The 144,179-nt window shown below is 49.7% G+C and overlaps 2 protein-coding genes across 2 annotated transcripts in view; both read right to left on the bottom strand.

Annotated features, from left to right (window-relative positions):
* Myo18b (myosin XVIIIB) overlaps positions 1 to 587 on the bottom strand; it is a 194,338-nt gene extending 193,751 nt beyond the window's left edge. Inside the window, exon 1 of the mRNA XM_032886778.1 lies at positions 540 to 587. Coding sequence (XP_032742669.1) covers positions 540 to 587 — 48 coding nt within the window. The remainder of the gene's footprint in view (positions 1 to 539) is intronic.
* Positions 588 to 28,084: 27,497 nt separating this feature from the next.
* Positions 28,085 to 136,087, bottom strand: Grk3 (G protein-coupled receptor kinase 3). Its single transcript, XM_032886630.1, has 21 exons — positions 135,916 to 136,087; positions 104,873 to 104,949; positions 88,547 to 88,620; positions 83,129 to 83,230; positions 81,087 to 81,161; positions 76,206 to 76,267; positions 72,010 to 72,061; positions 70,137 to 70,228; positions 68,611 to 68,710; positions 61,448 to 61,526; positions 59,786 to 59,916; positions 55,515 to 55,609; positions 51,799 to 51,906; positions 42,680 to 42,746; positions 41,681 to 41,781; positions 38,581 to 38,647; positions 37,411 to 37,506; positions 34,736 to 34,898; positions 33,440 to 33,576; positions 31,019 to 31,132; positions 28,085 to 30,029 (listed from the first exon to the last, which is right to left on the bottom strand). The coding sequence occupies exons 1-21, from the start codon at positions 136,026 to 136,028 to the stop codon at positions 29,868 to 29,870; spliced, it is 2,067 nt and encodes a 688-aa protein (XP_032742521.1). The 5' UTR covers positions 136,029 to 136,087; the 3' UTR covers positions 28,085 to 29,867.
* Between the last annotated feature and the right edge of the window lie 8,092 nt (positions 136,088 to 144,179).

Genomic DNA, 144,179 nt, shown 5'->3' with positions numbered 1-144,179 from the left:
AACAACCATGGACAAAAAAAAAAAAAAAAAAAGAAAGAAAAAAAATCCTTTTTTTTCTTTCTTTTTGGAAAAAAAATAATAGTGTCTATGCAAAGGGAAGAAAAGAATAGAAGGGGAGGGTAGCAGAGAGCGGGGAACCCTTAAGGGACCCTATGGAAAATGTGAATGGGATGGAGGGATAGCCAGGTTAGGTAAGAGCCCTTGTCCAGGTCTCTGTGGTGACCAGAGTTAGATCCACAGAAACCCCCCAGCATTAGACCAGCAGCCAACAGCCCACCTCTCTCCTCCCCTCAACCCCATGCCTCAGCTCTCATTAAGTTGCCATGGAGTATAGATAGGGCACCCTCATTCCCGGCCTCCTACTAAGGAATGGGAAGGAGTTGGCAGATCCAGAAGGACTGGGCAGCCCATAGAGACAGAAGACCATCATTCCCTGCCTGAGGTATGTGGGAGAGGGCAGGGGGGTGAGTTGGGTCACCCAGGTCCTGGCCCCTCTTGCCAGGGTACAGTCGGGCCCTGTGACCACATCCCCCCAAAACACCACTTTCCTTCTGCTCCCACAGGGCGAGGCGCGACGATATGGCCATGGTGACCCAGGTAGCTAGGCTCGGGCGACGAAGCTGTGCTCCTGAGGCTGGCGCAGAGCGAAGCTTTACAGACACGCGGAGAGCATGAGGTGAGTGGACACAGGCCTGACACACTGAATAGGAAAGAGAGAGGAGAGAGACTGATTAGGACCCAGGCTCGGCTCAGCTCCCATCACATCATGAAAGAAACGATGCTATTCCATCTTCTGCTGAGACCTTCATTCATTCCCACGATAGTGAACCAGCCGTAAGGTCACCAGTCACAAAGCAGACAGTGTGCGAGGCTCTCCTCCTCTCAATCCCGTGCCACGATTTCTCATCGAGGGAGAAACATACATGGTCCTGTGTGTGTCTCTCCAAGGCACTTACACAAAGACAACGCCTGCCTAAGCAGTGTGGCAATCAAGTTCCAGAAGATTCAACTTGACTCAGAACGGTGGGGATGAGAGGAAGTTTCAGCTGGGGAATGGGATTCCTTCCAGAAAAGGAAATTTCTGGGAGGTGCATGTGTGTCAACTTAACACAAGCTGGAGTTATCACAGAGAAAGGAACCTCCCTTAAGGAAATGCCTCCATGAGATCCAGCTGCAATACATTTTCTCAACTAGTGATCAAGGGTGGGAGGACCCATTGTGGGTGGAGCCATTCCTGGGCTGGTGATCTTGGGTTCTCTAAGAAAGCAAGCTGAGCAAGCCTGGGGAAGCAAGCCAGTAAGTAACATCCCTGCATGGCCTCTGCATCAGTTCCTGCCTCCAGGTTCCTGCCCAGCTTGAGTTCCAGTCCTGATTTCCTTTGGTGAACAGTAGAAGTGTAAGCTGAATAAACCCTTTCCTCCCCAGCTTCTTGGTCATGATGTTTTATGCAGAAATACAAACCCTGACTAAGACAGTAAAGATTATCCTGACCCAAGTGCGGAAATCAATCCTACAGAACCATGAAGATGGTTGTTTGCATCAAACTCTCAACGCAATTCTTCACACACATTGAAAAAAAAAATCAACACAATTTTCAGCTTCATATCGAAACTGAGGACAGTTAAAATGACCCTGAAAAACAAAAGAGCTGCTGGAGACCTCAGCATCCCCAGTCTCAAAGTAAACTGCGGAGCTGTACTCATAAAAACCGACACAGAAACAGGCATGCTGATCAATGATTGTTGGAATCAAACTGAAGACTCAGACAGAGAGTCAAAAAGAAAAAAATGCAGGCTAGAAAATAGTGCCTTCAATAAATGCTGATCAAACTGGGTGTCTGCATGCAAAAGGATGTAAATAGAGCCATACTTATCGTCTTGCACAAAGCTCAACTCCAGATGGATCAAGGACCTCAACATAAGGTCCGATACACTGAGCCTGACAGAACAGAAAGTGAGGGAGAATCCTGAACTCATCGATGTAGGAAAGGCTTTCTAAACAGAATACCATTAGCATTGGCACTAAGATCAACAGCTAATAAATGGGACCTCACGAAGCTGACAAGATCAGGCAAAGGACACTGACTGGCATTCGGGCCAAGTGGCAGGCTACAGAATGGGAAAAGGTTTTTACCAGCTACACATTTAATAGAGGGCTAGCATTCAGAATATAATAAACAACAACAAAACCTAACATTGAGAAAACAGATAACTCAATTAAAAATGAGGGACAGGACTTAGCAAAACTCTCAAAAGAGGAAACATGAATGGCTGAGAAACAGTTAAAAGAGATGTTCTACATCCTTTGTCATCGAGGAAATGTAAATAAAACTACTTTGGGATTCCACCTTTCACCTGTCAGAATGACCAAGATCAATAAAACAAGTGGCCGTTCATGCTGAGCCTAGGATATAGGGACAGGGGACACTCATTCGTTGCTAGAGGGAGTTCAGATTTGTACAGACACTATGGAAATCTTTGTGGTAGTCCCTCAGGAAGCAGGAAATCAATCCGCCTTAAGACCCAGCTATACCACTCTTGGGCACAAACCCAAAGGACACTTCATCGTCCCACAGAGACACTTGCTCAATCATCTTCACTGCTGCTCTGTTCATCACAGCCAGACATTGGCAACAGCCTAGATGTCCATCAAGTGATGAACAGAGAGTAAAAATGTAGCACACTGACACAATAAAATATAATTCAGCCATTAAGAAGAATGAAACTGAAATGTATAAGTGAATGGATGGGGCTTAAAAATAATCATCTGGAGTGAGGTAACCCAGACCTAAAAAGATGAGTATTGCGTGTGCCCTCTCATGTGAGGATGCTAGATTTTCAGCATTCAGTATGCCTCAGGGGTTGGCTACCTAGTAGCCATTGTCTAGGACAATGGTTCTCAACCTTCCTAATGCTACAATGTCTCAATTTGTGGGTCATGAACCCTTTGGGTCAATTTGTAACAATGGAAATAGATCCAGCATATCATATATTTATAATTCATAACAGTAATAAACTTTGAGTTATGAAATAACAACAAAATAATGTTACGGTTGGAGGCCAGCCACCACAACATGAGGAAGTGTATTCAAGGACCATAGCTTTAGGAAGGTTGAGAAGGAGGGGAGGAAAGGATCCCCCAAGGAAGGGAAAATAGAATCCAGTGTGGTGAGGAGACTAGGAAAGAGGAAAGGGGGAGGGTTATACAGGGAGAGGGAGGGAAGCGCAGAGTGGGTGGAGGAGGGAGTGTGGGGAGGAACAACTAACCCCAAAGTCATTTGTAAAACCATATGGGAACCCACGGCTATAGAAGTTTCCTAAAATATATACATTTATGAAAGGAATCTATGCAGAGTCATTACATAATGGGTAGACAATGCCCCAACTAGACATTTTATGCTGTCAAATAAAACCTCCATTGCCAGGAATGGGTTATATCCTGCTGAGTTGTTGGCCAAAGGGGAGTCCCATGAAAGCCCCCAAAACATCACAGGATCATCAGGATATTGGTTGCCCTCCACAATCTGTTGGTAAGACCCTCTTGCTAAGATAACACCCACATCATCAAGCATGGGGAAGTCAAACTGGTTCCCGGCTAGAAGCTTCACTCCTAATGACTAGAGTTCATGGTGCCAGAAGGGATTCTGCGGGCTACCACAGATGAAAGCCGATCATCAAAATGACCCAGCTATGAACCCCGAGAGCTATGAAGGTGACCTGCCTGCAAGATATAAACTACAACCAATTCTTTTACTGGACCTAAGATCCACTTCATGAGATGCAACCCATAGCTGATACTATGGAAGGATGGAAATAGCCAAGAATCTGAGACTGGATTGGTCATGGGCCTTGACAAAAACCTAACACTGTTATCCTGCTGCCAGACAAACATAGCTGTACCGTGACTCCCAATGGCTCACACACTCACACAGGCACACATAGTCACACACAGGCACACATACACAGAAGCACACAGACACACATAGGCACACACATACAGAAGCACACAGGCACACACAGGCACACACACATACAAAGGCATGCAAATAAGCACATACACTCACACACAAGCACACACACACATAGGTACACATACAGGCACACACAAGTACACATACACACACACACACACACAAACACACACAAACACATATGCACACCACCAGAGCCTTCTTTGGTCTATGGCTTCCTATAGCCTCGTGGGCTTGGAACTTGGCTGAGAGGACTGCATGGGGTCTGCAGCCCATAGCCACAGGCATGGTGGAACATGGGGACCCCAGGATCCTCTTTCAGTCTCTTCTCACATCTCTTCCTAACTCAGCTCCCGATGCCTGGTGAGAGGCCCGACCTCAGCCTCAGAAAGCCTGACCCCTGGCATTGGCAGCTGCTACACACTGGGCTTGGCTGCCAAGAGCTGGCTGTCCAGCGTCACCAGGGAGTCTTTGGCCAGCTCCCAGCTTCTTCCATGGCCGGGTGAGGAAGAGACACGGGCTCAAAGAGCCAAGAATTCGGGTCTGATGAGAACATACGGCACAGGCGAGGCTAGGACTTTACCACATGCAGGTGACCACGGAAGCCAGGTCTTTGCCTATGGAAAAGTCCCTGTAGCATGAGTGCAGTGTGCATCCAACATGAAGCCAAGTACAGGACGAGGCCACCTCTCCCCCCATACTGGCTCCCTTGGGACACCCTAGGGAATGTCCTAGTGACTCACAAGCCCTGAACTGATGAGCTGAGCCCGGGATATGAATAGGCCTGGAGTGACATTAGCTTTCCTGGCCACTGTACCCTCTTCAGCCTTGGCCCCGACCCGGTGCTGAAATCACTCTCTGCCTGGAGGCTCAAGGAACACTGCCTGGGACAACCCTGAGCTGCCAGCTCTTCCCCAACTGCTGTTCTTGGTGTCCAGCACCCTGACTCCACCCAGGGGTTCTGGGCGAGTCTCACTGACTGGAATCCATTGTACTTCAGGAGTCTGTCTTGCCTTGCGCTCTCATGTTTCTGTCCCTTCAAGGCCTGACCCTTGCATGCTGTCAGATGCCAATTTAAGCAGCTCCCGGTGCTGAGTCTGGAATCTGGAAACTCTCTCCAGTCTCCTCTGGGAGGACGGCTGGTGAGAGGGGTCCCAAGCCCTAGATCTGTAAGTGGCACGGAACATTGCCCCTGGATCCATCTGTGCATCACGCAATAAACAGTCTACCTCTTCTCTCCTAACGCCTCTGCAGGGGTGGCTTGTGTGGTGAGGAAGGGCCTGAGCCAACAAGAGTCCCCAGCCCAGAGACAGGCATCAAAGGGTGTCTCTCCCTGCCTAGTCAGTAGGGATCTCTCTACCAGAAACTTTCCTCAGGCCGGTCAGGCTTTCTGCTTCCATCCTAAGATCCTGGTCCACGCTGGATCCAGGAGACATCTTGTTAGCTCCAGAGCACAACACTGAGGCTGGGAAGGAGTGGGTAGTTTTCTCTGTCTGGGGTCAGGTAGGCATCTGTCTGAACCCTTCCCTGTCTAGCAAAAGGCAGCCTCATGCATATGTAAATGAGCGGGCCTGGCTTTTAAGGGCAAGGTTTTTTGTTTGTTTCATTTTTTTTATTGGATATATTTTATTTACAAAAGCTTATTTATTGATGTGTATTTGAACGTTCTGTTTGCACATATATGGGCCTGATGACAGAAGAGGGCCTCAGATGCCATGATAGACTGTGTTAGGAGCCACCCTGTGGTTGCTGGGAATTGAACTCAGGACCTCTGGAGGAGCACCCAGTGCCCTTCACCGCTGAGCCATCTCTCCAGCCTCTCTCGTGTTTTTGACACAGGGTCTTACTATGGCGTCCTGGTTCTTCTGGAGCTCGCTCTATGGACCCAGGCTCATCCTGAACTCACAAAGATCCTCTCACCTCTGCCTCCCATGTACTGGGATCAAAAGTGTGTACCATTGCGCCCTGCTTAAATGGAGCATTTAAAACAGGCAGAGGGTCAGAGGGTCAATAGGGCCCATGGATGTCGTTTTCTGGCCCTGTCTCCACAATGGGTTCTTATCTGGTTCTCACTTTCCTCGTGCAAATAGCCACAGTGTTCTCTTCAAGACACACACACACACACACACACACACACACGCACACGCACACGCACACGCACACGCACACGCACACGCACACGCACACGCACACGCACACACACACACACACACACACACACACAGCCCCTGAAAGATGCTGTGGTTCCAGAATCGAATGACCTATGGGCTCGAGTCTGGGCAAAGACCATGATGCTCATCTATAACCTCAGGCCCTTAAGCAGCCCTCCCCATCTCCCCACCATCTACCTCCTCATCCTTCCATCCCTCCATCCCCTCATCCTCTCATCCTTCCATCCCCTTATCCCTCATCCCTCCATTCCTCCATCCCTCTGTCTGTTGGCCTTCCTGTTCTCCTCCCTCTGCACCCAGCCCCACGAGGCTCCCACACCTCCAGAGCTTCCCTGGCCCCTGTGTTCCTAACCCCAGCACTCATGCCTTGGGGGAGTTCTTTCACTCACTGGTCCCTCCAAAATCCCACTAATTGTAAAGAAGAATTTGACCATGGTGTTCAGGGCCAATACCCAGACTGAGTCTGAAAAGTGGGGCATGGCTACTTAGAATGTTAGGAAGAACTCGGCGCTGTGTCTGGACTTGGGGGCAAGAGAGTCCTCTGGCTGATGATTAATATCTTCCCTAGACATGGAAGGAGTGAGCGGAGCACCTGCTGGGAGGAGTAGGTGGAGCACCTGCTGGGAGGAGTAGGTGGAGCACCTGCTGGGAGGAGTGGATGGAGCACCTGCTGGGAGGAGTGGGTGGAGCACCTACTGGGAGGAGTGGGTGGAGCACCTGCTGGGAGGAGTGGATGGAGCACCTACAGGGTGGAGTGGGTGGAGCACCTGCTGGGAGGAGTGGATGGAGCACCTGCTGGGAGGAGTGGGTGGAGCACCTACTGGGAGGAGTGGGTGGAGCACCTGCTGGGAGGAGTGGATGGAGCACCTGCTGGGAGGGTGGGTGGAGCACCTGCTGGGAGGAGGGGTGGAGCACCTACTGGGAGGAGGGTGGAGCACCTGCTGGGAGGAGGGGTGGAGCACCTGCTAGGAAGAGTGGATGGAGCATCTGCTGGGAGGAGTGGATGGAGCACCTGCTGGGAGGAGTGGATGGAGCACCTGCTGGGAGGAGTGGGTGGAGCACCTGCTGGGAGGAGTGGGTGGAGCACCTGCTGGGAGGAGTGGGTGGAGCACCTGCTGGGAGGAGTGGGTGGAGCACCTGCTGGGAGGAGTGGGTGGAGCACCTGCTGGGAAGAGTGGATGGAGCACCTGCTGGGAGGAGTAGATGGAGCACCTGCACCTGCTGGAGGAGGAGTGGGGAGGAGTGGATGGAGCATCTGCTGGGAGGAGTGGGTGGAGCACCTGCTGGGAGGAGTGGATGGAGCATCTGCTGGGAGGAGTAGGTGGAGCACCTGCTGGGAGGAGTGGGTGGAGTACCTGCTCGGATGATTAGATGGAGCACCTGTGCATTTGCAGTCTGTTGGCTAAATGACCAAAAGAGACTGTTGTGGCTCATTCGCAGTGCAGGCTAGCTCACTCTGACCTTGAGCTGAACCGTAACAGAAAGGAAGAAACCCTTCTCTTCATTAGTGCTGGGAAGGCACTAATAGCCACCCTCAGCCAGGGGCTTCAGCTGTGTCTGCAGCACTGTATCGTACTTGGAACCGGAAAGAGTATGAGGAATGAGCTGGGTGTGGTGGTGCACATCCAGAACCCCAGATGTGGGAAGCTCAGGCGGATGGCACTCAAGTTCAAGGCCAGCCTGGGCTACATATTGAGACCCTATCTGAAAAACGGAGGATAAGGGTTGATAAGTTTGGTGGAGAGATGGCATGCTGTGCTGGGTGGTATGTATCCAGGGAAAGGGAATCTTGATGGGGAAAACGCCTCCATCAAACTGGCCTGTAGGCAAGCCTGTGGGGCATTTCCTTAATTAGTGATTGATGGGTAAGTCCCGCCCACTGTGGGTGTGGCCAGTCCTGGGGTGGTGGCCCTAGGTTCTATAAGAAAGCAAACTGAGCAAGCCATAGAGAGCAAGCCAGTGAGCAGCACCCCTCCATGGCCTCTGCATCAGCTCCTGCTTCCAAGTTTCTGCCCTGCTTGAGTTCCTGTCCTGACTTCACTCTGTGACAGGCTGTTTCCTGGAAGTGTAAAATGCAGTAAGCCAAGTTTGTTTTGGCCGTGGTGTTTATCACAGCGATGGGATCCGTAAGACAGATGGTGAGGAGGAATGTGGGCTGAGAGGAAGTGGGAAGAAGATGAGAACGACCGAGGTAGGAAGTTGGGGGAGTCAGGGGCTCATGGGGAGGAGGCTAGCGGAGGGACAGAGAGTTGTGGGGAGGGGAGTAAAGGCATGGAGAGTAACAAGAGAGAAGAGGCTCACGGGGAGGGCGTCACGGGAGGAGGGGGTTATAGAGTACAGGGGCTGACAGTCACACTGAACAGGGATTCTCATGGGGAAGAGGAATCGATCACACAGGAAGGGGCCACATTGAAGAGAATGTCACAGGTGGGGGAGGGTCTCAGCAAAGGAGGTCACAGGGCGGGGAGGTCATAAAGGAAGAGGTCACGGGAGGTCACAAGGAAAAGAATGTCACACGGGGGAGGGGAGGTCATGGAAGAGGGATGTCATAGTGTCACCAATGGGAGGGAGGGTCACAGGGAAGGGCAGCCCGAAGGCCTGAGGGCAGCACAGAGGTGCAGGCCCCAGGTGCCTGCCTTCATCACTGTGACGTCCTGGTCATCGCCCATGGGTTCCCTTCGGTCTCATCCATTGCCAGGGATCTTACTTTCAAGCAAGGAGTTGATGTCTTTCTTTGGGAAGAGTGTGGAAATGCCCTCAGGGGCCATAAGCCCCTTCCTGCCCTGGCCTCTATGGTCCAGGGTAGAGCAGAGGTCTGTAGGTCTGCAGAAACCAAGCCCCAGGCCCAGGGTCCGATGCGCATGCTTCCTCTACAGGCAGATCTGAGCCACACACAAACACCCCACCCACCCCAGCACTGCTTTCTTGAACCAGCACCTTTCCCACATGTCCCCTGCACACTCACATGCCCATGTGGCTCCTGCACACACACACACACACACACACACACACACACACACACACACACACACACACACACACACCAGGTCCCCATCTGGAGGTCCCACCGTTCTTCAGAAGGAAGTGGCTGTGTCCTGTGTAGTCATCTCCCTCCCTACAAAGTAGACCAGGCACAAGACTGACCTTCCTTTCTCTGGGGACACTGACATCAACCACCCAGGAAACCTCTGGCCTCACCTGAGCCCATGCTCATGGGATTTGTAGTTCTGCTATCTGTCTGATGGGAGTATTGGTCTTGTTTGGTCTAAGTATTATCAGGGCAGCTCCTTACTAAGGCTGAGGCCTTATCTGCTTGTATCTGCCATGTCTCAGATGTTTAAAGGTGGCATTCTCAGGTGTTTAAAGTTCCAACCACAGTGTATTATCAGCAGCTAAGACAATAGCCCCTCCTCCCCTTCTGTCTCTAAGCTATGCAGTGGGTCACATGTCTCATATCAGCTACCTTCTTTCTAATGACAGGCTGGACCTTGCAGGTGGGGTTGATGACCTACTGAGAGGAGACCAATGAAGTTTCACCCTTAGCTAGGTAGGTGCCTAAGCTATGTCTGATCTGACAAGGCAGTGTGCTGGGATTGACTACTCATGTCTGCCATAGGTGTAGCAATGGGTCTTAGGCTACATTAGTGAGTCTCATCGAGTTGGGACTGCCTGCCCATGGATGCTGGTGATGCCTGGGGACAGTTGTAGATCCCACACTGGAAAAGAAGATACTGTGCGAGTCTCACGGGTCAAAGCTAGAGATGCAGCTAGACACCCTTCAGGAGCCAACAGCCAGAAACAGGGTTATCACGCCCAGATTCAATGCAGTCTAGACGAACACCCATTCAGGGCCAGGAATAGAAGGATCATGGCAAGATGAAGGGAGCATGAACAGCAATGGAGGTAGATATGTCTTTGCTTCAGACAGAAAAAAAAAAAAAAAAGACATGTTGGGAAAGAAACGAGAAAATGTGCTGAGTATTTTTTGATGACAGGAAAATACGAGAAGTTTCTCCGTCTAAAACCAACAGTTGTCCCCAAACAGCCAGTTGACCTTGAGTCACCTTTGCCATCTGTCTGTCCCAGTGAAACATTACAGGATTTGATAGCTCAACCAGAGTCACTTAACAGGACGGCTACCAGAAAAGCACCTACCCTGCCAGGTCCTTTGTCCATGGGACCTTGGGTTTCTGAGGCTGTGAAATGGGTTCACCCTTCTTGCCAGAACTCGGAGAATACTAAGGGTGAATGAAATATACGTTTAATCCCAAAGAACAGTCTCTCAATACCGGGACTTTTCCAGATGCCCTCGATGAAACCGGAGCCTCAACACCGGCTGCTTCCCGAAAACAGCTGAAAATGAGTGGAGGTTGGTGGATGAAGAGGAATTGCCCAAAACCCTGACTCCCAATATTCCTGCCTAGCTGTGCTGGTAAACATATGTGGTCCTGGCAGATCATGAGGCTCTGAGCTCTGCTGTCAGACACCCACAGACACACATACACATAATCCCACAGATACAGTTGCATGTAATTCCACAGATATGTGAACACGTAATTCCATAGACCTACATGCATGCAATTTTAAAATACATGAGATTATGTGTTTTCCTTCCAGTCTGGGATGATGGTGATGGTTGGGGGTTTGGGGGAGGTACAGTAGACAGAGTTATTCCTTCTAACAGGCTTCCTGGATCTAAGCCCAATCCTGTCATTGTAGAACTGTGTGTCCCTAGGCAAGTTGCCTCTCCCCACTGTGCCTTAGCACACAGGGAGTATTAGACAGCACCCCACAGACTGCCTTTGTCTCAAACCATTCTTCCAACATTTCAATGCCTTTATTGCTTCCAGTATATCCAAGTAAGGGACCGTCTACTCAGCACAGATTCTTTACAGACACATGCACACCACACATGCACACCACACATGCACACCACACATGCACACCACACATGCACACCACACATGCACACCACACACGCACACCATGCATGCACACCACAGAGCCTTGTGTTCCGGTCTTTTGTCTCTGGTTGGTCCCACACACTACACACAGAGCCAGGGCAAGCCTGGACTATGCATTCCCGAGCCCTTCCCAGGCCTCTGTGGAGGAGACACCAGAGTCTGAGGTAGAACAGGCCCTCTGGTAACTAAGTCCTGGAGGAGAAGGCAGAGGGCCTCAATCCTCTGATTAGTTAGAAGACCAAAAATCCCCCACCAGAAAGGTCACGACCAAGGTCACAGGGTCAGTAGCACAAGGCCATGACTCCGGGTGACTAGGCCAAGGTACTGGGAGAACCAAAAACCTGATTGTCATCAAAAGACCCCTCAGAAGAGGGCCTTGTCTGTCACCCACTCCAGTCTCCCTTCTTTAGGCTCCCTTTTCTTCTCTCTCCCGGTCACTTTTCCTCTCCTTCCCTCAGGCAGCTGCCTCCTCTCTTCTTCCCTCATCCCCTCTCCCCCTCCTGTTCCTTTCTCTCCCTCCCCCTTTCTACTCTCCCCTCCAAACCCTATTGTCCCCCAGAACACCCCTCCTCTCTACCTGCCTCCCCAGGCTAAGAAGGAGGCAGTTTAGAGATTGGAACAATCTTCTAGGAGGGTCAGAAAGTCCGTTGACAGCCGAAAGCTCCCAGCCCTGAGTGTGGGCCCAGGCCAGGCTGGCACTAGGACCATCCTGAGAAAGTCTGGGCTCTTCTCGATCTGCTCTAGGGAGGCAGTTGCCTGAGCCTGCAATTTTGAGGCCTCTGAACCACACGCAGATTATTGTGGTGAAGTTTCCACCCTCCCCGGGGCCGCTGGGACCTGTGGATCTTCTCCACGCAACAAGGAATTGGGTATTGATCAGTGTGTCATAGCAAACTCCTTCCCTTGAGATCTCCACATGAAACGCTGAACCCTCCCGCCCCTCCCCCACCACGCACATAAGACTTCATTTGAAACAAAACCCCACTGAAGCTCCGGCTGACTTTAAGCAGGGCGGGCACTCTGGAGGGGAAAAGCTGTGGCCGAGGGACAAAGGCAGAAAACTAGTATAACTGAAATCAATGAAAGTAAACGTGTCTAGACATGTACATGCATTTACACATATGCCACACACATATACATATCTATCACACACATAAACACACATATACACCATATACCATACATACACCACACACAACACATATACACATACACCACATGCACACACATACCACTTGCACACGCAGAATACATAACACACACACACACACACCACATACATGTAAGGTAGAACTCAACATATCTTAAAACAAAGATTGGGGAGGCTGGAGAGATGGCTCAGTGGTTAAGAGCACTGACTGCTCTTCTAGAGATCCTGAGTTCAATTCCCAGCAACTACATGGTGGCTCACAACCATCTGTACTGAGATCTGATGCCCTCCTCTGTGTGTCTGAAGATAGCGACAGTGTACTTATATATAATAAATAAATAAATCTTAAAAAAAATAAGTTAAAAAAAAAGATTGGAGATGGGCTAGTGAGATGGCTCAGTGGGTAAAGGAGATTGCTGCCAAGCTTGAAGACCTGAGTTCTAACCCAGGGACACACATGATCGCAGCAGAGAGCTCACTGCCAAAACTTGTTCTTTGACCTCCACAGGTGTGCTGTGGCATGCCTCCCTCTAATCTAATTTTTTTTTTTTAAATTTTAACACTCGGCAAACAGACACAAATTCAGAAGTTCTATCGATGTCCCCATGAACAAAATAGTTGTGGTGCTGGAGCAAACACCACAAGTCTGCCACAAAGAGAAAGGCTTCTGAGGCACTCCCCACCAGGAAGGCCTAAAATAGACCGCATGTCCCCAGGCCTCACACCAGCCCTCCGGATACCAAATACCGAACGAACACAGAGACTTGCTACCAGCTTGCAGGGTGCCAGTGTGAAGCCCAACCCAACAGTACCTGGTGACCGAGGATCTCTCGTCCAAAAATTTTCCCCGAGTGGTCACAAAGGGACCCCAGCGCGTGTGGAGGGCCAGGCAGGGCAGCGAGGGAAGAGTGTTGGGAGCGCCCTCTGCACAGACCAGCACATCCCTCCCTGCGCCTCCTCCCCCAGCCACTGAGATAGCAGCAGCTGAGCCTCAGTCATTTCCAAAATTAGCCCGTGAGCCCCAGGTCTGGCCAGGAGACAGGCAGGGTGGTGGCCGTTGAACCAGCTGGGGACAGCATGCACATATATGGTGGCGGGAGGGGACCGCTCTGGGCAAGCATGGTCTCAGCCTTCGTCTTGTCCTGGGGCAGGTCATACACACCCAAGCTACAGCTTCTGCCAAGGGAAGGAGCAGTGGCTGAGGGAGTCCTGGAGGACTCTCGACACCAGCCAGGCTGAGTGGAAGTTATCAGTGAATCTGTGTAAACAAGCTAAGGTGGACAACAGTCTCCCACAGTGAGCTTCCCATCAAGGGCTTTAATTCACTTATTCCTGACAGCCCTGGGGGGGGGAGGCTCTCTCTGTCTCTCTCTCTGTCTCTGTCTGTCTCTGTCTCTGTCTCTCTGTCTCTGTCTCTCTCTCTCTCTCTCTCTCTCTGTCTCTGTCTCTGTCTCTCTCTGTCTCTGTCTCTCTCTGTCTCTGTCTCTGTCTCTGTCTCTCTCTCTCTCTCTCTCTCTCACACACACACACACACACACACACACACACACACACACACACACACACACCCCCACTCCACAGGTGGGAACTGAGGCTGGTGAGATGGCTCAGTGGGTAGAAGATCTTGCTGCCAAGCCTGTTCCCAGGGCTTCTGCAAATTGTCCTCTGACCTCCACCCTTGTCCCTAGTGTACACACACATGGAAATAAGGACGTGCAATTTTTAAGACTTTTTTGTTGTTTTGTTTTTTGGGGTGTGTGTGTGTGTGTGTGTGTGTGTGTGTGTGTGTGTGTGTTTAGCTTAACCAGCTTGTCCGAGGCACTGGAAAGCCAATTCTTGAACCAGGTAGTACTCACCCCTCCCCAACCTCCCCACAGCCTGATAGTAAACACCGGGTTAAACCAGCCTCTGTCCAAAGTGCTTGGTCCTCCAGCTGGGTGGAGCACATCATAAGGCCAGTGCTTAATCTGTATATGAGCCTGTCTCAGTTAGGGTTTTACTGCTGTGAACGGACAGCATGACCAAGGCAACTCTTAGAAGGACAGCATTTAATTGGGGCTGGCTTACAGGTTCAGAAGTTCAACCCATTATCATCAAGGTGGGAACATGGCAGCATCCAGGCAGGCCTGGTGCAGGAGGAGCTGAGAGTTCTACATCTTCATCTGAAGGCTGCTAGAAGAATACTGACCTCCAGGCAGCTAGAAATAGGATCTTAAGCCCACACCCACAGTGACACACTTCCTCCAACAAGACCACACCCCCAACAAGACCATACCTACTCCAACAAGGCCACATCCACTTCAACAAGGCCACATCTCCAACAAGGCCACACCTACTCCAACAGGGTTATAGTTCCTCCAATAAAGCCACACCTACTCCAACAAGGCCACACCTAATCTAACAAGACTAAATCTACTCCAACAGGGCCACACCTACTCCAACAAGGCCACACCTACTTCAACAAGGTCACACCTACTCCAACAAAGTCACACCTACTTCAACAAGGCCACACCTACTCCAACAAGGCCACACTTATCCAACAGGGCTACACCTATCCAACAGGGCTACACCTACTCCAACAAGGCCACACCTACTCCAACAAGGCCACACCTACTCCAAGGCCACACCCCACTTCAACAAGGCCACATCTACTTCAACAAGGCCACACCCACTTCAACAAGGCCACACCCTACTCCAACAAGATCACACCCTACTTCAAGGCCACACCCCTACTCCAACAAGGCCACACCTACCACCACAGGGCTACACCTAATCCAACAGGGCTACACCTACTCCAACAAGGCCACACCTACTCCAACAAGGCCACACCTACTTCAACAAGGCCACACCTACTTCAACAAGGCCACACCTACTTCAACCTACTTCAGGCCACACCTACTCCAAACAAGGCCACACCCTCTAATAGTGCCACTCCCTGGGCAGAGCATATACAAACCATCACAGGACCTGAGCGTCAGCTCCAGGGTGTGCCAGAGAACTACACCTTCAGTACATGGCATGCCTGTGGGTGCACAGGTCCACACAGCCAGCAAGGGATCCAGAAAGAACTCAGGTCCAGGACTCTAATCATTCAAGCACGTGTTTTCACTCTCATGTGTGTGCATGCCTGTATGTATGTGCATGCTCAGGTGCCCACAGGTACACTTGAGCATGTGGGTGCATGCTGTTTCGTGTAGAGGGAAAAACTTAACGTGGGATACCCTTCCTCAGATTGTGGAGCATGGTGCTTTTGAGATAAGGTCTCTCGCTGGCCTGAGCTGGCTGCCTAGTAAGCCCCTAACTTTAGGATTACGAGCACCAGCCACCACACCTGGTCTTTTAGTTAGGTGATCGGTATGAAACTGAGTCCTGGTGCTTGCACAGTAGAGAGTTCACCAACTATTATTCATTCTCTGTCTTGATGTGGCATTAGTCCCACAAAGAACACATCACCCCTTCTTCAGGTTACTAGCACTGGATAAAATACCATGACCAAAATAAGCATGAGGAGGAAGGGGTTAATTTGGCTTACACTTCAGAATTGATCTCTCCATCTAAGTTGGACAGGACCTCAAGCAGGTCAGGAACCTGGAGTCAGGAGTTGATGCAGAGGCCATGGAGGGATGCTGCCTACTGGTTTGCTCTTTGTGACAGGCTAGCCCAGGGATGGCCCCACCCACAGTCAGTGGGGCCCTCCCCACATCAATCACTAATTAAGAAAAGGGCCTACATGTTATGGAGACATGTACTCAATTAAAGTTGCCCCCTTTCACATGACACTAGCCAGCACAGCTGATCCCTTGTCAAGTTCCCATGCCAACACATCACCCTTCAGCTAGAACCTTTCCTTTCTCTTTTATCCCCTTGATGACACATCAGTATTCATATCACAATATGAGATATAAATTACTTTAAATGTCCCACAGTCTTTACAGATTCGAACACATTGAAAGTTCAGCCTTTGAAAAACATCCAGCCTCTTTGAGAATCCAAAATCTCCTTTAAAAGTTCAAAGTCTCTCAACTGTGGGCTCCTATCAAATCAAAAACTAATTAAGTACTTTTAATTCAAGAGGGAAGAACTAGGGCACGGTTACAACTCGAACGAAGCAAAACCAAACTCCAGAAGTGTAAGTACCTCAATATCCAATTATCTGGGATTCACTTATGATCTTCTGGGCTCCTCCAAAGGCCTTGGATCACTTTTCTGACTCCGCCCTCTGCAGCACACACAGCTGGTCTTGCAGGCTCCGGCTGACTCCACTCCACTGCTGCTGCTGTTCTTGGTGGTCGTCCCATGATACTGGCATCTCCAAAATGCTGGTCGTCTGCTGCGACTGGGCTCCACCTCCATCAACACCCTCTCCTGGGCTCTCTTCAGGGACTCCAGCTCTGCCCCACAGTGCCAAGCCTCAGCTGCGTTCAAAACCAGGACCACCTGGGTGACTCTTACACTACCTGTAAAAGGTAGAATTTTGGCCACCTCTAGAACACAGCTTCTGTGTTCTGTCCTTGAGGAGAGACTTTCCAGAACATTTTCGCACACACCTGCTTAATTCCCTGGTATCTGCAGTAGGAATGTGTGTGTGTGTGTGTTTTGTGTGTGTGTACGTGTGTTTGCATGAATGTATGTGTGTGAATGAATTTGGGGGGCATGAATGTGTGTTTGTATGTTTATGTATGAGTGTATATTTTGTGGTGTGTGTGTGTATAGGCATGAATGTGTGCTTGTGTGTGTGTGTGTGTGTGTGTGCCTCTGGGGAGAAGTGACATCACTTGAATTCTATCATTATAGGGTTCTCTTCTCATTAATGTTGGGACATATGTGTGTGTGCATATGTATCTGTGTGCACATGTATGTGTGCATGCATAAGTATGTGTGTGCACAAGCATGCACATTTAGATAAACAAAGAGCCCCACCCATGTGTGTGCTACAGCATCAGAGGCTGAGGTCCTGTGTCACTGTATCAAGGAAGGGAACTGCTTCTCTGAGTCAGACTCTCTGAAAATGGCACATGACCCCTGGTAGCGGGTGTTTGGTGAATGACTATATAACCCAAAGTGCACAGCAAGTGCGCAGTAAGTATTTATGGAAGGAACTGACTACATAGAATCTAGGTGCTGGCAGGCATCTATAGACCTGGTTTCTTATTAAGCTTTCTCTAGCTGTCTGTCCGTCCATTGTCATCTGTAGTCTCTTGATCCATGCATGGCTCTGAACACAAATATCAATGAGATAAACACCAAAATGTGGAGGAAGAGAGTAGAAAATCCCCAGAAGGCAGTGGGTCTGTGCTGAGCTCTGGGCATGGGTGCAGGCTTTGAAGTGAACCCAGTCCTGGCTGTGTGCCTCTGCAAAGTGTCCTCAGGGCTCTCCTCTGTGAAATGGGATCCTACTCCACCTCTGTTTGTAGTCTACAGGAGATGCTTAGTGGATGTTTGTTAAATGACTAAACAAACCAAAGTAGGCCTGTAAAGGTTCTTCCCACCGTTGGTGCTTCCTGCAGAGAACTTAACTTCTTGGTGGTTGATAGTATTTTCGCCCTCTGCCCCAGTGGCCTTGGCATGTTCTCCCATCCCTGAGTGGGATCTAGCCTTGATTAACATATCTGGAAAGGAAAGGATTTACTTAGCTTCCAGGAAACAATGATCTATGAGGGAAGTTGAGGCAGAAACTGAAACCGGAAACCACGGAAGAAAGCTATTTGCAGGCTCATGATTAGCCGGCTTTCTTATACAGCCCAGATCTACCTGCCTAGGTTTGTTGCCGCCCACAGTGGGCTGGGCTTTCCTGAATCAATCAACAATCAAAACAACTCCCCACAAATATGCCCGTGAACTAACCTGACCAGGGAAGTTCCTCAATCCAGGTTCTCCTGTCAGATGACTCGAGGCTGTGTCCAGTTAAGGAAAGCTACTGAGGGTGCTCTCTGCAACCAGAGCCCCCCTCCACTCCTCTCTCCAGTGTTCTTGCTTTCTCTCTACTTCTGCTAATCACTGCCCAACAGGTCTTCACCTCCACGGCACGGTCATGGCTTCTTCTTGGATCTGGCTGAACTCCATCACAACCACACACTCAGCCCTAGCGATGGGTGTCCTGGTTAGACAGGAGGGAGACTGATGGCACCTGTGCTACCTGCCTTATCACCCCCAAGCAAGAAGATGCTGCTGTGGTGACAGGACTACACACAGATACAGAAGGTCCCGAGCTAAGTTTCCAGCTAGCAGCTCAGGTGTCCCTGCTTCCTGCTACAAGGTTGCATGCAGCTCTCCCAAGGAGAGCTCTGCTTTGACACGGGAGGGGCCGTGGGCAGGGAGTTCAGCCATTTTGCCACTGCTCACCTGATAGGATGGCTATTCCTGGTTGTCAACCTGACTACATCTGGAATAATGAGGGGCTCACCTGTGATCCAGATCTTGAGGCTGGAAGACACAGGCTTCTGACCCGGATCTTGACATGGAGATCTTGAGGCATAGTGGCCATGAAAAGGTTTGGCCGAAACAAGGTAGTACATGCCTTTAATCCCAGGAGACTTAGGCAAGCAGATCTGAGTTCAAGGCCAACCTGGGACAAAGCAGGTCCCAGACCCTTGTGTGGTGGCACCCACCTTAAATCTAGGCCACACCTCCTGCTGGAGGCCTACACAAGGACATTATAAGAAAGGAGACTCTCTCTTCTTCGCATGCTTGCACTTACTTGCCAGCACATCTGTTGGAATCTACTACAGAAGACCAACTGAAACAACCAGCCTCTTGGGACTGAGCAACTACTAGGTTCTTGGACTTCCCATTCATAGCCACCCATTGTGGGATAGTTGGATTGCAGACTGTAAGTCATTGGTTCTGTGGTTCTAGAGAATCCTGACTAAGACACCTGGCCTGACTGTTGAGTCCCAGTGCTGGTCCTAGTTTGTCCCACCTCCCAACATCTCACGCCACTAGGCTATCATCTTTCTTCTACATTTTGTTGTCAATGGGCCATTGATTTCTTTCTGCTTTTTTGTGTTTTCTAAAGTGTGTGTCAGGTGAAGCAATTGTCACCCTGTCCCCTGCCCCTGCACATATTGCTTCTGCTCTAGTTTTCTCAGATACCAGCTGTGACCACCAGCAAATGCGTTTCTGTCCCAGACATTCCTCCTCCAACCACTTCCACAGGAAAGATGAGGACTCGGATGGTCCAATGAGCCAGTGTCTGAGTTCCATGCCCTCCTCCCATTCCCACATGACACTTCCCATCCTACCAGGATGTGACCCAGCACATCTGTCTCTGAGGAGATCCATCCAGTTCTGCACTAAAGCTGCAGAAACAATGAGCAGGTGTGGGAGCCTTGGGAATAGCATCATGGCCACCTCCATCAACTCCAGCCCATTTTCTGAATCTGTTTTTGCTACAGTCCTTGGGGGAAAACCAGCCCTTTATGCTAGTGTGAAACAGAGCTTTGATAAAGGTCATGGCCCTGGGCCAGTGGCACTGTATTGCTGAGGTATCCCCAAACAGATGACAGCTGAGACTGTCAATGACAATACCCCAAGTCATGCAGCCAATGAAAGTCTTCCTATGAAAGAAGATCTGATTGACCCATGAACCAGTTAAGGTCACCCATGAGGTGCCAAAGCAGGTAGTATACATATCCACTGTCTACACCATTGCTGCTACTCAGTGCCCAGGTGACCATAGCTAACCCTGGTAAACTGTGGCCTGGCAGCTATGGCTCTGCTCACTCTCCCTAGCACCTACTGGCACTGATGAAGCTGTGAGCTCACCCTGCACTGAAGGGAAAGCATGGAGCTGCCTGTACCTGCCCCGCTGTGTCCTGTGACTCTCAACGGTGTCAGAGACCCTGGGCAGGTCCCCTTCTGCCAGTCTAATGGCCACAGGTCCTCCACTTTGGGCTCAGGGTGGAATGATCTTCAGTAGCCAGGTCCATGCATATCTCTTAGCCTGGCAATTAGGCCACCGCAACAGTGTGGGCTCCTGCCATCTCAGGGATATCAGGGCCCAGGACACTAAACCTCACAGAGTCCTGCCCAGTCCTAACCCCAACTTTGCAAAATCCATCCTCTTGTAAACTGAGGGGCTCTAAGCTGGGAGTGATTTTTGTCCCTATGGGATGGATCTGTAGCAATGTCTGGAGACACTTTGATTTGTGAGGGATTGGGTCCTGGCATTCATGGAGAGAACGGGGCACAATTGAATTTCCCATGACACCTGATGGTCCCCATGCTGGGTCCTTTGATCTCTTGTGATGGTTTCTATATGCTCAGCCCAGGGAGTGGCACTATTAGAAGGTGTGGCCTTGTTGGAGGAGGTGTGGCCTTGTTGGAGTAGGTGTGGAATTGTTGAAGGTGTGACCTTGTTGGAGGAGGTGTGTCACTGTGAGTTTGGGTTTAAGATCCTCATCCTAGCTGCCTGGAAGCCAGTCTTCTCCTAGCAGCCTTCAGATGAAGATGTAGAACTCTCAGCTCCTCTTGCACCAGGCCTGCCTGGATGCTGCCATGTCCCCACCTTGATAATAATGGGCTGAACCTCTGAACCTGTAAGCCAGCCCCAATTAAGTGTGGTCCTTTATAAGACTTGCCTTTGTCATTCTGTCTGTTCATAGCAGTAAAACCCCAACGGAGACAGAATGTCAAGGCTCAGAAACCATCTCCCAGTTCCCATGCCAGGCCTGGGAAGGGGAGGGCTTTACAGGAGCATAGGCTTAGTTTTTTTTTTTTTTCTAAACCTATTTTATTTAGAGTTCTTGAATGCTTCAACCTCCCTTCTAGCCAATTAGCTAGAGGTTTGGGAGGAAGAAGGTTAATAGGAAAAGGGGGCTGTGGACCTGTTTAGAAGTAGTTCTTGGGGGGGTGGGGGGATTCCACTCTTCATTGTCAGGATATCAGTAGTCCAGTCTAGTAGCAAACACCGAACACGAATCAGTAGCAGCAGCTCCATCCAGCAGAAACCTCTAGGTTCTGCCGAATTGGCACCAAAGGATGTGGCAAGAATTAGCCAGAGTAGAAGTCTTTGACTTATTTCTCTCTACAAAGTGAAGGCCAGCGAAGACCAGCTAAGAAGTGAGAACAGCAGAGCATTACAGGGCCAGCAAGGACCAGGAAATCATTGCACAGTGTCACAACGCAGAATTGTCCTTTCCCTGTTTGTCGGGTTCCATTTATACTCTTTCCAAACATCATGCACCCTTTCAAGCATCACTCCAGCAAAACATCCTCTCACAGGACAACATCCAGAAGGACGTCACATGACACAACTGAATTTCCAAAGAAACCAGAAATTTGCACTTCACTGGAGCCCCACCTTACCATAGCCCTTTATTTCATATCATTATGAACTTGACTGTGCATGGACTCTGCAGGAAGGGTCCTTGTGGTGGTTGGGTTTTGTCAACTTGGCACAAGCTAGAGTCATCTTGGAAAAGGGAAGCACAATTGGGGAAATGCTCTCATTAAACTGGTCTATAGACAAATATGAGGCATTTTCTTGATTAGTGATTGTTATGGGAGGACCCAGACCACTCTGGGCAGTGCCACACCTAGGCAGGTGGTCGTGGATGTATAAAAAAGCAGGCTGAGAAAGCCATGGGTATCAAGCCAGTAAACAGGGTTCAGCTCTTGCCTCCAGGTTCCTGCCCTAAGTGATACATTGTGATACATTGTGATACATGGTGACACTACATGATACATTTTGAGATACATTGTGACCTGAGAGTTGGATGATGAAATAAGCCCTCTCCTTCCCAGCCTGCTTTCAGTCATGATAGCAATAGGAAGCAACAGGTACCCTGGGCATGACACCAGAAACTTAAGCAAATGAGGTTCCCAAATTGTTCACCATACACAGAGGATAAAAGGGTCTGTGGACTGACAGTCAGAGATGCACTTTGGACAAGGAGAATGGAGAGCTGAGGGGACGGCGGCAGGACCAGCCTTTCGGCCTGAAATGGGTAAGGTGGGAGCCATGTAGAGGGGAGTGAGGTTGACAGCTGAAGGGACAGCTGACTGAAAGCTACTGTGGGAAAGAGACAGCACGTCAACTTCCTGCTTCTCCTACCAAAGGCCACCTGAGCAGACTCCTTTCTGAGCTGGTCTCAAGGCAGGCTCTGAGGATCCTGTTGGTCCAGCCATGTGGGAGGTTCCTGGGTCTCACATGAGTAACCCAAATGTACACTGGGCAGCTGGAGGAAAGCAAACAGCTGTGATTGCTCAGGTTACATGACTGCTGCTGTGGGTGACCCAACTCTTCACAGCTGTGCTCAATACATAAACATGTTTTTCAGGTGTGAACGCCCATAGTGTGGTGCACCATCCCAAGTGACAATATCTTGCGAAAGCCTCTCCACATTGATATTCTTCTAGACAACCTGGTGAAAAATATCCGGATGCTACAGGGCTACAGATGAATTCTCCCATAGTAAAAACAAGTCCAAGACATTCCACACACATACGCACGCACGCATCACGCACGCACGCACGCACACACACACACACACACACACACACACACACACACACACACAGAGAGAGAGAGAGAGAGAGAGAGAGAGAGAGAGAGAGAGAGTGTGTGTGTTTCAAAGTGATATGGGTCCAGGTTATTTAAAGTGACTGGCTGGGGATGAGTTGAGTGTCCTTGGAGGGAAGCCAGTTCCCTTTCATGCCTTTACCTAGGGGGTGATGGGATTTCTGTGGCATTCCAGAGGACTAGGAGCTCTTTGGCCTTTGTCACAGACACGTCAGCTCACACAAGGTAGTGCTCCCAGCCCACAGGATGGTTACACAGACCGCCAGCTACTAGTTGAAAAGTTTTTTTTTTCTTTTTTCTTTTTTTTGGAGCTGGGGACCGAACCCAGGGCCTTGCGCTTGCTAGGCAAGTGCTCTACCACTGAGCTAAATCCCAACCCTTAGTTGAAAAGTTTTAAAGTCAGTACTAAGACACTCCTGGGAGGCTCAGTGGTGTCCAGGCCAGTGGTGACTTCCTTTCTTCCCTAATTAGCAAGAGGCAGGACTTTTCCTATCCAGTTCAAAGATAGGAAGTACTTAACTGACCCCTGACTGTGGATCCAGGGATGGTCCTGCCCAAGTAGCCAAGGCATGGAGCTCTGGCTTAAAGGGGTGTGAATCTAAGAGCTGCTCAGCACATCTCTGTAGAGCAGGGGCAGTGTGCAAGGAAGGAGTTCTTTATCCAGGAAAGGAACCCAAGTCATCCTGGAAGCAGATTGGGGATGTGCCACGGTTTTCCGTATGCTGCAGTCATGTTCGTCTTGAAAGGTTGGGGAGGCTCCAAAACCCTGAGCCTGGGTAAGCTGGGAGAGCAACGGAATCAGCAGCAACACCTGTCGGCTTCTTCATTATTACAGAGTTGTCCCATATCAATTTCCCCCAAAGTCAGAATCCTTTAAATTGAGTCACCAATACTGTAGCAACTTGGTGCAGTCTTCAATGGCAGACAGGGGTCAGCGTATCTGATTAGACATCATTGTTTATACAGATCCTTCTCAGCGGGGTCGACATGAGCAATTTTCCAACATAGAAAACCAGTTGGGCTGCTCTAGAACTCTACTGCAGGATGATATGAACCGACTGTGGTACCACACACAGGGCTGGTGACAATACAGATTGACTGTGACACTGCTCAGGGCTAACGAACAGAGACTTGGAGCAACATCTCACGTGGGGAATCTGCTTCAACTGCTCCTGAGATGTTATCAGGGGGGCTGTAATGGCTATTCCTGGTTGTCAATGTGACCATATCTGGGATGAATTACAATCCAGAATTGGAGGGCTCACCTATGATCCAGATCTTGAGGCTGGAAAGACACAGATGTCTGACCTGGATCTTGGTATGGAGATCATGAGGCATGGTGGCTAAGAAAAGCTTAGGCCCAGGCAAAGTAGTACATGCCTTTAAACCCAGAGACCGAGGCAAGGAGATCTGTGAGTTCAAGGTCAGCCTAGGACAAAGCAAGTCCCAGATCCAGGCGTGGTGGTACACACCTTTAATCAGGGCCACACTTTCTGCTGGAGACCCACACAAGGATATTGGAAGAAGGAAGACTCACTCTTGGGGTTGGGGATTTAGCTCAGTGGTAGAGTGTTTGCCTAGCAAGCGCAAGGCCCTGGGTTCAGTCCCCAGCTCTGAAAAAAAAAAAAAAGACTCACTCTTCTTCACCTGCTTGCTCTCACTGGCCACCACACCTGTTGGAACCTGCTTCTACAGGAGAGCAGCTGAAACAACCAGCCTCATGGGACTGAGCAACAACTAGATTCTCTTGGACTTCCCATTCACAGCTGCCCATGGTTGGGGAGTTCGATTGCAGACACAATAAATTCACTCAATAGAGAGAGACATTCCATAAGTCCTGTAACTCTGGAGAGCCTTGACTAATACAAGGGCTCTATATAGCTCTATATAGCACTGCAGACTCTAGTAAGAGCCCTTGAAGAGACAAAATGAATGCTGGTGTTCTACATACAGTGTTCAGGCAGTTCACTGGCTTTGTTTCCCATAGCTATGAATGGTAGGAAACCGATCAACCTCTCTGACGGTGCCACATGCTCAGCCAAGAGTGTAGTCAAGAGTGTATGCAGCTATAAACCGGAAGGGACCTTCCCCCATTCTTCATCCCGTTCCACCTAAACCCTGGAGGCTCCATTTAAAATAAGAAACAGTGTTGGTCAGGCTTATTCCTAGGTATGAGCGTTTGCCTCTACGATGCCATTTTCCAAACTGTTCTGAATAGAAAGGAGCAAGAAGGCACATTTAAATCAGTTATTCCTCGGTGTAGTTTTAAACACAACTCGTCACGGATTAAAGAGGGGCTGTGCTGGTGTGGGTTACTGAACATGAAGACCATTAAGACCAACGGGGGATAGCACTGATGGACATGGCCAGACTCCCTGGGCATCCCTGGCTCCCCCAAGGCCATGCTGGCTAGGGAAGGGATCTACTTAATCTGCTCACAGGGCCACTGGACAAGGGTGACTTTAAAACTAGATCAGCATCCTAAGAAACTGACTCTGAAGGTCATTCTCCAAAATGCTTGGCAGCCAGCCTGGGGTGCAGCCCCCTCCATAGCTGTCAAAGAGTTAGAGGAGGTCAGTTTCCAGCAACCCACCTGTAATGCGTGATAAAGTCCACACGCGTGCCTCGGTTCAGGACAGTCCACGTCAGGGTGGGGGAATGAAATGTCAGCCTCACGCCGCTGCTCGTAGGAGCTCTCGGTTTTATTGTTTTGACAACACAAAAGGCTGCCATCTCTCTTTAAATAACAAACCATACAGATCACAAGAAGCGGAAATACAGATGGTTTCCATGGGGACGCACGTAGGGATCCAATAAATAATATAAAATGCTTTTGTGCTAAAATAGAACTCTTGTCTCATGGTTACAGGTCCATCCATCTCTGTTACCAGAAAAAGCCAGATGTGCTATTACTTAAAACATAGAAAAATATAATTTAATGACAGAACAAAAAAAAAAAGCCAGTGTTGAATTCATAAACCACATACAGCACATATAACCACGGGGCAGGTAAAAATCCAGGAAATGGGGTGGGAGGACAAAATCACAGTTGATAATAAGAATGATGGCTGCATCCTCAAGTTGCTGTCAAAGATGTCTTACATCTAGGGCAAAATAAAAAGGGATGCATAGGTATTTACTTCCAGAAGGGACTCAAACTATTAGATGCTGGAGACCTAACTCTATATCATGGATCTGAATTAGCTATAAGGGAGTCTGTCCTTCATCAAAGATGGACACTTCCAACCCTCTCTCTGTGGCTGCCTTTAAATTAGAGGCCATTTAAAATGCTTGGGTTCCCATGTCTTGGGAACACGGCGCCTCCTGGTTGCTTGAAGGAACAGTCACACCTGATCTGTGTCTGAAAACAACTCTTAGTCTGTTTATTTCTAGGGTAGGGTTTCCCCTAGCCCAGGATGTCCTGGGATTTGTCATCCTCCTGTCTCAATGTCCTGAATAATGGGGCCGCTGGTCTGAGGTGCTGTACTGTGTCCTTATTCCTCTAAGTAGACAAAAGTGCCCAACAGAGAAAATGCTAATGTCCATCAAGAACTGAGACGACTTCCTGTCCTTCATCCCCATAGCAACAGACAAAGGGAGAGAGGCCTGAACCCACCGATGGGGCTAAAGTGATCCTATTAACAATGGATGTGAGCCAAATGACACTTTTGAGCAAACCTCACTCAGGAAAAGAAAAGTGTTTTGTTTTGTTTTTTTTGATTTAAATTATGAAAGATCCGAGTGGAAACGGAGTTAAACACGTAGGAAGGCCGTGATGTCATTCTGGTGTCCGCCCAATCTAAGTCGCACGCGCGCGCGCGCGCGCACACACACACACACACACACACACACACACACACACACACACACCTCTGCAGCCCATTCAAGGGCAGCGACTAGGTCACAGCCTCTGACTGCCTGGGCTACACAGCCACAGTATCAGGTGACAGGCTCGGTGTCCTGGATGCACCACCGATGAGGAACCTTCCTGGGAACGTCCAGTGGAGAACATGTGGCACCTTCCTCCCAGTCTCAGGGATGAAGCAAGCGAGACATGCAAAAATCCCTTGGGGATGCTGTGGGCGTGTCCCGGGAGCGTACCTCACTCCTTCCTTGGTGGGTCCTCATGCCAGGTGTGTGGCTCCCATCAGCCAACCAAGCCTTTTCCCTCTGTCCTTAGCCTACCGCAGACTCTCCTTTTCAGGAAATGGAGGTGGTGAGTTCTGAGGAGCTCTGACATACTGACCACTGGTGAACGATCCTGGCTAGTGGGGCCTCAGAAGAGCTTCTTCTCCTAGGCGCATAGCCAAGGTCAAGGCGACCACTAGAGCTAAATCTGACGAGTTGTCTAACAGTCTGCTGCCCATCCCTTTCCCGCTTTGGGGATTGAACCCAGAACCTTGGACAGGTAAGGCAAGACCTTGGTCCCAGAGCTAATGCTAGAGCCCTTGGTGTTCTGAAGGCAGAGTCTTGCTATGTAGCCCAGGCTAGCCTCAAGCTCACAAGCCTCCTGCCTCTGCCAATCAAGGCTGGGTTTGTGAGACCGCAGCATCTCTCCCTGGTAGGTCACCCTTCACTGCTGGTTTTACACACACAGTTTATAATGTCAGCCAATGGGCTTATCCATGTGCGCACTCCTGTATCAATAGCAAGACAGGTCCCTCTGTCAAAAGATCACATTTAATTATGACCCAGAGGCAAAAGCAGGGTGCCCCAAGGACAAGCGGGCATTTTAGGTTAAAACAAACAAACTGGGGGTTGCCAAAGGCTTTAATTTGGTGTGTATCACATAGCGGCTTTAAAATAATCTAATATTCTGGGCTTTGTGCATTGATTCTTGCTTTATGAAACCACGCCTACTTAGAGCATAATTGTATAAAAACAGCATCCCGTGGAACACCCTCCATCATGTTAAACGCTCCAATCCGGAAAGCCGAGTCACCAGAACACAGGGCTGGTCCTGTGTAATGGACTAAGTACAAGAGGCATCTAGGGATCCACTGGCATGATGGAAAACTCTCAAAGAGCTGTGCATCCCAACCCCAGCTGGCTTCTCCTGCCACTCCATGGGCCCAGGACACACCCTAGCCACATGCTGGGGTGGAAAGACAGCCTCTGAGGTGGCGTTAGCAGATCCATCACCAGCCAATCTCTGGCAAGGGCCATCTGCCGTCCCTTTTGCTTGTGTCTTTAAGGGAAGTGGGGTCGAGGGGGACAAAATGGTTTACTTGGAGTCTGAGGCAGGAGAACTCGTAGGAGACCTCCCACCTCTACACACACACACACACACACACACACACACACACACACACACACATGCACACACACGCACACACATTTTGTTTTCTAAAAGGGAAGGAGTCTTAAAATTAACTTGGCCAAAAAAATGACACATGATATCTATGACAGTCTGGCGTGACTATGCAGGTGCAGGATCCTATGACCCTGTGTCATCTTAAAAGACTTTGGTATAGCTGTAACCCCAATGAGAGATTTTTTTACGGCTAGCCCAACACCTGCTGGGGTCAAGGTCCCTCCCAATTTGGAGGGTTGGGGGAGGTCTCTATATGCCCTAAAGAGGCCAGAGATACAACCCTCCGCCCCTGCAGGTCTGATTGAGCATGTGTGAGCTGTCTATTCTAATCCTGCCTACACAGTAACCATAATACTTAACTACGTATGCGTGTGTGTGGTAGAATCTGAATGCTAGCCTTTTAAGCCAAGCAGGGTGACGCCACATTCCCAACCTGGAGGCAGCGAACCGTGGCACTGTCTGTGAACTTGAACCCTGAATATGCTGCGAGACAGGCACTGAGCCTCACAGGTCCCCCATGCACCTGCAGAATAACAGACCCTCTAGGTAAATTATCTTCCAAACTCTCAAAAGGTAATTGCAGTTAAAAAAAAACATAAAAATAAATAAACACCATATTTTCCCAGCACGGGAACATAATACACACTGGGAACTGTCAGGAAGATCCAGGACAGAACGCAAAGAATTCTGCGGTCAGGTTTCTTCATGTGCTCAGGAGTTCATCTAGAGACTCAGTAACACCGCCCCCGGGAATTGGACAAATCCACAGAGACCTTGCAGGACTTCTCAGTGTGGTGACATGGGGCCCCAGCATTAATTCAGGGCAGCAGCGAAGAAAGCCACCTTTAAGGGGAAGGGGGCTGGGCAAACTGCTGCCCCTATCAGAATAGCCCAGCACACAGTGCATTAGGGACAGAGAGGTGTGGGGCATGCCAGGGTGTACAGGGTACCTCTGGACATTGTCACCCACCAGTGTACTGAAAGCAAGGCAGCAATTCTTCTCCACCCTGGGCACATCCTCAGATGCTCCCCCAGGTCAAACAGAGGGAGCAGCAGGACTCTGTCATAGACCTAACCATCATGGAGACCCCGACCCGAGTACATGCGTGCCATGCATGAGGGACACTGTCTGGTGGGTTACCTAGGTTCTGCTTGAAGTCCTGGGGCACCCTCCAGTCATGCCCACCAGAACTGGCTGTGATGGATGCCATGAGTCTCCTCCAGGGAACGTCCTACCTCTTCCCTCTGACTAGCATCTCTGAAAAGAAGCCATCAGAGGCGGGAAGTGCACATGATGCTCAGAGCTACCTCATCACCTCAGGGACAGCAAGGTGTCAGCCCTGACCTACGGAGACCCTCTCCAGGATCTGGAGCCTCAACCCCCACACTTCAGGCACGCACTCAAGACACAGCAATGGCTAGGACAGGCCACCGTAGTCCCAGAGACTGTGATCCCACCCTGGATATGCTCCCTGCCAGACATAAAAACTTGAGAGGTAAGAACCATTTTACGTTCTGGGTCCACGGATACCAAAGTGAGAGGGTTGCACAGAAAAATGCCTCTGCTTCTTCAGTAATTTCGAGTGTGGATAGGCCAGCCCCGAGGATGTCCTAGTTCCTGAAGGGTCACCCCGGTGTTGTGGGCCTCCTCAGCCTGGAGCAGCCCAGTGCTCAGAACCACGGTGTCTCAGCCCCACACGGTTCCCCGTGGCTCCATTCCACTGCTGGGCTGAAGAGCCGGGGGGGCCTCTCCTTCAGGCCCTGCTGCTCTGTGCTTCAGAGGCCGCTGCTATTTCTGTGACACAGCGGTGGCTTGGAGAACTCCAGGATGGCGGCACGTGGTTTGTTGAGGAACTTGGGGGCGCGGCGCAGCAGTCTCTGGGCCTCATTGAAGGTGCACGTCAGCTCTTTCAGCCACTGTGCAAACTCGGGGTCACTCTGCACAGAGACGTAGGTGAGAATTTGGGGTGTGTCTGCTCATCTGCCAACAGTATCTAAAAACAGAGTCTGACACTGGACACAAGCCACCTGCACGTCAGCACAGGCAGCATGACCCCTACCCTCAGGTACCCTGGAACCTGGTGAGACAGAGGGAAAGCTGGCTCTGGGCTCTTCCAGTGGACCTCCTGTGCCGTATCTACTGCCTTAATCTATTTGGGGATTTTTCTCTGGGTCCTAAAACCACAGCTTATAGAATAAGAGTTGGGGGAGGGGATCTGATACTTAAGGAGGGTGTCAGCACAAGCTAGGAGAGACCGGAGTTCCCAGCCACCCTGGACCACATAGTAAGAGCCCGACCTTGTTCTATGGGCTTCTCTGCCTCTGCTCTATGAAAACACGTGTGTGTGTATGTGTGTGTGTGTGTGTGTGTGTGTGTGTGTGTGTGTGTGTGTGTGTATGGGAGACTTGGTACACTGGGGTTAATTTACCTAAACCCCTACACACTTAAATCTATGAGAGGGACAAGGGGAAGCTTGGGGACAGTGGCCAGAACCACTGTTTTTAGCGAGAGGATTTCAATAAAAACTTATCTCGGGCTAGAGACATGGCTCAGCGGTTAAGAGCACTGACTGCTCTTCCAGAGGTCCTGAGTTCATTTCCCAGCAACCACATGATGGCTCACAACCATCTGTAATCGGATCTGATGCCCTCTTCTGGTCTGCCTGAAAACAACTACAGTGTACTCACGTGAATAAATAAGTCTTAAAAAAAAAAGGAAAAAAAAAAAAAAAAAAAAAAAAAAACAAACAAACAAACAAAAAAACAAATAAAAACCCTTATCTTACCATAATCCTGCAGGGGTAGGGGTGTGCAGGGGACACAGACCTTCTCAGAAGTGAAGGGGAGAGGGGATGGGGGAAGAACACTGTGAGAGGGGAATGGGGGGCAGCACTTGGGATGTAAATTAATTAATTTAAAAATCTTACCTCACATTGCAAAACAAACTGCTTTCCTCCTTTTACCCTGAGTAAAATGCACTTTCTGTCTTTAATTTGGGTCTCCTCCACAGACATGATCTGTTCCATGGTCAGTAGATTTTGCTAAACACAAATAGTTAACAATCACTTTGGTATTTGGTGATCTCTTGGGATAAGTCAAAGAGTACGTGTTCAAAAGAAAATAGCATCTTTTTTCCTTTCTTGCCTGATAGTCTAGAAATAAGGAGAATGGCCACAAATCACACACACACACACACACACACACACACACACACACACACACACACACACACTCACAGTTCAAAGTGAAACTCTAGGACAGCCATGCTTCTGTGAGGGCCCCTGGCCTAATGTTGAGGATGGCAATGTTGGTCTGTGAAGGCCTGTGGCCTGGCATTGTGGAAGGCAGTGTTGGTCTGCAAGGGCCTGTGGTCCAGAGTTCTGGATGAGTGTTGGTTTGGGCAACTGTGAATGTGTAGGGCCACATCACACGTCACAGAGGCATCTGCCACTGTCCAGCCATTATCAGGACAGTGAGCATGGGGATGGGCTAAGACACCATAGCTATTTTGATCTGTGTCCAAAAGACCTATATGCAGGTAGGATTCTTACAGGATCCTGACAGGACATCTAGTGTGACGGCTCTGCAGGAGGCCATCGGTGCCTTCCTAACCAGGGGATGTGGTTTGTTTATATTTTAGACAAATTCTACAAAAATCTGGAGTGAATAAGCATCATGAGACCCTCCTCTGCTCTTTATTCCTCTGTTCGTTCTGACAGATCTACCTCAGGGACTGCCCAGCTTCACACGGAACACTGAATGGAGCAAGAGAGGGAGAGACAGATAGAGAGAGATAGAGAGAGAGAGAGATAAAGAGACAGAGAGAAACAGAAACAGACAAAGAGAGAGACAAAGACAGACAAAAACACAGAGGCAAAGAGGGACAGAGATAGAGAGACAGAAACAAAGAGAAAGACACAGAGAAAAAGAGCAGAGTGAGAAAAGGACAGAGAGACAGACAGCATATAGAGACAGAAACAGTGAGAGGCACAGAGAGAGACAAGAGAGACTGAGACAGAGGGACAGAAACAAAGAGAGACAAAGATAGAGGCAAAGAGGCAGAGAGAGACAGAGAGAGAGAAATAGACATATAGAGACAGCGAGAGAGATAGAGAGGGGGAGAGGGGGAGAGGGGCAGAGAGAGAGAGAGAGAGAGAGAGAGAGAGAGAGAGAGAGAGAGAGAGAGAGAGAGAGAGAGAGAGAGAGGGACTCCATTGCAATGAGACAGTTTGTGGCCTCCTCCACTGTGAGGTTTGTAGAGGACTGTCTGCCCCGCCATCATAGAACTGCATCTTGGGGCACCCATAAAACACCTGACTTGAGGGCATCAAGTCTTACTGACTTTAATTTGAAAAGGCCTTCTGGCACAGCAGTGAGGTGACCATGGGCTACTGCCACCACTCATAACTGTCTTGGACTTCAGCAGTTAGCAAACACCAAGGCTCCAAGTCAGGATAAAGGAGTTGAGCCTCCTGTTTGGCTTCACTGACTGAGGCCCTGCTGAACCTCAGCCCTGCCTCCCAATACACACAAACCATGTCCTGACCCTGGGACAAACCACGCCTGCACTCACAGGACTGAACCCTATCCTGCCTCCCTGCACTGTCCACCCAGGGGAATTCCTTCCTGAGCCTCTCACATGGTGGGTGTTTAATAAAACAGCCTGACTTGTCCCTTAGCTAACAGTAACTTGAGAAAGGCTCTGAGGAACTGTGAATTTGCCTACAGATTCTCAGTAGTGTGCAGACAGCATGGGTTGGCGTCCTAGCCAGCCCACTGTAGAGCCCGCTAGTGACATTTCGCGTAATTTGACTTGGGGAAGTGACTGAGAGAGCACAGGCATACTGAGTCAGCATCCCTCCCTACCCACAGTGAACTGTCTATGCCCTTGGCTTCCCTGGATTCCTCTTAGTAAATCCAGTGTTGGACCCTGGAAACCACTAAACCATTGAGTTTGTTTACAGAACCTAGCCTTGGGTATGCTTGCAGTAATTATGGGAGCTCTGAGGCTTTCTGTATCTCCAACGTCATAATGAGGAAACTGAGGCCCGGAGAGGTATCATAGGGTATTCCGAGTCCTGAGAGCAAAGAGCTGGGATGGCCTCTCCCTGCTTTGTTCTTCTCCCAGCCCACCCATTCCCCACTCCAGCCTCCATTCCATACCCCCACCCCACCCCTAGGCTACTGGACTTGGTCTCAGTCTTTCAAATGACACCTGCATCTTATTCAAGGAAGGACACAAGTTACTTGGACGACAGCAACCCTAGACACTAGCAACAATGGATTTGAAGCAGTATGAGGGAGCTGCTGTACCCCAAGGCTGCTCAGGGCCCACCCCTGGGACTTACCCGAGACTCGCCCTCTCCTCTCCACTCCAGTCTGTTGGGAAACAGGTAAAAATAACGTCTTTGCCACTGTGTGAGAAAGGGGTTCCCCAGCTTCAGCATGTATCCGTGCATGATGCAGTCCTTCCCCATGGCATAATCTGGGGGTTAAAAGACACAATATTACTTTAGCGCTACTAAAGCTACTTTAGCAGGCTCTGAGGTTGGAGAAAAAGCTCAGGTCTCTACAAAGTAACTCATTTTGAGCACTGGGACTGGAAGGGGGCACAGGTCTCTACGAAGTAACTCATTTTGAACACCATTTAGATACACAGGACCTGGGAGCTCAGGTCTCAGGCTCTCGGAACCTGAAGATCTCTGACAGGGCAAAGGTTTGTCCCCAGTCCATTTTTTTTTTTAAACCTATACATATAATAATGACTACTCTGTTGTTTAACAGAGACTGCTTAATTGTGAAATCTCTCCAAAGTCCCATTGCCACTGGAGGCGTCTGTCCCTTAATCCAGTTTCATTCTGTGAATCATTCTGAAGCCAGGCCTGTTCTCTCTAATGTTAAGGTGGTGGTCACAGCAGACGCATCCTCAGTTCACTGAAGCAGCTCAGACCCATGCTGGGCACTGACTGCATCTCTAAGTTGGTGCATTGTTTAAGGAAAACTGGGGCTGTTTCAAAACATTCATCAGAGCTTCTGTGGTTGTGTTAAAATCACCCACTCATCCTTCAATGTGCCCAGGATGCCCAGGGGGCTAGGAATGGGGCTGTGCTTTGTGAGCATCAGGAACAACAAATAATAAAGAGATAAAACTCACCCACCCTTGGAAGCTTACTCTCTGGAGAGAGTCAGATCACCCTCAAAAGCCTGAGACCCACGTGTTCCCCGAGATGGGGAGAAAGCAAAGGACAGTGGAGACCAGCAGTTGTTGGGGGTCCACAGAGCCTTCTGACACAGTCTTCCATGTCTGAGCAGACTTAAATGTATTTTTTGTCCTGGATACTGATGCTGTACTCTGTACACTCCCGTGACAGAGACTTTTGGAATCTCCACGGGCCCGTTCCCGACTCTGTGATCCTCTATCTCCAAGAACTAAATTTTCAAGCCTGCTCCCAAGTTCCAGGGGTGGGGGTACCCCAGAACTGAGACATCACTGCTGGCCTCAGTGGGCACTTGTGTCCACCTGGTGACTGGAGTTTTTTTTAAGAAACCCAGGTTGGCCCTTCCAATCCACATGAACCCTAAGTTTGGTGTGCTCTTTCCTCAGCCAGGAAGGACTGGATGACACGGGGGTCACGGCATTTTACCTTCTTCTTGACAAAGCTGTTTATTTTTAGCCTTCTTCCTGGCCTCGATTTTATCGGTTTCAGCATTGACGGCGTCGTAGATGGTCTCCACTACTTCCTGCTGCCAGCGCTCAGAAATCACCAACGGGAAGTTCTTATAGAGGTCCTGGTCGCAGTCCAACAGCTGGGTGTGTAAGGAAAGAAGAGGCTGTGCTCCAGCACCTTCCCAGATGCAGGGCAGCCAGCACCGTGGCCACTGGGAGCCCACCCTGACCATATTCAGGGAGGCTCCCAGCCATGCAGCCTGGGCCTAGCCTTCAATAGCATCAGGTGTTTTTGCCAATGAAAAAGAACATATGTTAAGTTTTTTTTTTAATTAGTTTAAAAAAAAATTTTTGTATGTGTAAGTGGTATATCTATTCCTATGTATGTAAATATGTATGGAAATACATGTGTCTGTGTATATATGTGCATATATATGTATGTGTGTATATATGAGAATGTATGTGTGGGCATGTATATGTGTACATGTGTGAGAATGTGTGTATGCATGTATATGTGCATATACACATGTGTGTGTTTATATAGGTGTGCAAATGTATGTATGTACATGTATATCATGTATGTGTACAAGCATGTGTCCATGTACATGTGTGTGCATGTGTATTGTGTGTGTATAAGAGTGTGTGTGTGTGTGTGTGTGTGTGTGTGTGTGTGTGTGTGTGCACTGGCGCACGCTCTGGGCACCCTTAGGATGACACAGCCTAGGAAGTCCCTGGCCAGAGTAGACACACACACTGCATTCCCAAAACCACCACCAGTGTTTACGGACACATGGCCTCATCTCCTGGAATTTCTGAAAGTTCACCTGTGTACTTTGCCCAGGCTGTTAATATGAACTAGGCCAGCAGGACAGGGCACACCTGTGACTGAAGCGAGGAGGGATTACTCCTTCAAGGCTAGCCTGGGCTACATGCCAAGTTTGATGCCATCCTGGAATATATAGCAGAAACTCATCTCAAATTAAAAGAAAAAAAAACTGAGGAAGAAATAAATTAGAAGAGGGGAATTTATGTTGACATAAGGTCATGAAACGTTTCTAAAGAGGGAAAAGAAAATCAAAAGCCCAGCTGAAAACGGACAACCATGTCTCTCCAATGTTTTAAGTCATACAGTATGGAGTTATTCCCAGCTCCCTCCCTGGCCACTGCTCTGGCTCCCCACTTCATGCTGGCCACAGAGGCGGTCTCCCTGCTCCCTCTGCTCCCAACCCCAATGCTCTTTCCAGAGCCACGATGTAGAAGATCCTCTCTGGTTAAGCACTGACCGTATGTCTGGAGGCTTAACCACCACCTCTATTACAGGTCGGGAGATGGAGGCTCAAGGCTCACACACATCAGCCAAGAAGCACCATCTTTGAGCCCGGGATTTTGCCTCTAGCACCTCTGACAGGCAGCCTTGCATCTGAAGGGAACATTCTATCATGACTGCAGAAATGTTTGAGTGGATCTGGAAGTGGACTGACCTTACTGTAGCACCACCACGTTTGGTACCTGCACACCTGCCAGTCAGGTGTGAAAGCCTTAGAGGAGTGTGCTGGCCTCCAGCCGCCCCAGGTCACTGATCCAAACCTCATAAAAGTGGACCTGAGCTGGCCATCAGTGGTGCTGTGGGCTCTTTGCCCGACACAAGCTCCATACTGGGGGTCACACTGTAACAGCCCTGATCCCCTGGGGTCAGCTTCCTCCCTAGAAGTCTCTGGCTCTGCCCGGTTGCCCCTCTGCAGAACTGCTTCCGGCTCCTGCCACGTTTTCCCCAAGCTGCTGCCTTCGCACTGCCCTCAACACTCCTGTTCTGGGAGTCCCCATGATAGCAGCCTATCAGATTCGGACTTGGCACCGGATTGTTCTCTCTCTAGGCAGCAGGTGTGAGTTTGACACTCAGAACCATGGCCTGTGGCTGGAAGAGACACTTTTAGGGTGAGAAAGTGACTGCACTGGCGGGGGTGCACTCAAGCCGCAGAGAAGAGCCAGGCCTGGGGATAAGCCACCAGAGTCCGGGCAGATGACAGGCTGTCAGGCAGGCGGTGACCTGCTGACTTGGGAGTTTGAAGATGGTAATTTTCCCTCATGACTCACTCCCTGTCTTGTCTCCACTTGGAAAACTAGAGTCACGCACCAGTGTCTGGAAAATGCAGGGAATGATGCTAGACCACACTCGATTCACCCTTGATCGACAAGGGCAAACATTCCTGCTGTCTGCACAGTCTCTCCTGACACAGGGAGACCCTAGACTTGGAAGCACGAAAGCCAAGGCATTCTTCTGCTCTGGGCAGAACGCTCTCTCACTCCCAAGTTGGATTTTCAACTGCAAAGACCGCATGTCAGTCATAGGGACAGGAGTCCTCCCTCCGCCATGCAGCAGCGTGAAATGATTGGAACAGAGGAAGCAGCTGAAGCTTCAAGGGTAAAACTAAAGCCATTGCTAAGTTTAATGGATTCCTCGAGCCAGGAAAGATGATTGGCCTGTTACCCCAGCATTGGGAAGGCCGAGGAGAACCTGGGGTCCAAGACCCTCTAGGCTGCAGAGTGAGTTCAGAGGCCAGGGATGTAGGTCCACCCTCGTAGAGTGCCTGCTGAGCCAACCCCACACGCAGGGGTTCTTAGCAGAAACCCCACCCCCGGAAGAATTTGTACCTTAATGCCTTTGGTATCTTCTTCATCAAACGAGCCAATATCAAAGGCGTCTGCGGCGTTGACCTCTCCCCGAGGAGGGATTAGGGGTGGCGGGTACTACAAGATCCAACAAATAGGTAAGGCCAGGTTACCGGCTGACCTGTATACGCCAAGACAACAGTCTATAAAAAGAACACAGCCCGGCCTTCAGAAAACGCATGCCCAGAAAGGGCAGTCCACCCAGAGGCCCACACTGCCAGCCCTCATCAGTGTTGGCTGCCTGGGTGATTGGAGCAAGGCAGGGTAGGCAGGCAGTCCCCCCTCCCTGTAGAAACGGTTATCACTCTGCAGCAGGCTCCACACGGACTTTAAAAATTTAACCAGGGTGGTTCCCCGGACCAAAGAGAATACCAGCGAAACTTAAAATAAGGGAAAGGGGGAGGGGGTGCGGCTCCATGGGAAAGGACTTGCTTAGTGGGAGACAGGCCTGATTTACAGCTCCAGCATAAAACAACATCAGAACAAAAACATTAAATAAAAGGATTTTAAAAATTAGGTACGAAGGAGCCAGAAAACATCTACGTTCAAGTCGGATGTCCCTTGCACGTGTGAGTCTCACTCTACACACATCTCAGTTAGCCAGAGAATGGCTGATTGTGCCTTCTATTCATTTGTTGAGAGGAGATTGCCAAACTTTTCATAGGGTTGCCTCTCAGCACCTGCAGAGGACCTATCCAGGCCATGGCTTGGCTACAAGGTCCACAGGCGAGCAGCGAGGCTTTGCACACGGCCTGCACACACCCTCTGTAGATGTTAATCTCTGGGTGACAGTGTGAATGCCCTGGGGATAGTGCTCAGTCTGTGCCGTCATGACCTTAATGACCAGGAGGGAGTCCACACGTGCTCAGCACATCTGCGTTGTTTTTCCTTTTCCCTGAACACTTTTTATCCATGGCTAGCTGAACCACAGATGTAAAATTAAGGCGCATCTGGACTATATGGAAAAAAAAATGAGGAAGAGGAAAAGGAGCGTCCCCCCCCCATGGGTGGAGGACTCCTGTGTGTCGATGAGTCCGGGCAGAAGGTGTTGACATGGTAGGATTGGTGTGGGTGGGGACTCTGGAGGGACAGAGTCAGGAGGCCAGCAGCAGAGAGACACAGAGAGCAGGGTCAGAGGGTCTGGAGGGATACCTTCCGTAAGTACACATACTGCCAGTCGATGCCCTTGAAGAAGATGTGCTCCTTCAACTCTCGTGCCCTGGGGACGAGGAGAGAGAGTATGAGTCCTGAGGACAGGTGGTGTGCCAAACTGTCTCCCAGTAAGAACCACAGGGAACCTGCCATCTCCTCCAGAAACCAAAAGCAGGCTGGAAAATGGCTCAGATGGTAAAGCTCTTAAGGTGTGAGCATGGGAACCTGATCGGGATCCCTGGCTCCTGTGTAAATGTCAGGCTGGCACAGTATTGAGAAGCAGAGACTGGGGATGCCCCCAAGGCATGCAGCTAAACCCAATCAGGAAGCCTTGGGTTCTAGGGGAAAGACCTGCCTCAGTATATAAGGTATAGATCCATCAAGGAAGACACCCATTGATCTTGTGTACACACACACACACACACACACACACACACACACACACTCACACACATATGCACAGAGAGTCACGTGTACATGTGCATACACAGTCAAATGCACATGTGCACATACACACGCGTGCACAAGAAAGCATGTGTACACATAAGAGAGTGACACGCACATGTACATACACAAAAGAGAGACAGAGTTACATGCACATGTACACATATACATATGCAACTCTGTGTGTGTGTGTCTGTGTGCGTGTCTGTGTGTGTGTGGTCTTTCAGAAACCACAGACAGCACTGCAGTGATTGGAGACATCAATGCCGGGCCTGGGAAGATGTCCCGTTTGCCCAGATGTATACTGCAGCTTAAGACAGCCTGGCAGTCCCCACGGATACACACATGTGCATCCGTACTGTGTAGTTGCATGCAACAACACAGTTTGAAGAAGAGCGGCTCGAGAGAGGATCATGTTAAAGCATCTCCACAAATGTCAATCAACCATGTCGGACAGAACAACAGGAAAAGGGCGGGCCAGTGAAGCCTCCAGCACTGACTTAGATGAAAACCCCACACACAGCACATGTACTGCCCCCCAAACTCCGATCAGCCGGATAAACAAACTCCTTGAAGGTCAGGATCAAGGCTGAGGTCACACAACAGAAACCACATGCTGAGTCCAGCCTCGTCTCCCTGCACCAGCAATGGCTACTGTGGCCTGGTCCTCAGCTGTGCCTTGACTCTAGCACCCAGCTCCAGATCTTACAGCTTTGAGCACTCACTCAGAATGCCCCTCAGAGCTATTCTTCCCCCAGCCCCTCCTCCACCCTCAGAGACTCCAAAGACTTTGCCCTCCTTAGTCACAGTAGTATGGAGCGCCCCCTCAAAGACCTCCATCCCTCCGAGGCCCCTTACATGCAATGCTCAAACCTGGGACTACCTCTCCTTACAAGATGGTGCTCAGTGTATCACCTCCAGCTCACTGTTGTGACTGTTTCCCTCAGAGCTCCTCCCAGACCTGAATCATGAACAGGAAGTTCAGAGCCAAATCCTGAGCTGATGAAGGACCCCAGGCAAGGCTGGTATCCATGTCCTCAGCAGCAACATCTGAGAGGCCTTGTCTGTTTCCTGCCTGTACCCTCTGCTGTCTATACACAGCAGGCTGAATATGTAACAGGCAAACTAGCAAGGGGGCTGGACTCTAGTCCGGCTTCTTCCCTCTCCTGACGTCACAGGAAATACTGGGTTAAGCACAGACACACATGTCCATCAGAGATACAAACAAGAGGGGCTGTGCAGAGGCAGATGTGTGTGCGCATGTGTGTGTCTATGTGCATGTATATGTTCATGTGTATGCGCACATGTGTGTATGCGTGTGTATCTAGGTGCGTGTGTCTGTGTGTGCATGTGTTTGCATATGTGTGTGTGTGGGCATGAGTGTGTGCACACATGCTCATCAGGACTGGAATTCTCCAAAGAGACACACCACACACACGTGTACACTCATCCCCACACCAAACCTTGTCCCCACCCCTGAATCCTCAAGTCCCCACAACCAGCTGCATATTCGAATAGGAGGGAAAGCCCTGGAAGATTTGACATTTGAGAAACCAAACTTCCCAAAGAACTTAAAAAAAAAATCAATAGATGAGTTAGGGATCTAAACGAGCAGAGAGTGAAATAAGGAATCAAAGGGAAAAGATAGCTGACACAGGAGATCAGGAGCTCGCTCAGAGGATCATTCTGCCAATCATAACAGAAATTGGGTAGGGTGGGCGGAGATGGCACACATCTCCTGAGGAACGCCAGCCTTGGAGAAGCCCCAGGCATCCAGAGCAGAGCTAACAGCATAAAGCCACAGCCTCGGAGCTTCAGAGGCATCTGCATAACTGCAATGTTAGGCCGGTCTGAGGGGGAGCGTTCACCCCTCAGTCCCCTCTAAGGGGCAGCTACTTGGGAACACATTGCATCTAAAAGATGGGGGCTTAGGCCAGGTAAACAGCAGACCCAGGAGACCCAAGAGACACGGGGATGATGAAAGGAAGAGAAAGGCTGTGCTTAGTTCTCACAGAACGTGCAAAAATGGACCCTCCCCCTCTCTCTTCCCCTCTCCTCTTCCTCCCTCCTCTTCCCTTCTCCCCCTCCCTCCTTCACTCTCCCCCTTTCCCTCCCTCCTCTTCCCCCTCCTCCCTCCTCCTCTCCCTTCTCCCTCTGTTCTCCCCTCCCCCTCTCCTCCCTCCCTTCTCCTCTCCTCTTCCTGTTCCCACACCTCCCTTCCCCCATCCTCTTCCCTCCCCTCACCAGCTGTTTGAACACTGGTTTCCCAGCTGGCAATACTAAGGGGGGGTGGGGGCGGAGACTGAAGTTTTTAGCAAGTGGGGCTTGACTCCAAGAAGAGATTTACTTTGAAGAAAATCCTCCAGTTCCCCCATCTCTGCTTCCTGCTCTACTGAGGTACAAGCCCCGCCCACACCGCCCACTGAGGACTGGTCCTGTGCCTTGACTTCAGACCCCTCTGAAACCATGAACAGAGGCAAATGTCTGCTCCCTTGGGGGCATTTCCATCTGGTGTTGTAAGGGCAACAGAATGGACAACCAACCGACCAACCCGCCACATGACCCCTCCCCCCCAGTGGATGACAGGGACTCCTAGCGACTTGATACAAGAGACCAGCCTTTTCCTTTGGAGTGGAGACTCTGAAAGATGGCCCACCCTCCTCCGCAGCAGCCCAGTCGCTGGCTCACATCCCGCTGGAGCAAACCCTCCAAGAGGGACCTCAGCTCAGGGGAGAAGGCATCTGGAAGCTGCACGTTCTAAGGAGAAAAGAAACAAATTTCAAAGGTCCATCCTAAGACAGTGGCCTCATACCCAACCCAAGTCAAGGCTGCCCCTTAGGAAAAGGATGAGCCAAATTCACACCAGATTAACATTAAGCCTCAAATGGTTACTGATTGGTTTTGGCAGGTCTGAAGAGCCTGCAGCCCTGACCTCTTCTGTATGGGGGTTATCGCTTTATTTATCTGGCGACCATGCTTGCTCCCCACCACCCACATCCAACTCTGTTTATTTGAAAATCCCATCTTTTGCCCTGACCTGTATTTCTGCTCGCTAACTTTTCCTTTCAAAATTTCCACTAGGAATGGGTATCTTCATGTATTATTCTAGCTATGTGATTCTCCTGTTGTGCCTGCAGTATTTTACAAATGTTGCATGATACATTTTATGTTTTATCTATGTGTTACATCACATAATATTGTTTGAGTATTTTCTACACTATGTAACATTATATGGTTTTTGTATCTGTCTTTATCGTTACTTTGTATCCATTATCAATGAATCAAGAAACCTAGGGTATTCAAATAGGTGTGGGTGCATGGGTGCCACAGGGCCCATGTAAGGTAGGAGGGCAGCCTTGGGTGACCGTCCTTGTCTTCCACCTGGTATCTTTGTTACCTTTTTTGCTGTGCACACCAGGGTGAGGAGGAGCCCTCAACTTCTGAAGATTTTCCTATCTTCACCAGACAATTCGTAGCCCTCCTGCTATTACAAATGCAGCTACTGTACCTGGATTTTGTGGGGGTTCTGAGATTAAGAACACAGGGCCTAGATTTATGAGGCAACCTCTTTATCCACGGGGCCATCTCTCCAGCCCTGTGGTACCTTATCGGCATATTTATGAGACACGGGAAACTCTCTCTGTAATCGTCTTACCACGGTCAGGGTCATGCGGTCTATCTCATGCTTGTCTTTGGTTTTATGCTGCCTGAAAGGGCTGTGGCTGTCAAGATAAGAGAATGTTCTATTAGAACACGGCTTTGATAACCGGCACTGGCGCTGACTATATATCGGTAACATAAGATACATCTACGTTCAGAGATCACAAACACTCGCCATTTCTGGAAGCAAAGCCTAGCCCCAGAGTACACTGGGTCCTGAACGTGCCAGACATGTCGCTGGTCCTCACTGCAGTAACGGGGTCATTGTGGCAGTAAGATACTGAACTAAAAATCGCCAGCAGAACAAAGGCCCCAGGCAGCCATGTGCACCAGGGGACTGAGGGGGGCAGTGGGGGTGGGAGCTGCTATTGCTACAGTGCAGACTTCTGCAGTCTGGCTCCTAAAACAGTCTGGATCCCACCAAAGATCCCCCAGGTAAGTGCGGATCAGCCTAGGAGTCAGGGTGACCCCACGTAAACACAGTCTCTGTGGCAAAGGACCATACCAGAAGGCCTAAGTGTGTTTCCCCCACTGGGTGGAGCGGGGAAAGCTGGGGTTGATTCTGACCTGACCACACAAACCTTCCATATCCACGCCCACCTGCGGACAATGGCTCAGGCTGCATGTCCCACAGAGTGTGAGGAACCAGGAGTGTGGCAGTATCCAGTAGGTGCCAAATAGGACAGTTGTCAGGTAAGAGCCCAGTCCCGCTTGGTAAGCTACAGAAAAGACTCCCCTTTGCTGTGTTGTTTATGTTTCTTCCTGTTACGTTTTAAGCTGATATCCTCATACAGAGTCACACCAGGCTGTTTTCAGGCACGTGCACAATGTTGCCCTGCTCCCCCTGCTTCTCCCGCCCTTCCCCCTCCGTTCTCTCCTCTCTCCCCCCTCCCCATTCCCCCTACTGTCCCCATGCACCCCTTTCCTCCCCTCTGCTCCCCAGTCTCAATTCTTTCCTGTAATTTGCACATATATGGTTTTTATGTCTCTCTAAAGTCTGCCACAGTGACACGACACATGTAACATTTGTCTTCCTGGGACCGACTCGGTTTGCTTTGTGTGATTAGATCCCAGGCAGCCATTTTACTACAACCAGCCGAACTTCATTTTCTCTTGTGGCTGAAAAACAATTCTGTATTGTCTTCATCGATGCCTCTGCTGATGGTGCTGCTTCTACAGCCTAGCTTCGGGTGAGCGTGGCTCTGCAGGTCTGTGGTGTGCTCCATGTGAAGTTTTGCATAATCATCTGGGAGAGCTATATAGTCATATAACACACACCCCCCCACACACACACATGCATTCATACACACACATACACATACATACATGCACACAGACTACACGCGGGTGGACACGCACACACACACAGATTCATAGATGTGTGCATACCTACACATATGCACGCACACACACACACATACACACATGCACACACACTACACACAGGTGGACATACACACAAATTCATAGACGTGCACGCATACATAAGCAAACACACATCATGCGTGGGCAGACATACATCACACATATAGACACACACACACACACACACACACACACACAAATACATACAAACACACAGAGGGGTCTCTATGCAATCCAGGCTTCCCTCAAACTCTCTGGAATCCTCCTGCCTTAGCTCCCAGTATGCTGGCATTTCAAGTGTGAGCCACACTTTTGTGTCTTTGAAATTCTGCTTTCAAGGGAAATTTTAGTCACTAAACGGCATTTAAAATTTGCAAGTTAGAACCGATGGCCTATCTGTGCATTTGAAATTGATGAGGGGCCAGCTAGGGCTGGGACTTCCTGACATAAAGGCTCGAGTATGCAGTGACCCTGCCCCTTTGCAGGGTACATAAGATACAAGGTGAAGCAAGGTCCTGTGGGAAACATTCTGAGGCCAGTTTCCCAGAGTGCAGCAGTGCATGGAATCCAAGATGGAGGCAACTCTACAGGAACTTGTCCCAGGCTGCCCCTTCCTGTAGAAGGAAAGCTTCTTAATGCCAGACTCTTTCTCCCTGTGTGTGAGAGAGGGCGCCAGTGCCTCAGCAGAACCACCAAGTAACCACCATCTCCTTAAAGCACTAATTTGAGCCAAAAAAAAAAAAAAAAAAAAAAAACCAACAAGGCAAAATTGGCACTAACCAAGGATGCGCTATCATCTTTAAATAGGTTTGATTGGGAATATTCTTTTCGTCTTGTTTCCAAGGAGAAAAAATGTGCAATTACTGTGCTCAAGAAAGAAAATGGAAAGCGGGGCATGGTGATGCATGCCAGTAAGGGAGCTAGGAGAGGCAGAAGGATCCAGGGTTCAAGGCCATCCTCAGCTACACAGGCATTCCAGTCAAGCATAGATTACTCGAGATGCCATCAAACAAACAAAACAATAAAAACTGAGAGGACAGAAGACACCTCCTCTTGTTCCCGGCGACGCCCTGCTTGGAATCAGCACACGCTTCTCTTTTGTATAAGTCCACAGCCATATCAGCATGCTGAGGTCCGGAAAGTGGGATGCCAGGCCCCTGCCAGTCTGTTTGCTGCCCTTCTGCCTTCAACCAACAGTGTTTCTCATGGTTTGAGGGCCTTGGACTTAAATGTAAGCTCAAGGCTGTGAGGGCAAAGCCAGCAGACTTGACCTCTGACACGGTAAGAAGCTCATCCCAAAATCCTGCTGAAATGTATCAGTCATATGAGAAGGTGGGGTCTTTCAAAGTCGAGGTCAGGAGGGCTGCAGCTCCAGGAAGGGATTGGGGTTGTTAATCATGGGACCAGTTAGAAAAGTGAACCTGGCTTCCAGGACTCTTCTCACTCCTCTCTCCTGTTCTCTCACACAGTAACCCAGTCACGGTCTGTAATGGTGGCATAGGGAGTCCCTCAAGTTGACGACTCAACCCTGGCTTCCAGGACCATGAGCCCAAATAAATTCTATCCACTATAATCCTGTTATGATTCTGTTTCAGCTGCACAAAATAGTCACATTCAGAGAAAGCCCCCAGGTTCTCCAGACACCAACCCTCCTAGCCATCCCTAGGTCCATAGGTCCCTTTACACAAGTTCAGTCTACATCTGAGTCAGCGAGCATCATGGGAAGCTGGGTTTACAGCTCTTTGTCCCTGTGCTGCCTCATGGGTTAACACTTGAGTGTTCGAGTTGCGCTCCAGGCACATGTAATGCCAATGCAGTCTTGATTACTCTTTGTGAAGCAAGTCTGGGATTTAGCTTTCTATTTCAGAAAATGTTAAAGAGGGGGGAAAAAAACCAAAAACCTCCGATAGTAACATCTCCATTTTGAGGAGTGGCACTCACAGACCACAGGATGGCAACCATCGTCCCCTGATGCAGGTTCTGGAAATAGGCGTCTTGCTCCAGGCCTTTGTCATCAGCACAGAGTGCAGAGACACGCTCCCCAGCACCAGGCGGCTTCTGACCGCAGCAGGGGGCGGGGATGCGGGGGGGGGGAGTGGGGGTGGGCAGAATGTAGGGGACAGAAAACGCACCCCACCCCCCTGTGAGTGCAAGCACGGTGCTCTTAATTAGATACTGCAGCGCTGAGCACACCCCCTACACCTGCTAGGAAACCGAGGAAGCCCAAGCACTCCTACGACAGACACTTCAAACCCACAGGGGTTGACACTGAGCCGAAACCAATATGACATTATGATTAAACACTCCCACATTTTAATTTTAGAATGCAAGAGAGACTGTATGTCACATCAAATATGCCTTTGGAGTTTGAGCCAATAACAGTGAAACAGCTACAAACGGTCCCATCTTCCCTACAGAGGAAAGTCAGTAGCTCCAGCGGCACTTAACCCCGCCCCCAGGTCTTAGCCCAAGCTAACCACGCCCCCAGGCCTCAGCCCAGGCTCCAACCCGATGGAAGACACATGCGGGGGAGGGGTCTTCCCCAGAGGGAGAGTTCTTAGTTCCCACAATTCTGCTGGGGACAGGGACTCTCCTATATACTTGGATACTTGAGTAGTGTCCATGTATCCTAAGCTATGACAACCGAAACTGTCCCCAGGGAGTGCAGAGTATCCCTGGAGACTGAAGCTAAGAGTTGCTGGTTGTCTGGCTTTGGCCACCCTAAGATGGTATAGGAAAGGAACGGCTGCCCCAGCCGTGCAGCGCTCCTCCAGGCTGAAGCTCTGTCCGCTCAGTGTCCTGCCCCAGACATTTTCACCTCTCAGAGCCGATGAAAAGCGGCCTCAGGGACCCCGAACCACATGTGACACTTGTGCAAGACGCAGAACAAATGCTGAGCCTCCCGGGTGCAGATTCGTGGGTGGTGTTTACTGCCATTTACAGCTCGGGTCAGGAAGGTCCCTGGCCTAGTTCCTCCTCCTTTAAAATTTTTTCTCTATCTGTACTTTATGTGTATGTCTGTTTGCTTGCATACATCTGTGTACCATGTGTCTACAGCGCCAGCCGAGGCCAGAGAAACGAGCCAGAGTTCCTGCAACTGCAGTTACAGGTGAGCGGATATGTAGGTGCTGGGAATCAAACCGGGGTCCTTTGTAAGAACACTGAGTGCCCTTCACTCCCTGAGCCATCTCTCCAGCCTCAGTTCCTCCTTCTGAAGATCCACCATGGGGCCACAGGCATGAAAGGTCCCCATGAGCAATGGTTCAGCCTGAAGCACGCCCTTCCAACAACAAAACCCCACCCTGTGCCTGGAATGGATGTCCCTGCTCTGTATGCATGGACTCTATAACGATCTTGTGCCCCTCCAATCCTCTGCCTCTGAAGCTCAGGTGCACGGTGCCTTTCTGTGGGCCTCTCACTTGTGTCTCTGTCCCTCTGACGCTATATATGGTATTTTAGTTTTACATATCCAAGTACATAGGGTTTTACTGCTGTGGACAGACACCATGACCAAGGCAACTCTTATAAAGGACATTTTTTTTTCTTTTTTTTTTTTTTCGGAGCTGGGGATCGAACCCAGGGCCTTGCGCTTGCTAGGCAAGTGCTCTACCGCTGAGCTAAATCCCCAACCCCTATAAAGGACATTTAATTGCGGCTGGCTTACAGGTTCTGAGGTTCAGTTCATTATCAACAAGGCGGGAACATGGCAGCATCCAGGCAGGCCTGGTGCAGGAGAAGCTGAGAGTTCTACATCTTCATCTGAAGGCCGCTAGTGGAAGACACTTCCAGGCAGCTAAGGTGAGGGTCTTAAACCCACATCCACAGTAACATACCTACTCCAACAAGGCCACACCTCCTACAAGGCCACACCCACTCCAACAGGGCCACACCTCCTCCAAAGCCATACCTCCCCCAGGGCCACACCTACTCCAATAAGGCCACATCCACCCCAATAAGGCCACACTTCCCAATAGTGTCTCTCCCTGGGTCAAGCATCTATAAACCATCACAAAGGGCTTCCAGAATCATCTTACTGCAGATCACGTGGGCTCTGTCTTCCCTTTAAAAGCCCTCAGTCTCCAAACACCAGGAAACCAGGCCACCATGCTCCATAGCATACACAGAGGCTCTCTTGGGTCTTTTTTGCTTCCTCTAACATTCCCTATCCGAGACTGCAATTACCACTCACTGAGCCCCAGTGGTGAGCTGCACCCATCCCTGAAACACCTTCTCCAGCCTGAGAGCCCCACCAATGGGTCTCCTGTTGCTGAGCTTCCCAGCTCCCAGGACTCAGTGGAGCCTCCCTCTCTCTTGCCCTCCTCCTCTGCCTGCATCGGGCAAAGGCTCTCATGTGCTTTGAACAATCAATAAATGTTTATCGAGCTCAAATCACCAGAGTCGGAAATCACTGTTCTCTGCTCGTGGTGCTATACCACTGCCTGGAAGGGCTTTTGGGAAAGCAGCAGAGAAAGAATCTGGGTAGGGAGAAGCTGGGTGGAGAAAAGCTGGGTAGGGAGAAGCTGGGTGACGCATCAAAGCCCATTTGCCCAAGATTCCTCCTGCAGGTTCAGGAAATGGTCAGGAGACAGTGACCGGGAACTGGCTGTGAAGAATGGCCAACAGACCTTTGGGCATCTAGAGGCTTGCACCCACAACAGATTCTTCTGTGACGTCTTCAGTCTTATCTTTGTTCACACTCATTCTCCCCACGTGTGTAGTGTGTGTGTGTTTATGTATGTATGTGTGCAAGTGTGCATGTGTGTATGTGCACTCATGCATGTGTGTATTTCGGGGCCTGTGTGTGCAAGTATGTACATGTATGTGTGTGCAAGTATGCATGCGTATGCATGCATGTGTGCATTGTGGGCACATGTGTGTATGTGCAGAAGTATGCATGTGTGTACGTGCACACATGCATGTGTGCACTGGGGGTATGTGTGTGTGTTCAAGTGTGTGTGTGTGTGTGTGCAAGTATGCATGTGTGTATGTGCACTCATGCATGTGTGCATTTCAGGGCCTGTGTGCAAGTATGTACATGTATGTGTATGCAAATATGCATGTGTGCATGTGTATGCATGCATGTGTGCATTGTGGGCATGTGTGTGTATGTGCAGAAGTATGCATGTATGTACGTGCACACATGTATGTGTGCATTGGGGGGTATGTGTGTGTGTTCAAGTGTGTGTGTGTGTGTGTGTGTGTGAGTTGGGGGCCATAGAGGTCAGAGGACAACTTTTAGGAGTTGGTCCACCTCCTTCCACCATGTGGGTCCCAGGGATTAACTTGGGTCTTCTGGCTTGGTGACAGGTGTCCTTACCTGCTGAGCCACCTCGCCAGGCCAGTCTTTGTTCTGCCTGAACCAGCCTTCCTTGAGATGCTCTTTTTAAGGGCTTCAGTCTGGCTTCTCGGTCACCCAAGCTGTGTCCACTCTGTGGCTTCCAGCTCTCCCACATCACTCCCCAATTGTCCCTAGGACCATTCTCAGAAGCCCTTGGGTTCCTGACAGAAACCTCCCACCCGCAGGAGATGAGGACTCTGCCAAGGACTTTTATCTTCTCATTCAGACAGACTCAGATTAAACTGCGGTTTCTGTAAAACTCACCCCCTCGATGCCTCAAATCACAGCTGCATGGGACGAAGGTGATAATTAGACGAGCTGGCTCTTCAAACACAAAGTCATGTGATCACGGACCCTCTTGGGACTACAAGCATGGGCAGTTTTACAAACAGCTAGGGACAGCGATGAAGAAGCATATTCTGGCCTTGGCAGGCTTGCACCGCCTCCCTCGGGTACTTTATTGGGGACTCTTCTATCTTGTATGCTGTGAGTCAACTTGGACTCTCAGACTGTGCATCTCCAGAGGGGACTAGAGGGGCTCCTGGATGTCTCCCTGAACCTGCAGTGACTGCAGTGGTGAGGGTGGGGGATGGATGGAAGGGGTCCTCCCTGGGAAATGGCTTCCTCTGGCTAGCATGAATGCTAATCAGGTCAGCTAGTCTGCCCACAGAAATTAAGGGCGCCTGGGCTCCACCAACATGGTCCTGGTAATGCAATTACGAAATAACAGACCCAAGTTTCTCAGTGGTAATATAATTTTGCATCCTGGGGGAATACGACGGGCACGGCGGAATTGGATTACAGAAGCACCCGGGATGTACGGAGCTGTACTTGGAGCCAAGTTGGGAGGTCTGTGGAGTTCAGCAGCTTTTCAAAATGAACCAAATAGGGCACACAGCAGCCACGGTACACTCAGTGAGTTTTCCCAGGGGTGCAGTGAGCCCTCAGCAGGCTGTGGGGCCAGCCTTCTTGGCAACTGATAAAAGGAAAGTCTGGGTAGGAAGTGGGGACCGAGGGCCTTTCTTAGACCTTACAGTGAGAGTGAAGGACAGGGCTGGGCTCCACCAGACTCAAGCTCCCAGTTAAAACAGGCCGAAACCTCTAGAAAGCCACACAGGTGTCAGCAAAGCTGTCAACCGTCCAGTAGGAGGTGCACTCCCCTACGGTCCAGTCTCACCATCCCTGTAACCTACAATAGAGCCTAGCAGAAAAGTCGGCGTCAGACGCGGCAGCTGCAGCAGGCTCAAGGAGAAGTGCAGCCTTTTCGGGCGGGGCTACTTTGGCTCTCTCACCCCCACACAACTCCCCAGATGCTCAAGGCTCAGGAGGCACGAGAAGTCATCTGTAGGTGGGGAGGGGGGAGACTCACCCCTTTCTCCAGTCATCCGCGCTTTCATACTTTTGCCTAGTCCCAGAACACGGCTTGTACCGGCTGGTTTTGTGTGTCAATGTGACACCAGCTGGTGTTATCACAGAGAAAGGTGCCTCAGTCGAGGAAATGCCGCCATTTTTGAGACCCAACTGTAAGGCATTTTCTCAACTAGTGATCAAGGCCATTGTGGGTGGAGCCATCCCCTAGGCTGGAGGTCCTGGGTTCTATAACAAAGCAGGCTGAGCAAGCCATGGGGGAAGCAAGCCAGTAAGCAGCACCCTCCATGGCCTCTGCATCAGCTCCCACTCCCTGACCTGCGTGAGTTCCAGTCCTGACTTCCTTTGGTGATGAACAGCAACATGGAAGTGTGAGCTGAATAAACCCGTTCCTCCCCAACTTGCTTCTTGGCCATGATGGTTTTTTTTTTAAATATTTTATTTATTAATTAATTATATATTATGAGTACACTGTTGCTGTCTTCAGACACACCAGAAGAGGGCATCAGATCTCATTTCAGATGGTTGTGAGCCACCATGTGGTTGCTGGGATTTGAACTCAGGACCTCAGGAAGAGCAGTCAGTGCCCTTAACCACTGAGCCATCTCTCCAGCCCAGCCATGATGTTTCGTGCAGGAACAGAAACCCTGACGAAGACACAGCCTACAGTGGAAGTGCTTCAAGGCCTCTTGATTTGCTGCATTACCTTAGTTCCTTTGAACAAAATGGGTCCCATGGCAACAGAATACAGACCACGAGCTTTGAGCTCTGAGCACTGGGGACAGAAGCCGGCCTGAGTAAAACAGTAAAGTGACTGTGACCGTCGCCGACAGCAGTGTGGCTTAAAGGACACTCCGTGCCGTAACAAGACATCTTGGTAGTAATTAGGTGATCTCCCCACTCCCGTGCCGAGGATGAAACCCAGGGCGCCATGTTCATGAGGCAGTGTCCTCTACCACTGAGCTAACCTCTACTTAGGAAGCTCCACATGATCCAAGCACCCTCCCCTCCCCCCCAGGACAGGACGTCTGCGTTCCACTCACCCCCGCAGGAGCTTGAAGAGCATGCAGCCCAGGGAGAACCAGTCGGCGCTGCTGTCGTAGCATGTCCCCTTCTGCAACACCTCGGGAGCCATGTACCCATGGGTGCCCCTGGGGAGGGAAGGGAGATGGTCACGGGAGTACACCCATTGAGAGCGGGGGGGCCAGTGACTGAGCCCAGAGAAGCAGGCACACCTACTGTACTGAGGCAACCGTGAGTTCACAGGAGGAGGATGTGAAGGCAGTTTGGCTGAGGCATGTCCCTCCACTGACCACCAGGGTCAAGTCAACTGATCTGGCCAGCTTGGTGGGTGTCCATGAACACCCAAGGGTACATACGCCATGCCCAAGGTTTGTCCGAGGGACCAAAGCCCTTATCTGCAGCCCATCTGTCTTCACTGAGAGGATAAAAGGGCCCTGGGGGATGCAGATGCAGCCAGGGCTTGGCATCACAAGTCCCAGGTGATGAACTGAACCCATGCAGGACAGGAGGCAGATTCAAATCCCTAGTTCCTTGGGGCGGGTGCTACTGACTTGCTCACACACACCGAGCATCAGCCCAGAAACCTCTGGCCAGTAAGGATCATGGGCGATCCCTGGAGCCCACGGGAGAGGCTTGAAGAAGCCACAGAACACGTGATATGGGTGCTGGCAGATCACAGCCAGCCTGGCTCTCTGCAAGGCGCCAGCATAAAATCAAGAGAGCCATGCCGGGAACAGATGAGACCTCTGCCAGGGTTCCTAAAACGTTTTCTGGGAAAGTTGAGTTTCAGCCTTGCCTGGAAGCCCTTTGAGGTGACTTTAAGGTGGTGTACTGGCTGGTTCTGTGTGTCAACTTGACACAAGCTGGAGTTATCACAGAGAAAGGAGCCTTGAGGAAATACCTCCACGAGACCCAGGCTTAAGGCATTTTCTCAACTAGTGATCAAGGGGTGAGGACCCTGCCCATTGTGGGTGTGGCCATCTTATTGTGGGCGGGGCCATCCCTGGGCTGGTGGTCCTGGGTTCTATAAGAAAGCAGGCTGAGCAAGCCAGCAAGCCAGTAAGTATCATCCCTCCACGGCCTCTGCATCAGCTCCTGCTTCCTGACCTGCTTGAGTTCCTGTCCTGACTTCCTTTGGTGATGAACATCAGCATGGAAGTGTAAGCTAAATAAACCCTTTCCTCCTCAACTTGCTTCTTGGTCATGATGTTTTGTGCAGGAATAGAAACCCTGACTAAGACAGGTGGTATGACCGAACCCCGATTTGGGAGTGGAGGGACGGCTTCCAGAGAAATCAAACAGGATGCTGTGAACAGGCAGGCTCTGCAGGTGTCCTCTGGAGTCAACCAGAACTATTCCTCACTGGCCTGCATGGCAACCAGATGCTCACTGATGGGTGGCGGGCAGATGGGCCCCTGGGAATACAGGAGAACAGCTCGGCAAGGACACGGTGGCACAGGTAAGCTCTTCACTGCTCCTTAAAGTAAGTGCAGGCTCCTACTAGTCCTGGCAGTGCACTCTATTCCGGAAGTTTTTCTTTCCACCTACCAGGGTTCCTCCACAGTTATATCCCATGACCTGGGAGCCAACAGCCCAGGGGACCCCAGTAATCCTTATCTGCCTGGGGTTCTGCCAGGTCCAGCAGATACTCGTGCCTGAAACTGTCACAGGAGGGGCAACATCGCCACCCTCTCTGCAAAAGAGAATAGATCTGATAGGTATTAAAAAAAAATCAAACCCAGGTCTATGTCACCAAAGCCATCATTCAGTCCTAGTCACAAAATGCCTCAATAGAGAAATATTTAAAAAGACACGCTCCTGTGGCTTATCTGCATAAAGTGGTGACCCCGGCGCCAGCATTAAAACCAGGGGTTTTGTATCCTCAGTCCAATCTCTCTATGAATACTGTTTGAGATGGTCAGTGTCGGCCGTCAACAGGGCAGATCTGGAACACCAGGGAGGAATCACTCACTCCTGGGCATGCCTGTGACTGTATTGCTTGGGTTAACTAAAGTGGGCAGCACCATCCCCTAGGCTTGGGTCCCGGCTGCGTTAAGAGAACAAAGTGAACAGAGTTGTGTGCTGTTTCCTGCCTGGCTGTCTCCTGTCCTACAACTGGGATGCCCCTGCCAAGACGTAGCTTTAACCCAGAATTATGAACCAGAGCAACCCTTCTTCTCCTAACCTGCTTTTGTCGGGGTATTTTTATCACAGCCAAGAAAAAGACACTGTTCAAATGGAGTTCCTCAGGCAGAACGACCCTCCGTTTGTGGCTGGTATGACTCTTAGGACCAAGGCAGCCAGGCTGGTGGGATAAACCAAGCTCAGACACAGAGCTGAGGTTCTGGGAAGTCGAACTCTTACAAACTCTCCTACACAAGCTGTAAGAACAGCACACTGAAGATGTTAGCACACCGGAGAGTGGTGGCATTAAAAATTCAAAAGCATCTCTCAAAAAAAAAAAAAAAAAAGGCGGATGAACCACCTGGGTGAAGGGCAGGTAGCCACACTCTGTCAGAACACGGATGCTTTCAAAGAGTCTTATCCCAGCTTCCGTGCAGAGAGCGATGTACTCACAGAAACCATGGTGTTCCGTGTGACGTGTGAACACGTGACTATTCTTATTTAAGGCAGGCCCCGATGAAGCACTGCAAACCCACCCCTCTTCAGTTCCAGTTACACAAAAGAAGGGTCTGTAGTTTATTCTCCACACAGACACATGGAACGGGAGGAAACTGGGTTCGTCACCAGAACCATTCGGCAGCGAGAACACTTGCTCAGAGGCCAGTAAAGTGTGATTGCAAGAGATTCGGTGCTAGAAGGAGATATTTTAGTGAGTGCCTGTGTGCGTGTACGCAGGGGGCATACCCAGGCCACAGCGTGCCTATGGAGGTCAGAGGAACAGCTTACAGGATTCAGGTCCCTCCTTCTATCATGTGGGTCCCAGGGACTGAACTCAGGTGCTATCTATCCACTTAGCCATTCACAGTGGAGAAGGAGACAATTCTAAATGGCAAAGTGGGAGTTGGGGGTGTGGCTTCACCAGCATGCTTCTCACAACTTCTTCTGAGCTGGGACAATGCCTGAGGCCACCTCAGGCCTTAGCATTGCCACCACTACACAGGGTTCCGAGTCATCAGAGCTGGCTCAAGGGGCTGCAGCCTCAAGACATACTTCCCTTGTGGCAACCCTCCTGGGCTAACAGCATGACCTGTCGGTAAGGAGGTGGCTGGCTCCAAGCAGTTCCTGATTTCTCAGAAGTGTGGCAGAGGGAGATGGGAAATGGGGTCTGAGCCCTCCCTGGGGCATTCCGGGCAGCAGTCACATGCCTCTCTAGGGCACAGGCTCTGACAAACACCCTGGCAATGGCACCCACCAATTTATTCGCTTTAAGGAGGAAGAGACTGGAGGTCAAAGGGGTGAGCAGGCTCACAGAGTCTCACAGGCAGTGTGCATTCTGCTTCCGCAGAAACAGATCCCTTCCCGTGAAACAGCCAGTTCCTGAGTGGGGGGTGGGGGGCGGGGGGTGGTCCCCAGGAGCCAAGTCTGTTCTCACAGACAGTGACAGGAAACACAGTGCTCTTATCTCTGCTCCCATCATCTTGATACTGAATACAACACGGAGCATGGAACTGGTGAGGGAGGCAGGCGAGGAGCGCAGGCGGCCAGGTGGCATTGCCCGAATGCAGGCGCCATGGTGCGGAAAAGCAGCAAATGCAGCAGACGTGATACTCACACGCTGGCGTGAGGCTTCTTTTTAGAGAAATCGCAGGCCAGGCCAAGATCCGATATCCTCACATGCCCATATTCATCCAGGAGGATGTTCGCAGGCTGAAAGGAAAAGAGGTTCAAAGAGTCCCCCAAGAGCTCCAGAGGGTGCACCCCAACATCATCTCATCATGGATGGCATGACCTTCACGAGGGTACACCCCAACATCACTTCATCATGGTCACCGTGATCTCTACAGGGTGTGTGTACCCCTATGTCATCCTGGGGACTCTGGTGTCCTCAAATCAAGGCAGCAGGACAATGAACCCAGAGAACCACTCTGCAGACCTCAGCAGGAAAGGGCTCTGAGAGTGACACCACACACACACACACACACACACACACACACACACACACACACACACACACACACTAGAGAGTAAGACCCAGTGGGTGTTGGGGGACCGGAGGGTTCCCAACATGGGTTTGAAGCCTGTCCTCCCATTACTCCAAGAGCTTCCTATGTAACCAGCTTAGACATTCTGGCAATGGGGCCCAAGCTTTGTGCCACCTGCGTGGACCACAAGGTTTCTGAGAATACGGCTGCCAACAGCCGAATCAGGGAGGAATCTTACAGAGACGTACAGCTGCTGACTGGAGGGCTGGAAGTATCCCAGAACACCAGACCAGTCCTGATGGACAGCCCTCACTGACCAGGGCCCGACTAATTGGATCTGACCCCGACTCTGATCTAATCTGTTTCCATTCAGATTGGATTTGGTCGGTGCAGTCACAGAAATGAACACACACACACACACACACACACACACACACACACACACACACAAACTGCAGTCACCTCAGGAATATCTTTCTGCCTCGAAAACCTATTGTTTTGCCTAAAATAAAAGTAGCAGCAAGCTCTTACAGCAGGGAAACATGAATAACCATGAGTGACTATAATTACATTTGAATGAGAATTAAATGACATCATCGCCTGCTAATAGCTTAGGAACCAAGACAGGCAGGGGAATGAGGAGAAGCCATTTCAAAGGTTTCAATTAAGACACGGCATCAGCCCTGGGCTGTCTGTGTGTTTCTGCTTCCTCATAAAACTCATGAGCAGCTACTATGCCAGCAGCCAACCAGCGTCTGGCTATTTCTACTAGTTCAATTAAAAAAAAACTATCTTTGCTCCTGTACGTTCACATAAAAGCTAATCCTAATTATTTTAACTCCCTAAACACTTTGAGTTTTGTTTCACAGAAGTATTCTTTAAAAAAAAAAAAATATATATATATATATACATATATATATACATATATATATATATATGTATATATATGGGCTGGAGAGATATATGGGCTGGAGAGATGGCTCGGTGGTTAAGAACACCGACTGCTCTTCCTAGAGGTCCTGAGTTCAATTCCCAGCAACCACATGGTGGCTCACAACCATCTGTAATGGGATCTGGTGCCCTCTTCTGGTGTGTCTGGGGACAGCTACAGTGTACTCATGTATAATAAATAAATAAATCTTTAAAAAAAATTATGTACCCAAACCAAAATGCAGCAATTTTTACTCCTAGATTTTAACAAGTCCTATTAGTAGCTGGGTCTGGTGACATGTCTGTCATCCAGCAGCCCGGGAGGCTGAGGCAGGAGGATCTCAAGTTCCATGCTGCCCTGGGCTACCTAGTGAGGGCCCTATCTCAAACACACACACACACACACACACACACACACACACACACACACACACACCCCTCACAAAACCTAGAAGAAAGGAACACGACTTCCTTCCGGCCCATTGCATGTTTAGAACATTCCAGAAGGAAACAGAAATGGGAGTCAAACACTTTCTCCAGGTGTTCTCCTATCCAATGGGGAAACTGTCTGTCACTCTCTTGCAGTGACGTATATTATCTTACACAGGTGTGGAGGTTTGTTCTGTTGCTGTGAATTGTGGTGCTAATAAGTGCAGACTCCCCAAGACCTCGTTGCCCTAGAGACCAGAGACAAGAGTCTTCACATAGTCCCAAGTGATACTGTGGGACCCTGCCTCCAGGTTAATTCTGATTGGTGAATAAAGTGCCAAGTTAATTCTGATTGGCGAATAAAGTTGCTGACAGCCAATAGCTGGGCAGAAGAGGCCCCCAAGTTAATTCTGATTGGCGAATAAAGATGCCGACAGCCAATAGCTGGGCAGGCGAGGTATAGGTGAGGTTTAGGGTTCCTGGGCTTGGGGATCTGAGGAGAACCATAAGGGGGAAGAAGGTGATGGAGAGAGAGAAGGGTTAGGAGTCAAGAAAACATGGCCCTGAGGGCTGGTCCATCGGAGTTAAGAGCAGCCAAGATGAAACATAGTAAGTAATAACTCGGGGTTATCGATAGGAAAGTAGATTCTAATAACGTAGGGGAGAGATATCTGCCCACTTCTTGTGCTGTTTAAGGATTATTGTAAATATAAAGTCTCTGTGTATCCTTTATCCAGGAGCTAAATGGCCAAGGCAGGAGAGAAACCCTGGATTGGGATTCAATTCTACAACACACAGGTGTGTCTATAATCTGTCAGGGTCTCTGTCCTGGGTGACCTCGCTTGTTTGTTTGCTTGCTTTTTGGTTTTGCTTTGCTCTTTCACTAGTTTTCCCAACCTGGCACAAGCTGGAGTCTCCTGAGAAGGGAGAACCATAACTGAGAACCTGTTTACATAAGATCAGGCTGTGGGCAAACCTGTAGAGCATTTTCTTCATTAGTGATTGATCGGGGAGGGCCCCACCCATTGTGGGTGGAGCCAGCCCATTGTGGGTGGAGCCATCCCTGGGCTGGTGTTCCTGGGTTCTATAAGAAAGCAGGCTGACCAAGCCAGTAAGTAGCACCCCTCCCTGGCCTCTGCATCAGCTCCTGCTTCTAGGTTCCTGCCCTACTTGAGTTCCTGCTCCGAGTTCCCTGCATGATGGACCACAGGCTATAAGAGGAGATAAACCCTTTCCTTCCGCATTGGCTTTGGTCAGGGCAGTTTATCCCAGCGATGGAGTCCCTAAGTATGGCAGTCCCTCTTTTTGTCTTCTACTGTCTGCATCACACATCGATGCGCCGTGTCACCATGGACACACGGAGCAACCACCCAGTCTCCCCCGACCCCGAACCCCTTCATGGAGGGCCCATTTCAAAGCGCACTTCTAGAGGTCACATTGCTTCTGAGCCGTGGGGCAAAGACGGGGATATGAGCACAGCTCAGAGAGGAACCACCGTGAGATGTCCCCAGGCTGAGCTATACCGCACAACCCACCCCTCTCCCTCCAACCAGCCTTGTCCCACAGGAGCCAGGACTGCATCTTTCTTTATCTTGGCTCACGGTCATCTTTATCCCTGTCAAGCTCTGACCAACGACCAGGGCAAGCTCCGTTCTGTGATGAGCAGCTACTGAACCATGATTATATACAAAAGTGGGAAATTGTAGATTGATGTCATTATACAGATGAAAACAGGTATCGGATAGAACATGCCTGTCATTGGACGAGAAGGAAGGATGGGCAGGAGAAAAGTTTTAGAGAGGAGGAGACAGGAGTGAGGAGGAGGAAGCAGCTGAGAGAACATGGAGGCTGATGTTAAGATTCCCCTCTGCACCTTTACAGGTTGTTATGAATGTTCTTAAGGGATGGATGTGTACAGGGCTTTGTATGTCTAGGTGGGCAATTATAGCTTATCAATTGGATCAGAGGTCACTGTGTTGTATGTTCTTTCATGTGACGATTTAATTGAATTCAAGAGAGTATACGATGGCTGGAGACATTCGGCTGCCACGGAATTGGGATGTATATGTCTGGGATGGTGGCAGCCTGCTCTGGGAACTAGATGGGTGGAGAGATTGTTCCAAAGCTTAGAGAGTAGCCATTGGCCATGTGATATGGGATGGAGCAGAGCAGGTGAGACGTTTTGCTGACTGAGATGAAGACATCCAACAGATACCTTGGGGCACTGCAGTGCCTAGTGAGGATTAAAAGACAGCATTTTATTTTAATTTTACAGCAACAGAAAATGCCCCCAAAGATGCTGGCCAGTCTCTTTTTTATCATGTGTAACTCCTCGACTTAGTATCAGCTGCACCCAGCACCTTAGTAGGCACTGTGGTTGCCATGACAACAGGGAATGGCCACAGGTACCACACACCCGCCCCAAATGTGGTCACACAGTGAACTACTTTGGGTGGAGACAGGGATAGGAAGACAGGGACTGGGCCCTGCTGCAGAGAGAGGAGCTCCCAGAGGGCCCTGGGCACACCCTGACCCCCCTCACCTTCAGGTCTCTGTAGACTACAAAGCAGGTGTGCATGTGCTCGAGGCCCAGGATGATCTCGCTGGCATAAAATCGCATCTCCTTCTCGGAGAACACCCCGTGCTGGGAGAGGTGGTAGTGCATGTCGCCCCCTGCAACCAGAGATCCAAGAGGGCAAGTCACTGATGTTCATTGAGAGGAGACAGAGGTCACCCCGCATTATAAGGGTGCTGGAGAAAAATGGAAAAGGCTCCACCTTTTGGCCTTAACTTAGGTCTTCCATTTCTGTTAGTTTGGCCAAAGGTGTGGATCATTGCAGAAACCATGCCTCATGGATGGGACAGAGCCACCATTTGGGGCTGCAGCTCAGCTGCCAAGGACATCGTTGAGCGTGGGCCAGCCTGCGGAACCTCCCAATTATTTACACCCTGCCCAGTAACTGAACCCACCCATGCCATCCACTCCTTGACCAGCCATTGCTCGAGACAACAAGACCCAAAATATGAACCTGACACTGGCCCCGTGGATTGGATACTGAGCCTGTCCAACAGACAAGTGTAGCTGGCAAAACCCAGGCGGTGGGGCTCGGAGAGCCCTCATAAAACTGTCGCCCTGGTCACGTGTTCGGAATCGTTTTTTTAACAACATGATATTGGGAAAAGGAAATAGCTTCTTGGCTTCAAGGATGGGTCATAAGGCCCAGGAGTGGGGAGTGAGTAAAGGTTGCACATGTCTGATGTCGATTGGTGCCCTGGACTTCACACAGCTCTTCCCTCCTCTTGTATATACTGAGATATCAATAAAGGGCTCCAAGCTCTTCCCAGTGGGCCAGCCTGGCCCTGGCAGGCAAGGGGTCTCTCTGCCTTCACCCCTCCATGACCACAGCCTCCTTTCCCTACATGCACGCACGCACGCACGCACGCACGCACGCACGCACGCACGCACGCACGCACGGCCTGCCCTATCGGCTCCGGCATCGTCTTGAACTCACTACCAACCTTTGTCCTTCCTATTCTGGGGCTCAGTATGAGCTCAAAGCACACACTCGAAACATAGTAAAACTTAAGGGAACTAACGAAAAAAGAAAAAGAAAAAGCAAGCAACCGAACCGTCTGAATGGCTCATATTTCGTTTCAACTTTTCCTAAAAATACCCCGAGTTCTCCGATACTACATTCTCGCACTGAAAGCACTTTCTGGATGAACGTTTTGTGTCTGCGCCTTTTGGGGTTCATGGTTTCAGAGATGAGAGCGGAGTCCTGAGGATTCAGGAGGCAGGGAAAAGAAAAAGCAGAATCCACACAAATCAGCCCTGGAAAGCCAGCTTCTAAGTGCGTGCCTATCTATGGCCTACGTTCTTGGGAGATATTTCATTCCTATGAGTTGAGATCAGGACATAAGCTAAAGACCAAGGCCAGCTGTAGTCCAGAGGGCAAAACTTCACGGTCGGTATTTATTTTGTGAGAAGTTACTAGACCTGACATCCCGGGGAGAAAATGGCAGGCTGGGAGAAATCACAGCCAATCTTGCAAGATGGATTTATCCAAAACCAAAGGGCACAGATGCCCCTAAACTACAATGAGAGTATAACTCTGGGACAGGCTCATGGAGCCCAGCATTGTCTGGGGACCACTGAACACAATGCAGTGCTCACGGGGCAGCCAGACATCTGGGGCTTGCTTACCGTTCATCAGGTCCAGGATGAAGCAGAGTTTGTCTGGCGTGTGGAAGGCATAGGTCATGCAGACAATGAAGGGACAGTCCTAGAGTGGACAAACAGAAGCCTGTGAGATGGACAGAAAGCATTCAACTGTCAGACACCTCACCACGGACTCCTGCTGAGCCCTCTTCTTGGATCTGAGTGTGACACACGCTGGTCACTTCAGGAGCCACAGAGCAGCAGATCTAGCGGATGTCAAAGAGCCAGAGACGCAGTCCACCATGGGAACAGCAGGATGTGGGGTACCCTCTCACCCTGACTCATCCTGGCACTGTTCTTTCTGCTCCTGGGCCCCTTCAAAAGACCACAGACACCAGGAACAGGTTTACCCTATGGTGTCTGCTCTCAAGCTTTGGGTCCCTGGCCAGTCAACTGTGTATTTGAATCTCTGCTCTGAACTCAGAAGAGCCAAATGAGAGAGAAGTTATGTAGCATTTGTGTTATTGGAATGAATTAGCCTTTGAAGGAGGAAAATATACTGTCAAGTGACTGACAGAGTAACTCAACATAAACGGGCGACCATGTCCTGTGAATCGTCCACGGATCCCACAGAATCCTAACAGAAGTGAAGGCTGACAGGCTGATTAATATGTGCGGGACTATAAACAGTCAGAAAGTGTGGACACGCTTTAGAAAAACAAGCCAGGACAGTCAGAGCGGTACACGTGATGACTCCTTACTGGGCTGGGAGAGGGCTCTGTAGGGCTGCACAGCATGAGGACCTGAGCTCAGACACCCCACACACACATTAAAGAACAAACGGTTGAGTACACACTGGGGATGCAGAGAGGAAAGGGTCACTGGGGCTCGCTGGCCATATTTAGTATAGACAATCAGTGAACTCCAGGTTCACCCTGTCTCAAAAATCAAGATATAGAACAACAGAGGAAATCAGCATTCACTTTGGCCTCCACAGGAACACACATGGGTGAGCATCCCTCATCCCTCTGCAAGGGTTAGTACACACACTTCAGACATACATACACACACACACACACACACGTGTACACAAACAGACACACGCATGCATATACACACACATAGGTACAGACAAACACATGCACACACGTACAAACACATATATACATGCAAAGATATAAACTTATATACAGATACACGTGCTATATACACATGGGCACATGCATACACATGCCCACTCGGGTATACACAAACACAGAGGTGCATACATATGCACACAAACGGATTTACTGGTGCGCACATACATACACATACAAGGACACACAGGTACATACTCAGGTACATGCACAGGTACACACACATGTGTACACAAACACACAAGTATGTATATGTATAGGCTCATACCACATGTACATGTCTACACGCAAGCACACACATATATACACTCAGGTACATGCACACATGTATACAAACACACAAGCATATATATGTATATGCATATACACATATGCACATGTCTATACACACAGACACAGGTCCATGCATACACATGTACACACACACAGGTAAACACACATACACATGCTTAAAATGTAGTTCAGACAGTATGGCCCTAAGCTCAAGCACAAAATGAGTAATGGGGAGAGAACTCGCGAAGGGCACTCATGTAGGTGGCCTCCTGAGTGCAATAAAAGGCCACAGGTCGGGCTAGCATTTTCTATTAGTGCTGAACAGCCGAGCATCTATTCAACGAAGCAGAAACACGGCCTGGCCACACACTCTGCATGACAACCACCATTAGCACCATGGTGCCGAGCCATGAGCAGCTGTTTGGAGCTATCACCTGGGTTGTGCATTACATGACCCGGCCACCCCACACCAAGTAGCCAGTCGGTGGCTGTCTGCACTATGGGAGCAGGAGGCCTATCTCTAGAACTGCCTACCAGCTCTGGTTAGATTAGCTGAGCCTGGGAAAGGCCTCGGGGAGAGTCGGGGAGGGAACTGTGGCACAAGACTCTTGACCTGATCATCAGCTCGGGCTCTGCAGACCACATGCATTCTCCATGTCCTTTCCTTACAAGGCCTCTAGATACAGATGGACCATTCCTGGCTCACGGGCTGGCTTTGGTGACAGTGCCACACAGCTCTTGTTGACCCTGCTATCTAGCTATACAGGGAGCGGCTGTGACAGGCAGCAACGTGGGCCACCTCATGCATTCTCATGGAGAGAGAGCAGAAACAGCCACATGTAGGTCAGGTTAACAGCTGAGACGGCCATCTCGTGAGAGCTCAGGAGAGGAATGGCCAGGGCGGGGAGCTAGTGTCTCAAGCCTCCGGGTGACTTCAGGACTTCGGGCTCCTGACAAACCTCCATTTCCGACTGACCATTCACCAGCTCTCGGATCCCGACTCAGCAGGATTCTCTGCTGGACTCCACCCAGGATCAGTTTAGACTCTTCACAAGTCCTTGCTACCAAAGAGCCTCAGCAACTGGAGAGATGGCTCAGTGGTTAAGAGCACTGTCTGTTCTTCCAGAGGTCCTGAGTTCAAATCCCAGCAACCACATGGTGGCTCACACCCATATGTCATGGGATCTGATGCCCTCTTCTAGTGTGTCTGAGGACAGTGACAGTGTACTCACATAAATAAAATAAATCTTAAAAAAAAAAAAGAAAGAAACCTCAACAATAATCTGACCTACCTACCATACAATGCGGCCTGCCCTACACAACGGTCTTTCTGGACACTTTAAATTATTAAAATTCAAAGAAGGGTTGAAGTTTCCCCAGTGTAACTTTGCAGGTGTACTTTTTAAAGCTACTTTATTAGGTTCTTATATCTACCATCCTTCTCCACCCTAATCCGTTCCAAACTCCCCCCCCCAACACTAGGTAGGAGGGAAATAAGTTAGAGGGGAAATGGTGCAGAGACTTCGTTAGACTACTTGCTGCTGACTAAGGGTGTTGAGTTCCTAGAGGCAAGTCCGATCTCAGCAGTCAGGGTATCTCCAACCAGCAAAGCAGCAGAAACCAGCAGCAGCAGGAGAACCAGCAACCACCCACCCCCAGCCCTCTGGGGCACTCGACTTCATACCCTCCCTAGAATCCCCAGAATTCCAAACATAAACTGTCTGCAGCTGGCAAAAATCACACCTCTCTTGGAACACGAGACAATCATAGTTAACGGCCATGGACGGTCTGAAGCAGCCCCATACCCCACACCTGGGATTAAAGCAAAAGCCATATTCACATAACTTTTTTTTTTTTTCAGAAACCAAAATTCTCACCAAGTAACTTCCCTTGAAACGCCAGTGTTGGGGAGACTCTCAGTCTGTAAGATTCATGACATGCAAGCAAGTGGGTCTGGGTTTGATCTCCAGAACCCACATTAAAGAGCTAGGCCTGGTTGTATGCACTTGGGATCCTAACACTGTGGTGGCAGAGAGAGCAATGAGCCCTGGGCTTCCTGGGCTTCCTGGGCCTCCCGGGCCTCCCGGGACAGCCAGCCTAGCCCAATTGTTGAGCCCGGGTCAGAGAGAAACTCTATCTCAAAGCACAGGGGAAGGCCAACAATCTAAGAGTAACCCCTGGCATCTGACCTCTCACCCCTGACCTCAAGCAAGCAAGTGCACACACAACTGCACACAGAATATGCGATAGCAAGCTCCAAAATTTCTGGGTTAAGGGCGTGCAGATGATTTCGAGTTGGTCTGCGCTATAAAACTACGGACGTACAAACTTGGACTCATTTCCATAATTCTTCTAGAGGAAATTGGGTCGGGATGACTGACAGCTTCCTCTTTGGTCCTCTGGTCTGCTGAGATGGCGAATTTACTGACTCAGAGTTGCGCATTCTCAGGTACATGAAGCACAGGGCCTTCTGGGGCCCTGTCTCAGTTAGGGTTACTGTGGCTATGCTGAAACCAAATGACTGAAGTTAAGTCGGGGAGGAAAGGGTTTATTTGGCTTGTACACCCTAAAAAAATCGCAGTCCACTGAAGGAAGCCAAGACAGGAAGAGGACAGGAACCTTCAGGCAGGAGCTGATGCAGAGGACAGGAGCATCAGCAGGGGCCATGGAGGGGTGCTGCTCACTGGCTTGCTCCTCATGACTTGCTCAGCTTGCTTTCTTATAGAACCCAGGACCACCAGCCCAGGGATGGCCCCACCCACAATGGGATGGCCCCACCCACAGCGTGCTGGCCCCACCCACAATGGGCTGGGGCCTGTCCCCACCAATCACTAATTAAGAAAATGTATTGCTTGCTTACAGCCCGATTTTATGGAGGCGCTTTCTCGCCTGAAGTTCCCTCTTCTCAGCTTGTGACAAGGGGACACAAACTAGCCAACACAGGCCTCCATCTTCTCCAGATCTTCCCTTGCCACACTTACCCCCTCATCCTCAGTGGGCCCCCTAAACACGTACCCTGTGATCTAATGGGCAGCTCAGTGGAAAAGAGAAGTGGGTGAACCCAAAACTCAGCAAAGCCAGGGTCTTTCCCAGCCGGGGTGGGGAACTGTATGCAAGACACCAGAGGGCCTCACAGGGAAGATCCTTAAACACAGTGGCTTGTGATCCTTCAAAGGACAGCTCAGCATCTTTAGCAAGCGAGGAATGAGTTTTAGAGTTAGAATTTAGAATTAGAGGGAGAGGAAGGGTAAGGCAGGGGGACGATGAAAGGGAAGGTGAGTGGGAAAAGAGGAGGAAGAGGAGGAAGAGGAGGAAGAGGAGGAGAAACCCAGCTGGTCTCACTTTGAGGGGAAAGTGGGAAGGGGGAAGGAGTAGCGGAAAAAAGGGAGGGAGAAGGAGGAGGGGAAGGGAGAGGGGAGGGGGAGGGGAAAGGGGAAGGGAGGAGGAAGGGAGAGAGAGAAAGAAGAAACCCAGCTAGTCTCACTTCCTCATTTAAAAACAAGCAAGCCAAGCTCTGAATTGGAAACTGGTTGTGTGAGACCACAAAGAAATGGGCAGCTGGCCATGATGGAAGCCCCGTGTTCCCTGAGCATCCCCCAACAGCTCCTTATAAGGTGGTTTTGCCCAGTGCCAGGTACAGGCTCCCGGTGACCCACTTCCAGATGGGTGGATTTGCGTACATTTTTCCTTACCGGCCTCAGCCCTGACCATCAAGTTTTGAGCACTCAGGCCATTCAAGTTTGAGTCTGTCTAATAGACAAGGCTAGTTTCCCCAGTCTCAGACCACATGTCTGCGTTGACTTCTACCCACCTGGGAAAACCCAAAGCTACTTCATCTACCACCAGAGCCTTCCTCATCTCTGTGGGAGAAGTCACAGCCTGACAGTAGCCATTGTGAACTCAGATGGCCCCCTTGGGCATCTGACCAAACTGACCCTGAGAACGAACAAATACCTGGGGCCAGCCCATCCCCCACCACACCTAGGAATCCCCCCAAAGAGAGCTCCCCTTGAGCAGTCTCCCCAGTGAGACTAGAGAGAACACCATTGGCTACAGTTCTTACTGCCTTAGCACAAGCACTGACAGAGCGTGAAACACACCCAGTAAGAAAGGAAGACCAGTAAGCCTCATTGATCCAGGGGCCAAGTGGACACCAGAAGGAAGGTCACATGGTGTCCAGGGCACGAAGAACTGAGTGCCGACACTCCCAAGTCACCTTACCATGGCGTGCCAGACTGAAGCACCAGTGCCGTCCTTAGCAAAACAGCTCAGTATCTGAACATGTGTAGGGTTCATTCTCTTAAGTTAGTTCAAGTTAGTGGCCCAACAGAACCAGGATTTCAAGTTTGTTTCCTTCAGGCTGGACCAAAGCAAAGATGTCGTACTTCCCACCCCCCACATCCTCTCGTCTGAATAAAGGAATTATTCAAATAATATATACAACCTGGCTTTGTTCCTTTCCAACATAAAAAAAAAAATCAAACAAACAAAAAACTTCGTAGGACTTCTTAAAAACCAACGGGACTTTGCAATAACTCATTAAAAAGTGAGGTTAAATGTCCAGAGTTGGAAGACCAATGTGCATAATTAGGGGTTAATTAGAGCCCCACTCTTGTTTTACAGTTCACCTAAGTAAGCGACATGGTTGTTTTGCTTCAGCAAAACACACACACACACACACACACACACACACACACACACACCACACACACACACACACACACACACACACCACTTCACCTCCAAAGGAATGATCCAAAAGGTGAGCTTGGGCCAGTGTGGCCAAGAACCGGAAGGGGCGGATCTATTCTGGGTCTCCGCAGCTCTCTCACCAACTGAAATGGGTTCCTAGCCATTACGGTTTGACGCCTTCAAATCCTTCAGGTACAGAGGACGACTGCACATGGAATCCAGCTGTGTCCGTCAAAAGGGCCCCACAGAACGTGACCATCAGAAATCCACACCTATGGCCTGGATAGTGACATCCGAGCCCTCCACTTATTACAGGGAGGGCTAACCTGCCAGCCACAAGTGTACACTATGCTCTGTCACAGCACGCTGCACCCTAAGCCTCTGGCCTGTTCTGAGCGCTGGCCAACAGCCGTGTGGTACTCACACACCTGCACAGATTTCAATAAGGAGAGCCATCTTGTTTGGCGGCTCTGTACAAACATATAAAGACCACTGAGGGTTGTGGTGATGATGGTAGTAATGATGATGGCGGCGGTAGCTGTGGTGGTGGTGAGGTTGGTGGTTATCGTGGGAAGGTTGTTGATGGTGGCGGTGGCAGTGGTAGGGATCATGGTACTGGGATCAAACCCTCATGCCTGCTCATCAAATGTTCATTCTCCAAGCCACATCTCCAGCTCTGAAGCTGAGGCTTGGATGCCTGACACCATTCCCAGACAAATAAGTCAGAGTCGAAGCCCCGCCCTCTGCATGGCTTATGGTGGGCGGGGCTCAGCCTTTCCTCCTCTGGCTGGCTTTCCAGCCTGCCGCCATTTTAAAGTCGCATCCGAGTGTTCTTATCACCATAATTGTCTGCCCTCTGGGCACCACGCTCCACCAAGAAGAAGACAGGAGAAGGGAACTGCTCTGGGGGAGGTGCTGCTTCTGGAGGATAAGTGGTTGTACTGGCTTCCCCTCACTCAGGCTCAGAGAGAGGCATTACACTCCACCCAAGCAGCATGAGCACTTCCTGTGTCACCTCCTAACCCTCCCTCCATCAACCTACTCTGTGATCAGCTGGGACAGACAATAGCAACGGGTCAGATGTCGGAAGCCATGGGATCGACTCACCCCAGTGCTGACGAGAGACAACATGATCCTCTCGTTCAAAGCCAGCGTCTCTCCCTGTTTCATCTTCACTCTCTTCTTGTCTAAGCACTTCATGGCATACCTGGGAACATAAAGACAAGGGCGCAGTCTAGGCCGGGGACCCGAGCCAGGTTACACAAACTTCTAAGCTATTTCTATCAAGGCAAAAGGAAGCAAGATGGTGCCCAGATACCCTCCAGGGAATCTCCACTGTGGGGAGGAAGCAATCACACGGTACTACAGGCATTTCTCTCAACGTGTGGATAGAGATGCATTAGATAAATGGAGCAGAAGCAAAAATAATAAATACGTAACGTGCGCTCTGGTGCTACCGGGGAGAGGAGATGAATGCATGGATCGGATTTAGCTCTTTGGAGGTATAAGACCCTAACTGGATTCTCCTGCACTCACACATAGCCAGTACTCTTTCAGGTGACAAGAAGACTTTTCCTTTTCTTTTTTTAAAGATTTTATTTATTTTATGTATGTGAGTACACTGACACACCAGAAGAGGGCATCAGATCCCATTACAGATGGCTGTGAGCCACCATGTGGTTGCTGGGAATTGAACTCAGGACCTCTGGATGAGCAGTCAGTACTCTTAACCACTGAACCGTCTCTTCAGCCCAACAAGAAGATTTTTTCATGTCTCCTCCTGGCTAACTAAGGGGCCCGCTGACAGCTTAAAATTTACCAGAACCTGTGACAAAGTCACAAGGGAAACTGGCCCATCAATTTGGCTTATTCTGTAAATCGTAGGCAGCGGAAAGCAAGAGATGTTTTCGGTAGAACAGTGGGAGGCTGAAAGAGGATTCTTAACTTCTTACAGGAGTTTTAAGGATAGACAATTCTCCGTGACTGTCACATTTGCTTTGAACTGCCTGGAAGGTGGGGTGGGGGCTGGTGTCAGAGCCCAGAACTCAGAAAACACATGGCTTCTTAACTGAAACACTGTGCAGAGCGTGTTGGTGGATACTCTGAGGCAGAGGCAAGTAGACCTCTGAGTTTGAGGTCAGCTTGGTCTACAGATCGAGTATTTGGCCAACCAGGGCTACATGAGACTCTGTCATATGACCTATAGAAAAACAGTGAGGCAGCAAGGAGCTTAACCACTTCATGGAGCCCTGAGAACACAGGAAACAATGTATCGCTGATGAGGGACCTTCAAAACACTCTGCAGGCTGCTCCAGTCTCCACCCTTGACCAGGATGGTTTTCATAGAACCCGCCACTGGAAAACTAGCAGTCAGTAGTCAGGCCCTGAGTACGTGAGCAGCAGGATCCCTACACAAGGGAAGGCACCATGGGTCACTGGATCAAGCTCAAAGGAGAGCAGGAAGCAATTCCAGGTCAGGCTCCCTGCTGCAAGCACTCCATGTGTGGATCCTGTTAGCTTCCGAGTGGGCCTAAGAAATGAAGGGCAGGGCTTCCTGATCAAATCTAAACATCTATTTCTTTCTGTGGACTGAGGCCCCCTTAACAGTCCCATGAGACAAGACAGAGGCTCACATTTTACCGGTGTCTGCTTTCCTGCAGCCGTAAACTTCCCCAAACCCTCCTCGGCCGATGATCCTGTGCACACTGAAGTCGTTCATGCTCAGCTGTGGAGCACAAGACAAAATAAAGATGTGAAATCACACGACGTCAGGGTAAGGACAGACAGATGGTCCAGTGTCACCTCCCACTCCCAGGATGGATTCCTTAAGCTGAGAGATGAGACTGCAGTCCAACATGGAGACAGGGGTGGGGGAGGGGGAAGTATGGGAGGGGACTGTCTCTTCACTCTTGAAAACCTCATGCAAGTTGTGATGTCAGGGAAGCACAAGTATAGAATTACTAGTCAATATAAGAAGTGACTCTTCTCCACACCGTCCTGGTGGGAAGACAAGAGTCCATGCGGAGGGCAGCTGTTTCAGAACAAACACTCTCTGACTGGAAGTGCTGAGAGGCAGGCCATGGGAGTCGGGACTCCTCACACAAACATAAAAAGAGCCACAGAAAGAGACTTCATTCATACACACACACACACTCCATCCATCGACAGAGCTCAGGGGCCAGGAAAGGGTGTGTATGTGTGTGTGTGTGTGTGTGTGTGTGTGTGTGTGTGTGTGTGTGTGTGAGCCTGTGTGAATATATGTGTGCTTGTGTGTCTATGTGTATATGTGTATGCCTCTGTGTGACTGTATTTATGTATGTATGTATGTATGTATGTATGTATGTATGTATGTATGTGCATGCATGTGTATGGACTCTATATGTATGTTATCCTGTGTGGATATGTGTATATACTTGTGTGTGTAAGCCTGTGTGCATATGTGTGTATGTTTGTGTGTATGTGTATATGTGTATGAATCTGTGTGTGTGTGTGTGTGTGTATGCACGCACGCGCACATGTGTGTGAGTTACAATCCCTTTCTTTTAAATCATCCAGAACATAGGAAGCAAGGGGAAGATTTTAAAAAAACCTTCCCACAATACTGCTTTAAGTACACATTTTTCTTTAAAAACAAAACCACAATGGATTCTTTTATGAAACCCGAACCCTATATTTCCAGAAGATCCATGTAAGGAGAGTAGAGGGTGTAGACAGAGCTGTGCACCCAAACATGACCCCCAGAGCAGTCCTTTCCTAGAGTGACTGACATTTCAGCTTAGAGGACGGTGCGATACCTAGGAACCAGACACTCTGTCTCTCTCTGTCTCTCTCTGTCTCTGCCTCTCTGCCTCTGTCTCTCTCTGTCTCTGTCTCTGTCTCTCTCTCTCTCTCTCTCTCTCTCACACACACACACACACACAGAGAGAGAGAGAGAGAGAGAGAGAGAGAGAGAGAGAGAGAGAGAGAGAGATTTGTCCCTCGTGCTGAGGCCTGACTCCTGCACTGTCTAGCCCAGTGTTCTACCATGGAGCTGAATACCCAACCCCCACTTCTGCCAATTCCAAACTAAGAACAAGGAAACGGAACAACTCTGAAACCTTATTCTATAAAACTGTTCTGCTCGTTTTATTATATCCTACAGTAAGGCAGGTGAAGGGAACTTCACAGTGTGGCAAGAGCCCAGGCTGTACAGTCCTGATAGTGAATGGAAGGCTTACGTTGCCACTGTTATTTTTGGTAAAGGGTCAATCAATCGCAACCTAAAATAGCCCTTCTTAGGTACGTAAGCTCATTCTCACACAAAGAGGAGGAAAGAAAGCTAAGGTTGCAATGGCTTCTCCTTGAGCATGGGAGCCCAGCTTTTAGTCCATGGACTTGTATGAAGCACATCTGTGCTGCACTGCATACCCTTGGGGAGAACGTTCCAGAACAAAGCATTTTCTCACGACATTAGGGCAGAGGAAGTTTTTATTTAAAGGGGGGCGGGCAGAGAAGTATGGTACTCACGTGAATATTCAATTCCACGTTCTTCCACTGACAGAATCTAGTGAATTTTTCGCTAAAAGAGAATATAAATAATTACTAGAGAGTTACGTAGCACCTAACTGGAGTTCTAAGAGACCTGTGGGATGGGGTCCAACTCCCGTGCTGCTTCTCACGCAAGGAAAACATTCTCAGACAGCACAACTGGCACGCCTTCAATGTAACCCCTGTACCCGCGGCTCAGGAAAACTTTGAAAGAGGGAGCAGAAAGATTACAAGACCAGAGGACCAACATACAATATGGACGTCACACCCATGTACTCTTAGCAATATGGTTGCTGGAACAAGACCAGCACAGTGACATTACCAGGTAACCTACCAACGTGGACAGGAGACATTTCACACCCCTGAATGAAAAGCCGTCTACTCCAAGCACCCACATAGGTTTAATACCATGTGACCAGTTCTGCATACATGTACAGGTGAGCAAAGCTAAATGGACTCAGGTTACATACCTGTGTGAATATGTACACATGTACATATATATATATATATATAAAAATTCACACATGTATATACACATAGCAATAGCTATTATAGACATGACCATGATGAACTTGGGAGGAGACAAACATGGGAGGAGCTGGAGGGAGAAGCTGGAGGAAGGAGGAGCTGGAGAGAGGAGCTGAAGGGAGAAGCTAGAGGGAGGAGGAGCTGGAAGGAGGAGGAGCTGGAGGGAGGAGGGCAGGTATGATGAGATACAATTCACACAATAAAATATTAAAACTTTTTCTACCCAGTGTTCACGGCTTTGTTTTTCTGTTTAAATAAAAGACTTGGTGTCTCTCCTCAATGGTCACATGCCCCACGCATAATTTGATTTAAGGGTGTATTGATGCAAACCTCCGGGTGCAGCAAAGTTGCCACTTTGAGATCAGCGTGAATCACTCTCTGGCTGCTAGAGCTGCCTTCACCAGTGTATCAATACAAATCAGAACAACAAAGTTGCCACTTTGAGATCAGTGAAAAGAATCACTACTTCCCAGAGCTGGTTTCTCTGTACACCCGGGACCTTTCAATTTGTAGCTAGGGATGACTCATGACTACTATTTTAGACCTTCTGCTCTAAACAACCAAAAGGACAAGCAATGTACACAAATAATGCTAAGGGTAGCAAACACAGCCTATGATCACTGCGTGTCCAATCCACATGGCTCATTGGCTCCTTTCAACAGCTCCGTGAACTGGGGCATTCTGACCCCAATTTACGAGGACCAAGACCAAGGCCAGCAAAGAGAACTGGACAAAGGTCATGCGTGGGTGAGCAGATGGACCCAGACCAACAGGCTCCTTAACTCCTCAGAGATGCACAGAATTCAGCAGAGAACCCCTCCCCTTCACACTGGCCTTCTCCACCGCATGCTAATTGCTGTCTTCATTCATGCCCGAAAGAAAAACAAACATGCTTGCTGTGAGTGTGGAGTTTGGGTTTGGAAAGCACAGGTCTTGAACTTCACCAAAGTTGTGCAGGAAGGTGGGTGGTGCACTAAGGGCTTGAGGATTTTCCTTTGAGCCCTGCCATCTCTTGGGAAGAAGGAGAAACCTCAGCAGTGTGGCTGTGGCTCCCTGCTGCTTCTGGGGACCACAGAAGCTGAGAGCAGAGAGGCTGGGAGCCCAGCTGACAGTGACCCTGAGCATCAGAGTCAGTGCTGGAGTGGCAACAGGTGAGCCTGAGCCCCTACCATATCCAAGGTTTACCCTCTGACCTTCCAAGTGCCTTGAGCTCTGGCTGCCACAGGCCCCCAGTCCCGAGAGGTTTGCACTCTATACCCAGGTGACCCTAGAGCAGACTCTGCCACACAGCCAGGGGACATCTGTTGCCCCTGGAGGAGTCTGCCACAGCAAGTTAATGCTTAGCTGGAAAACAGTGCAGGCTATTCCACCCCCTGAGCTGGGCACAACTCACTCTAAGGCTTGTTGTAAATGTGTCAGATCCTGTCGAGCCCAGACTCTGAGGAGATGGGAGTCCCAAAGGTTGATGCTTCCACATGAACCAGTGCGTTCCTGGACCACGAGCCTCGTAGAGATGTTGGAAGGCTGGAAGGAGACCCTCTAAAAACCATTTTTAGGTTCAAGGGGAAAGTTGCTATATGCTCAAAAAGACCGCTGGGATTTGGGTCATTGGCATCGGAAGCCTTTTTATTCAGGGTCTGTTTAGCGATCCGTGTGTGTGTGTGTGTGTGTGTGTGTGTGTGTGTGTGTGTGTGCGCGCGTGCGTGCGTGCGTGCGTGCATGAGAGAGAGAGAGAGAGAGAGACAGAGAGAGAGAGAGAGAGAGAGAGAGAGAGAGAGAGAGAGAGAGAGAGTGTTAGCAACTTAAGCTTTCTCCTAGGTTGCTGGCACTTGGGACTTTATAAGATCCCCCTGGCCCCATTTAAAGAATCTTGGATTCTGTTTCTTTATGAGGAATCAGTCAGGGACTAGGTAAGATGCAACCTCTGGTCTTCCTCAACCTTCCCCATCCCACCCCGTCCTTCCTCCCCATTGGCCCCTTCCTTACTCCCCCCTCCTTTCTCTCTCCCTTCTCTAGCTCCAAGGACTGAATCCAGAGTTCCACACCTGTCAGGTAGACACTCCACCACCACGATGCACTACCCCAGCCCACATTCTGCATTTCTCCTGGACCTCTGTAGCGACAACACCACACCAACATCCTGCTCGTTAACAAATAAGTAAACATAGTGATGTCTGCGTTAAGAAAAAGCAAGGTGGACGTGTGTCCACTGAGCCCATTTGTCCTTTGTGTTGTTCAGAACAGAAGTGAAGTCTCTAGGGACCAAAGACCTTTGGTAACCAGAGCCCAGGGTCCTCTGAGGTCACAGGGTCAAGAGAGTAAACCTTGGATGTGGGAGGAGCTCGGGCTCACCTGTTGCCACTCCAGCATTGACTCTGATGCTGAGGACAAGAGGGTCACTGTGTCAGCTGGGCTCCCAGCCTCCCTGCTCTCAGCTTCTGTGGTCCCCAGAAGCAGCAGGGAGTCACAGCCCTCAGTGCACCACCCACCAACTCTGGTGACGTTCAAGACCTGTGCTTTCCAAACCCAAACTCCACACTTACAGCAAGCATGCATTGCCCCCCTCCCCTTGAGAATTCATTAACAGAAAACAAACTAAAGTGTTGAAATGAACGAATTGATTGTCAATTTGCTACCTAAAACTTGAACTGCTTCAAAATGTGTTTTCACACCCTAGTGTGTGTGCGTGCGTGCGTGCGTGCGTGCGTGCGTGTGTGCGTGTGTGTGTGTGTGTGTGTGTGTGTGTGTGTGTGTGTGTGTGTAAACGAGCGCGTACAAAGTAAGTCACACCCCTGGTATCCCACGACGAGGGATCACCAACTCTGGACGTAAAGACAGACCAGTCTCAAGGCACAGAACAAGCGGAACCCAGTCACACTAGACTAAGATGGACTCCAGATTTGAGAAATCTAGGCAGTGGGGCCAGCCCTGGGTAAGGCCAAAGCTCTGCTCTGAGCCTGCATTCCTCGCTGGCTTTACTGAGCCTCTTTCCAGAGCTTTCGGCTGGCCCCAGGCTCAGAGGCCAAGGATCACACAGATGAATGTCAGTCCCCAAGATACTGAGCGCATTCCAGGATAAATTATCTCTCCACTCTAGTAGAATCACAACGCACGCCGTCAAGGGAGACCACACACAGGGGACTCTACTCAGAGGCTCGGAGCCCTGCGAACCGACTGGGAGACACACGAGTAAACAGCTCAAGGGGCGCCGAACCAACTTCAGAGTATCGGATGACACACCACTTCTACAGCGTGGAAACCCATCGGGATGAATTCATTAAATGCGCAGACGATGCCCCTTGAGTACACAGTTTGTCCTTTCCCAGGCTTGCCCTGTCTTGGGAGACAGCCCTCAAGAGCCTAAGATGGGAATCAGATAAAAACACAGCCACCATACTGAGTCCGCAAAGGCTTCCCTTGTGATCCTTGTAAAATGGAAGTCCCCCCTCCCCAGGCCATTTCAATTTTAGAACAAGCTGAAGTAGAATGTAGGGGTCAAGGGCTACACATCCCAGAGATATAACATCAAGCATCAAGGAGGAAGTGTGGCAAAGGGCTGGCTGGGAGTCTGGCCAGGAAGGGTCTGCGGAGGGATAAAATAGCACACACCGGGGAAATGCATCGTGTGCACACACGGAGCTGCATACCTTTCCATAAACTTTTGGAAGATGTCGCCTCGAAGGCTTTCGCAGATTTCTTCTATGTACGGCTGCAAGGAATAGAGAAGAAAGGGCACCACGTAAATAGAAATGAGACGGAGAAAGGGTGCTTGCCAGTGGCCTGAGGTCAGCAATCGTGCTGCTCACGGGATGCTGTCCAGGGGATGCCCCAGGCTTGTCCCTCTCACTGTCCCCTCAGCGTGTTCAGTCTCACTCCAGGATTATCATCTCTGTCAGCTCCTACTGCACTGCACACAGCTCTTCACCAGCTGCTGCCTTACTGACCCGAGTTGTCTCCCTGAGGCACATAAAGGGTCCCAGCCCTTAGCTATGTGGCCCCCGGTCGCCATCTTGGAATTCTGACTAGTTTCTGAAAACAGGGTCACATGTTTTCATCTGGCACTGGGCCTTGTTGAGTGAGCTTCCCAGCACGCCTTGCTATGCGCTTCGTCCACATGGACTGAGTTTTAAGGACCCGAAGCCGAGAGACCCACAGTTAATCATCCTGATTGGCCGTGTTATTAATTAATTAACATTATACCTTTTAGACGCCGAGAAGTGGAAGGAAGCTATGGGGCAGAGCAGGTGTGGTCAGGGATTCTAATGAGTACCCAGGGAGATGCTGACACAGCCCCAGGTTCCTTGAGTGGGGATCCACTATTCTCTGCCTCAGCTCTGCTTCATCGCACTGAACAAACAGCCACAATTTCTGTTCCACACGCTCCAGTTGAGAACAAGAAGCTGGCGGATGGCCATGCTTCAGAGTTCACCAGAGTCCACTAGATCTTTTGGGAAAATATCTTGATCTGTTTGATGCGTTGGATGATGGGAAATTTAACCCTCTCAGTGTCTTCACTCAGAGCATATCAAAACAAGTACAGACGGTAGGAGAAAGGAGTACCCTGGTGGCAGGGAGCTCAGGTGGGACTCAGTAGAGAGGTCCCATGTTCTTCCAATAGACTTTCTCCACAGGGAACAGTGTGCTCACTCATGGTTCACATTTCTGTTCCATCAAACGCTCCATTCTTCCTAGTAATGGAGGAGCAGCCAAGCCTCTCTAGGACCCCTTGATCACCACCTGGCCACATTTTAACCAGTGCTGGTAGTTACTGATTGCCAACCTGAGAGGCTCCAGAATCACCATGGAAACAGATCTCCCGGCATGTCTGAGAGTGGCTGCTTGGGTCCCTCATGGTTTTCTGAAAATGGAGTTTTGCTACTACACCTTCTCCAGCATGATGGTTGTATCCCTGTGTACTGCAGACCCCAACAAACCCTTCTATCCTCAGGTGGCTTTCGTCAGGTACTTTATAGAACCAACACACTCACACACACACATGCACACACAGGCACACAGGCACTCACATGCACACACACTACTCATACATACACTCATACATGAACAAACACACACACATATACACTCACATACATACTCTCACATGCACACACACAAACATGCACATATGCACACACACGCTACACACTTGAACACACACAAACACACTCACACATCAACACACACTCTCACATGTACACACAAACACACACGCACATACACTCACACATGCACATGCAGACACACTCACAGATGCACGCACACAAACATACACCCTCACACATGCACACACATACACTCTCACATGCACATACACACTACTCACATACTCACACACACCTACAAACTCACTCTCACATACACACACACACAAACATACATTCACACAAACACACACTCACACAGGCACACATGCATGCATGCACTACACACACACTCACACATCCACCTCCAGCCAGGCCCCTCTCTCACCTCCAAATCTGTTTATGCAATTATTTCTCTCTAAAGCAGATTGGCAAACAAGAAATAGCAATTCCTTACTTTTCACTGACTTTGACACATGGTGTCGCACTGCAAACTTTGTTGCTTCACAAGACAACGGCCCACCCTCTGTCCACCTAGGCATGCATCTAGTTTGCACCAGGCTGGGAGGATGCAAGCTGCACTGAGCCACACTAACAGCTCCACCCTGCTGAAGGTGAACAGCTCAGAGGTGGGTGTGCCCTGGGACCACCCTGATAACCACCGTAGTCTCTGTCACTCTTGCCTGCAGTGATCTTGTTTCATTGTTACTGGGGCGAAATTTGAATGGAGAAGCAGGTACCAAGGATGGGATGTGGTTTGCCCATGGCAGGGTCTCAGGTTGGAAGCCTGGTCCCCAGCATGGTTATGCTAAATTAAAGGGACCTCCCAGAGGCAGGAGGTGGAAAGGGCACCGAGGTGCTCAGAAGGGATGAGTGCTATTCTCCCCAGACTCTGTCAGTTCTCAGGAGAGGGTAACTATGAGAGAATAGTCCCTCCCTGTGTCTCTGGCTTTACACCACATCCACTAGAAATGCAGCCTAGAAACTATCAACAGAGGCTAGCTGGACGGCTGGGGCCTCCACTCCTGATATTGGACACAGTATCCCAAATGGCTAATATAAATAAATAAATAACAAAGAGTTAGATAAACAAAGAGTTGAATAAAACTCTACTGCAAGTAGTCACTGTTGGTTCTTGAAGATAAGTCTTAATGCTGTATTTCATCTCCCTACTGAGAACCTCCAGTGACATGCCGCGTGATCTACGGTAGAGTTCTGCAACGCCAGGCGTGACTGGCGACAGGCTGTCTGTGTGAATCAGTTGAAAACCAAAGCACTCACACTCTAAATATGGAGACAGCAGTACAGACATCAGCACCATGCTGTTTTACTATAAGGTATCCTGTTAGCATTTTGTCTAGGCTCCACCACACAGTTACCTGGAAACTGCCAGGTATGCCTGACTCACTGTGAAAGGGGCTGCTTGCCCCTCCTTTCTCTCTTGCTCTCTTGTTCTGTCCCCTTGCTCCTGCTCCCTCTCTCCCCCCATTCCTCTCCTCCCTCTCCACATGGCTGGCCTCTACTCCTCTTCTGCTCTTCTACTCCTCTCCTCTCCTCTCCTGCCCTCCCCTCCCATCCCCTGCCTTCCCCCTCTCCTCTCCTCTCCTCCCCTCTCCTCCCCTCCCCCTCCCTCCTCTCCTCTCCTCTCCTCTCCCCCCTCCCCTCCCCTCCCTCTCCTCCCTCCCTTCCCAGTCTCTCTCTCTGACTTTCTCTGTCTCTATCCCCCCACTCCCACCCTCTGCCTTTCTCTGTCTCTATTCACTCGACTCCCTTCCCCATGACCTGAATAAACTCTATTCTATACTATACCATCTGTGTGGCTGGTCCTTCAGGGGTAAGGGATGCCTCTGCACGGGCCCTCAAAGGTACCCCCTTCTCCCACAGCTGACTACATATCCACCAAATATATTCCTTCTCTCCTCTCCTTGTTTTTATAGAACACAACATATCTGATCTCAGCTTTCATCTGAGGAGCAGCGTGAAGGGCAGGCCCCTTGCAAAGCACCCTGTGTGTGCCCACCCCACCAAATCTCCAAGCAAATTGGGTTTGGAAGCTGCAGGGGAGGGCAGCAGGCCCAGAACTGAAACATAGACTCTTCCTGTAACTGGCCAGGTAGGGATGAGGACAATCAAAATAGATACTATGTTCCTCCGCTCAGCTACCAGACTAGGAGGTAACAAGCAAGCAGAGAACTAGAATTTCCCCAGGAGTCTCAGGGTTTGAGGAGGAGAAGGCTGAAGCACTGAGAGGCACAGTGCCAGCTGGAAGAGACGACATGATTCTAAGAACTCATCAGAACACAATGTGATGGACATGGCCACACTGTCACCAGGACTGTCCAGCTATGCCTATAGCCTGACCCTTATCCTCACGTCAGGACCCAGATGATGGACATAGGGTGGAATGGATCTCTTCCTTTTTCCCAGTGTGGTCTTGCTTTGAAATTCTCTTCCTCTGTGTTTTACTATTAACTTGGCTCGTGTATATGTCATACTAATGCCTGGTAGACCAGTTCAGCTTGCCAAGGTTATCCTAGGGACACGGGCTCTGATCCTAACTCTGGGAGCATTCTGGAGTGTGCAGACAGGTCCACCTAACACTCCAAGAGAACGGCAATGCCGATGAGCCACTAGGCGGGTGCTCAGGACCTGAGGATCATCAACTTTGCTTTGCAGAGGTTTGCCCTGTTCTAAGACACCAAGTCCAAAACCAGCACGGCACAGTCACATGCACCTGCAATGGCCATGGGAGATGGAGGATCCAGGGGCTAGCCTGTGCTTTACCAGTGTATCTCACTGTAAATAAGCTGGTAATCTGATAAGGAATGAATCCAGTCACCGCACTGTTGAAAATCGATTAATGAGATTCCTGTGTCTTATACTTTGCAGAAACAGGAGCACATGCTACCTATCTGAGACTCTGACTTGCCTCACTCCTGTGGCCACCTCTACAGAAAACCTGGGCTGGAAAAGGCTCTCAGGGGAGAAGGCCAGTCAAACACATAGGCCCGTCATGGGAGGCCAACTTTCTGAGTCTCGGTTTAAACCTTTGTAATGTTCAGGATAGAAACAGTCCAAGGGCATGGAACCCCAGAGTGCTTGGAGAATCACCTCTAACTCTGGAACATAAATCCCACTTAATCCACAGGATAATCACTGCAAGCCACATCACCCCCACTTATCACAGACACCGAATGCCAAGCGGGAGGAAGGCTTAGCTCTGTCTTAGCTCAACGGATTTCCAGTTACAAGACGGCCGCAGCCAGCAGCCCCTTTGCAGGAACATCTTTAGTGCCTGTCTGTGCGTGCAGCAGGTTGCAGCGAGAGGACCTGCGTGCTCCAAGCGGACAGCCATGCGTGTCAGTGTGTTTGACGAGCTGAGGAAATGTTACCAGGTCTGCTAGGGAGGCGGGTTGGGACATTTGTTTTGAAGTAATCTTATCTTACCTGAAAAAGGGTAGGCGTCACCTGCTTCTTGGAGAGATGGCTCTGGACATGTTCTACAGCTTGCTTTGAGAATTGCTTTAAGGAGAAAAAGGAAAAAAAAAAGGAAGGAAGGAAGAAAAAGAGAGAGAAAAGAAGGAAGAAAGAAAGAGAGCATTTTTTAATAAGGAGGTGACATGTCTGTAGATCACGCGTTACAACAGATGGTTTGACACAGTGATCCCCTAAGAGTGACCCGTGGGCTCTCTGAAGACAATCCAAGCACATACTGTCCTTCCTTAGGGTGCCCAGAATAGACCCTTCAGCAGGTCAAGGTTCCCATGGCAACAGAGCATCAGGAGGCCTACCACCGCCTGACTATGTACATAACCATTTCCTTCCTTAATGACAGTTCTACAGATGTAAGCTATCTGCTGTGTCAGAGAACACAGATGCAGGGTCGTGCACCTAGGAATTTAACACAAGGATTACAAGACGGGCCACAGGGACAGATGGCTCTGGGGCCCGGAGGTCTCACTGAGCCCCAGCAGAGGGCAAACAGAACAGAACTTCCGTCGGTGTGGGTTGCCAACTACGTCTTCCGGAAACCTTTCAACGTGATCTCCTTTATTCGAATTGTTTCTCGGGTGATTAACGGGATGCCTGTTTCTTATAGTTCACAGAAACACGAACACATGCTGCTTATCTGAGACTCCGACTGTCCTCACTCCCACAGCTACCTCTACAGACAACCTGGGCTGGAAAAGGCTCTTGGGGGAGAAGCTAGTCAGCCTAGACAGCAGCAAACACATAGGCCTGTCATGGAGGGATCAGCTCTCCAAGTCTCGGTTTAAATCTTTGTAGTGTTCAGGATAGAAGCGGTTGAGCAGTATGTGACCCTGGAGTGCTCAGAGCATTGCCTCTAACTCTGGAGCATACACCTCACTCAATCGGGGGGGGGGAATAGAGGGTGGGAATAAACTCCACAAGCCATTTGAACAAAACCCATGACTCTGCTGAAGTGCCCCTCAGAGCTGAGCTGAGGAAAGCCAAGTTCACGCAGGCTCCACCAACTACACGCATCCTGCAGGGCTCAGCCCACGCCCAGCCAACGCACCCAGGTACAAAGCAGTGAGCACGTATCAGGCTCCAATTCCCTCTACATAGCACAGCAAAGAAGCAGCAGAAGCTTTGAGAGAGGCCAGCGTGTGCCCCAGCCATTCACACATCGCTACAAACTGTAACCACATCCTAAGTGCTAAGGCATGGCTGGGCCATCCAGACAGCTGCCCTGACACGGTGCCATGTCATCCCTTTGTGTTGTCACAGACGGGAGCCTCTGGCCACACGGGGCTCCAGGGTACCTGAGACACAGTTCATGGGAAGCCCAGAAGTGACTCCATCTAATTGTAATTGCTTTAGGTAAACTCAAGTAGCCACATGTGGTTAGTGGCCATGGCCTCAGACAGAGTAGGTAAAGACCGTGTGTTCTTTGAAAAACAGCCTGAGTTGCAACCACATTGCAATGTCTACCTTGCTATATAATCCATTCGCTCCTGTGTCACCTCCTAGGACCTAGTTTATCCCAATTAGATTGTTTTGTCCAACTCCTAAGGGAGACAATGACTTCTCTGACCATGAATAAAATTAGCATGGTATTAGTAATCCTGATCAATCCCAATCACTGAAGATCTATATTAATATAACTCTGGTTTGCCCAACAGTCAAAGTATAGCTAAATCTAATCCAATGAGGCAAGCCCTAGGGAGATGGCTCAGTGCTGTTTGCCTAGCAAGCATGAGCCCCTAAATGATACAGCAACACTAACCATCATCATCATCATCATCATCATCATTACCACCATCACCACCATCATCACCACCACCACCACCATCATCATCATCATCACCGTTACCATCACCACCACCATCACCATCACCATCACCATCATCACCATCACCAGCATCAGTGAGTCAGTGTTAGTGTTTAGGAAATTGTCAAAGATCAGCAGAGACCCTGTCAATGCCGCACGTGGTGCCATCTGGGGCTCAGGATGGGACACTCACGTGCGTGCTGGACAGAAGCTCCCTCATGATGTAGGCGTCGTACATCTGCCGACTCCGGTGCAGCCGGTCTTCTTCGTTGTCCAGTTTCTCGTATTCCTTTATCTAGATTTCCGGAGGTTGTCAACATTAGCTCACGGCTTCCTAGAAACCGGCTTTATTTAGAACTACAGCTGACCCGGGCGGGAACCCTTCCCCAGGAGATAAAAACAAATTACGGAGGCAGCGATTCCCCTAAAAATGACCACGTTGCATGAGGAGATAACGAGGCTGCCCACGCATTAGACCCAGCTAGAAACACAAACAGGTTTCCCTGAGCATTTTAATGTGGAAACAAAGTCTACCGTGACCACAATTATCCCACACAGCATAGATAGAAGCCAGGGGCCACTTGAGAGCTGTCTGCCTGGGCTGGCAGAAACAGGGACTTGATCCCCACGGGGTGGCTTTGAACTTACAGGCCGGTGTTTGCACACTGGAATCAAAACCAGTCAATCCTAGGGAGATTCCTCAACCAGGTGAGGTCACAGTTTGGGGGAGGGGGAAGAGGGTGTCACCACGGAGGCCCCTGTGACTACTAGATGGTTCCCACGCTGAGACGTTACGAGGATCCAGTCCACAGTGTAGCATGGTGGGTGGCAGTCACACCAGAGGGCCATCTGGGGCTAGGAATGGGGTCTTCTTGGGACAAACCACACTGTGGAACCATCCCAATAGGATCAGACGGCCTCAGCAAGGCTGACATAACCAAGCACCCTGCTTCGGTCTCTAAAAACTAACTGCAGAGCAGCCGCTGGGACGCCACCATGGCAAGGCACACAGTGTCAGGCACAGTGCACCCAAGCCCTAGGAGAGGATGGGGCGGGGCTTAGCTGACTTTTGCTTGGTTGACTCCCCGGGTTGCATTTTGGTCTTGGAACAGTCGAGGGTTAACGCCAGAAGACCTGAATACTAGAACAAATGCCAAGCCAACCGGAGGCCAAAGCGGGTCCCTGATAAACAAACAACCTGGAGGGGTAGCGCAGCCTCCCAGAGCTAATGTCCTGAACACAACTGAAAAGGGATGCATTCAGGACACCCAGGAGACACGGTGCTTCTGGCGAGTCAGATGCTCGCTCCTGGAAGTTTCCACGATTTGTCTCCCGCAGCCACACGGACAATCCCGGCTTTATGAACACACGAAGCACAGCACCCTGTCCGTGCTCTGGGACCTGGGTCCGATTAACCCCACATGAGCATCAGACAGCGCAGAGAGAGCAAGGGGGCCGGTGGGCGGCTGAAACCCACACCTCACTTTCTTTCAGAAGGCTCATCATCATCCATGACGAGGCTTCCCAAAGGACCTCCTGACTGCAGCTCACATTTAATAATGGTAGGAGGGTTGGGCTGGCACTCAGGCAATGAGCCTCCATGCTGAAAGACGGTGGTGACAGCATACGGCCATTAGTCAGTCATTCTCTGATTGGCCACACACATGGCTGCACATGTCACTGCCCAGGCCACCTCTGTGTCCCAGGCCCACCTCTCTGGAATCTGAGCCCAGTGTCTCCAGGGTTTTGCTTCCATTCCCCCTCAGTCTCCCATTGGCTTCCAGAGCCCTGGACACACTGTAAGGCTATCATTAGCCATACAGACCTTAGGGTAGCTACCAGGCCTGTAGATCCCAACAACTGCGCATTTGCCCTTTCCCGCTGGGTATCTACAAAGCAGCCCTACTTGGGGTTCAACTAAAGGAGCCCCATCTCTACTTGCAGTGGATCACAACCACCTCGTCCCACTGGATTTCTTCGTCAGAAACCCCGAGTTGAAAGGAAGGTTGTCATTCACTTCCCCCTCGGCCAAATGCTGCACTCTCCAGTCTAGCCCATCAGATCATCAGACCTGTGCTTCATCCGACATCCGTCACAACCCCCGGACAACTTGCTTAGAGCAGAATGGTCCTCCTGAGACCATGACCGTCAGTTCAAGGATGCATGACGACAGATGCACCGAAGAGCAAGCTAACAGACACGGATAATGGAGAAGTTGACAAAATCTCGTGCTGGAATTTCCAGCCCCAATTAGCCCATATTAAAACACACACACACACACACACACACACACACACACACACAATCCAGTTGTTATAACTATGAGCCGTATGCCTAGATTGGGTAGATATAATAGTGTACTAACCTAATCATCAGCTATAAGACCCCTTGTCACTTGCAGCTTCTCCCAGCTATGATGTTGGAAGAAACCTCTCTCCCCCTGCCCTCACTCTCAAACCTCCAGTCCCACCTTTCCCTTCTACTGCCCAATCACAAGCTCTAGCCTTTATTGATCAGTTATAATGGGGAGAAGGTTCACACGAGATCACCAGAGTACAGGAAGGACTGACCCTCAGGGGCAAGCCCTCTTGAGGAAGCAGAATTAACCTCAGAATACAACAGCATCAGGACAACTCAGGACAAATATCCACATAGATAATTCTGTCAAACACGCTGGGCACCTGATGACGCATGGGCATCTGGGCATAGCCAGCCTCGGTGGCCCTGAATAAGAGTCACTGATGGTATACCACAGGGTGGGGGAGAGCCAAGGTCTGCTGGCACTAAACTATTTGCGCTCTTTGTGAGAGTTAGGGGCTCATTGGTCAATCGTCAATCACACTGTTCTCTACATGTTTATGCTGTTCACCTGTTGAGATCCATGATCTCCAATCCAACAAGACCAGAGCCAGGCAAGGACCATACATCAGTGACTACAGTGAGGAAGAGAGAACACCTGTGTGGGGGGTAGCAACATAAAAAAAAAAAAAAAAAAAAAAAAACAACCTTGCTATTTCGTTTTTACCTTCGACTTGCTTACAGCCTGGAGTTACAGCCTGGGATTGTGACTGGGAGGTAGCCAGATTACTTTAGGGGATTGAAGTAGAATGATATTGCTCAGTGGTTGTCCCTGTAAAGCTTGTTGAATAGATAGAATACTGCAGTCTCAATTCCTTGGGTTAAGAAGAAAACTGCAACAAACATTTACAAACAGCTGCTGATAAAAGTTTTGCTGTGAGAGGCCCTGCCCACGCTTTTGTCTGGAGGAATGCGGATTTGGGAACTTGGGGTGAGGAATGCTTTAAGCACTGCTTAATGGACCATAGTTGTAGAAGACAGGAGTACTGAGGGATTTTCTACAGTAGGTGGCCTGTGGGCCTGTCTAGGGACCATTGTCTTGACTGTCCATTGATGTAAGAAGCCTCAGCCCATTCTTGGGAAACACTGCTCCCTGGATGGGGGAGGAGGGTCCTGAATAGTTAGAGGAGAAAGTTAGCCTAGAGCAAGCTAGCAAGGGATAGCCTTGGGGTCTTGCTGCTCTTGATTGTGATGTGGCCAGCTTTGAGCTTCTGCCTGGGCTTCAATGACAGAGTGTAACTGGGATTTTAAGCAGAATAATCCCTCCCTCCCCACCATGTTTTGTCTGGGCATTTTATCGCAGCAGCAGAAATGAAAACCCAAACAGTAACTATCCAAAACAAAAAAATCGACTAGGAATTTCATAAGGGAAAATATAAGATATGAAATAAACCATTCAGTGGATAGGGGGGAGAGCAGGCTTTGGAAGCTGAGACAAAGGGTCTGTGGATTCAAACACAGACCAAAGATATTATCCAGTTTCTAGAAGAGAAAAAAAAGTGAAAAAGAAAAACTGAACACAGTTTTGGGGCCAGCACGATAATATCCATCGATCATGAAAATAGGACTGGAATCTGGGAAGAGAGGAAGAGGTACTCTAAAAAAATAAACTCCCTCGTTGCTTCTGATTTGGCTGAGGATATAAATGCACAGGCTGGAGACTTTCAGCAAACGCTGCAAAAGTGATTATGATATCTACAGTCCCTGGGAAGCGGACGTCGCCAGCACGGGGATGAACAGCAGGCTCGTGTTCCTATGAAGAAGCACTGTAAAGACATAAGCCTGAGAGAACCACAAGCAGCTATGGCTGTGGCCATGGCACAGGGAGAAAGGAGCCAAAGGAAGGTCTGGGACGGCAGGCAGCTCACTTCATACAGTGACATCCTAGCAATATGTCTGTGAGATCGGCCACAGAGCTTCAACGTACGAGAAAAGACAACAGAAATCAGGAATGTATTCCACCATCCTGAGTGGGAGACTTTAACAATTCTCTCAGGTCTGGTGACAAAGACCTGAGGTAAACTGAGTCAGGATGAAGGGAATCCAACCCATGGCAGAGGTTTACAGATAAGCACACCCAATCAGAATCTGCCATTGTGTCTGTGGTTTAATTCCCCTGTCTTTTTCTTTCCTCCATGTTCACACTGCCCTCAATTTCAGTTCCTCCTGTGTCTTGCTCCTCCCCACCATGGTAGCTGTGTGGCCTCCTGTGCACTCCCGAACCCACCAAGAGGCCAGTCTTCTCAGCCGAGCTCTTGTTTAAATGTCACCTTGCTGCGATGACCTTGAACACATCCACATCGAGTAGCCAGCAACCTACAATGCCTGTTCTGAGCTTCCCCGAGCAGTTGTGCATTCACACTGGACAGGTCACTCCCACCAGGGTCTCCCTAGCTTACTCTTCCAGCTCCCAGGATGTCGGCATCCTCTAACCCAATAAGGCTTAGTTAGATTTTGATGGGCCTTCCAGAAACATCTACACTAACTCTCTGGGCCCCTCCAACCACAAACTTCACCCAATGTCTTAGGGAAAGCACATGTATGTTTGGGAAACCCAGCCCCACAATGTCCTGACTCTAGTCCTCCAAGATGGCCAGCAAGCCCCAAGTTAGCTTCTCTTTCAAACCCAGCAGCCCTCAGCCTCGGCTCTCATGGAAGCAGCAACCAAGATCTATAGATAGCCAAGAGCCAGGTGCTGCCTGTGACCCCCGAAGAACCCTGAAGCCTCTGGAGTCAGCTACATTCTTCCTCTAACTTGCTCCAAAGCCTCCAGGGCAGCAGTTCTCATCTTCCTGATGCTGGGACCCCATAATACAGCCCCTTGTGTTGTGATGACCCCAACCATGAAATCACTTCCTTGCTACTTTATAACTGTAATTTTGCAACTGTTGCAAATCATAATGTAAGTATCTGGTTGCTACTTCTTAACTGTAATTTTGCTACTGTTGCAAATCATGATATAAATATCTGGTGTGCAGGATATCAGACACCTGACCCCTGTGAAAGGGTTCTTCAGCCCCCAAAGAGGCTGCCACCCACAGGTTGAGAACTGTCCATTGCTGCTTTAAAGCCAGAGCTATGTGTGCATCAGGCCTGGCTTGTGGGCATGGCCACCACTGCTGAGACATCTGCACCGTAAGGATTTTAATGAATTTCTCAATTACATAAGGTGCTTACGATCCTTAAGATTTTTTTCCCAATGCTCATCTGAACACATTTTGGAAGGGAATTTCGCAGGAGGGCCGAGTCTTACCTCTTCATAAAATTTCACCTGAGGCACCACTTCACCGATTTCATTCAAGCAGAAGTCTTTAAATAGCAGGAAGCCTAAAAGGGGGATGGGGGGAGAAGAGGAAAAACTTCAGTCTGGGAAATGAAGAAATTATATCCTGCAGGGCTTCCCTGAAGTAATGTGCTCATAGCTCAGCATCTTGAATTGGACAGGGACCCCAGGTGACTGTGCCACACTTGTTGTGTTTTATAGAAAAGAAAGTGCCAAGGTAGAGGAGAGGTATGGTGAGGTGGGAGGGGGTGGCTTGGTGGGCCCATGCTGAGGCAACCCTTCCCCCTGAGGTACCAGCCCATATGATGGGTTTAGTATAGAATAGAGTTTATTTAGGGCATGGGGAGGGGAGCTGAGGAGGGAGTAGGGACAGAGAGAGAGAGAGAGAGAGAGAGAGAGAGAGAGAGAGAGAGACAGAGACAGAGACAGAGACAGAGACAGAGACAGAGACAGACAGACAGAGAGACAGAGAGCGGGGAGGGGGGAAGGGAGTGGAGAGGAGGGGAGAGGAGAGGGGAGGAGAGGCCAGAGGCAAGGAACATGTGAAGAGAAGGAGAAAGGGGCCAGGGAGGGAAGAGAACAAGGAGTATTGGCAGTTCATCTCTGCTTATGGCCCCTCCCATTATGTAAATGAGCATTATCCTGAGGTCCCAGGTCACCATATGGAGTAAGCAGTCCAAGAGGGCAGAGATGCAGAGCAGAGCGGGTTCCTGTGGAGACAGGGCTGGCCGCCTGGAGCTGGCCCAGCTTACCTGGTTCTTCTCTCCACCTTCTCTCCTACCTCCCATTCCAGCAAACTCACAAGCTCCCCATTCTCAAAGGGTTCTTGGCTCAGGACACCAGAACCATTTGAAGCAAACCATACCTTATGCCTGGAGCACCCCACCCCCAACCCCCACACAAACAGTTCCCTCTAACGTGTCCCCAGGATCTGCCTGTGCTCTGAGGTCTGCCCTGGAAGAGACAGAATCCCATGGTAGAATCCATATGGGGGAGGGAGGTGTCCCTGTCCATACATGATTGCTCAAAGGTGAGTGTGCAGGTGTGTGCACATGTCTGCATGTGCAGGCCAGGTGTCAATTCCAGGGGTCTCCTGTTGAGCCCTGGAATCTGTCTGCCTCAGTGGTGCTGGAGTTAGAGGTGAGCACAGACCATAGGCTCACCTCACTTCATTGCACTGAGCACCTCCCCCAGCCCAGGAGAGGGCAGCCTTTTCCACCGCTTCCCCAACAGGCCTCCAGGGAGACACCTGCCACTCTAGTAAATTTTCTGTGTCTAAAGTTCCCTGTCCTTCACAAACACAGCACCTAGCAGAAGCCTCACAGCCAAGCCTGGGCTAGCCAATTGCATTAAGGGTAGAGGCAGAGGAGTCAGAATACAGAAAGTTGGGGACCAGGGAGACGTGCCTGCCTGCCTAGCCAGAATAGGGTGTTAGATCCCTTAGAGCTGGACTTAGAGGTGGGTGTGTGCTGTCAGGTATGAGTTCTGGGATCTGAACACCCTGGTCTCTCAGAAGAGTAGCAAGCACTCTTGACCATGGAGCCACCTTTCCAGCTCCCAAATGACACTCTTTTAAGTTAATTTTTGAAACAGAAACACCCCAGTAAAACAGTGGGTAGGCTGACTGGGTGTGGAGGTTGAACACTTTGAGTGCAGGCACATAGAAGGGCCCTGATGCAGCTGCGATTCTCTGAGGTATTCTGAGACTCCCCCTTCCAACCACTAGAGAGCCAGGTTACAAAAACTGTGCTCAGTGAGGGTCTCCTTCATTGCTGGGGAGGGGAGGTAATGCCGTAGTTCCTCCTGCTTCTGAATCCATGGGCACAGAAGAGAGTCTGCTGCTTAGTGACTGAAGGCCAAGGGCCCTTGGATGGAGACTCACTAGGGGTATGAGGATGTGTGTGTCATACAGGAGGAGGGGCCTAAGCACTCAGCTCCACTGAGCACCAAAGACTTTTGTCCATGGGAACTGCAGAATGAATGGCTCAGGGTCCAGACCCTTCAGGAATGACGGTGTTTCCCCCACAAGCAAAGACTTCAGTGGAGGAGCTTAGGGAAGCAGACGGTTGGGGTTGGGGGATAGAAGGCAGCTTTGACTGTTAGCCAGGACCAAGTAGCCAAGCTCAGAACTAATCAGGTGTCGTAGACTTCCTCCATGTTTTAGGCATGAGTCTGTGCAGACACTAAGCAAAGGTCTCTGATTTCTTCCCTCTTTTATCTTCTCACCAGATGGACCAACTTCCCCTTCGTGTGTGAGCGCTGTTAACTGTGTAGCTTGTGGGATAGAGGGGAGAGGAGGGGAGAATGGTAACCATTTTCCCAGGCCCTTGCACCCTCATGGAAAAAGTTACTGCGTTTTCAGTTGTACACGGTGCCTGGACATGAGAAGAGAGACACCCAAGGCAGGTGCAACAGTTGACACCACCTGAGGCAGAGGACTGACGGTAAACTGCATAAGGTAGCAGAGAAAGACTGTACCAAGGTGGCCCTTCCTATGACTGTGTGTGTGTGTGTGTGTGTTTGTATGTATGTGTGTATGTGTTTATCTGTGTCTGTGTGTCTGTGTATATATGTATGTTTATGTTTGTATGTCTGTATGTATCTATGTGTCTACGTGTGTCTGTGTTTATGTGAATGTGTGTGTATGTATGTTTGTCTGTGTATGTGTGTCTGCATGTTTATGTGTGTCTGTGTGTATATGTGTGTGTTTGTGTGTATATATGTATGTATGTATCTACAAGTCTGTATATATGTGTATGTATGTATATTTGTGTCTGTGTCTGTTTGTGTGTCTGTGTGTGTCTGTGTGTATGTGTATGTGTGTGTCTGTGTCTTTGTGTGTCTTTGTGTGTCTATGTGTATATGTGTGTCTCTGTGTGTGCCTGTGTATATATGTGTGATGTGTTTGTGTGTGTGTGTGTGTGTGTGTGTGTGTGTACACAGAGCTCTAACTGACATCCAAAATCGTAGATAATTCACAGAGCAGTCCTGTGCACTTGCACAGTGAAAACTCCTATAAACGCACGGAAAGCTGAAGGCTCACCTGGAGAGAGGATGGTAATGGAGACAGACAACGGGGGACACAGAGGCTCAGGTGTGAGCCGTGAGCATGTTAGTGGTGACTTAGTTCCCTGGTGGGTGTGGAGTGTGGAGCACCTCATCCGTGAGTTCCCCAGCACTGTACCATGGCCAGCTCAGAAAGGAACGCTGCTCTTAGATGCACAGACTCATTCACAGTGTCTGAGGGGCATGGTGTACCTGATTCACCAAAGGACACACAAGCACAAGATAAAAACAGAACAAAACTACAAGAGAACATGAAGAGAGTGGCAAAAACCGCGAGTACCCGGCTTCTAGGATGAGGATCCTTCACCTGTCCTCGGGGATAAAGACGCTTAAAATGACAGAAAACAAAATTATATTTTTACAAAAGGCAATATGGATCCAAGTGGTACCCACCTACAATCCAACACCCAAGAGGCTGTAGTAGGAGGACTGTTAAATTGCTAGACCAAAATCCTGGGCTACATAGCAGATTTCAGGCTAGCCTGGACTACACTGTGAGACTATGCCTGAAATAAAACAAACACCAACGCGACGGGTGACAGAGGTAAAGTAAAAAGTAATTTAAGGTTATGTAACTTACAGAAGGAGCTATTGTATTGTGCTGGAGAAATAACCAAACCCCCGCCTTTAACAATTAAAAAATTTAATGTAGGAATAAGTGATGTCGTCGTGGGTTTCTAATGTGAATTGCTTTTCATAATTAGCGATTACCTAACCACTTGAGATTGTTGAGTTTGGCATTAAAGAAAAAACAAACTTTGAGTACATTGTATCCTTGGGCTAACACACAAGAAAAAAAAGGTAAATGCTAATACAATTTACCGGGAGTGCATTTTAGATCCACTGCAATTAACCTGATGTGGAGAGGTAAGGAGGAGCCGCCGTACAGGCAGCCAAGATGGCATGCTCCAAGAGTTCTCTAAAACTCCTTCGGATGGCTGTTTCCCTGCTCCACACCAGCGTCTTCTTCTTCTTCAGGAGTGACTGAGCAAACATTCCCCCCTCACACTCTGCCCTGTGATCTTGTCAAGTGGCTCAAAATGAATTTCTCTATGCCAGTATCATGAACGGACCACGTGAATTACCCTGAAACACGGCATGACTATTGAGCCTGCTTCAATTAGGTGGACGAGCTCACAAAAACCAATATCGTGTGCTTCTAGCATTTGTATATAGTTCCTCGAGTTTAAAAAGAAAGAAAAAAAGGGTTTGGGCAGGTGAGATGTCTCAGTGGGTAAAGGAACTTGCCACCCAGCTGACCACCTGAGTTTGATCACCAGGACCCATGTAGGAGAAGGAAAAACATGACTCCCATAAGTTGTCCTCTGACCTCTACAGATGCACTTTCACAAACACACACACACACACACAATCAGACACATACACAAACACACACATACATATACAGACAAATATACACACACATAATACACATACACACATACAAACACACACACAAACACACACATATATATACAGACAAATATACACACACATACGTACACATACACACATACAAACACACATACAAACACACACACAAACACACACATCCACAAACATACACATACATACATACATATACACAAACACATATACAAATACATATATACACACATATGTATATATACACAAACACACATACATACACAAACACACACTATCAAACACATATACAAACACACATACAAACACATAAAAATGCACACACACACAAACACACACATACATACACATACACACATACAAACACACACACAAACATACACATCCACAACCATACACATACATACATACATATACACAAACACATATACAAATACATATATACACACATATGTATATATAGACAAACACACATACATACACAAACACACACTATCAAACACATATACAAACACACATACAAACACATAAAAATGCACACACACACAAACACACACATACATACACATACACACATACAAACACACACACAAACATACACATCCACAACCATACACATACATACATACATATACACAAACACATATACAAATACATACATACACACGTATGTACATATACACAAACACACATACATACACAAACACACACACTATCAAACACATATACAAACACACATACAAACACATAAAAATGCACACACACACACAAACACACACATGCATACACATACACACATACAAACACACACACAAACATACACATCCACAACCATACACATACATACATACATACATATGCACAAACACATATACAAATACATACATACACACATACGTACATATACACAAACACACATACATACACAAACACATATAAATGCACACACACACACTCACACACTCACACACACACACACACACACACACACAATGCAACTTTTTTTTTCTTTTTTTCAGAGCTGGGGACCGAACCCAGGGCCTTGCGGTTGCTAGGCAACAATGCAACTTTTAAAAGAAAAGATTCTTGGAGCAATTTCCAGAGGCTTTCAGCTCTCAGATTCCATTTTTTTTCTAAACACATCAAACTTAATTGAACAATCCCATTACAGGATGGGTGGTCAGACATCAGCATAGCCAAGAGCCATGGTGTAAAGACCAGAGGACAAGGAAACAGAAGCAAGCCTGAGACTGGGAGACACCTCCAGCTTGGAGCACCCAGACAGGAGACGCCAGGAACTAGACAGCCCCGGAATAAAAATAAAATAATCCAAAGGGCAGACAGTGAGCACCCGCCATCATCACGCTGTATAGAATGACAAAATGGCCCCAGTAGGGAAACCATTTGTACTGAATTTTCTTACAAAGCTTCAAAGGTTAGCCGAGGAGCTTCAGATGGAGCAAGAGCTAGAACTGAGCCACGATAAAGTAAAACGCCTTCCCTGTGGCATGATAAAGTAACTGAAGAGGTTTACTTCAGCCTTCTGCACGCACACAGCACACGGAAGCACACGCAGCAATGCCGTTCATACCGGTGGGCGCGACATTAGGGACAAGTCTAACAGATACGTGTATGTCGCCTAGGCTGAACGTTACGAGACACCAATGACTAAGATCAAGAGGGCACACCTCCGTGAAGAGCCACGCCACGTTCCAGGGCAGCATTGATTAAACCTGCCTTCCAATTAGTGCGATCCCGGCACCAGGTCCAGCGGGAAATGTTGTAGGAAGTCAGTCTAGGAACTCTCACATTTATGGCAAAGAGTGCAGACAACAACAGCAGGGGCTGGCCCCCTCATTAAACTTTTTAAGTTAGTACATAATGGTGCACAGTGGTCGGGGTTTTGGCATTCAGACTTAAACCTTCCCACAAAGAAGTCCCAGGAAGGGCCCTGCTGTTTTAGAGTCAGGAGAAAAGTGTTCAACTCTGGGTGGCCAGGCTACACTGGTTGGAATCCAGGCCCTGACAGTTCCCAGGAAACCCAGCAGGCTCTTAGGGGAGTTAATGGGATCGTTTATTTATCTAATGACGTGGCTCGTGTGAACAAGAGGGCGAACGGCCATGCATGTGGCTGAAGGACAATCTGTGGAATGCCCTGGACTGGACGCCAAAACAAAATAAAACCGGGAGTGGGGGCGGGGGGGGGGAATTCTAGAATGCTGTCACAGGGAAATCACACCCAGCCCTGCAGATAGCTGGACTCCTTCCAGCTTTATGGAGTGGTCCTGTCACACGATGATAGTCTCCAGCCACAGACCAGGGCAGGCTGCCCCCGGGTTACACTGCTTTATTCCCCACTCTCAGTCTCAGGCTCCTTGTCCTTAGGGTTTCTTCTGCCACAGCTAACAGCTGATTTGGGTTCATACTTTCTGTCACAGAAGGAAGTCAGGACAGGAAGTCACACAGGACAGGAACCTGGAGGCAGGAGCTGATGCAGAGGCCGTGGAGGGGTGCTGCTTACTGGCTTGCTCCCCATGGCTTGCTCAGCCTGCTTTCTTATAGTCCCCAGGACCACCAGCCCAGGGATGGCCCCGCCCACAATGGGCTGAGCCCTTCCCATCAATCATTTATTAAGAAAATGCCCTGCAGGGTTGCCTCAAGGCAACCTCATGGAAGAGTTTTCTCAATCGATGTTCCCTCTCTCCAAACGGCCCTAGCTTATGTCAAGCCGACAGAAAACTAACCATGATGTTCTTCTACAGCACAAATGCTGACAGCTAAACAGATCTCAAATGATTTATGAAGGAATAGAAATACTCAAATAGACCATCATAGAACCATCCACCCGCACTGGCGTCTGTGGATATCAGGTAGGGGAGTGTCACACACCATAGATGCCCAGCATGTCCTGCCTCTACATGAGGTAGTCAAGAGCAGTCATTGAGCAGAGTGTGTCTCCTCTGTGCTCCATGCTGACTTTGAGTCCCATGAGAATGTATTTCCAGGGGTACTACATTCCAGACAAGTTTACTGACAGTAAAAAAAAACCTGTGTCCCACGCATGTGTCATACCACACATATGACTGTGGAGCCCTCAGAGCTGTCATTCACTGACAACAGAGAGCCAACAGCTGCCTTGAGTACAGGAACAGACTGCCTGGTGGGGGGGTGCTAAGGACTCACACAGCTTCCTTCTGGTACCCCAGGAGGCTGCAGCCCCTCTGCTCTCTGGTGTCTTTTCCCAGTAGTCCTTCCCCAGTCACCCAGACCATACCTGATGTCTCAGTTAAGGTTTTACTGCTGTGAGCAGACACCATGACCAAGGAAACTCCTTTAAGGACATTTGGTTGGGCTGGCTTACAGGTTCAGAGGTTCAGTCCATTATCATCAAGGCAGGAGCATGCCAGCATCCAGAGCTGAGAGTTCTACATCTTCATCTGAAGGCTGCTAGCAGAATACTGAGTTCCAGGCAGCTAGGATGAGGGTCTTAAGCTGACAACCATAGTGACACACCCACTCCAAACAGGGCCACACCTCCTCCAATAGAGCTACACCTCCTCCAACAAGGCCACACCTACTCCAACAAGGCCACACCTCCTCCAACAAGGCCACACCTCCTCCAGCAGGGCCACACCTCCTCCAGCAAGGCCACACCCACTCCAACAAGGCCACACCTTACTCCAACAAGGCCACACCTCCTCCAACAAGGCCACACCTCCAAATAGTGCCACCCTCTGGGCCAAGAACACACACAAACCATCACACCTGACATCCTGGTGATTTCCAGATTCTAGGGATGCTGCTGGAAACATTAGAAAACACACATTTCCCCACAGCACATACCTGCTTTGTACCAAGAAGGACAGTCTCCCTATCCTGCCTGCCCAGGATGGCTGGTTCCAGCAGATGGGCCACCCCCTGCCCATACTGTATTTACATATTTACATGCCGTATTTACTGTGCCTCCACACCTGCCAATTCTCCACAAGACATTCCTCAGCTATCCACCTTCCAACTGCAGCTGGCGAACACTCGCTGCGCCCACAGGACTTCAAGCAAGCCTTACGTGAAGCAGCGACCCCTGACCGACCCCTCATAGGTACAAGAAGTCATCCATTTCCTCCAGTCCCCCCGCACTGGGTTCCTAACCTTCCCAAAATAAGGTCTCGGGATCTGGGGTCACCGAGGAATCTAGCCTCCAGGCATGCCTCTGAGAAGGTTGTCTTGATTGAGTTAACCGAGGCGGGAAGACCCGTCCACTGTAGGTGACAGCACTCCCTGGCTGGGGTCCTCCACTCTGTGAGTGGAGAAGCAGACTGCGTTCATCACTATCTGCTTCCTGCTTGAGGGTGTGCTGTGATGTGATTGGTAGCTTCAGGCTCCTGCTGCCTTGAGTCCTGCGCCACAACGGACTGTCCCTTGAGCAAACCCTTCCTCCCCAAAGTGCTTTCGTCAGAGTGTCTTCCAACTCGTCTCTTTCTGCTTCCCCCTTCCCGAGTGCAGGAACTGTGGTCATGCACCACCACTCAGAGGCAGGGTTGGGAGTCTTTGTGCCGGCTATGGAGAGATACGTGAGTGTCCCCCTCAGCAGCATGGCTGTCTGTCCTGTGGGGTACCATGACAAAGGGGACTGTTGTGTGAGCCCTGGCTCCGTGTGGGCGATGCTTGTAGTCTTTCTCTGCTCCTCCCCTACATTTCTGGAGTGCTTGGGAGACCTCTTTTGTCTCCTTGTCCATATGCCACAGGCTTTGGGGCTGGCAGCTAGGACCATGTTTATGGAGTCACCCTGCCACATTAAGTACGTAGTCCCCATTTGCTTCTGTTTGCCTCTCACCAGGTCAGAATCATGTGAGGACAGGGGCTCACCCTTCTTCTCCTCTCTGTCCCCTGGCTAGGGTCAACCCAAGTCAGAGCAGTGTAAAAACCAGCCATGGAGGGTTCTAGAGGAAGGGACACGCCAGCTGGGCCTGGATGTATGCACAGGCCACAGAGGGAATAGTGAAGGCTCTGTCTGATGCAGAGACTTGCCACTGAGATGCAACGGTGACTTTGGCTTAGAAGAGCAAGTCCCTGTAGGGAGGAGAGGGGGAGTGAAGGGCTGCTCTGTCACACGGCCACACCACCACACCACCACACAGCCACACCACCACACGGCCACACCATCACACCACCACATCACCACACCACCACACCATCACACCACCACACGGCCACACCATCACACCACCACATCACCACACCACCACACCATCACACCACCACACGGCCACACCACCACACCACCACACCACCACACCACCACACCACCACCACCACACCACCCACCACCACACCACCACACCACCACACCACCACCACCACCACCACCACCACCCCGCCACACCACCCCACCCACCACACCACCACCACACCCCCACACCACCACACCCCACCACCACACCCCCCCACCCCCACACCCCCACCCCCCCCCCCCCACCCCCCCCACCCAACACCCACAAACACCACCACACCCACACCACCACACGGCCATACCACACCACCACACAGCCACACCACAACAAGGCCACACCACCACACCACCACACAGCCACACCACCACACCACCACACCACCACACCACCACACTGCCACACCACCACACCATCACACCACCACACTGCCACACCACCACACGGCCATACCACCACACGGCCACACCACCACACGGCCACACCACCACACACCACACGGCCACACCACCACACCACCACACCACCACACAGCCACACCACCACACGGCCACACCACCACACGGCCACACCACCACACGGCCACACCACCACACCACCACACAGCCACACAGCCACACGGCCACACCACCACACGGCCACACCACAGGGTCTCCAATGCGCTGTTAGAGCTGCCGCATCCAGCAGCCAAGGGACCCATTTGCAGGAAACCCACATTCGATATTCATCAGCTGGACAGTATGGTGTTTGCTGGAGGCTTCCAACTGCCAAAAGGCCTGTGGGGAATAATTTTAATAAAGTGGGCAATTGTTTTTTTTTTTTATAAGATATGAAAATCCAGCTCGCAAGTCCAGGGCTGAAGACACTTGAGCCAAGACAGCTCCTGAACACTCAGCCCTGAGCTAAGCTAAAATTCCACATTGGAAATTCAATTCCCATTCAATTCACCCTTGGTTCCAAGGAACATCACACACACACACACACACACACACACACACACACACACACACACACACACACACAGCAAACACATTCTCCACAGTAAGTGTCGAAAGTGCTAACAGATGCCTCAGAAAGGAAGGACTGCAGACACTTCAATGAACTGATTGCTCATCCAAGGCATTGTCCCCTGGATGTGGAAAAACCCAGGCACCCAGTCCTGAGGTGTCCACGGCCCTTGTATAAGGTGTCCTACTTGTGTGGAATCCGGACCCATGCACCCACGCACTTGCCATCTTCTGAGACCAGAGAAAAAGAGGGCAGCCTGAAACCCCAAATTATTCATTAAATAAAAGTTTGCATCCTAAACCAACTGGATGGGGGCTTGGGTTGCAGTCAAGTCCCCGTCATTTGGGGAGAGAGGACAGAAATGTCTTGAGATGGTCAGGAGTGGACATACTTTAAAACCTGCTGTCCTGTACCACATCAGCATGCCAGCTCCGTGTGCCTCTTCCCTGTGCTGAGGTCACTTTCTGCAGAATGGTGTGGTTGAAGGCTGCTCTGCGGTCACCCTTTCCCGAATGTGCTTTATAATGGATCTTTCTGTACACACTGCCCACCCTCTCATCTTCTCATCACCACCCCGTCCTGCCATCCATCCTCCCATCATCGTCTCATTCTCTCATCGACCCACCCATCTTCCCATCCTCCCGTGCTCCCATCATCCTCCCATCCCTCATTCCATCCTCCCGTACTTCCATCATCCATCCATCATCCCATCCTCCCACCCCTCCTCCCATCATCCTCCCCATGCCCCCATCGTCCTCCCACCCTCCCGTCTTCCCACCATCATCCCATCTTCCCATCCCCTCATCATTCCCAGTGCGAAATGCAGTGAACATGGCAGTTCTGCAGCAGCGTTCAGGGAATGAGGACCGGGAAAAATCAGCAGCGCCCAGCACGTGTGTGATTTGCTCAGGCAATGTTCTGAGTCTGCCGCTTCCTGAGCCCGCAGGCATAGAAGCTGCTGTGGTAGACAGCCTGGACAGGGTTGCTCATTGGAGAGGAAAGTCTACCTTTTTAAAAGACACAGGTAGCTCTGCCAGCCTGTGAGTCATGGATCAAAGGCCAGGAGCCCAGGGAGGTTCTGGGGATGAGGAGGCACAGCGTAGCAGATTCGTGACTCACTAAATTGGGTCTTTCCCTAATCTTCCTCTGGGCAATGACAATTATGCCCACTTCTAGAATTTGAGTAATGGCTTAACAAGGAGACAACAAGTTTTCCTGTGAGGTAATTACAGCCTTCTGTCAGCTTACACCCCAGACTGCTGATCAATGGGTCCTCAGTTCCCAGGGGTGCAGAGGCTGTGGGATGGGGCAGACAGAAGTTCCCTGCCTGATCCCAGGTTGACAGGATGGCTGCCAAGACTACCTCACCACCGTCTAACGGATGGCTCTTCTTCCTCCTTCTGTTTCCTTCTGCGTGGCTTCTCTATCCAAAGTGAAAGCTGAGAAGTCTGGAACTGACCAGCCCAGTGCCCCAGGGCTCGCCCGCCTCCTGCCCTGAAACCCTTTCCATCCAAAATCCAATTAGCAACGCTTAGCTCAGTGTCCATCCCCAACGACAGGAAACTCAAAGGGATCCTTAACTCCACTCCCGTAGAAGCCTTACAAAGCCGGCGTCCTTGATGCTGACTCAAAGCAGGACCCTAGTCTCTCCTCTGTTGCGGTGGAAGGTGACTGGGCTGGGCTGGAGGACACTGTGCTGGTGACATGGGGTGGGGGGACCAGCAGGAGAGGGTCATTGCAGGGAGAATGGGGAAGCAGGATAGTCCCAGATACAGAACCCACTCTAGGACTACAGAGCCCAGTTGACCCCAGACAGAGGCCGCTCAGCTATAAACGCTACAGACTCTATTCTGCTTTAAGGCACAAAGCATCACAAATAATCACTGTGTGAGCCACGAAAAAGATCGGAAGCTTTGCCCATTGAGATCAACAACAATGAACTATAAGCTCTCCTCTTTGTAGACAGGGTCTCAGGTAGCCCAAGCCAGCCCCAAGCTCGCTGTGTAGTCAAGGATATTCTGCAACTTCTGTCCCTCCACATCCCAAATGCTGGGGTCACGATGAGACAGCAGGCGTGTGCCACCACACCCAGTTTGTGCAGAGCTGGGGATCAAACCCAGGGCTTCACGCATTAGAGGCAAGTGCTCTACCCACTGAGCCACACCAGCAGTCCCTAGAATGTCTTATTCAGCATTACCTATAGCTTCTGGTGTGCCAGCCGTTCTATGTGTCCATCACACTGGAATAAGACCTAGGATGAATCTGTCTCTGCAGGGAGCTCTCTCAGCAATGCCCTCTTCTTCAAAAGGATGCTGTGAGACTGTGGCCTCTGTTTTGCCCACATGTTCTTTTGTTGTTGTTTTATCGGGAAACACATGCTATTGTTCTCTAACCTTGTGGCAAGCCTAATTCTTATGCCTGGGCCTCCAAGAATCAGATGCAATTTGTGTATTCGTTCTAGAAAAACATTATTTTAAATCATGCTGCTACAAACAATTGAGAGAAACATTTGAAAGATTAAGAATTACTGTGAAAAATGAAAACTATGAAATTTTAAAGAATTAGAAGAAAAAAAGTAAAACCAAGTACTCAGGCAGGATGTAGACTAGTCTAAGGCTTGCACATGTACACATGAACTTATATGCACACACATGCATACCATGACTGTACCACAGACATGCTAATACATACACAAGGAGAGTAAACAGCCACACACAGGCACACACAGACATACACACAGATGCACACACACACAGGTGTACATACAGGTATACTCATACAGGTACATACACAGACATGCACAGAGGTCCACAAACACAGGTACACACACAGACCTGCATGCATGTGCACACACAGGTGCACACACACAGGTGTGTGCACACACAGGTATACACACAGACATGCACACAGGTGCATACACATAAGTACACACACAGACATGCACACAGGTGCACAAACATAGCTACAGACAGACATGTACATAGGTGTACATACATGTGTACACACAGGTGTGCACACACAGGTACACACAGACACGCACACAGGTGTACATACAGAGGTGCACATACAAGTACACAGACATGCACACAGGTACACACACAGGTACATACATGCACATACATACTGCAACTGTACCACAGACATACCAACACACATACAGAGAGGAGTGTGAGCAACCACACATAGGCAGACACACACATACAGACCACACCTACCCACGCACAAGTATGCACATATATGCACACATGTGTGCATGTGTGTGTAAACACACACACACACACACACTTTACTGGAACTAATAACCTAGTTCACGCTCCAGGATCTAGCTGTAGAACACACCGTTATTTCCACATCCCAGCAATGAGCAATCAAAAGTGAAACCAAGGAAACAGCTCTGGCTCCAGACCACAGACAGGGGCTCCTCATTAAGGAATAAACTCACTGAAGCCTGGAAAGGGGTGGCAGTGTCTGAAGCAGCAGAGGCTGTTCACCAACAGCTCAGACGGTGGCTCCCAGCAGCACAGATTCAAGACTCGCCATCCCAAACCCAGAGGAACTGCAAACTGATTGCTAAAAAAACGAGACCTCACACAGAAACACAAAGGGTCCAGAGTGACCCCAAACAACCTTAAAGCAAACGAACAGGCCATGGTGGGGACTTTTCATTTCCCAGTTCCAAACTTTGCTCTGAAGTCTCGGGCCTAAGCAGACACAGGGATGGACAGACAACACCAGAGGCCCAACTAAGCCAATTCTACAGTCAATTAATTTTCAGTAACAATCATCAGAGACAATGCAATGGGAAAAGGACAGTGTCATGCATAGAAGAGCAGAGGGGCAGGTGAGATGGCTCAGCTGGTAAAAGGTGATTTCAGCCAAGCCCAGCAGCCTGAGTTCAATCCTAGAACCTACGTGGAAGCAGGAGAGAACCGATTCTAGGAAGTTGCCCTTTGACCTGTCATGTGATTCTTAGAATGCACATGCCCCCCCCAGACACAAATAAATAAATGTAAAATAATTTATACAAACAAAAGAACCCCACTAATTTAGACCTGCATATTATAGATAAAATAATAAAAAACAACAACAATAATAATAAACAAAAACGACAACAGTCTTGCCCAATAAGCCAGATACTAAATGTAAGAGAAAAGGTTGAAACCTTAAAAAAATTGTTAGGAACTCATTGGGCAAAAAAATTATCTTTAATATGACTCTAAGCTAAGATTACAGAGAAAAAAATGTACAAACTGGACTTTGTTAATAAAAAAAAAAAAAGTTTGGTTCCCAAAGCCACCAAAAAAATGGAAAGGAAGTTATTGGCTACAAGAGAACATTCTCAGGCATGCGGTTGACAAGGACAAAGCTAATGTGGGTCCTAAAGGGGAGGGTATGTAAATACACGTTTCTCCAACGACCATCTAGAAATGGTTAATTACACAAACACCCTCAATATCACTATTGAAAGAGAAATAAAGTCCACAGTGAGATGCCGCCTCAAACTCCAGGGATGGCTGTGAACAGACAGAAAGACAGACAGCAGTCAGGGGCAGGTGCTGAGGACTCTGGGAAAGTAGATCCCCATCAGGCATGAGCAACAGTGCAGGGACTTTAGAAGGGAGTCTGGAGGTTTACTCAAAGGCTTAATGTATATCAGAAATGAGAGAGAGACAGAGAGACAGAGACAGAGACACAGATAGAGAGAGACACACACACAGAGACACAGAGAGAGACACACACACAGAGACACAGAGACAGACAGAGAGAGGGAGACAGAGAGAGACAGAGATGAAGAGACAGAGAGACAGAGACAGACAGAGAGAGGGAGACAGAGAGAGACAGAGACACACACAGAGACACACACAGAGACACAGAGACAGACGAAGAGAGGGAGACAGAGAGAGACAGAGATGAAGAGACAGAGAGACAGAGACAGACAGAGAAAGACAGAGAGACAGAGAGAGACTGAGACAGGGAGAGACAGAGAGACAGAGAGACACAGAAACAGAGAGACACAGAGACACAGACAGAGACAGACTGAGACAGAGGGACAGAAACAGAGGAAGAAACACAAAGAGGCAAATATTCACAAACCACAGCACCTTTGTTCAGAACAGACAAAGCATAGAGATAATCTAACCATCTATCTATCACCTCATGTATGAACAATCAAAGTGTGGTGTGTCCATACATACCACTAACACGGAATGAACTGCCACCATGTGTAGCAGTGGATGAAATGAAGCCCATTGTTGGTGAAGGACACAGAGATCACAGGCTCCATGGGGGGAAGGGGGAGTTGGAGGTGGTGGTGCTTGCTCTCTGAGCTCGCTCTCTCTCTCTCTCTCTCTCTCTCTCTCTCTCTCTCTCTCTCTCTCTCTCTCTCTCTCTCTCTCTCTCTCAGAAATACCCAGGAAAAGTCTAAAGCTCAGGCACAAAGAGTGAGCCTGACATGTCTGGGTGCATTCTCACTGAGGACAGGAGTGGGTGAAGGCGAGGGGGTCTTTCTGAGACATAAAAATGTCCTTCACATAAGGTAGGCCAGGTCACTGTGACGTCACCAGATACCTCTGGTGCCATGCAGGATCCGATGAAGAAGAGGACTCACCGATTTTCTGATTGAAAATCTTGTCAAAGGTTATTTCGTTTCTTTCTGCCAGATATCTCTGCATCACACTCCGGATACTGCAAGATAAAAGTAGCTGTTAGGACCCGGGTGCACATGCTCCAGAGTTTACTGTGCCCCCCCCCCCAGCTAGCGGCACTGCTTGGGGGAAGCTGGGGAACGTTCTGGAGATGGGAACCTGGCTGGAGGAAGTGGGTTGCTGGGAGCCTCTCTTACTGACCGATCTCAAGTTTTGTGGTTATTGTTGCTTTGGTTTTTGGTTTGGTTCTGTGTGCCTTTGACTGATCCAGATGTGAGTGAGCAGTCTCAAGCGCTGGTGGCCACACCCATTAAACCTCTCCTGCCACCATGGCTACCTGGCCATGACACCTTTTACTCTGGTCTTAGTCAGAGTTACTATTACTGTGATAAACAACCATGGTCAAAAGCAATGGAGGATTTACTTGGCTTAGACTTCCATAGCATAGTTGTGGTGGTTTGAATAAGGATAACCCCCATACACTCCTATCTGAGTGCTTAGGGAGTGGCACTATTAGGAGGTGTGGCCTTGTTGGAGGAAGTGTATCACTGGGGGGTGGACTTTGAGGTTTCAGAAGCTCAAGCCAGGCCCAGCGTCTCTTTCTTCCTGCTGCCTGATGAGTCGGATGCAGAAATCTCAGATCCTGCACGCCGCCATGCTTCCCACCATGACAATAATGAGTCCAAAAACCTCTGAACCTATAAGCCAGTCCCAGTGAAATGCTCTCCTTATTAAGAGCTGCCTTGGTCCTGGTGCATCTCTTCACAGCTATAGAAACCTTCACTAAGAGAGTGGGCCATCACTGAAGGAAGTCAGGACAGGAAATCAAACAGAGCAGGAACCTGGAGGCAGGAGCTGATGCAGAGGCCATGGAGGGGTGCTGCTTACTGGCTTGCTCCTCATGGCTTGCTCAGCCTGCTTTCTTATAGATCCCAGGACCACAAGCCCTGTCGTGGCCCCACCCACAAGGAGATGGCCATACCCACAACGGGATGGCCACACCCACAATGAGCCGGGCCCTCCCCCGTCAGTCACTAATTAAGTAAATGTCCTACAGCTGGATCTTATGGAGGCAACTTCTCAGTGGATTTCCCTGCTAGCTTGTGTCAAGTTGATTCAAAAGTAGCCAGTACAACCTTCAAACATTAAATCAACACAAAAGCTCTCTTGCTATGCACCTAGTCACACAGACCGGAAGGAGCAAGTGCAGCAGAGGACAGCTGCTGGGACAGGGGCATGGCTGTGACTGCCTGGCTATGCCCCTCTTAGGCCGATGACCCAGTTTGCAGAGGGATTTGGAGGTGTTGGGATCTAGAGGCCAGAGAGGCCTAGCAATGTTTCCTGATCCATCCAGATGTGAGCAAGCGGATCCACATTCCCGCAACCACACCCAGGAGACTCCCGCCACCACGTCGTCCCCACCGTGCACCCTCAAACTGTGAGCTGAACCCTTCCCTGCTTCATCTGGTTCTCTCCCGAATTCCCTTACAGCAACAGGGAGACCAGCCAACACACGGCAGGTGTTAAAAGCTGTGTTAAAGGTGCAACATGAGTAACCTTGACTTACAGAGGGAGGAAGAGATGGCCACTGCCACTCAAGGCTATCAGCTGTCGGAGAGAGTCTTCACACCAGGACCCGGAACTGCAGGAGCTGTCCAGGGTCTGACAGTGGCCAAGGTAGACACTCCAGCCACCACCCACCCTCTTTCAAGACCCAGGGTCAACCCTAAATGTGGCGAATCTGTTGCGGAATATCCCATGAAGATGCCAAAACTTACCTTCAGTATCGTCGCTCTCTAAAGTATTCATGAGCGTGTGAACACGCACATGCATACTGCATACCTAGCCACATGCATGCACACACTCCCATCCCACACCAGATATATGAGCATATACATACACCCCACACACACAGTCCCATGCGCACACACCACACATACACTCACATGCACACACACATACATACCACATGCATATATCACACACACCATACACACCACACACATACCCCACACAGTCTCGTGCACACGCACACACCACATGCACATACCACACACACACACATCATACACACATACACCACATACAATCCCACATGTGCATATGGGTGCACACACACACCCACACATTCCCATGCAGATGCTTACATACATATATACATACATAATACATACATACATATACACACACATCATATACCACATATATACCCAATACAGTCATATGCAGACACACACAACACAACACCACACACAAACACACTCATATACCCTGCACAGTCCCATACACACACACACACACACACACACCACATAGCCCCATGCATGAACACATATTCCTCACACTGCCCTATACATGCACACATATTCTACACACAGACCCATGTATACACATCTACATACATATACCACACAGTTACATACATGTACATACATACCACATACATACCCAACCCATGACCCCATGCATGGACACACATCCTGCACACAGCCCCAGATATGCACATAGCCACACGTATACTGCATATATAGCCGTATCCACATACACACATGCAGTATGCATACTCCCACACAGCCCTAGGCATGCATTTGCATCAAATCCTTCTTATCAATCTCTTCCTAAAACAAAAGCAAAAGACACCCCAGGTACAGAGTTGGTGTTTTGAAATCACTTTGGTGCATCACCAATTCAGAAAATGATTAAAAGAGAAGAGTCTAGTTACGATAAAATAAAAAACCTGAAACGCCTCGAAATTAAATCCAAAATTATGCATGAGATGTTTACGGGGAGAAATTATAAATCACGGAGAGGGAGAGACTAAAGAGTGGAGAAACAGTTATGAACAGAGAGATTGAACATTAGGAGCGTTCAAAGACCTGCCAAATTTCATTACAGAGTCAGTCTGAGCCCATCAGAACCCCGCGGGGACTATCACAGGATGCAGAAACAAGAAGCAATTTATATAAGACAACACAGACTCGAGGGCAGACAGTGCGCTCTGGAAGAGGAGTAAGATTCCAGGGCTAGGTATGAAAGGACAGCCAAGTCACGGCCAAGCGCCAGATGCAGGAGACAGTGGTGAGCTCAGAAAGTTGCAATGGACACATTAAGCCACGACGTGTGGTGCAGACAGGGGTGGAGATGGGAAATGGAGGAGGGTGGGCTTCCCAAGTGAGCCTCTGACTCAGCTGGAGTGAAATGCAAGTGTGCCAACCACTGACGGTGAGCGTACAAACCATTTCCACACTTCACATCTGGAATGTGTTGGTACCCGCGGTGCAGGTGTGGATGGCAGAGGACAAGGTGTGGGGATCAATTCTCTTCTGCCTTGTGGGTTTGGGGTTGTAATTCCTATTGTCAGCAAGTGCCTTTACCCATTGAGAATTACTTTTTTAAAAGACCTTTCAAAGGGCTGGAGAGATGGCTCAGCGGTTGAGAGCACTGACTGCTCTTCCAGGGGTCCTGAGTTAAATCCCAGCAACCACATGGTGGCTCACAACCACCTGTAATGGAATCTGATGCCCTCTTCTGGTGTGTCTGAAGACAGGTATGGTGTACTCATAGAAATAGAATATTTTTTTTACATCTAAGTCATAATTAAATGCATAGCTTGGTAGCACTGTTGAGTGAGAATGTGGACACATACCCTGTAACTCCCTGTCCTAACAATAGACACAAAATTTTCCACCAGCCCCAGATGGGGGTAAGGCCTCCTCAGATTCTACAGTCCAGGCAGCTGGGGACTCTCCACATGGGCCACGTGCTGCCGGTCAAGAGTATGGCCCACATTGGCCTATGTGCTGGGCTGTCTCGTGTGCTCACTTTTCTCTCTAGCCCAGGGGCTACACCCTTAGCCTCCCCGCCCCCAGCCAAACTTCTGTTGCAGCAGGAATAGCTCAGGGTTTACAGATCTCTCCACTTGTTTGTGAACATTTCTGTTGCCCCCAGTTTGGGAACGTTATGAATGAAAGTGCCTTAAATATCCACGTCCCTGGCATTTTCAGAACACATGTTGTCACCTCTCACAGGGAAATGCTGAAGGGTGAGAGAGCTGTTCTCATGGTAAACCCTACCATCCATCAAGGAAAACCACGAAACCCACAGTTCCAAGCGCTCCTGTGGCCTCACATCTCCACTGACAGTTTGTGGTGTTTCAAGCTGCCCCCCTACCCTGCCAACACTTAGCTCATCCCTTCTAATCTTTAGACACCTTGCTGTGTCGGGGAGATCTTGTTCCAGTTTGTATTTTAACTTTCATTTCCCTCGTGAACGGCGACGTTGAGTGCATCTGTAGGTGCTGACCAGGATCAATACATCTGGTTTGGGAGGAGCCTCATCAAATAGCCTGCCTTCTCACTGGGCTGTTTTCCTGGTTATTGGGTGTAAGGCTTCTTCATGCAACCTGGAAGGAAATGCTGTCAGATGTCTATATAACTCTGTCATCACCCCTGAAGTGGAGACTTCTGGTTTCTTTGGAAAGTCAGTTACATCAAATGTTTGGCTGGGGCACACAGGTGAAAAGGATGTCTTGCTAAAACAAGATGAGTGGTTTCTTCAGGGTTGAACTACAGTTGCCTGGTGTCTGCCTGCAGAAAGGACTGGTCTGCAGCTGCTGAGCTGTATTTGGTGTTTGCTACGGGACTGAACTGCTGCCAAGAAGATCGAGCTCACCCCCAAAGAACTATTGCTGAACAGGTCCACTTCTCCCACATCCTAATAACTTTTCTCTTCCACTACCTCTGCTGCGTGGCCGGCTAGAAGAGAGGTTGAACCCTTATTAAAAGTAGGCTGCAAAAGTTTATGCCTACGACTCCCCCAATTGGCCCTAGCATCTTCTCTTTGTTTCTCGCTGTGTCCTTCTGACTTCACTGAGGACTTCCAATTTATTGATCATTCCTGGGATGGGAAATCTGTGCCTTGCTGTGTTCAGACTCTGTAAAGTCATCCGTATTTCCCTTTAGACGTTTCAGAGGTTTTGGAGCTGGAGAGACAACTCGGTGGTTAGGAGCACCGGCTGCTCTTGCAGAGAGAGGATCAGGGTTCTGTTGCCAGGCCCCCATATCAGTGTCTCTCACAAATTCCCATGCCCCAAGTTCCAGGGTATCCAAGGTCCTCTTTTAGACACTGGAACAGATGTATATGCTTAAAATAACAAAGTAATTCTTTTAGAAAGGAGATGTTTCCAAGCTGTAGCTCTCACGTCTGGAACAGCGTTCATTGCAGGCTGATGTCTGTGCACTGAAACAGTAAAAGGCAAAGGTCTCGCTTCCATACCATCCCTGACAGTTTGCTGCTGTGTGAGAGCCCATCAACGGTCCCCACTGAATCATCCGGAGCCTCTGCAGAGCCAACAGCACAGGCCTGCATTTGCCCCACCCAGCCCATCGAGGAAGCATGCTGTGGTCTGGTCTTGTTGCTCCTTTACTGGCGTAGGAAGTTACACGGACTGCCTTAATTCTTTCTGAGGTAGCTTAGCAGTTATTGTGTTCCCTGTGGGCGTCGATGTAACTGCATCCCAAGGCTCTTGACACACCTGCTTCAATTCTTCTCTCCAGTCGCGTGGCTTTTTAATTCCCCTCGATATTTGCTCCCTGCTCTGCAATTCATTTATGCGCACGTCGCTTTTTTTCTGAGTTCTTGGAGACGACAGGTACCTGCCAATAATTGATTCTGGCTCACTTCCACGGTGGCTAGAAAGCACACGCAGGACGGTTCTGCTCTTTCTAGATTCGTTGATCTTTGCTTTACTACTGGCATGTGACCCATTTGCGAGTCTTCTGTGCGCGAGTGAGCGGAATGCACATGTGTCGATACCGGAAGAACGAACTGATAAATACTCACTGGGTCAGGACCGGTATCAGTGCTGCTTACATTTTCCCAGATTCAGGATCAACACCGAGTTCCTGTCTTATTTTTCCTGTAAGTTGCTGGGGTGGGAATGCAGGACTCTCAAACTTTTATTCTGACTCTGTCTGTCTGTCTGTCTGCTTTTGATACCACCTTGTCTGTCTTGTAGCTCAACTGATGCATGAGCAGGGGGTGCTATGAGGAACCTGTCATGGAGAAGCTTTCCCTCCTGATGTCTCTCACGGGTTTGTTCCTTCTGCCCCTTTTTAATCAAACCCTGACCAGGTTTCGGCAAGCTTCTCTTGGCTGGTGTCTGTGTGGGGTCTGCTAAAGCTCCCATTTCCTTTCTAACCACTAGAAACCCATTCTACGAACTCATTTCCTGCTTAGAGGAGTTGAGTTTCTGGCTTACAGCACACAGTTGGACTTTGCTTCCCTGGTCTCTGTGTCAACCTTTGCCTTTTAATTAAAGAAGATGGACAACTCACACGGACTCTAACTATGTATGTGGGTCTGTTTAAGTAGATTATCCTGTTTCAGAGGACGAACCACAGGAGCCAGTTTTTTCTTTCTACAGTGTGGGTTCACAAGGTTCAATCTCAGGTCACCAGGCTTGGCAGGAAGCACCAATTTACCCTGCTGAGCCATCTCACCTGCCTGACTTGTACGATGTTTAATAAACAGACTCTGCCACCTTGATCCATCCTAAAACAATTTCGGTGTTTGTGTCAAGAGGATCTCTGAGCCCGCTGGGGATCTAAGCCAGCTCCCAGCACAGGAGAGCCATCTACTTATTGTTGTACCTCATGACCTCTAGAAATTCCATGTAGAATCATGGCCTTTGATGAGGGGAATCCCGTCAACTGCAGATACCACATGACTCACCTACCGGTAATTACAGAACATGTGCATGCTTTCCACTCAGAGCCAATTCCACGAGCACACTGTGAACAGTGTCCCTCTTCTGGCCTCTGTATGGGCCTGGATAGTAAATTAGGCAGAGCAGACCTAAACACAGTAAGTACTTTATCTGTGGCTGGTGTGTCTTCTGGGTTGGGATACCCCCAGATATTTTGCCCCCTTTGGGGAGGTATTTGATTATTTAGCTCTTTATAATACTGAGGACTCAAGTTGCCATGTATCATTACTGTAAGGCTGTGTCAAGGATCACCGGGGGAAGACACTCACTGATTGTCTGGATCAGGTTGGTCTCTGGAAAAGGGGGATCCACTTGATTGTGTTAATTGACCCCGGAAGACCTAGCCTAAGAGTGGACAGTAGTATCCCCTGGGCTTGAGACTTGAATGTTATAAAAGAGGAGAAAATGGCCCAGAGTGTAAGCATTCAGGATTTGTCCTTGCTATTCTTGTCTGTGGAGCCACGGCTGCTCCAACTTCCTGTGGAGCCGCACCTGCCCCAAGGTTTTGCTGCATTGACAACTCTGCGGGAAGGCTGTAACCCAAATTTAAGAGGTAAACCTTTCTCTCCCGAGTTGCTTTTACTGGATTATTTCCTCACAGCAACTAGAAAGGAAACCATGACTGCTATTTAAATAGTTTCCCAAGTTCAGAGTTTGTCTTGAAATTGCCTGATGTTTTTGAAGGGCGTTAATCTTTGAAACTTGATTAAACTCAACTTGTGGATACTTTTATACACTGTATCGAGCTTCTAGTGTGGAAAAAAAAACCCTGCCTAATCTGAGGCATCCCACAAGGGTTTTCTTCTAGAAAGTTTCCTTTAGCTCCTAAATGCAAGCTTAAGACACTTGAGTCCCCCCGGGGCGTGGCTGATGGAGCTTCCTTGACTTCTCTGCCTGCAGAGGCCCCTGACTCACCACCATTAGTGTAAACACCTGTGCTCTCTCCCCTGCCCCACTGTGACCATCCTTCAACCACTGACTGTTGGGATGTGAGAGCTATTCTTGCCTCTGAATTGCACCCCCTTCATCCCTACGTCTATCTCTCAATCAAGTCCACACTGGATCTCAGCCACAGCCCTTGAAATTTGGACAGAGAGAAAGAAGTAACCCCCCCACCCCCAGTTAACTAGCAACAAACTTTTCAAACAGGGTGGATTTAAAAGTGGAACCCAGCAAACTCAGTTCTCAGTTTGTCATATGCTGCCTCAAGGAAGGGCCACAGATCAATGCAGAATGGACGGGGTGTGTTGATTCGATGCCTTTGGAAGACAGAATCTTTCCTTCTTTGAGGAACTAAGGAATCTGTTTGATTCGGTGCCTCACGAGTTATGATTGGCTCACGGACCATCCTGACACCTCCAGAGACTGTTTCGGGAATGTTCCTGACGCCGAGTAAGCACCAGCCTAGTCCCACTCCATTCTGACTCCCAATTCTTTCCTAATTTGGCAGGCTGAGACTTTTGAATCTGCCTCCTGTAAAGGTCGGGGGAGAGCCTTGGAGTCTGATTCACTCAAACACAGGAGTTTTCAACGCGATTCAATTATCTTTTATTTAAAGCTCCCATTTCCTTTCTAACCACTAGAAACCCATTCTACGAACTCATTTCCTGCTTATATCTCCCAATATTTCTCATGTTTAATTGCTGGTTTGGAGAAAGCGACTTCTCTTCCTCCATCACCGCGCACAGAAAATAGTTCGAGATGCACTGAGGTGCATCGCGGACTTAAAATACAGAGCCACAGAACTCCTCGGGGAAAACTACAAAAAGCCTTTGCCCCCCAGGGATTAAACAAAGACATCTGTCATGAGAGCAATGCTTGAGCCACAGGGCTCGTGGGATAGCTCAGTCGCTAAACTATGTGAAGACCTGAGCTCAGATCTCCAGAACCCCTGCAGCATCCAGGCCAGCAACACACAACCATAGCCCTAGCCCTGAGGGCACCAGAGACAGACGGACCCCTGGAACCTGCCAGCAAGACCCAGTACCTAAAAGTAACCTAAAGTAGAAACTGGTCCAGGCACAGCAGTCAGCATTGACTCTGGTCTCCACACACAGCACATGACAGGGCAAACAAGTGCTGTAGGTTAATGTCATTATGCAGGTGAAGCCAGGTACAGGATAGAACGAGGCCTGCCATTGGAAGAGAAGGAAGGATGGGCAGGAGAAAAGTTGTAGAGAGGAGGAGACCAGAGCAAGAAGAGGAGAGTAACTGAGAGAACATGGAGATGGATGTTAAGATTTCTCTCTGCACATTTACAGGTTGTTATGGCTATTCTTAAGAGATGTGTACAGGGTTTATATGTCTAGATGAACAAATTATATCTTATCTAGGTGGGTGGTTTATATCCTTATCGATTGGTTGTAAGTTAATTGTGTAGATGTATTATTATGCACTGAGCATTTAACACATAAACCTGGCTGCTGGGTTAACTGTTGTGTGAGTAGAGTTCATGACAGAAAGTCGTGGCAGGCTACAGGATGCTTGGGGCTAGTATGGCGTGGGGCCATGCTAATACGGCCCACTGGAATGCAATGTGTGTATCAGGTGTGGTAACAACACGCCAAGGGGACAATGTGTGAAAACGGTGACAGACAAACAGCAAGAGCTCATGGATCTGCGTGGAGTGGGAACTTGCATGAACCAGAATGTGCACCTTTTTAAATATACTGCAACACCGGGCGGGGAAAACCAAGCCCATGGACATCAAAACTTCCCTTTCGCCATCAGAACTCAGGAGGATGAAGGATATGGGCCAGTCTGAGACAAGAGACTGCAGATCGCCATTGGCTGAAGCCTGGATCCTACACACATGGAGGTGGCTCCTTACAATTCAACAAAGAGGACTCGCCAAGCCAGGACTGGAGATGCTAGCATGAAGAACACCTGCTGCTCTTGGTGAGAGTCCAAGCTCCCACAGGGTGGCTCGCCACCGTCTGTAACTTCAGTCTCAGGGGACCCACCACCTTCTTCTGACCTCTGAGGGCACTGGGCGTGCACCATGATGCGCGTACACACACAGGCAACCACTTACGCACATAAACAAAAGTCTAAAACAGAAACTTAAAGTGATCATCAATCTAAAAACTTGTATGAGGTGGAGGCAGGAGGATCAGAAGATAGAGGACATCCCCAGCTAGTTAAGGGCCAGCCTGGGCTACATGGGGCCCCATCTCAAAAATATAAAACAAAAAATCAACCCGATATACAAATATATATTTGTATGAGCAAACATACAAAGGGGTGGGAGCTTCATGGGAAGAAATTTACAGACTACGAAGAGGGATTAAAATCACAGTGTGGGGCTGGGGATTTAGCTCAGCGGTAGAGCGCTTACCTAGGAAGCGCAAGGCCCTGGGTTCGGTCCCCAGCTCCGAAAAAAAGAACAAAAAAAAAAAAATCACAGTGTGACTCCACCACACCCTGTCGGAGTAGCTGCTCTGAGGAAAGACCAAATTCCAGGTTGGCAAAGATGTGGGATAACCACTGGGAAATGGAACAGGCACAGCAAAGAGCTTGGCAGCACCTTGAAGTTCAACCACCTCATCAGGTCTCAACTTCCGTGAGACCCACATTCCATCCCCGGGCACTTATCCTGGAAATTTGCATGCATACAATCAAATAAAAGATGACATGTGACTGGCTGGTAATTTCAGCCTTACCCTCAGTGGCGAAAGCCTAGAAAGAATACACATGTCCACAAGAGCTGTGAAGACAGTCTCCTGGTGGAATATTACTTGGCAATAAAAAAGATGAATGAGGCAGAGGCACGTGGATCTCTGTGAGTTCAAGGCTAGCCTGCCCTACATAGTGAATCAGACTATCCAGTGCCAGTGTCTCAAAACTGAGGGTCAGAGGGAAATGCACTAGGGGTTTATGCACTAGACGACATAGATGGGTCCTAAAATAATTGCACTGAGTTAAAGAAGTGAAGTTCTCAGCCTCCCACAAAACAGTGCACACCCCTTGATTACAAGGGTGGAAAATGATACAACCATGAGGGATCCAATTTCTGGGATAAAATAATTCAATCGAGAACAGCATTGGCAGACCCAGGGGTCTAGATGACCAGACAAATATATAGGCAATGACTGAAATGAAAATTAAGGGGGAAGCTTTTAATGTTAAAATATTGTGCTGTCTCTAATCTCAGCACTCAGGGGCTGAGGCTGGAGGATCTTGAGTTTGATGTCAGCCTGGGCTACATAGGGAGACTTTGGCAGAGGAAGGTGAGGAGGAGGAGGGGAAGGGGGAGGGTAGAGGGGGAGGGAAAGGGGAAGGAGAGGGGGAGAGTGATCCACATGTGACTTGATTAAACATCTGAAGCAATTTGTACCTGAAGAGAGCAGAAAGAGCTAGGGGTGAGACAATATGTCTGCCTGGATGTGTTTCTTAATAACCCAAGGGGACTGGGAGGTAGAGGGAGATGAAAACGGCCAGGTGATGCTAGCAGACGGATGAGGCCAGAGTAGGGGTGACGGCTTTCACATGAGACAAGCCAAGCTATAATTGGATACTGATTGGAGTCCAGTGGATTCCTTCAAATTTAATGGCAGCTGGGTAGAGAGATAGCAGCACTGCCCATCAGGGCTATGGAGACCCTGCTGAGGGCTCAGGACAGTCAGCTCCACAGATAAAATGTCTCTACTGCTAAAGCAGGCAAATGGGCTGACAAGATGGCTCAGCTGGTAAAGGTGATTGCTGCTAAGCCTGACTTCCTAAGTTCAATACCCAGGACACCCACATGGTGAAAGTAGATCCAGGCTGTCCTCTGACTTCAATGCACACACACACACACACACACACACACACACACCTAATTAACTGAAGGACCAGACACCTGATCTCAAGCCACAGGAAGAGAGACAAGTCCCAGTGCCTGTTGGAGAAGATGTAATGACTGATCTAACTGTGCAGCTTCCACAGATAAAAATCCACCAAGTTCCGCCTGAGGTCTGGCTGTTTTATTACGGGGCATAAATATTTTACCCAGTAGGCATCACATTCCCATAAAAGTCAAGTTGCACAGGAAGCAGGTGGGGGGACCAGACCAGCTGGTGCATGCATGCAAGTGTTCTGCAAACCACGTACACCCAGACTGCAGTGGCCACCATTCATCGGGGACACAAACCGCAGGCCAGCTTCTTTAAGAAAAAAAGAAGCGAGCTGGCAGACCCTTCAAACTCTAAGCCCTTCGAAACGAAACCACAGGATTTTTGGCATTCTGTTTTTTAATGTACAGTTGCTAGAGATTTTCCACAAACAACTCATTAGGCACACAACCCAGAAGGAAATATCCAAAGTCACCATGGAAACCTGGTTCCACTGTTTAAAGCCACCAGACCACACAGGCTGCTCCGTGTCTCACCATGCAGATGAGGGCCAGCTCCTCCCTGGTCTCCTCCATCAACTCCATTTCTTACATATAAATGCCACAGCCTTGAACAATACAGCACCCACAGACATTTGTCCCTGAGAACACACACAGCAGAAAAGCTCTGTGACTTCAGAGTTCCTCATGGTACTCCAACAAGATCTGGACAGTCAGCGCCAAGTTGTGTGTGTGTGTGTGTGTGTGTGTGTGTGTGTATGTTGTGTGTTGTGTGTTTGTGTGTTTATGTGTATGTTTGTGTCTGTTTATGTGTGTTGTATGTGTGTATGTTTGTGTTTATTGTATTTTTGTGTGTTTTGTGTGTTAGTGTGTGATTTTATGTGTGTGTTTGTGTGTATTGTGTGTGTTTGAGTGTTTATGTGTTATATGTTTGTGTGTATTTGTGTGTGTGTTTGAGTGTTTGTGTGTTGTATGTTTGTGTGTATTTGTGTGTGTGTTTGAGTGTTTGTGTGTTGTATGTTTGTGTGTATTTGTGTGTGTGTTTGTGTGTTGTATGTTTGTGTGTATTGTGTGTGGTGTGCACTCATGTGTGAATTTGTATGTTTCTGTGTGTGTATTTCTGTGCACCTGTGTGTGTTTGTGTGTGTTGTGGGTGTGTGTTTGTGTGTGTGTGTCTGCGTGTGTATGTATGTGTGTGTATGTGTGTGTGATGCAAACATATGCCCACACACTAATGTATTCAAACTTGTGAAGCTCAAGGTCTATTCTTCCTCTATCATAGGTCACCTTTGCATTTATTTATTTATTTATTTATTTATTTATTTATTTATTTATTTATTTATTTATTGTCATTGCAACAGGGTCTTGCTATGTGGCCCTGGCTGGCCCAGAACTCAGAAAGATCCACCAGCCTCTGCTTCCCAGGCACTAAAGGATATATGCCACCATGCCCACAGCCCACACGCCCTGCCTTTTCTCAAACACAGCCTCTCCCTGAGCTTGGAACATGTAAATTCTGTGAGGCTAGTGGGTCATCCACCCACAGGTGTCCTATAGCCTCCATCCCCTGCCCTGGATGACAGACAGGAACCGCCGGACACGTGAGTGTTGAAAACTCTGGATTTCCTGGTTGTACTGTGAGCTCATGGAAGCCGAGCCGTCCCCCCGGCACCCTCTACTCGGCAGTGCACTTAATGTACTTGCATTTTACTAGAAATTCAAGAAAAGTCTCCACATACGGTTAACCCTGAACAGACTGCATCTGAAAGGTGAGCTGCACCTGAGGCCGTCCGTCCATCACAAGGCAATCAGAACCACTGCTTTGAACTGGCTTCAAGAGTCGGTTTTACTCATGAGCTGCTCTACCGTCAGCCACTAGGACAGGTCTCAGAGGAGAGGCAGGAAGAATCTAAGCCTGGGTCTGTCTTACCTGGAATACTCCAGGGCCCTGGCTCATTAGAAAAGACATTTCTAAAGAGGTCCCAAGGCCTACCCATCCATACACAAGCCACCCACAAGCTTTGTCCCACCCACATCCAAGTCACACCCCAGCCCCTCCCCACCTACATATACCCAAGCCACATCCCAGCTATGCCCCAGCCATAACCTGTGTGTCCCTCTCTCTGTCTCTCTCTGTCTGTCTGTCTGTCTCTCTCTGTCTGTCTCTCTGTCTCTGTCTCTGTCTCTGTCTCTGTCTCTCTCTCTCTCTCTCTCTCTCACACACACACACACACACACACACACACAGGTCTGCCTCATCCATGCCTGGCCACACCCTATCCACAGCCAGTCTCTCCCCGCCCACAACCAAGCCACGCCCAGGCCACGCCCTCATCCCAAGCACCGCAAGCTCTACCCAGCCACACTGGCCCCCACTACTGTTAAAGATGACCCCATCTCCTGCCTTTTCATTCCGTGTCTTTTCCCCCTTCACATGGGAGCCTGCAACTCAAGCCTCAAGGATCCCTTTCGGAGTCTTCAGAACCAGGAGACCTTTGACGACCTCCCAGGGCCAGCCCGCGGGTTTCTCTGCCTCCCACGTCACTGTGAGCCTCTGAGGACTGGCAGCCACCATCCTGGGATGGAATCACACCAGTCAGTACGTACCCGTGTATCGCCGCGGAGTGTCCACAAGAGGAGTGGGGGACTATCCCTTTTCTAAACAAATCCATGAATCAGTCTGGATAAATTCATGCCAACTCGTGTTTACTTAGGACGTGATTAAGGCCGGAAGTAGTCTTTGCTTAGGATGCAGGTTAAGGAGGCCATTCCAGGGGCTGCCCTCGAGGATGCTGTGTACAATGCAACTGCTGAGAGGGAGGTTCCTGACGGGCCCCACAGTGAGTGCTCCCATTAACCCTTCATGGTTCTTGATTCTCCACTCTGAACAGGTCAAGATGACCCAGGGTTCCCAGGGGTGTCACTGGATTACACCTCGCCTAACACCTCACCTCCCTGTAAGTCTGCAGAGCTTGCCCTAAGGTAGCCCCCATATAAACAATTCTCTGACAGATCAGAGCCAGGAAGAGTATATGGAGACTGAGATCCGAATCCTGAAAGTCCCCTGATTGGCCAAGTGCAGCTTGTGAGCCTTTGTATCCAGGACCCTTGATGATAAAGACACCATTCCTCCCCATCCTCCACCTGAACAGAGAAGATCCCAACCAGCCCTTAGGCAGTGCACCTCAAGAATTAATGGGGTCACATAACCAAGTTCTCATCATCAGAAACCTGACAGAAAGGGGCAAGGGCCGCCATGTCCCTTCCTTTAAAGGAAGTTGGCTTGCCTTGGGCTCCTCCTTTACCCCTGCCTGAGCTCCTCATTAGCTGGTGTCTGGCCTGGGGCAAAAGCACACAGGAAGGGTAGTGAGGACAGCAGGGACAGCAGGGATCCATGGGCAGCAGAGCTGGTCATTCACTGGCTTCTCTTTGCCAAGCCTGAGGTCAAAACTCCTCAGGGGCTGAAGAGACCACTCAGTAGACAAAGAGAAAGCATTCTTTCTCTTGGTTCCCCTGCACTCCGGTAAAATTTCAGGCACCAGGGCACACACCTGTAATCCCAGCCCTGAAGAGGGGGAGATGGGGGATCTCCGGTGCTCCACAGCCACTCAGACTGCCCTAATCAGGGAGCCCAGGAAGAGACTCTGCCTAAAAATAAGGTGGAGAAGTTGAAGGAGACAAGCAGTGTTGACCTCTGACCTCCAACCTCCACAAGTATGTACATACACATGTACACACTCTCCTACACGTACACCCACACAGATATGGGCACACGTACACACACACACACACACACACATGTACACGAACTCACATACATCTACATGCACACTCATGCACACACGCACATGCCCACACACATGCACATTCACAAACATGAGCATAACAATACACATATCCACACACTCATGCACACATGCACAACCACATGCACACTCATGCACACTCTTGCAACTCATGCACACTCATGCACATAAACACAAGCACACACTCACATCCACACTCTTGCACACTCATACACATGAGCTCACACATGCACACACATTCATGCACCGGAGAACACACATGCTTGTATACACACACACACACACACACACACACACACACACACACACACACCCTGGGCCTCTCCAGTGATCTTGATGTAATGTGAGTCTTTGTTACCAGAGCTTAACCCACACCCTGCCCAACAGCACTGACCTTCAACAACCCCCAGAGAGCACCTGGCTTCCCTTTATCTCAGTTTCTCAGACACAGCAAGGCGGGCTGCCAATCGTGACATCCTGTACCCAGGTGGAGCCTTCAAAGTTACTTTTCAAAACAAATGAGCTTACCAGGATATGCTCGCCCAAGGCTCCTGGTTTCTAACTGGCACTGTGAGCCCAACAGGTTCTAGCTTCCTATCTCCTTGGTACCCCCCAGCTGGTATTTTTCTCATGTAAGGTTCCCCGGAAATGTCTACAGAGATGAATTCTCACAGCTTAAGAAAAGCTATTGAGCCCAATGTATCCAAATCTGCAGTTTAAAAATAACATCTCCTTGGGCAGCCGTTCTCAACCTTCCTAACACTGAGACCCTTTAACACAGTTCCTCGTGTTGGAGTCACCCTCAACCGTAAAATTGTTTCCGTTGCCACTCCGTAACTGTAATTTTGTTAGGTGTGAATTATAATGTAACTATCTGAGTTTCCTGGTGGCCTTAGGTGATCTCTGTGAGAGAGTCATTCGGCTCCCATGGGGTCACGCCCCACAACTTGAGAATCACCATCGTAAAATATGACTTTTGCACATAGGAAAAAAAACGAGGCGTTCCGGATGTCACAATCATGAAGAACTCTGCCTTGTGCACGTCTACCTTAGAGCTCACTGCTTTGGGTATCAGCCCTTTCACAGACAGGATATCAAACTCTCTCTCTCTCTGTAGGGATTGAACCCAGAACCTAGTGCGTGCTACACAAGCACTCGCTCGCTGAGAGATATGCCCAACACCCCCTTTTCTCTTTGTTTATGAGACAGGATCTCATCATGTTGCCCACTCTGAACTTGGTAGGCCTTCACCCCATGAGCCTCCAGCCTACATTGCTCCGTAAATCCATGCTCTCCCTGGGAGGAAGAGACATAGATGGTTCACTCAGCTGCTCAGAGTCGAGCCCGGGCTGATGCTTCCTGCCCAGCAGGGCTTCGTCTGGAGAGGAGGCATGGAGTACTCAGACTGTGCAGGACTGCATCAGCTAAGGGGTGCCCCCCAAGGACAAAGAGAAGAAACGGGGCCCGGAGGTGCAGGCTCACAGGCAAGGAGAACACAGCAAATAAACACACCCGAAGGATCAGTCATTTTTCTTTGGATACAGGAAAGCAGCAAGTCCCAGAGGCACTGCTTTGCCTGCACAGCCATGTGAAGACTCCTGAACGCCCAGCTCAGCGTCGGGGCCAAAGTGTCTGTTGGGAAGAAGCACCTGCCTCCTGTGAGGAAAATTGGCCAGCAGGCAGTCACTCGCTGAGAGAAAAGACCTGCCCCTCAGCACTGGCTGCCTGATGTCTGCTCCTTGAAGCAATGTGAGCCCAAAGGTCTGTCAGTGGGTATAACCAGGCAAAGACGGGACAGTCTAAGTTAACCCATTCAAGGACAGTTACCCAATGCACCACTAACCTGAAGACCTGGAATTTAAAATGCCCCAAATCTGAAAGCTTTGTCTTTTTTGTTTGTTTGTTTGTAAGTGTTGTTTTGTTTTTTTAGTGTTCAAGTGTATGCATGTGTGTGTGTGTGTGTGTGTGTGTGTGTGTGTGTGTGTGTTATTTGTTTTAATACAAGCTTCACTAAAAAAGGTCCTTTGGATCCATGGATAGGAGGTGTGAGTGATACAGTTTCCTCTTTGACTAGACTCATTTCCTTCGATACTCATACCTCCTTGTGTACCTGCAAATATTACGAAAATCCTTTTTTTTTTTTTTAAATAAAATCTTCAATCACCTCTGGTCCTTCCACCTCCCCTAAGGGCACTCGGGTCTTTCAACCTGGAGTACAGCAATCTGAGTCACGTGAGAGCATCAGCTTGGGGTCTTTGTGTCTCCCCAGACACATTTGGTCTGTAGGCTCAGAGTTTGTTTAGGAAAGCCCGGTGTCCCCCCAGGGCCCACAGAGATACATTCCTTTGAATCCTGACACAGTGCTTCCACCAAGACTTTGTAACTAAATGCTCTAGAAATCTTTTTTGTTTGTTTGTTTGCAGGAAACGTAGAATTATACTTTGACCTAATAGCAGCTATCAGAGACCACCAGACCCTCCCAGCTCAAAGCTACCCGTTCATAAATCAACTCCGAGGACTGGGGACGTGGCTCTGCCACATGCCTCATGTGTTTCGATATCCTATTGGCTGTTTTGTGTCTTTTCTCTTCTGGGTCGGCAAGAATCCACTCACAAAGTGCCTCAGGGCAGCGGTTCTCAAACTTGTGGCTTGCAAACCACCCCCCTTTGGGGGAGGGGGGCAAGGACACTTTCACAGGGGCCTCATATCAGACATCCTATATATCAGATCTTTACATTTCAATTCACAACTAGCAAAATTAGAGCTATGAACGAGCGGTGATGATAATTTTATGCGGAGCTGTGTTAAAGGTAGGGTGAGAACCACTTCACAGGCTTTGTTCAGTGGTGGGGACAGAACCCACAACTGTGTCCCCTGTGGGCAGATGCCCTCTGCCACCAGCGAGGTCCCAGCCCCCCGTGTTTTCCGGAATGCACACGCTGTCTGGAGGTCGGATTGATTTCTGCACAACACTGCACCTTCTCTAGAGACTCTGTAGCTCTTGCTTATCCAGATTCTCTCATAAAACTTTGCTTCCTCTCATATACTGGTGTATTCAGAGATGCATAAATCATCGCAAAATGTTAGGGGTGGAGGAGGGTTGTGCGCATGTCCTGGTGCGCATGTGGAGGTCAGGGGACTATTTGTGGGAGTTGTTTCTCGCCTTCCACCATGTGGGTCCTGGGGGATCAAACTCAGTTCACCGGGCTCAGCCACAAGCACCTGCTGAGCCAGCTCACAGGTGTAATTTTAAATAGCAAGTTGTTGCAGGCATCTTATTAAGAAGCCGTGTGGGTGACAGTGTGGTTGAAGTGCAGCTTGTCTGAACTAGGTAGCCTCTCCCACCCTTCCGGTCCGGTTTTATCTTCGACGCTCTGACTCTAGATCCTGAGGAGGCTCAGTGAAGTCCTTTGCACCAGGAAGTTACTGTGCATCTGTGTGATGCTGTCACCGTCAACTTACGTGTGACCACTGAGGCCCTCCACCCTGCAAGTGTGCAGCTAGCACCTTCATACCTCGCCATCGCCATAAGAGTTCCCAGACCAGAGCTGGGGATGTACCTCGGGGCACAAGCTGCTTACCCAGCATGCAACGAGCCCCGGTGTCCAGCCCTAGCTCTGCCGGAAATGGGCATGGCGGTGCACTCTGTAACCCAGGCACTCTAGAGTCAGAAAGTGGGATATCAGACATTCCAGGTCACCCTTGGCTCCAAAGTGAGCTTAAAAGCAGCCTGTGGATAGTGGTTTAGTCCCTGGGATCTCTGATTGGTAGGCATTGTTGTTCTTATGGGGTTGCAAGCCCCTTCCGCTCTTTCAATCCTTTCTCTAATTCCTTCAACGGGGATCCCGTTCTCAGTTCAGTGGTTTGTGGCTAGCATTCACCTCTGTATTTGACATGCTCTGGCTGTGTCTCTCATGGTTCCAACTGCATATGTAGCAGAGGAAGACCTTGTTGGGCACCAATGGAAGGAGAAGCCTTTGGTCCTGCCAAGGTTGGACCTCCAGTGTAGGGAATGTTGGGGGGGGTGTTGATGGGGAGGGGAACACCCTTATAGAAGAAGGGGAGGGAGATGGGATAGAGGGCTTATGTCCCGGAAACCGGGAAAGGAAATTAACATTTAAAATGTAAATTTAAAAAATATCCAATAGAAAAATAAAGATACAAATTGCAAGAACAAAAAAGAAAGCAGCCTGTGTTACATGAGATCCTGTCTATAGTAATAACAAAATAACAACAACTACAACTACAAGTTATTGTGTATCTGCAGCAGCAGCCAGCAAGAGTAGGGCCCATCCTTAGCAGCCACCAGGATTTGAAGCTCCTTCACCTCCCATACGTTCTCCACCTTTTAAAGTATTTTAAAGCAAATCTCCAGCAGCAGGTCCCTGACTCAGTACCACTCTCCTTTTGCATTTCTCAAAACTGTGAGCATTTCCTCACCGACACAATGTCCTCTTCTCCATTCCCTCCATCCCGAACTGTGACTCCTGAAGATGCATTAGGTGGTCTCTCTCCAGACGCTAGGACCATGGGAGGACCAAGCCTTCCCATGACCACTGGGCTCGAATCCATCAAATCCATATCACCAGATTGTCACCCACTCCTGCGGCTCTGCCCTGACCCGGAGCAGCCAACAGTTAATGAGTAATTTTGAATCTAAATCTATGACTCAACAGCGGCCAGCATGTCTCAGGTCTCATGTGCACGCGTGTACAAGTGGGAGCGAGAAGTCAGACAGTCGTGGCGGTCTCTTTGGTAAGGACCAGTCTACACCTCAGATCCAAGCCTGTTTTGGGGAAGCAGAGGGACTATGGAGCCACAGTCTCATCACCCCTTCCTAGATGGACTCTGCCAGCATGCACACTGTCCCAGACAGATGGGAGGGGAGCCACAAGCCAAGCGCTGAGCTGGAAGTGGCAGTGGTGTGGTGCTGCCAAAGAGAGCAGCCCCGGTTCTGTGCTGCATGTTCTGCAGGAGCCATCGGGGAGGCCACTTAGTCTACAGCACAGAAACCCAGGCGGGCATCTGTTCTCATAATATATAAGCAAGTCAACCTGCTACTGATTAGACCCTGGATGTGTCTGTCAGAGGGAAGAGGAGGAGTCCACAGAGGCATGGGTGAAGACACCTGCCAATCAGGTGGTGTCCTACCTGAGCCACTACTTAGCCCTTACCAAACATGGCCACTCCTGCCCTGAGTGGATTACAGAGCAATGTGCACACTTCAGTATACAAGGAAACAGAGATCTCCCCATAAAAGTCAAGGCAGGCTGGAGAGCCACCATGCTCGGAGGCTGTGTTTGGAGAACCACACAGAAGGAACCTAGCATTCGGACTGCACTGCAGGACAGCCTTGTGACGCTACACATGTTCCAATGGTGTCAGAGATGTGTGACCAGATTGGGCACTTTCCAAGAGCTCCTCGAGTACAAGAGTGGGGCTCTCTGAGTTTGCACAGTCTCCTCCATCTAAGGAAGAGTGGAGGAACTTACTATGGAGGACTGCAACATCATACCACAACGAAGGAAGGCACAGACAGAGTCAAGCGCCTGTGAAGACCCCAGGTCTCACCAGAGGGAGAGCGTCCAGAGATGCTTACATAAATAGAAACTCTTTTCCACCCCACTTAAGAGATCGACCACCATCCTTCACACTTCATGTTCTAGTGACAGGATTCACTTACAATTCTCTCCAGTCAGAGTGCCTTTATAAGAAAGAGATTTTGGAGGGCGGGGAGATGGCTCAGACAGCAAAATGCTTGCTTGCCTTTGAAACGCAACTACTACCTGAGTTTGATCCCCAAACTGGAGAGGCAGAGTCTGGGGGAATCCCTGGCACTCGCTCACTGGCCGACCCAGCCTAATTTGTGCATTCTGGCCCAGACTTGGTCTCAACAAACCAATGTGGGTGGCTTCTCACTAGCCCTGACTAACCTCAGGTCTCCACACGCACACTCACACGTATGCATGTGTGACACAGCGCGGAGCACAGCACACACCAGAGTTTGCTGGAACTCGGTGAGACCACACTGCAGAGGCACAGCATCTGGGATTGATGTCACCGGAGACCAGTGCTGACTGGACCTATCAGCCACCGGCAAGCCCCTCAGGCACGCACAGAAGGTTCTTCCTCCTGTCTTTCTTCCCCTTTTTGAGCAGGGCCTCACACAAGGTAGGCAAGAGCTTGGCCCTACCACCACACCCTCCAGACTCCCATACCTCACAAAGAGGATGTAACCGGAATCACAGCCTTCGATGCCTTTGAAGCTAAAAGACGGTCTTTGGTATTGAGCAGCCACACGGAGGTTGATTCGTGTAGGCACTTCTAGTACAATTTTAACTTAAATCCCTGTTGAGAGCCACGCCGTTACAGAAACCCTGCATGAGATGACTAGGGAACCACCACAGATCTTCTTGTTAATGATGCGAAATATTGACACCCCCCCCCCCGGCTGGCATTCGCACAGCGGCAGTCGCCAGAGTGTGCTGCTTGGGAATATGGCTCAGAATACTTGCTGGGAAGGAGGGAGAGCCTCAGTGCTCGGTCACACCCAGCTCTGGACACAGCACGGCTTGACCACCAGGGTTAAGAGAGTGGTGCCCTCCCTGTCTAATAGGATTTGTGTTTCTGAGTCGCTGAGAAGCTCCTTTTAACATTCCTCATAAAGCAAGGAGGCTCTCAGCACCATTAAGGTCCACCTTCTTCCTAATCCCAGTACACAACCGCAGGGTTCTCAGTCCTGCCTGGCATCCCCACTTAGCACCCAACAGCCCATAGCTGTCGAGGTGACAGGCAAAATGTATGTATAAGCCCACACCTCCCTCCACACCCTAACTTAAACCCTGGTCACAGAACTGATGTCATGGATTTTAAAGCATTCACAGGGCCAAAAGTCTCTTCCTAAAACAGAACTGAGGATTAAGTTGACCACGTACACTTTCAACACCCAAGATACTACGCCTATAGTAACCGGGATGGTTTTACACCTATCTCTTTGATATCTTCGTGAATTTCAGCTCTTACCAAATATGGCCGCTCCTGCACTGAGCAGACTACAGAGCAATGTGCACACTTCAGTGTACAAGGAACCAGAGATCTCCCCATAAAAGCCAAGGCAGGCTGGAGAGCCACCATGCTCAGAGGCTGTGTTTGGAGAACCACACAGGGACCGAAGGAACCTGGCATTCAGACTGCACTACAGGACAGCCTTGTGACGCTACAAATGTTCCAAAGGTGTCAGAGTTGTGTGACTGAACTGTTCACTTTCTGTCTTAGTCAGGGTTTCTATTCCTGCAGAAACATCGTGACCAAGAAGCAAGCTGGGGAGGAGAGGGTTTATTCTGCTTACACTTCCACATTGCTGTTCATCACCAAAGGAAGTCAGGGCAGGAACTCAAGCAGGGCAGGAAGCAGGAGCTGATGCAGAGGCCATGAAGGGTGCTGCTACTGGCTTGCTCCCCACGGTTTGCTCAGCCTGCTTGCTTGCTTGCTTGCTTTCTTCCTTCCTTCCTTTCTTTCTTTCTTTCTTTCTTTCTTTCTTTTTCCCACTTTGAAGGAACCAGTGAATTTCTTTTTTTTTTTTTCTTTTTCTTTTTTTCGGAGCTGGGGACCGAACCCAGGGCCTTGCGCTTGCTTGCTAGGCAAGCGCTCTACCACTGAGCTAAATCCCCAACCCCGAATTTCTGAAGGCATTTCCTTACTGTGGTGGCACCTGGCTCAGGACAGAGGCAGCCAGGTTTTCCCCATGCTGCCAAGGTCTCTCAGGGTGAGAGCAGAAATAACATTTTAAGGACGAAGCCATTGTCACGCCCTGGGTACAACAATCAGGAAAAATCACAAGAATCATGAAAACAAGAACTCCTCTAAAATCTCAATACTACACTCTTAAAAAAAAAAGTCAAATGAACCAAACATGCCAAGCGGTAGCACCGAGGACCTTGGGCACCCTGTCCATTACAAGCAGTGGCTGCCATAGACAGCCCCTGGGAAACCTTGGACTTGGTTATCACACATTGCCGAGGGAAGACTTCTTGTCTGGTCCAAAGGTCCTTGCTTAGTGAGGGTCCCAGTGGAGTCCTTGGCGGACTGGTGAAGGGACACTTTGGTAGGAAGAAGCCCTTAGGGGAAGAGCAGGAAGTCAGGACATTCTCCTTCCCTACGGTGAGGGAAGGACAGAATTCTAGGAAAATCAGATTCGTCAGGAAGTGGGGTGGGTGCTGATGCTGATTTGAATGTTGATTGGTGGGCACCTGGGAGAAGAAAAGGGTGGCAGCCCCGCCCTCCAGCACAAAACAGCGGAGGTGGGGACGCTCAGAGGTCGCTGAAGACTTCGTTTTTCTTGCTCCAGTCCGTCTGCGGGGCCCGCTTGCTACCCCAGGAACGGCCCCGCCCACAATGGGCTGGGTCCACCCCCTCTTGGTCTAGTTGAGAAAATGCCGTACAGCTGGGTCTCATGAAGGCATTTCCACAACTGAGGCTCCTTTCTCTGCGATACCTCCAGCGTGTGTCAAGTCGACGGCACAAAACCAGCCAGTGCACTTTCCAAGAGCTCCTCGAATACAAGGGTGGGACTCTCTGAGTTTTTACGGTCTGCTCCGTCTCACAGAGAGTGGAGGAACTTACTACTGAAGCCTGCAGCCTCATCCCACGAGGGAAGGAAGGGACAGAGTCTAGAGCCTGTGAAGACCCCAGATCTCACTAAAGGGATTGGGGGGCAGGGAGAAGAGAGAAAGGACAGAAAGAGGGGAGGGAGTGCTGTGTAGAAAGGTCTAGACACACAAGACCACACTAGGCAGCTGAAAGAAGAAAGTGGAGAAAACACGACAGGGGCGCAAACCTAGTTCTGCTTCTAGGGCTCAGCAGCTGCTCTGCCCTGCCCCAGCCAGTCACCCCTCAACTTTCCATGGTTCTGCCTCCACCTCCTCCAGGCAGCCTGGCACCAGGGCTTCCCATACACTGCTGCTTAGTGCGAGCCTGCCTGTCTGTCTCTGTCTCTGTCTCTGTCTCTCTCTGTGTATGCATGTATGTACAAGCATTCGTGTGGATCTCTCTGTCTCTCTGTCTCTCCCTGTGTGTCTCTGTCTCTCTCTGTCTCTCTGTCTCTGTCTCTGTCTCTCTCTGTGTATGCATGTATGTACAAGCATTCGTGTGGATCTCTCTGTCTCTCTGTCTCTCCCTATGTGTCTCTGTCTCTCTCTGTCTCTCTGTCTCTGTCTATGTCTCTCTCCGTGTATGTATGTATGTACAAGCATTCTTGTGGATCTCTCTGTCTCTCTGTCTCTCCCTGTGTGTCTCTGTCTCTCTGTGTCTGTCTCTCTGTGTGTGTGTGTGTGTATGCATGCATGTCTGTCTCTCTGTCTCTCCCTGTGTTTCTCTGTCTCTCTTTGTCTCTCTGTGTGTGTATGCATATGTATACATGCTTGGGCGTATGTCCGTCTCTCTGTCTCTCTGTCTCTCTATTCTGATTGTCTTTCTCTGTCTCTGTCTCTCTGTCTCTCATTCCCTCCTTTTTGAGACAGGCTCCCATGTAGCCCAGGCTGGCCCCTAACTCACTATGTAGCAAAAGATGACCTTGACAAACCCCTGACCCTCTGCCTCCACCTCCCCGTTCTGAGATTATAGATGTGCGCACCCCACCTCGTTTACAAGCTGTTGTGGGAATCAAACTGAGGGTCTTATGCACACTGAGCAAATGTTCTGCCAACTGATCCCCACTCCCAGCACCGTCCTGCTTTTTCCAAAGCATGCTATCACACCCAACCCCAGCAACCTGGGAGTGTAGTGGAAAACTGCCTTTTCCTCTCCAGCTATCTGTGCCTGAGAGTCTTCGATAGCTCTCTCCCCTTGTTCCACTCCATAGGAACGAGTGAATAAATAAATAATAAATAAATAAATAGGGTTATGACAGGGTTTGTGTTGGAACATGTCATGATCAGCAATGAGTAGATATCATGTGTTTTAGATTGGGGGGAGGGGTGACTGTCCAGCTCTTGACTCCTGTTCTGGAACCTTTCTTCTTCCACACTCGTCACAGATAGGAAGGAGGGCACAGGAAGAAGAGAGACCTAGGTGGCAGAGGGTTTTCAGGGCCCTCCTCTCATGCCATTCCCACTCCTGCCTCTCACACCATGGAAAGAGGAAGCAGTGTGCGTAGACCCAAGGCTGAGTCCAAGCTGACCTTCACCAGCCACCGGGTATCTGGGTGCAGAACCCCGCTCCCACAGGGCCTCGCATAAAGTGTATTTAAATATGCGTATGATTTGGCCAAAGCTCAGAGGACCCAAAAGATGAGTTCTAAAATTAGAAGTGACATTTACAGGGTGTGAGGACAGACCCACGGAGTAATCAGAAGGGCTGGGAATTCCAACTCTGCAGCAGTGGTGAGAACAGAGAGTGAGAACAGAGAGAGGGAAGCCAGTGAGAGACTGGAGCAGCAGGGACAGAGGGGTCACCCAGCCCTACCAGGTGCAAATGGCGCACGAATGCATTAACCACCTGGGAGAAGCTGCCTCCACCTGTGCACAGTAGGAACTGAGTCTAGATCCCCAGCACCCACATAAATACTGTGTGTAATAGTGTGTGTCTAACTCTGGGGGCTGGGATGGAACTGGAGAGATAATGGAACCCTACGGTTTGCTAGTCATCCAGTCTCTTCAAGCCAATGAGTCCTGGGTTCAGTGAGAGACACTGTCCCCCAAAATGAGGTGGAAAAGCCAGGCCTGGTAGTACTTGCCTTTAATCCCAGCACTTGGGAGGCAGAGGTAGGTGGATCTCTGTGAGTTTGTGGCCCGCCTGTATGTCTACACTGTGACTTCCAAGCCATAACCACACAGGCAGAAGTAAAAGTGTCCAGTGTCTTAGTCAGGGCCACTGTCGCTGTGATGATCACCATGACCAAAAGCAACTCAGGAAAACAGGGTTTATTCGGTTTCTACTTCCATATCACTGTTCATCACCAAAGTAAGTCAGGGCAGGAACCTGGAGGCAGGAGCTGATACAGAGGCCAAGGAGAGGTGCTGTTTACTGGCTTGCTCCTCATGGCTTTCTCAGCCTGCTTTCTTATACCACTCAGGACCACCAGCCCTGGATGACTCCACCCACAATGGGCAGGCCCCACCCACAACGGGCGGGATCATCTCCTATCAATCACTAATCAAGAGAACTGCCCACCGGCTTGCCTACTTTATGATCTTATGGAGGCTTTTCCTCAATTGAGGCGCCCTCCTCTCCGATGACTCTAGCTTGTAACGAGGTGACAGAAAACTAGCCAGCACACCGATCTCGCCATTTCTGTTCCAATTGCCAGTGACCACGGAGGGATGGAGGGATGGGGAGACAGCCGTGCTCATAGCTCGCCATTCCTCACCATTCTCCAACAGTAGTCTTCGCCTCTCGTTCTTCTCTAATAAGCAAAGGTTCTTTGGAATAGTGATTTTATTATTAAAGCTAAATGGACCATCTTTCCCTTTTTAGCTTTTTTTTCTTAGAAAGAGAGAAGGGGAGAGAGGAGGGGATTTTGGCCGCAGCTCCCCACCGCAGCTCCCCACCACTCCAGGAAGGCTAGGCGCCACACCGTGGTTCTGGCCTCAGGCTCAGGGAAACAGGGCACCACCTGCAGGCTCGATTAATCATAATTACCTTCCCCGGAGGCCCCAGAGGAGCTGCTGCTCTCTCACAGCCTCCGAGGATATTCCTGATGTCCCAAAGCCACACCAGGGATCTCCCAACACGACCCCGACCCCCCCCCACAGAATAAAAAAACAGAAAATTACATCCGTAAAAACAGAAAGTTACATCCGTTCCCTGCGAGGTAAGAAGCGAGGTGGTTTGCTATTCTGTGCAACCCTGGTGTGCTAAACTGCTTCCGCTGGTAGAATGGGGAACCTTGCTCCACTCCCTACACCTTGCACCCCTCATCCTGTGCCCTCTGTACGGTTATCTGCCTTCCCTTCCCTGGTCTTCTTGAGCACAGATCCCTCTGAGAAACAAGAGAACGGTGTGTACGCTTGCTGTGGCTATGCGCCACACACGATGGCGCCCAGATCTGGCAGAGGAGACATTCCCAGTAATGCTGGTTCCTGTGCCACGATGTAGTAGACACCTTTCCTTTGTCTGGATTGTTGGGGGTCCCTGGGAGAAGAGCCCCCCCCGATTGCTTCCAATCTAACTTCTCCCCCTTGGCATCCATCCATCCATCTGCTGACAGAGACTCTCCATGCGTCTCCCCCAGCCTTAACATCCTTCCGAGAGTTTTATGCCTGTCTTCATGGGAGTTAGGCAAGGCTTCGTGGGAGTCCTGAGCAAGTGCTTCAAAAGGCTGTCTCTAAGAACAGATCGCTGAACCAGGGACTGCCTGTACCTCAAAGAGATACACACGGGGCTTCGATTTAAAGCGTTTTACAGTGTTCCACAGGGCAGGTCCTCATCCCAAATTGATCGCTCTGTTTTCAAGAACCCCCGGCTGTAAGGAGCCCTTGCCTCTCCAAGTCACTGGCACAAATTAACTTTGACCAGGAATGAGATAATAATGGAAATGTCAGAACAAATTGTCTTTCCAGTTTGTGTCCCCCACCTCCCCCCGCCACTCCATCTTAGAATGACTCCTGTCAAAAACAAAACACCTCCCTCCAGGCTCTGCGGGTTGGTTGGTTTGCAGAGCTGTGGACGGGAAGCTTGCAGAGAGCCACCACCTGGCTACTTCCCATCCCTCTCAGCTCCTATCCCATTCTTCCACATTAGGCCGTGTGCACAGAAGGAAGCCAGGGGGTGTCCTAAAAGTTGAACGAGGGAGGAGGACTCTCTCCAGTGACCACAGCGTGAAAGGGCAGATGGCCACGCCCTTTCCAGGTCAGTCACAGGGGGTGGGGTGGGGATGGGGTCAGCTGTCCCATCCATGAACAAGATGTGACTCAGACAAACTGGGCAGCATAGACCAATGGCTACGGTTGTCCTTAACTTCTACACATCCTTGGCATGCCCACGGCCCAAGCTGTGTTCTTTCTGCTCCCCCACTCACTAGCACGAATGATTGACAAGAGCCACATCCCAGTGGAGAACCCAACTTTGTCAACATCCAGTAAACAGAAAGGGTCTCTTTGGGGAAAACGTGGCCTCATTACTCAACTCCCTTCAGCCACATGGGACTTCAAGTCGACTCAGTAACATTCTGTTTGAGAAAAGTAATCAGAGAGATGGACCCAGTGTAAAGAGCTGTCTTAGTCATGGCATGACTTAAAAACTGGCTCTCTGGGCCTTCACCCATGAGTTAGACCCAATTCAATCGGAACATTTCTCGTCATCACGGCATGCCATGGACACAGTATATAAACGCCCTGGCTAATGGGGCTGCAAGGGTCACAACTGCCACCTCCAACAGGCCCCGTTATCAGCTCCAGTAGCTCAACAAATGTTTGGGTGAAGTAAAGCAGAGATGTGATCCTTCAGAGGATTTACACCCATCAGCCTGTTAATTGAATAATGTGTCAGCATAACGAAACATTTGCTTCTTGCCACTTCACAGGAGGCCAAGTCTCCCCTTGTGCTCAGTGTTCCATTTCCTGAGATTTTTTTTCCCTTGACTAGAAGGGAGACTGGGCCCTGCAGATCTGTTTTGTTGACATAAATGAGATACTGTTGTCTACTGAAGACTGGGAAGAGGCAAAGTAACGAGATAAGGAAGCACAAAGAATACTGAGAGTGACCAGATAATTAGTTAGAAATTTAAAAAAAAAAAATCGATAGTGAAAGACCAAGGGGCAAGTTCAAACACATGCTCCTCTTTGGACAAACACAGTTCTGAACAGTGTCTTCCAATAGTCAAACCCTTGCAAGGAACCAGAAGCATTTGTGGCTGAGTGGTTGGTTATTGGTTGGGCGCTGAAGCCACTGAGACAAATGGGCAACAGATTAGACTCCTGGAGGGGGGACAGATGGTCTAATTCAAGGGTCTACCTGAAAAACAGCTGCAGATTAGCAGTCCTCGAAGGACTCTAACCTCACTGGATTCTCCCATAGACATCCCTTAACCTTAAGACATCAAGACTCAAAAGCCCAGCCATTAGCACATCTCCTTTGAAACAAAGTATCACCGAAGACCGTGTCAAAGCAGAGGGGTATTGTACAGAGAAGTGAGGCACACTGGGGTGTGCACCTAAGAGCAACCATGCACAGAAAAGTCAAGCTAGGTTAAAAACACCAAGGGGGGGGGAATGAGTAGACAGACATTCCTAATTTTAGTAATCTTATATACTCTCTCCCCCATCAAGCTCCCCATAAGTTGTGATTTATTGGTTTTATATATAGAAACCATACATAGTTAAGATTCCGTGCCCCTGGAAGGGTGGGGGCAGAGGAAAGGGAAGAGAGAATGAAATGAAGATTTTTTTTCCACATGCCCCCCCCATAGGGAAAGTTTTCTACTGAGGCTTGCTTGGTTGTGACTTGGGGAGTCCTGGGTCTGGTCCCTCCCACTTACTGAAGATTTGAGTCAAGTCCTGTTTTCAGTGAACTTCAGATGGGTTAAACTCTAGGAGGGTGTGCACTGTCCAGTCTCCCCTTGTGCCTGGTTTACTCTGTCAGGAGCAACACGCCCCAAAAACCAGCGAGGGGCCAAGGCTTGGAAGGGAAGGCAAGCCAAAAATACCCAGCCAGCGCAGCTGTGTGTACAGTGTGACTCTTCCTAGCAAACACAGCACAGGGATTTGATGCTCCCTGGATCACGGGGCTCACAAACACGCTTGGAAAAAATAATCTGACCATCGCTCAGCATTGAAATGTTCTCCGGGTTGGGGGTGGGGGTCTATGAATGCTGCTAGGTAGACAGACTGTTTACCTAGCGTGCATGAAGCCCTGGGTCCCATCCCCAGGAGCTCAACAAACTGGAAGAATAAATGTATATATTTTCCCACACATGAAGGTGAGTAACATTGGCACCACATGGGTGTGTCATGCTTGACCATTTTAAAGGGGGCGTAGCTTCGGTTTAGATCCTTACAGAATTGCACCGTTCAGGGGTGGCTATAGAGTCCGAGCCAATTTTATCGTCAACTCGGGAAACCACACCGGCTAAGCAACTGGCAGTGGGGTCCGTTAAGAAGTGAGCCCACAGCCCCACTCTGTAACACCGGCGGGAACTCCCCGGGACAAGTACACCTCTAAGAGAATATCACACCTCAGTAAAATCAATAATAAATCAGTAGTGATATTAAAGGCAACTTGGCAGCGAGTGGCCAGCCTGAGCCGGTGCAACGGGAACCTCCAGTCTTGCAAGACCAGGCTAGGTTCAAGTGGCTCTCCTGTCATCCTTTCCAGAAAGGGCAGGCCGCCAGGGGTCCAAGTTGGGGAAAGTGGCTCAGGTGATGGCGCTGGTGACAGAACTGAGAACTCAAGGTCTACTTACTACTGCAGGGGGCAGGGGTGCTGACAGACAACCCTGCAACCAGCTCGGGACAGCGGGGCGGAGGGTACTGGCGGGGTGTGGGGGGCACAGAAGAAGAGAAAGGACCAGAGGGGCCAGGAGGGGACTACAGGGAACTGGAGAGCGCGGGAGGTGGGGGAGAGGACTAGGGAGAGGTCTGGAAAGGACCGAGAGGGCCGGAGCCGTACCTGGGCTCCGGCAGGACGACCTTCTTGCTGGCGCGCGCGGCCGGCGCCGCCTTGCTCTTCTCCATGGCCATCAGGTAGCTGACGTCGGCCAGCACGGCCTCCAGGTCCGCCATGGCGGCTCCGCAGCTCCCGCCGCCCCGACGGGGCCACGGCGCGCCCGACGCGCGACCCCGACGCGGACCCCGACGCACCGCCCCTTCCGCGGCTCCGCGCCCCAGCCCGGCGCGCCCCCAACCGTCCGCGGCCACGCGCTCCTGACCCAGCCTCTCAGGCACCAGGGACTTCCTCTCCCTCCTCCTCTCCCTCTCCCTTCTCCTCTCCTCTCTCTCCTCTCCTCTTTTTCCTCTCTTCCTCGCCCTTAAATCTCTAAGCACAGTCCAGATGCCCAGTACTGAGGGGACATTCCAGGAGGTCTCCAATAGCTCACTCTCCTGAGGGGACACTGGAGGTACCCTGGAGTGGTCCCACCTGCTCTTTCTGGTGATTGTCAAATAGAGGTCAGAGCTACCTCAGAGGGTGTCTCCAGCCATTAACCCCACCCTGGACCTCCCTCTGTGAACCAAGCCAAGAGACTACCAGCATAGTGGAGAAAGTTGCTTGGCTCCTGCCCTGCGGGGTGAAGTGGTGTGAAAGTCACTCCCTGGAGCAGAGCTGTCCCTGGGGACCCAGCTGATGGAAGTGCTCTAGGTTCAAGGTCACAGCTCGCTTGCACTCAGGTGGAAGGCCTCAGGGTGAGTCCAGTGTGGGGGCTTAGAGCATCCTGGCTCCTGCAGGCTCTATACCAACTCAAGAGCCACAAGAGGAAGTGCCCCCATGAGAACACAGAACCACCTCCTGGGTTTTCAGGGAAGTAGAAGGGCTGAGGCTCGATTCTAGGCAGTAGGGAATTTCCAGGGGCCTGGGCCTGTCATGGTGACCTTTTTCACTACCCCCAACCCTGCCTGGGTCACTACTTCATTTCTCTGCAGCTGGGCAGACAGATCCAAATTCAAAACCCATGTGGCACCTGTTAAGGGACCAGGAAATCTGGAGACATCCTAAGCTTGAAGGGTCTTTATCCAAATTGTCATACATCACTGTGAACCTTGGATTAGACAGGGCTAGAGTGAACTTCTGCCCATAGTTGAGGGGGTTATGGTTACATTTTGGTTAGTTGTCCTGCTGTCCCAGCAGAAGTGGCTTGGGTTCACCCCTGGCTTTCGTTCTCTGTCTGTTCTGTTTCCCAACAGGCCAGTTTTACCAAAAGTTTCTCCATCCCCAAGGCACAGTATTTGGAGGGACTAGAAAAGGACTAGGTGGTAAAGGGTGGGAAAATCCTGGGAAGGAGCTGGGTCTGCCACAGACAGCCAACATCACCCCTATAGTGCCCACCATAGAAAGGGGACAGTCAGGCAGAATCCAGCCTTGAGTTGCATTTGCCAGTTCCATCCACTTTTTCACCCCAAAATGGGAACACAGATGCCTTGCCCACCCAGTGTGGAGGGAGGAATAAGTTGCCCCAAAAGCATGCTGTTCCTTTATGTCTGATTCAATATCATTTCTTCCAAAGTGTGGGGTTGTTTTTTTTCTCCTCCCCCCCCCTTTTTAAGTCTTCTGGGATTTTCAAATGATCAGATAACAAACTACCCTCCCACCTCCCCAAAAGTAAGATAGCTTTTGTCTTATGTTCCTTTTTCCAAGTTTTGGTGTATAGTAAGTTATGAAGACACCCGCATTCAAACCTTTGGTCTACGCTAAATGGCTGAGAGACATCAGAGGCAAGGTCTCAGCTCTCTGTGGCTCTGTCCTCTCGAGTAATGAGACAACAGAGGGGGAGGGCAGCGTCTAGAGATGTACCTTGGGCTGGGAAGTGCCAGCCACACAAAAATGAGGAACTGAGTTCAACCGCCAGAACCCACATAGAGTGCATTGGGGCACATGCTTGGAATCCCAGCACCAGGAAGACAAGACAGGGGGAGCCCCAGGGCTCAGAGTTTCAGGCCATCAAGAGACCAGAAAACAAGATTAGAGGCAGACAAAGGAGCTTACCACATAAGGGTGCTCACCATCAGCATGGAGTTCAGTCTCTGAGAGCCCCTTGGTGGCAGAAAAAAGCTAACACTTGGAAGGTGCCCCTGACCTCTGCAATTGTGTGTGCTTGCACAATAAATCAATGTAACTTTTTTAAAAGCCCAAATGGGGAACAACACCCAAGTTTGTCACGTGGCCTACCCACATGCACACCCACATGCATACCCACACAATGCACACACAGGCACACACACATGCTCCCACACGATGCACCCATACATGCAAGCACAGGCATACACAATGCACACACATGCACACACAGGTACCCACACGATGCACACACACAGGCACACATAGGCACACACAATGCACACACATGCACACATAGGCAACCACAAAATGCACACACAGAGACACACAGGCACGCACATAATGCACACACGTAGGCACACACAATGCACACACATGGACACACAGGTACCCAAACAATGCACACACACGCACACACAGGCACAATGCACACACAGGCACACACACAGTGCATACACAAGCACGCACATAACACACAGACACATGCACACACAGGTTTGCACACAATGGGGGCACACACAGGCAAGCACCTTGCCTGACACCTAGCAGATCCTCCACCAAGATCACTTCCTGCTTTACTGTCACTTGGCCCATGCTAGAAAAGATTTCAAACCAGCGGTTCACAGTTACACACTGAAGCAGGAAGACCCCCTTACCAAAAATAACTTCTCCCTAGGGCATTTCTAGGAACCAAAAATGGCAACAGCGATGTCCGTTTATAAACACAGGCGATTGCTTTTCTAACAGAGGGAACAGTGTGTCCAAAACATGTCCATGTTTCTGAAACCCCTCACGGTGTAGGTCATCCCCTACATGTATGCATGTGCTGACCCCATCCCCAGGTATCTCTTCTGGACATAGTAGGAGACAGGTCACTCTGGCTGCCCTCTGCTGGCTCCTGCCCCTCTCTCATAGCTGGAGTCTTTCAGTGTGGTGCAGTTTTTCATGTTCACCAAAAGCAGGGTATGCATGACATTGACACAGTTGTCATAACTGAGTCTCAGACTCCTGTCACTAGACAGCAATCCTCGCCAGCCTGCAGTCTCTAGAAAGATGCAGAAAACAAATCGCCGCCCACGTGTGCTTGGTGGGCAGAACTTGCTGGCAAACCTTCCCGGCCCAGCCCCCTCCACCCCCAGAGGACCAAAGCGCTCAGAGCGCAAGCTGCTTCTGAGAATTGACAGAACTCCAGGGTTCCCACATGGTTCGCAGTGTGCTCGCTGTCTTCCCCACATGCTGCATCGTTAGGGAAGATGTGGCCGAGACTGGCACATTCGGGACACAGCGGCTCCCCGGATGGCAAGAAGTCTCCATGGGTAAAGTTCCATCCCGAGAGCCATGTGGTGGAAGTGGGCAACTGCCTCCAGCAAGCTGCCCTCTGACCTGTACATGTGCTCCTTGGCGCGCTTGCGCGCTCTCTCTCTCTCTCTCTCTCTCTCTCTCTCTCTCTCTCCTCTCTCTCCTCTCTCTCTCTCCTCTCTCTCTCTCTCTCTCTCTCTCCCTCTCTCTCTCTCTCTCTCTCTCCTCTCTCTCTCTCCCCTCTCCTCTCTCTCTCTCTCTCTCTCTCTCCCCTCTCTCTCCTCTCTCTCCTCTCTCCTCTCTCTCCTCTCTCTCTCCTCTCTCTCTCTCTCTCTCTCTCTTTCTCTCTCTCTCTCTCACACACACACACACGCAGAGAGAGAGAGAGAGAGAGAGAGAGAGAGAGAGAGAGATGGGGAGGGAGAGGTTAATGAACGTGAAAACATACTTCTGGCCCACCAGAGTATATTCTAATAACAGCCTCTGAGGAAAAAGGCTAAGGAGAGAATTAGCTGGTTTTCTTTCTTGTTTTGAGCTTACGGAGCTTGTCAGAACTGACACGCAATCTCTGGGTGCTGAATCCCGAAGGGAGTGCAGCAGAATGAAAAGATCATCACAGATGGAAATCTACTCAGATTGGGAGAGGCTGAAATCAGTAGATATCACACACACACACACACACACACACACACACACACACTCACATACGTACCCCACATGCATATGCATTTTCACACACACCCACTACACACACACATACTCATTCTCACAACATACACACTATATACACACATCATACAAAGTGCACACACACATGCACACATGCACACATGAAATCAGTAGGTATGACCCCCAACCATACACACACACACTCACGTACACACTCACATACACACACCACACACATACACACACCACACTCCACAGACACACCCCACATATGCATTCTCATGTGCACACACACACACATCACACAAAGTACACACACACATGCACGCTCACATGCACACACTCACAGATGCACACCATATACATACACACATGCACACATACGTACGCACACCATACACACATTCACACACATATTCACACTCACACACTGCTTCCACTGACGTCTGCTGGCGAGTTTGGATTACAGCCACAGACATGAGGCCCACACCTGTAACTCTAACTCTAGGGATGTGAGACAGGAGGATAGGGTTGTAGGGTTGAGAGCAGCCTGGGTTCAACAGTGAGTGTGAGGCCAGCCTGGACCACATAAAAATACTCTGTTTCAAAGCACAAGGAGGCAGCTTGGTAAATGTGCTTTGTTATACAAAGACCAGAATTTAGATACCCAAAACTCGTGTAAACTGCCACACACGGCAGCACCTGTCCTTAATCACAGCCCTGGGAGGTAGGGACAGGCAGACACAGGGTTGGTAGGCAGATCAAAGCCCATCGGTGAACTCCAGGGTCAGCCATTTTTCTCAAAATATAAGGTGGAAAGTGGCTAAAGAAAAGACTAATGTCAACGACCAACCTGCATACATGAGTGTGCAAGCATACATACACATACATACACTGTGATGGTTCGTGTATGCTCGGCTCAGAGAATGGCACTATTAGGAGGTGTGGCCTTGTTGGAGGAAGTGTGGCACTTTGGGAGTGGGCAATGAGACTCCTATCCTAACCACGTGGGAGCCGGTCTTCTGGCTTCATTCAGATGAAGATGTAGAACTCTCAGCTCCTCCTGTACCATGCCTGCCTGGATGCTGCCATGGTCCCGCCTTGATGATAATGGACTGAACCTCTGAACCTGTAAGCCAGCCCCAATTACATGTTGTCCTTATGAGAGTTGCCTTGGTCATGGTGTCTGTTCACAGCAGAAAAACCCTAACTAAGGCACATGCATATGCAGAGAGAGAGAGAAAGAGAGAGACAGAGAGACAGAGAGACAGAGAGAGACAGAGAGAGACAGAGACAGAGACAGACAGACAGAGACAGACAGAGACAGAGACAGAGACAGAGACAGAGACAGAGACAGACAGAGACACAGACAGAGAGACAGACAGAGACAGAGACAGAGAGACAGAGAGAAAGAGAGGAAGGGAGAGAGGGAAAGAAAGAAGAAGAGAAAGAAGGAAAGAAAGAAAGAAAGAAAAGAAAGAAAGAAAGAAAGGAAGGAAGGAAGAAAGGAAGGAAGAAAAGCAAGCAAGCCAGCCAGCCAGCCTCCGTGGGGCTGGAGAGTTGGCTGAGCAGTTGAGAATGGCTCCTACCCCTCCAGAAGGCCTCCATTCAGTCCCCAGAGCAGTCACTAATTGGTTCACAGCCACAGGTAACTCCAGCTCCAGGAGATCCTGAACCCAGGCTTTTTGGTAACCAGAACACTCAGGATTCTCGCCATCACTGGTCCATGAGGGAGACAAGCTCTCTCCAGGTCTCTGTCTGAGCACGTCTATCCTTGTCCCCCTGTATCTGAGCCACTGCGCTGTCTACACAGATGCCGAGGGGGATCGACTGTTGCCTCAGAGATGCAACAGATTATGAGGTGATCGAGTCCTGGAGATGTAGCTCAGAAGTGGACCCCTCAAGGCACTGGGCTTAAAGTCCAGCACTGCAAAAGAACATAAGCAAACGAAGAAAAATCCTACGTAAAACAAATGGCTGTTAAAAGGAGGAGGCTAAACCCCGAGTGCCAGTTCCCTGCCCCAAGTGAGCCTCTTCTTCAGCTTGGTTGGATCTGGGAGCTTCTACTCTGTGAAGAGTGGGTGGAATCCCTTGCCCACCAGAAGCCCTCAGAAGGAGAGCTAAGGAAGCACCCTGTGTCCAAGGACGCCCCCAGAGGTGAGCAGAGAGGAATCTTAACATCCGCCTCCATGTTCTGTCCACTGCTTCTCCCCCTCTCGCTCCAGTCTCCTCCTCTCTAAAGCTTTCCTCCCGCCCATCCTCCTTCTCGTCCAATGACAGACCTCGTTCTATCTTGTACCTGCCTTCACCTGCGTAATGACATCATCCTACTGGATGGCCTACAGAACATTCCAGAAGTCTGTCCTAGCTTTTGTTGGATGAAATGTACATCGATGCTGGACCTTTCCGGTGCCCACATGACTAGATTGGAGTTGGGTGTATGCTGACCCCCGGGAAGGTAGAGAGTCAGTGTTCACACTGGGATACACCCAGGACAGGAGTGGATGAAGGAAAAGTGTATACACTAGGCAGCGGGACTTGAGCAGAAGTATATGAGGAAAACTGTAGGGCGATCGGGTGGTTTAAGCCTTCCCAATGGGACCCAAGTGAGAGGCTGGCCTCTGGCCCTTCCTTCCGGTTCACATTCCCTGTGAAGACTCATGTGCCAGTCCCCTGAGAAACAAGACCAAAACCAATCCTAGAACAACCCTCAGACCACAGCCTGCTAGGCAGGGTCTCGAGAGATGTCCACACCACTCTCTAATAAGCCTCAGCCATCAGGGTGCTGCTGGTCTGACTCTGCCTCACCCACCGTGGAGAAGCAACCTGTTCCTATCTCTGGTCAGCAGTTAGCAGGGACTCACTCTGCCCTCTAAGCAGAGACTTGAGATCCCTTCACAGGAAGTGTGGACAGCCCTGGACCACACACACACACACACACACACACACACACACACACACACACACACACACGGAGCAGGGCTCTGGATGGAAAGGGACTGGAAGAAAGGCCTAATCAGCTGACTCCAGAATCCGGGAGGCCCTGAGGGACAGGAGAGAAGGTGAAGCACCTGACTGAGCTCTGCTGGGGACAGAAGGAAGAGATGAATAGGTCCCTCCTCCCTTCCCCTGCCTCTGGCAGTGGTGAGGACTAAGGTATGAGCCTGCAACCACTCCCCAGCCCCATCTCACCAGCCTGACCAATGGCAGAATGAGGCATTCATCCATCTTCCATCCCAGAAGTCTGTCTTTCTAGGTTTCCTGTTGTGGCTTCTCATGGTGCAGCTCTGTGCTGTGATGTGTGTGTGTGTCTGTGTCTGTGTGTTTGTCTGTCTGTGCATGTGTGTCTTTCTGTGTGTATGTCCATGTGTATCTGTCTATGTGTGTCTGTATGTCTATGTGTGTCTGTCTCTGTGTGTGTGTCTGAGTGTGTATCTGCCTGCCAGCCTGCCATGTCTGTGTGTGTGTACGTGCATGTGTACACCTGTGTGTCTTTCTTTGTGGGTGTGTGTGTGTCTGTCTATGTGCATGTGTGTGTATGTCTGTATGTGTCTGTGTGTGTCTCTGTGTATGTCTGCCTGCCTGCATGTATGTCATGTCTGTCTGTGTGCACATGTGTGTATGTGTGTCTGTCTATCTGTGTGCACCTGTTTGTCTGTCTTTGTGGATGTGTCTGTGTGTCTGTCTATGTGCATGTGTGTATATGTCTGTGTGTCTGTCTGTGTGAATGTGTCTGTGTGTGTCTTGTGTGTGTCTGTGTGTGTCTGCCTGCCTGCATGCCATGTCTGTGTGTGTGTGTGTGCGTGCGTGCGTGTGTGTGTGTGTGTGTGTGTGTGTGTGTGTGTGTGCTTGTATGCATGCTGGCATTCCTCAGACAGAAGCCATTTGGAAACAGCCTTGCAGATGTGTCAGGAGTCCTGCTCTAGACTCTGCCCTTCCTGACCTTCCCCTCTCCCTTCTTCTGCTGTCCTCCCTGTGGGCCCTCCATCTCCCCTTGCTCTCCCAGCCCTGAGGACGCTAATTCTCTTCTTATGTTCTCCTTAATCCAAACCGGTTTTCCTGGGTATGACTGCATATGCACTCCAGGAGCCAGTGCAGGAGGATTTTCAGTTTGAGGCAAGCCTGAGCTACTTGGCTAGACACTCAACCCTATTGTGAGGATCAGGTAAGGGTCAGAGAGAGATGGGAATGGTTGC

The sequence above is a fragment of the Rattus rattus genome, chromosome 16, assembly GCF_011064425.1.
Source record: "Rattus rattus isolate New Zealand chromosome 16, Rrattus_CSIRO_v1, whole genome shotgun sequence".
NCBI lineage: Eukaryota > Metazoa > Chordata > Mammalia > Rodentia > Muridae > Rattus > Rattus rattus.
This window is presented reverse-complemented; position numbering and strand designations above follow the sequence as displayed.

Bases quoted from the DNA above. Each gene is read 5' to 3' on its own strand.
- Grk3 (XM_032886630.1), bottom strand. From the start codon at position 136,028: ATGGCGGACCTGGAGGCCGTGCTGGCCGACGTCAGCTACCTGATGGCC. The intron at 104,950-135,915 runs GTACGGCTCCGG...TTTATCTTGCAG, and splicing joins GTCGTCCTGCCGGAGCCCAG to TATCCGGAGTGTGATGCAGA. The intron at 38,648-41,680 runs GTGGGCCATCTT...CCTCGTCCCCAG, and splicing joins CTGGGCTGCTGCGGAGGAGG to GGCACGAGAGTTGAAGGAGC.